The sequence below is a fragment of the Triturus cristatus genome, chromosome 1_1, assembly GCF_964204655.1.
Source record: "Triturus cristatus chromosome 1_1, aTriCri1.1, whole genome shotgun sequence".
Classification (NCBI taxonomy): Eukaryota; Metazoa; Chordata; class Amphibia; order Caudata; family Salamandridae; genus Triturus; species Triturus cristatus.
In genome coordinates, this window is record NC_140579.1 from 279808824 (window position 1) to 279953002 (window position 144179).

Here is a 144179-nt window from a genome sequence, read left to right on the forward strand (position 1 = left end):
CTGTACCACCGGATCTGTCGGCATCTCCTCAAGTACTGATTCCGCCACAGCAATCACGATGCGTCTTCCACTGGTTTCAGGCTTTAAGCTTCCCGTTTACCTGTTTCTTGGCCGTGATTGGTGTAAACATCGGAATGGCGTAACCTCTAAGAGCCGGAGGTAAGTCCAGGAGGTTGTCTTGGTTAAAGGGACTGCTATATCCTTTCTCTTGGACAGTAGAAGGTGTAAAGGGACGAGGCGGCTGCAAGAGAAGAGAAGTCACGGCATGAGTGGGGAACGGGGAACGGGTCTTACTTCACATCCTTGGGGTTGTTGTCCTTGGAGAGGTGAGAGACATCGTAACAAGTCCCCTCAGATTTGTACGAGAAAATATTGATTTAAGGACCCCACTGCTTACAAATGTATTCAAAGCAGTGATTATGGGTCCTTTACCCTGCACTTGGGAAGAAGCCATTACAGTGCCAATATACAAAAAGGGAGATATGAATAACCCGACCTGGTAGCACCCAATAGCTCTATTAGATTCCACAGTAAATATTTTGGGCGGCGTCCCCTTGATGAGACTGGAGGACTGAGCCAATTCCAAGAACATCCTCTCTGAGGTGCAATATGGTTTCAGATTAGGATCTGGTATGGTTGGACAAAGTCTGAACCTTTCCGTAATAATTGGCAAGTACACCAGGACCATGAAAGATTCTCTACATTTAGCATTTATGGACTTGTCATCTGCATTCAACACAGTAAACCGCTCCAAACTATGGGCCATTCTTCAAAACCTCAGGGTAAAAGAACCCTCTCATCACATTCCTACACCATCTTCATTGGAACACCTCAGCTAAGATCTGCTTTGGCACTAGTAGGGAATGCACACTATCTATCCACTTTAGTCAAGAAGTTCGTCAGGGCAGTATTCTTGCTCCATTTTAATATTTCCCATTCATATTAATGGCCTCAAAGATCATTTGTTACAAGAGAAATTATATTTTCTGAGGGTGAGTATTTGATTTATCCCGACCCTCCTATATGCTGACAATACTGTCCTTATAATTAGGACTGCAAATAGTTTGTGGAGAGCGTTGGACACCTTCATCGAATTTCTGACTTCTTTAGAATTGAAGATCAATTAGTTATAGTTCTATATCATGGTCTGAGGGCCAAAGGTAACTAAAACCAAGATCCACTTGGGCCAAAAGAAACTAAAACTAAGTCTCACTTCATAGAGGGTGCCTCTGCTTCAAAAGTAGAGAGTTTTACATTGTTAGGATTGCCTTTTGACTCACAATTAAATTGAGAATCACTGCTAATGTTGAGGGTACAGCAATTGACCAGATCAGGAGAAGTTATCTTTCGCTTTGCATCCAAATTAGGCCAGAGGCCAATGAGGGAGATGATAATCCGGTATAAAGCTAAATGCTGCTCAATTGCTACCTACGGAGCGAGAGTGTGGGGGTATCATTACTGTACCAGACTTCAAAAAGTGAAAATGGATTTCTGAGCAGATTACTTATGGTACCACTGGGTTTGCCCACCTATTTCTGTCACTTGGAAGTAGGCTTCAATTACCTGGAAGATGCTCAGGGGCATTTTCCGCTTTCATTATAACTGAAAACTTGGCAATCATTTGAGCTAAGTCTCTCCAAATGTACTCTTTTGGATTGTCTAGCTTGGGACATAACAGACAACATTCCTTGGCTAGTTTATATAAAGAGTGTTTTCGATAGACTTAAAGCCTCAGAGCTGTTTTTTACTTTAGATAACTTTATTTCGGTCAAGGACCATAAAAGTGCAGGTAAAATAGATGCATACATAGCACATCCAATAAGAAAATAAAAATATAACATTTCGTTAAAAGTGAGATTAAACAGGTGAGTTATCAAAGACGGTTACAGTAATTTAAAATGATTTAAAACTAGACCTACAACGCCACATGCCATAAAGAAATCGGGAGACAGCAAATACAATATGCGGAGATGTATCATACTTAAGGACTCTGCATGCCTGCACACAGTATCGAAAGCCCAAGTTTTTACATAGTGGGATAAGCCAAGCTTTGCTGTTTTTTAATAACCCCAGTTCAATTCCCCATTCGGCCAGAGCACTGATAACATCTCTTTTTAATGATCAGGCACATCTCGCTTGTACCCACAAGGCACTTCAATTGTCTTCTTTGGACAATTACCATTTTTTATCACCTTGTCATGATCTGAAATTTTTTCTATTTTATTGCAGAAAATGCCCACTCAAGATTTTATCTGACTATGCAGTAAATGGGGTCCTTGCATTTTGATTAACCTTTACGTAGTAAGGTGTATTATTTGAAAACCTAATGACCTGCCCTTATGGCAACCATTCACTGAAAAGCACATTGCACTTTATACTTTTTTGCACGCTCTATAAATCTGTGAAATCTTAATTTTTAATCCCTATTCTGCATCACCTACATTTCAATTCATATAAGAATGGCTCTATACATTTATCACAATTAGACTCACCAGGGGTTTATCACCAGTGATTAGTTGTATCAGAGGGTCTTTAACTATTAGAAAGAGGTATTCTTTTTTTTCTTTAAACATTTTATTTTGATTTTAAATCTATTGGTACTGATTAAGTAGCATCTGAAGGTATAATTATCCACATCATGAACAGCCTTGCCAACATGGCAATAATTTTGTCATGAATCTTCATTGCTCACATCTTGCACACGCCCCCCTTTATACATACAACACATACAGTTATTGTGTAGGTTACATTGACTGTAGTTATGACCATCAGTCACTCAGGTCCGGGTCTGATTCTTCGAGCGGCGAGATACAGATATTTCCTCTGAAGGCATTCCACCTCCCCCATACCCGTGTCCATTTCCTATGGCACCGTCTAAGAATAAAAACCGCCTTTTATGCCACCATTCCTCTATCCATGTCCCCACACCACTGTCCAAGAGTCGGGATTGCCTGCGCTCCCCAGTGCTGAGCTTTATTGCGCTTAGCCATCATCATACCCAAGGTCCCCCAGTCCTGGGTCATGTGATTGAGATCCATCGGCTGCCAGATATTGAGAATACATCTCTTGGGTTCTGGGGGGACCGTAGGCCGACAAACCTGCATGATAGTGTCCATGAAAGCCTCCCATTATTGCACAATTTTGGGAAAGTCCCACAAGGTATGGTACAAAGTACCCAGTGACCCGCAACCTCTCAGACATATCGGGCTTTCAACTCTTCCCATTCTGTATAATGTGTGTCTTGTGTAGTATGTGCGGTGCAATATTTTAAGCTGTACGAGTCGGAGTTTGGAGGGTTTGGCTACTTCATGTGGAGACGCAAGGGCCTCCTGCCAATCCATTTCGTCCAAGTCACCAAGTTCGTCCTGCCATTTGTCCCAGAGGGCTATCGTTGGATCCTGCCAGTTATTTATATTTTTACGATAGGTCAAGGAGATGGCCTTCTTAGTCAGGCAGTCTGTCAGTAATCTATCCTATAGCGGTGAGGACTCAGGGAGATCGGTGCCTGTTGGAATGGCTTTTGTGAGTGCGTGCCTGATCTGCATGTAACGGCAGTGTTCTGTCGGAGCCATCTCGTAGGTTTCTTGAAGCCGGGAGAATGAAAGTATCTTGCCTTTCTCCCACAGGTCCCCAACCCTCGAAATACGTATAAGGTCCCACCGGTCAAAGCCCTTGCTGTTGCGGAGTTTACCTAAATGTCGGGTATCCCACAGTGATGTTTGTTGTGTTAAGACCCCCCTCCAAGCCAAGCGCACGGAGCGCCGTGAACCAAATATGTACTGTGTGCAGTGGGTCCCAATAGTGTAGGCTTGCAGGATTTATCGTATAATGCACCCAGAACACCCTCCGTTCCAAGAGTGTGCCTGTCCATGCGAAACGCCAGTGCCAGTGCTTGACGTCCCAGCGGAGTCTTTTCAAGGGCTCCATGAGGTTGTGCTCGATGAAATGTATGGGTTGAGGAGTGATATATATGCCAAGGTATTTAAAACCCCTGTCTGCGACTTGTATCGTGCAGTCTGGCAGGAGCTGTGGAGACGAGCCGCTAAGCACATAGAGAACAGATTTAACCCAGTTAATAGTGTAGCCGGACACCCTCCCATATGATGCACAGATGTCCAATAACACAATAATCAATCATCGGGGGGATGCCATATATAGTAAGATGTCATCGGCATATAGGGAGATGCGATCTTCCCATCCCTCCGTCCATTTAAGTCCTTGTATCATTGGGTCCCCCCTTATCCAGGGCGCTAAAGGTTCCAATACTAAAGCAAACAGAAGGGGAGACAGCGGACAGCTTTGTCGCGTGCCGCGACCGAGGGGGAAGTCCCACCACATGTGCCAGAGGTTGCGTGTTGGATCCAAGCATAAAATTTGGGTCCAAAGCCGAGGTCCTGTAGTACCGCTAAAAGAAAGGGCAATTCAACTAGATCGACTGCCATTCAACTAGATCGAAGGCCATACGTGCGTCCAAGGAGAGTATAAGCGCCTCTTCTTGGATAGTGGGCATGCACGCCATTACAACATGCAGTCGTCTCAGATTGAGTGCTGTATTGCAGCCCAGCATAAAACCTGATTGGTCCGGGTGCACTAGGGTTGTGAGATATGGTTGGAGCCGAGTAGCCAGCGCCTTTGCCAATATTTTGGCCTCTGCATTAAGCAGCAAAATTGGTCTGTAGAAGGAGCAGCTCTGAGGGGGCTTACCGGGTTTCGGAATCACTACTATTGTCGCTGTGCGCTGATCTTTGGGGAGTGTACCCGTCTCTAGGCTAGCCTCATACATTTTTAGTAGATGTGGCGCGAGTTTACATGTGGCATTTTTATAGAGTTCGATAGGGATGCCATTGAGGCCCAGAGCTTTCACTGATTGGAGTCCAACTATGGCTGGCTCGGGTTAGTTTGTCAGGAGTCAGGTCCTCATATAAGGCCTGAGCTTCGTGAGGTGCAAGTTTGGGCATCTGTATGTCATTAAGAAATGTGAGGTTCTCTGTCAGTGTGGCCGTAGCTTTTGGAGTGTATATTGTTTCATACTACTTTGCAAACGCATTTACTATGTCCTGCGGATCCGTCAGTATGGCCCCATTGTCTAAGCTGAGTTGTGCCACCCAGCGGTCTGCGCCCTCCCTCCTGTCCAGCCAAGCTAGAAGCTTGCCAGCTTTGTCGCCAACTTCATAGTGTATTGTGTTTTAGTAACCTTGGCCCTAGCTTCCTCCCACATGTAGTCCCTGTACTCTTGTTTTGCAAGGCCAAGCTTATGCGCTGTAGTTTCATTGGGATCAGGAGAGTGTGACTTTGCCGTGGCTCACTGCCTGTTCAAGAGTCTGCACTTGATGCAGTGTGTCGCGTTTAAGTGAGGTAATTGAGGATATTGTCTGGCCGCGCAGGACTGCCTGATAGGCTTCCCACAGTATTATCGGGGAAGCTACTGATTGTTCATTTTCTGTAAAGTAATGCTTTGTAGTATTGTGTAGGCCTTTCCAAATACTGGGGTCATTTAAAAAACCAGGATATATGGGATATATGCGTCGCCTCCCCACGAGGTGAGATGTATATTGTATCTTAACCGAAAAATGATCAGAGATACCTCTAGGGAGGTGAAGCACCTCCGAGATTCTCTCCAAACTAGACGAGGGCGTAAGGACATAGTCTATCCTGGAGAGGCTGTTGTGTGTGCCCGAGTGGAAGGTGTATTGTCGTTCAGGAAGGCGAGATTATGTAGAGCAGGCGGGATGTATACAGAGACTAGATTGTATACCCGCTCCTCCCATTGACATGAGATTGCTATGAACCGTCCCTAATCGTCCGTCCAGGATCCATTTATAATCAGTGGAAAATTTTTGCAAACTAGAATCCCCATTCCCCTCGAGCCCAACGTGAACTCAGAGTGCGCCGCCATTTTTAAATCTCCACCTGTGCAAGGCCTTACAAACCGAGCCTACTAAGGGCGACTCCTGGATCAGGGCTACTGCTGGGGCTTGTCGCTTAAGATATTGCAGTACCAGCCCCCTCTTTATCTTGTCACTGAGGCCGTTTACATTCCATGATATAATTGTCAAAGGGGGACCTAATCTATGAGGGTTCTCGGGTTGTGTTTGCATAAAGTTGGTCAGAGTGTTCCTTCCTGTCATTGAGCACCCTCTTGACGTCAGAGCGCAAAGAGCAATGCAACATGGTGAACAAGCACAGATTATATGTGGACTGAATCAGCAGTTGTTGTACCTGTGTGAATAAAATGAACATAAACTGTAACTGTTACCCTCCCCCCACCCCCCGCCCTGCCTCCCTGCAAGACGGACACAAAATTACCCTCCACCCCAACTTCGCAGAGTGTTTAAGTCCCATTAACTTGTACTTGCGTGAAGAGGGAGAGTAGTCCAACGATCATCCCTAACCATCTCCCCTTCCATAACCGTATCTGAGCGTTCAATGCTGTCTATTTCGGAAGAGAGATGCAATAATACCAGGACGCCCATCGGGGCTGCAATCAGGAGCGCACCAAGTCAGGGCAGCAGCGCCAGACATATGTCACTGCAATGCTGAGTCTGCATATGCTCCTCTTAGTGGCCCCCTCCGGCAGACGCTGCTGTTGAGTCTTGCCTGCTCGTTGAGGCCCCGAGGCCTGTCGCCATCCCTTAAGCCAGTCGTGGGCCTCCTCAGGTGTCTCGAACAACCAGGTTTAACATCCGCCACCACCCGCAGCTTTGCTGGGAAAAGCATTGCGTAGCTGAGTTCTCTGCACCGGAGTTCCTTCTTCACCTCCAGAAAACTCCGCCATTGTTTGGTGATAGCTGTTGTAAAGTCCGGGAAGAATGAAATGACTGAGTTTCCAAGGCGTAACGGGGGAGCCACCCTCGCCGTTTGCAGTATTGCGTCGCGTTCACGAAAGTTGAAGATGCGGGCCAAGATGGGTCGAGGGGGGCCCCCACCTTAGGTCTACCTCCTGGCACTCGGTGGGCACATTCCACTGAGAAGAAGCTGGAGAGTCCTCGCGGCTGGAGTTGGGTTTTGATAAGATCTTCAACAAATAAATCCAGTGCAGGGCCCCCTTTACCTTCCGGCACGCCTATAATGCGGACATTATTGCATCGGGAGCGGCCTTCCTGGTCATCAAGTGTAGCCGCCATTATCTTGTTGTCTGTTTCAAGTTGGCGCACTTGCCGCTGCAGGACAGCAGCGTCAGCGGAGAGAGTTGTAATGGTTTCAACTTCTGTCACTCTCGCGGCCATTTTCTGGAAATCAGCCCTCAAAAATGAGACGTCTGTAGATATCGACCCCACAGTAGCTTGTACCTTATCAAGGGCGGACATTATGTCTCGTAGTGTGACCTCTGTCTGGACCTCGGGTGCTGGATTCTTCTCTTGCACGGTGTTCCTTTCTGTCAGTTCTGGCGCACCTTTAGCGTAGGCATATTTGTCCAGCTTCAATTGATGTGATGTGCGCTGGCCCCAGCCCCCCATTGCGGTCAGTCCGCAGGGGCGTCCCAGAGGGTGAGGGAGGTATAGGGAAGTAGTCGCCACTGCCTGCCTTGTAACTGTTCGCCACGCACGGCCTTTCGGGCTTCCTACCGCTGATCCCAGCTGTGTTAAAGGCGATGCCCCCGCGAAGACTGGGCCCAAGTGGGGCGCAGATGTAATGGGTCATTTGGCAACGTTCAGGTGGGGGCACTATGCAGCAGGGATTGCAAGGAGTATCGCAGTCCAGCTATTTTGTGCACCAGCCGTGTGTGTCAACTGTCCGCTTAGTGCACTCTCGTACACCTCTTTAGTCTCTGGCCCTTTGAAGTGCAAGTGTTGTGTTGATGTATGCGAGGCTGCGTCGCACCAATGTTTTTGGATATCTCTGGGGCTGGAGGCGCTTTTCAGTCGTGGTGGGCCAAGCGCGGCCGCACCCTTTCTGCTGATACGTAGCTAGGCACACTCCCAGCATGTTTCTGCAAAAATATGTCTGTGTCTGTGCGCAGTAGTGGCCAGGAAGGCGCCTCACCTCACTTTTCACAGAGAGAGCACACGTCCCCCGCAGCCACCTCAGAGCAGGAGCCCCGCAGCGCCGATGTTGCTCGAAGTGCCTGGACGGGATCGGGCACAACGCAAGCCCAGCACCACTGCCCTCTGCCAGTCTCCTTCTGTCCCCACCGATCCTGTGGGCTGTAGTTACTTAATGCCACTCCATGGAGCGCTGAGCTCATCAGCCCAGTCCGTTCTGCAAGCTCATTCAGCACATGGGCGCCCCACCGCTGCTTCGTTGGCGCCGATACCCTACGCCCTCCAGCGCCGGCTCGCAAAATCACTCGAGGTGCCGGGCCGACACGCTGATCCAGGCCGCGTCTCCCAAACACGATGCAGGGTCTTTGCAGTGCGCCTCCCAGACCTCAGCAAGGGCTCTAAGGTGCCCTAGGGCGTCTGACGTTGAAATCCAGGCCACTCGTCACGGTTGCTGGAACGGATTATTGCTCGGATCGTTGGGGATGCCACAGTGATCTCGGAGCCTCTCTAGGCAGCGGCCATCACACTTGGCTGCTAGCCACGCCCCCAGAAAGAGGTATTCTTAATCAGTTTTTGTCGAGTACTTTTACAATTTGTTTTTGATTTTATGGGAAATTTATTGTATATTTAGTTACAAGAAAGTTTTATATTCATACAGTGGATAATATCTGTTATGTAAATGTTTCCACTATATAAAATAGATTGTAAAGATTGTGTGGAATTGTATTTATATGCTGATCTTTTATGGCTGAATTGCTGAATAAAGTTTATGGCTCAGACTGCACCAGTCTAGCCTGTACCTCTGACCTCAGGCAAAAGGACCGCCTGAGACTGCCCTGCACCCAACCCCCACAGCATATGGCCAATTTCACTGCATGCATCAAAGCTCCTCTGTTTGATTGACAACACAGGTAAAAACCATGTCCACTCCTTTGGGAACCACAACTCAAACCAGCAGTCTGAATTTTCACCCTTGAAAGGCTCGCTCAGAATCTTTAAATTTGACATTAGCCAAGACCTTTAAATATATATACTTATAAAGGCTTTCAGCCAGCCCTTTTTTATCCATTTGTCTTTTAATGTCTCATTCACATTTTTCCTACTCATTTTATCACACAGCATGGGGCAATAGTCACTCTCTCCAGCCAATGATGACTTTCACTGCTCTTTGCTAAGGAGCACATCCACAAAATTCCAGGCACAAATTAGTTCCCTTAAGTGCCATGGACTACTACTGCAATTGGTGTTTATTGAGATCCCAAAATATTTTTGCATCAAGCCAGTTTTTTTTTTTTCATATTAGTGAGGGTCCAGCATTACCCCCAACAGTAAAGTTCTAAAAGGAAACATGACAGACCAAAACAGGCACTGGCAAAGCCAAAAAGCTGGCAGCCAATTCCAGATCTACTGGCTTTCCAGTGCTTGTTAAATATAAGAATTTCTAGGGCTGATTTAAAGTTTGGAGAACAGAGTACAGTTCATCAGGGTGGTGTTGCAGGGATTCTGCCCAGAAACAGAACTATGCTTGGGACGATAGACAATCAGTAGATAGGGATTGAGTCATCATATTACCTCAGTGCCTTGAGCCCCAGTACGACTAGCTATAGTTCTTCACTTACCCTCCTACTCATATCCGGAAAGAAAAATGAATTGACACCCAAGAACACAACACTCCCGAAACTCTCAGAGATTGTGGTAGCAGAATACACCTTTTCGCTAATACTCTCGTACTCTTCCACAATAAGATATGTCAGAGACACAAAGGAAGTTTGAAATATTTATTTAAACTATTGTGTTCTAGAATACAGTATACATGCCACAATCAGAAAACAACTGCCTGTCAAAAATACAATCAGCATAGTCAGTAAATCACATATTATAAAAAGCCCTGTCATATAATTAGACAGATTAGCCTAGCCCCCTCCCCTTCTACAGATGAAAACTGATTATACAGCAAAGTTCTCTGAGATTATTGGCGGATCCCCAACCTTAGCATACACAGATCAAAGTTCTACATCACAGACAAAGCCGTGGACTTCTCTCTGAAAATATTTCTCTCTCTCTCTCTCTGTTACATTGCTGTTCGTACCCATATAAGAAGGCTTACATGTTCATAAACAGTAGCTGCATTTCTGTGTTGTGTCTAGGTGAGTGTGCTTGACCAGAACAAAAAAACAAGCATTTGCAAATCAATAGGTCTCACATTCACGCACGTTTGAGCTATTGGCATTGTAAATGACAATGCCTTTTACTTATGTTTTGGGTTTTGAAACATAAATAAAAGGCATTGTCATTTACAATACTAATAGCTGAAACTCTCACAAATGTGAGACTATTGCATTGCAATAATGGCCCTTCTAGACCGCTTGTTAGATTGTAAATATCAGAGGAAGGGACCGGCCTGCGACATCTTCAAAGTAGTGATAAATAGTGCAGTGTTGTGAATTTCACAGACACAAAGTGTGAAGTGAGAGTTACATATGATCAGAGCTATAAATACTAACAAAGCACTCCAACACCTTACGCTCTGTGATTACGCTATCGCGGCTCAGGGGGCTATTTCCTGCCCTCTCCGTGATTTTAGTGTGCAGTGTGGCATTGCGTAATGTCATTGCTGATTTTGGCCTAATAAAAAAACACTCCAGCTGTAGTAGGGCTTTGGATTTTCCTCCTGGTTCAGGGCAGGCTGTGCTTTATGGCAGGCATGGAGGGAGGGAGAGATGGTCTCGGTAGCAGCTCTGACCTCATACAGTGCCCCTGCTATTACTAGTGAGTGAGAGGCACTGAGGTGGTGGTATTGGCATAGGTGGTATTGGTGGTGCTGGGATTGGTGGTGGTGGTATTGGTATTGGTGGTGGTGGTATTGGTGATGGTATTGGTGGTGGTGGTACTGGTATTGGTGGTGGTACTGGTAATTGTGGTGGAGGTATTGGTGGTGGTATTGGTGGTGGTATTAGTATTGGTGGTGGAATTGCTATTGGTGGTGGTATTAGTATTGGTGGTGGTATTGGTGAGGTATTGATGGTGCTGGTGGTATTAGTGGTGGTGGTATTGGTGGTGGTGGTATTGCTGGTGGTATTGGTGGTGGTGGGGGTATTATTGGTGGTGGTAGTGGTGGTGGTGGTGGTATTGGTGGTAGTGATATTGGCAATATTGATGGGGTGGCAGTATGGGTGGTGGTGGTGGTATTGGTGGTTGTATTGGTGCTGGGGTGATATTGGTGGCATTGGCGGTTGTGGGCGTATTGGTGGTATTGGTGGTGGTGATGGTATTTGTGGTGGTGGTGGTATTGGTGATGGCGGTATTAGTGGTGGTATTGGTGGTGGTATTGGTATTGTTGGTGGTAGTATTGGTGGTGGTGGTATTGGTGGTGGTGGTAATAGTGGTGGTGGTGGTATTGGTGGTCTTGGTGGTGGTGGCATTGGTGGTGGTGGCATTCGTGGTATTGGTCGTGGTTGTATTGGTGTTGGTACTGGTATTGGTGGTGGTGGTGGTGTAATTGGTGGTGATGGTATTGGTAGTGGTGGTGGTATTGGTGGTGATATTGGTGGTGGTGGTAGTGATGGAGCAGGTAAAACAAAATGTTATATACCTCCTCTAATTTGCATGAAATTAATTTACTTAACATTTTTGAAGAGGAAGTGGTACTGATCAACATTTACACCTTGATAAACATAAATACACGTGGGACTAAATTGCAAATTGCATAGCAAATTTAAATAATTAACAAAGGTGCGCAAACTAACCTTAGATTGTGTTAAAATAGTGAAATTGCATGGTTTATATTGCTTTGTGATTGTATTGTGGCTTAAAGTTATCGTATGGTAAGTATTATCGCTTTAAATGTTGCTGCAGCTAGGAAAATACTAATATGAAGTGGAATTAGTGTGGGTTTAAACATTAGAACCTTCATTTCCAAATTTTAATTGCTGTTATGTCAATTTTCACTTAGTTAACATCCGGGCCTGCTAGGCCGCAGTACTCAAGATGGCGTTCCCTGAAGCAGATTACACCATGTGCGCGCAATGATTTCTGCGCACGTCCAGATAGCTCTGGAGATCACAAGGTGAAATGAACTCCTGATATCGTGTTCCTTGCCAAGGTCGATGTGTTGGGGACTTGACCGCAAGCCAGAGGATGAGCGGATGGGAACCAAGGAAGTGATAAAAAGAATGAACCTGTCAATAGGACCCTTTTGCTTTAAAAAGATACATTTGCGAGTCCCCGCATGGGAATCAGAGGACACTATGCAGAACCAGTTTGCACTGGGAAGAGTGCAATGAACTATTGATAACCCCGAACTGTCCAATCAGAACATTTGGTCTGCCCCTAAAGTTGCCATATTTTCTATGAAGTAATACACAAAAAGGGTATAATAACCCTCATCTGTCATTACGGGTGCTGATTTGAGGGTTGGTTCAGGAGGAGTTCGAGAGTTGCGTTTGGAGTTGCGGTCATGATAGTCTTTGGGTTATTTCTTAAAAAGGAGTCTTGTTGGGTGATTGTTCTTTTTAAATTTCCGACTTTCTAAAATTTCTTTAATTTCTATGCGGCCAGTCTGGGTGTGGAGTTAATCCATACTGCGGATTGATATATGGACTTTGCAAAGCTGTGGTATTGTATCCTGTATTTTTGCCTGACGGTTTGATCCCTTGGTATGGGTCAGACAGCCTGTCTAGGGGAGTTTTACCTGAGAATGCAAATAACTCCCTGTTTGATCTGAAGCTATCGTTACCTGTTCCTTGGTAAATGATTTAATACATTTTTCCTAAAATGTATGTTTATATGAAATCTCTAAATGTTTGATACTCATTAATAAATCTGAATTTCAAATTATGAACTTTAGTAAATAAATGCATGTTTAAAGGGAATGTTTAATAACTTAGATAAACAACATTGAAATAATGAGAAACATGTTTGTGGTTCTTAAAATTAGAGAGATTAATGTGTCCTCGCTTTTATTGTGTTTTAGCTGGTTCTAATTCACCATCAACCAGTCCAACTAGTTGGTCCATCGACCAAACAGTGGAGTGCCTTGATGATTAAAGTCAGGATTCTGAAAAGTGTATATAGAATGTATATATAAAGTAGTAAGAAAATGTATCCTGATAGATAATAAGGTACCCACATGTTCAGCAGCCTTTCTCCTGTGTACAGATTCGGGTGATTTTGTGTGAATATGAAGTGTGTTGGTGTTATGGGCCCCACCAATGAATGTATGAATAAACCTTTGTGAATAAGAATCTGTGACGTAAGGAGAATATGTAAATTTCTTCCCATGCGCTGGATCAGTAGTATTGGTAGTGGTGGGGGTATTAGCGGTGGTATTGGTGGTGGTGGTTGTATTGTTGGGGGTGGTATTGGCGGTGGTGGTACTAGTGGTAGGGGTGCTATTCGTGGAATTGGTGAGGGTGTCAGTGGTCTTTGTGGTGGTTGTATTGGTGGTGGAGGTATTAGTGGTGGTGGAATTGGTGGTATTGGATTGGTGGTGACGGTATTGGTGGTGGTGGTATTGTTGGTCATGGTATTAGTGATGGTATTGGTGGTGGTAGTGGTGGTATTGATATCGGTGGTGGCATTGGTGGTGGTTGTATTGGTGGTGGTCGTGGTATTGGTGGTGGTGGTATTGGTGGTGGAGGTGGTGGTATTGATAGTATTGGTGGTGTGGTGGTGGTATTGGTGATGGTAGTATTGGTGATGGTGGTATTGGTGATGGTGGTATTGGTGGTGGTATTGGTTCTAGTGGTAGTATTGGTGGTGGTCGTTGTTACAGGTGCATTGTCCCATGCACATCTTCTTCCCTGTCCACCTTGATTTGAACACATATCAGCAGAAACAGAGTAAATGGTAATATAACACTGGTATCTTGTAGAAGGCATCCTGTTAATGTATGGATTTCTTCCATTTCAAATCATGGAATACCATCCTGTTCATATATGTGTTTACTGTAAATTATGTTCATGTATTATGTCATGTTGCTAAAATGTGGCTCTATCATGCCATAAGTAATAGAATAATGTGTAGTTATTCTGTGCAAACCCTGGGCATGAAAGACAGTTGGGCCACACCCAGGACCACACCCAGTAATCCCTGGGCCTGAAAGACAGTTGGAAGCCACACCCAGTTTGCCACAAACCCTGGGCCTGAAAGACAGTTGGGCCACACCCAGGACCACACACAGCACCTGCTTAGGAGCCTATTTAAACCATACCTCTTCACTATTCAGTGCTTGGCCTCGTTGCTTCAACACACTTACCTGACTCCAGCTTTTCCGATCGGCATCTCCTGCTTGACAGCCTTGCATCAGCAATTTCCTAGCTTCCTGGTTCCGGGCTGAGTCTCCGGTCAGACGTCTTCTTCCGTGTCATGTTCCCTGAAAAGAAGCGCACAGAGAAAACGTGCTTTAAGGTATTTTTTGGAAGACAACTATCCCACGGTGAGTCTGCTTACATTAGAACTTGGAACATTGTTTTTAGAACTTGGAACATTGCTCTTTGAACTGCGCAAATTATCAGAACTATATTTCTTGGACAGAAGGAAAACACTTCATCTCGAGTGTTACGGCGAGTTTTCCCGTAGTACCCAAAAACTATTGACATTTATAAAACAAAGAAGATTGTGCCTTTTTAAAAGTGTGAAAATAGTTATCGCAAGCAAAGTTAGCCTTAAGAATCACAACAGCACAGATGTGGTTTTGACTACTATTATTTTGTATGCAGTATTTTGTTCCTTTATGGCAGAAGGTTGTTTTGGCAGCATTTGAACTTCTGTGCACTCAAGGCATCTGATCCTAAGCTGGGCATATAAGGATTCAGGTACCTATGCTGATGAACATAACTAAATGCTATCATGATTGGTAAACTTATTTGAGAGTATGTTAATGATTGTATTGTTTATTGCAGATTGCATAAATCGAAAAGTAGATTGTTAGATCAACCCAAAATTCTGTTGAAACCTACGTATTCTGTAGGTAAGAATTATTGGAGACTTTTGGTTACAAGTTTATGATAACTGTAAGAAGATACTGCCTCACAGATATACACATTGTTTATCTTCTGTGTTTTGTACTTAGGAGTCTAGTAGAAAACTCAAGCCACTATCCTGTTTATTGTATCCTGTGAATACTCAAGCCCCCTGAAGCCCTGGTCCCCCTAAAAGAAGACTGCTGGAATCTTCTTGTTTCTCTACTCTTGTCACACCAACCCCTTTTCTCCCCTGAGACTACCGGACTGATCCTAAGTTATATCTTGGTATCACGCTGCTAGTTTCTAGAGGGATTAGGGACCTGTCCTCACATCGTCATCAAGGTGAAACAATCTGGAGCACAGGTGAGTGCCTCGTAACAGAAGGCCAAGCCCACCAATTGTTTCATCTTGATAACGATTCAGTATGGAAGTCCCAGATCAAACAGCACAGTTAGCAGACATCATTAGAAAATTACAAGAAGAAATGCAGCAAATAAAACAGGAAAATCATACACTGAGAGAAGAATTAATAAAGAGTAGAGCAAGCTTCACACAATGGAGAGAACCCAAAGAGACCGACCCTCGCCCATTCATAGCGCCAACTAGATTTGGTCAAAGTCCTGTAGCAGCAACAGGTTTTAGTCCTCAATTTCCTGATCAAAATATCCAGGTAACAGTGGTTACACCAAGTCCAGTTCCCCTGGCTAACCCTGAGCGTTTTTTAGGTGATACTTCCCAGTTTGCTTCATTCATGAGTCAGTGTTAGTTGCATTTCTTATGTACGCCTCAGGTTTTCCCGTCTGATACTGAGAAAATAGCATACATTATTTCTTACCTAGGTGGTGTAGCCGCAAATTGGACAATACCCTTAATAGAAAATGATGATCCCTTTTACACAACTGCACTCGGTTTAAAGATGCCATGTCCCGCCTCTTTGCACGTCATACATTCATTCAAGCTAGTGACAGCGAACTTTTAAATCTGAGACAAGCTTCTAACGACCTCATTACTTTCATGACCACCTTTAATCGCCTCTTATCTGAAACTCATTGGCCTGAAGAGAAACGTATTTCTCTTTTTTATAGAGGTTTAAGAGACGATCTAAAAGACTCTTTAGCCCATATTGTAAACTTACCTAATGATTACTCTGAATTCTTGGATTTGGTGGTAAAGCTAGATCACAGACTTGGAGAAAGAAAACACGACAAACCCCGATTTGACTCAAGACTCATTTCAATCAAGCCTGAGAAAAAAGATGCTGACGACAAATCAGAACCCATGCAAATAGAAGGTCTTAAAGACCCATTGACTGCAGAAGAGAAAGATAGACGAAGAAAAGGAAATCTTTGTCTTTATTGTGGCAAAGCAGGGCACTTTGCTCGAGAGTGCCCAATAAAACCCCAAAAGAAAAAAGCGATAGCTAGTTCACTTCCAAATTCCATTGAGTCGGAAAACTAAATGTCTCAAAGGATGTAGAGATCGCTCCTTTGGGAAGTGATGACATCAAGATCTCTCAATATGCTACAAACACCATTAATCGTGTCCCTCGCCATATGACTATACGACTTACTGTTATTATTTCTGACCCACAAAGGTATAGTTTGTCTGTTTTAATTGATTCTGGTGCTACAGGGAACTTTTTTGTCATAGCCCTGGCCAAAAACTTTGGCATCCAATCCATTCCAAAAGCAGAACCAGAGCCTGTAAGGGCAGTTGATGGCTCTGCCTTGTCCTCTGGTTTGATTCGTTTCTATACCCTGCCTTTGATAATTGTTCGAGAAAATGGTCATACTGAGCAAACCACGTTTGACCTTATTGACACCCCTACATTTGGAGTCATTCTAGGAATTCCTTGGTTAGAATTGCACAATCCAAAGATTGATTGGGTCCAAAGGACTGTAACTTTGGATTCTGTTTTCTGTAGAACACATTGTTATAAAGAGACACAAGACCCCATCCATCCATTATATTGTGCTTCCACGCAGGAACAAATTACTACTCTACCAGAACAGTATAGAGACTTCTCTGCAGTATTCGACCCAGTTCAGGCCACGCAATTGCCACCCCACAGGGTGTATGATTGCAGAATAGATCTAGTGCCAGGGGCAGTTTTGTCTTGTAGTCGGATATACGCCCTAACTGACCCTGAGACGCAATATCTTAAAAAATATTTAGACGAATTGTTGCAACTAGGTTTTATTAGACACTCAACATCACCTGTCTCATCACCACTCTTTTTCGGGCCCAAAAAATCTGGAGATCTCCGCGCATGTATTGATTACCGTGCAGTAAATAAGGCTACTATAAAAAATCGCTATCCTTTGCCCCTGATCCCTGTATTGTTAAACCAAGTCAAGGGGTCCACCATTTATACTAAATTGGACTTGCGGGGGGCCTATCACCTCATCCGCGTCAAACAAGGCAACGAGTGTAAAACCGCCTTCCGCACAAAATTTGGACTTTTCGAGTACACTGTAATGCCGTTCGGATTGTGTAATGCTCCGGCGGCATTCCAATATTTTATTTACGAAGTGCTACATGATTTTCTGGATGTCTGCGCCATCGTTTATATAGATGATATTTTAATTTACTCTAAGAATGAAGAAGAACACATCCAACATGTGCACGCCATCCTACAAAGACTGCATGGACATTCTCTATAGCCTAAATTAGAAAAATTCATATTTCACACCAACACAGTAGAATTTTTGGGTTATTTCTTGTCCCCTGAAGGGATCACTATGGATCCAAAAAAGGTAGACGCAATTCTTAATTGGCCATCCCCTAAATCAATAAAAGATATTCAATGAGTGTTGTGTTTCGCAAACTTTTACAGACGGTTTATTGCCCAATTTTTTGAAATTGTCTCACCTATAACCCAGTTATTGAAAAAAGGAAAAACGTTTTGCTGGACTGACAATGCTGAAGCTGCTTTCAAAAAATTAAAACAAGCATTCACCTCAGCCCCTATTCTGTGTCATCCAGATCCTGATCATCCATTCTTTGTGGAAGCGGATGCTTCCCAGACTGCTTTGGGAGGAGTTCTGTTACAAAAGAATCCTAACACAGGACACCTACATCCAATAGCATACTACTCCAGAAAATTATTACAGGCAGAACAAAACTATACAATAGCAGAGCGTGAACTGTTAGCTATTAAGGCTGTTTTCACTGAATGGAGACATCATCTTCTAGGGGCCAAACATACAATAACCATCTTCACAGATCATAAGAATCTCTAATTTTTTACGTCTGTTAAGGCCCTAACTCCCAGACAGATGCGATGGTTACTATTCTTTAGTGAGTTTGATTTTATTATGACCTATCGTCCTGGTAAACAACAATTGCTATCTGACACGCTGTCCAGAATTAGTGAAAAAGAAAATAAAGGAAATTCCACCACGGCACCTAGCATCTTACCCAAAAACAAGATAGTTGCCCTGACTTAGGTTGATTCGTTCTTTCAAGACATTAGGACAGCATCTCAAACAATTGATACACAAAAATGGTTACAAAACACCAGGAATTCCAAAACAAATGGCTATCTATTTCATAATAATAAGTTGTTTATTCCATTAAAAGAATCGAGACAACAAATCATTGCCTGGCACCATGATTCAGGTTTAGCAGGACATCCAGGTTCACACAAGACGTTGGAGTTATGCACAAGAAACTTTTGGTGGGAAAACATTCAAGATGATGTCCGCGAAATTGTCAAATCATGTCCAACCTGTGCACGAAATAAAACCCAACATATGGCACCTGCGGGTTTGCTACATCCCTTACCCATTCCACCGGTACCCTGGCACACTATTAGCGTGGATTTTGTCACTGACCTACCCAAAGTAAATAAATGTACAACCATCCTGGTAATTGTAGACTTACTATCCAAAATGAGTCATTTTGTTCCACTCGCTAAATTACCCACAGCCGTGGAATTTAGTACTATTTTCCTTAATCACGTGGTAATGTTGCATGGTCTGCCCAGTAAAATTATATCCGATCGAGTCCCCCTAGTTTAACTCCAAATTCTGGAAAACCCTGTGTACTCAATTAGGAATTGATGTGGCATTAAGTTCCGCTTTCCATCCACAAACTGATGGACAGACTGAAAAAGTTAATCAGTACTTGGAGCAAAGTTTACGTTGTTTAACATCTACTCTGACGTCAAGTTGGGAAGAAGCCCTCCCGTTAGCAGAGTTTGCATACAATAATAGTATTCATTCTGCACTAGGGTGTTCATCATTTTATTTTTTAACTGGTCAGCATCCACGGTCCCTTCCTACCTTATCTTTGCCATCCGCGATAACTCTACCATCAGTCTCAGAGCGTCTCGCTCAACTACATACCATGCAGGAGAAAGCTAAATTATGCCTTGCTAAGCATAAAATACAGTCCAAAGTCCAAGCAGATAAACATAGGTCACCCGAGCCTGTGTACAAAGTAGGAGACCTAGTCTGGTTGTCCACGCGAAATATACAGTTAGAAGGTCCTAGAAAATTACAGCCCAGATTTATTGGACCATTCCCAGTGAAGCAGGTTATAAACCCGGTCACCATACAATTACAGTTACCAGATGATCTCACAATTCATCCCACTTTTCATGTGTCCCTAGTGAAACAACACCATCCCTTAACAAGGAAAGATACCCCTCCACCTCCAATTATCATAAATAATCATCCAGAATTTGAGATTCGGTGTATCCTTGATTCAAAAAGAAGACAGGGAAAGTTACATTATCTTATTGATTGGAAGGGTTATGATGCATCTGAACGATCATGGGAACCCGCTTCTCATGTACATGCTGAGAGATTAATCAGAAGGTTTCATGCCCTCCATCCTGATAAACCACGTCCAGTTAGGCGGCCTTTGCGGGGGGCGAACTGTTACAGGTGCATTGTCCCATGCACGTCTCCTTCCCTGTCCACCTTGATTTGAACACATATCAGCAGAAAGAGAGTAAATGGTAATATAACACTGGTATCTTGTAGAAGGCATCCTGTAAATGCATGGATTTCTTCCATTTCAAATCATGGAATACCATCCTGTTCATATATGTGTTTACTGTAAATTATGTTCATGTATTATGTCATGTTCTTAAACTGTGGCTCTATCATGCCATAAGTAGTAGAATAATGTGTCGTTATTCTGTGCAAACCCTGGGCATGAAAGACAGTTGGGCCACACCCAGGACCACACCCAGTAATCCCTGGGCCTGAAAGACAGTTGGAAGCCACACCAAGTTTGCCACAAACCCTGGGCCTGAAAGACAGTTGGGCCACACCCAGGACCACACCCAGCACCTGCTTAGGAGCCTATTTAAACCACTCCTCTTCACTATTCAGTGTTTGGCCTCGTTGCTTCAACACACTTACCTGGCTCCAGCTTTTCCGATTGGCATCTCCTGCTTGACAGCCTTGCATCAGCAATTTCCTAGCATCCTGGTTCCGGGCTGAGTCTCCGGTCCGACGTCTTCTTCCGTGTCGTGTTCCCTGAAAAGAAGCGCACAGAGAAATATGCTTTAAGGTATTTTTTGGAAGACAACTATCCCACTGTGAGTCTGCTTACATTAGAACTTGGAACATTGTTTTTAGAACTTGGAACATTGCTCTTTGAACTGCGCAAATTATCAGAACTATATTTCTTGGACAGAAGAAAACACTTCATCTCAAGTGTTACGGCGAGTTTTCCCGTAGTACCCAGAAACTATTGACATTTATAAAACAAAGAAGATTGTGCCTTTTTAAAAGTGTGAAAATAGTTATCGCAAGCAAAGTTAGCCTTAAGAATCACAACATCACAGATGTGGTTTTGTCTACTATTATTTTGTATGCAGTATTTTGTTCCTTTATGGCAGAAGGTTGTTTTGGCAGCATTTGAACTTCTGTGCACTCAAGGCATCTGATCCTAAGCTGGGCATATAAGGATTCAGGTACCTATGCTGATGAACATAACTAAATGCAATCATGATTGTTAAACTTATTTGACAGTATGTTAATGATTGTATTGTTTATTGCAGATTGCATAAATCGACAAGTAGATTGTTTAATCAACCCAAAATTCTGTTGAAACCTATGTAGTCTGTAGGTAAGAATTATTGGAGACTTTTGGTTACAAGTTTATGATAACTGTGAGAAGATACTGCCTCACAGATATACACATTGTTTATCTTCTGTGTTTTGTACTTAGGAGTCTAGTAGAAAACTCAAGCCACTATCCAGTTACATTCCTGTTTATTGTATCCTGTGAATACTCAAGACCCCTGAAGCCCTGGTCCCCCTAAAAGAAGACTGCTGGAATCTTCTTGTTTCTCTTCTCTTGTCATCCCAACCCCTTTTCCCCCCTGAGACTACCGGACTGATCCTAAGTTATATCTTGGTATCACGCTGATAGTTTCTAGAGGGATTGGGGACCTGTCCTCACATCGTCATCAAGGTGAAGCAATCTGGAACACAGGTGAGTGCCTCGTAACAGAAGGCCAAGCCCACCAATTGATTCATCTTGATAACGATTCAGTATGGAAGTCCCAGATCAAACAGCACAGTTAGCAGACATCATTAGAAAATTACAAGAAGAAATGCAGCAAATAAAACAGGAAAATAGTACACTGAGAGAAGAATTATTAAAGAGTAGAGCAAGCTTCACACAATGGAGAGAACCCGAAGAGACCGACCCTCGCCCATTCATAGCGCCAACTAGATTTGGTCAAAGTCATGTAGCAGCAACAGGTTTTAGTCCTAAACGTCCTGATCAAAATATCCAGGCAACAGTGGTTATACCAAGTCCAGTTCCCCTGGCTAACCCTGAGCGTTTTTTAGGTGATACTTCCCAGTTTGCTTCATTCATGAGTCAGTGTCAGTGGCATTTCTTATGTAAGCCACAGGTTTTCCCGTCTGATACTGAGAAAATAGCATTCATTATTTCTTACCTAGGTGGTGTAGCCGCAAATTGGACAATACCCTTAATAGAAAATGATGATCCTCTTTTACACAACTACACTCGGTCTAAAGATGCCATGTCCCGCCTCTTTGCACGTCATTCGTTCATTCAAGCTAGTGACAAAAAACTTTTAAATCCCTGACAGGGTTCTAAGGACCTCATTACTTTCATGACCACCTTTAATCGCCTCTTATCTGAAACTCATTGGCCTGAAGAGAAACGTATTTCTCTTTTTTATAGAGGTTTAAGAGACGATCTAAAAGACTCTTTAGCCCATATTGTAAACTTACCTGATGATTACTCTGAATTCTTGGATTTGGTGGTAAAGCTAGATCACAGACTTGGAGAAAGAAAACACGACAAACCCCGATTTGACTCAAGACTCATTTCAATCAAGCCTGAGAAAAAAGATGTTGACGACAAATCAGAACCCATGCAAATAAGAGGTCTTAAAGACCCATTGACTGCAGAAGAGAAAGATAGACGAAGAAAAGGAAATCTTTGTCTTTATTGTGGCAAAGCAGGGCACTTTGCTCGAGAGTGCCCAATAAAACCCCAAAAGAAAAAAGCAATAGCTAGTTCACTTCCAAATTCCATTGAGTCGGAAAACTAAATATCTCAAAGGATGTAGAGATCGCTCCTTTGGGAAGTGATGGCATCAAGATCTCTCAATATGCTACAAACACCATTAATCGTGTCCCTCGCCATATGACTATACGACTTACTGTTATTATTTCTGACCCACAAAGGTATAGTTTGTCTGTTTTAATTGATTCTGGTGCTACAGGGAACTTTTTTGTCATAGCCCTGGCCAAAAACTTTGGCATCCAATCCATTCCAAAAGCAGAACCAGAGCCTGTAAGGGCAGTTGATGGCTCTGCCTTGTCCTCTGGTTTGATTTGTTTCCATACCCCGCCTTTGATACTTTTTGGAGACAATGGTCATACTGAGCAAATCACGTATGACCTTATTGCCACCCCTACATTTGGAGTCATTCTAGGAATTCCTTGGTTAGAATTGCACAATCCAAAGATTGATTGGGTCCAAAGGACTGTAACTTTAGATTCTGCTTTCTGTAGAACACATTGTTATAAAGAAACACAAGACCCCATCCATCCATTATATTGTGCTTCCACGCAGGAACAAATTACTACTCTACCAGAATAGTATAGAGACTTCTCTGCAGTATTCGACCCAGTTCAGGCCACGCAATTGCCACCCCACAGGGTGTATGATTGCAGAATAGATCTAGTGCCAGGGGCAGTTTTGCCTTGTAGGCGGATATACGCCCTAACTGACCCTGAGACGCAATATCTTAAAAAATATTTAGACGAATTGTTGCAACTAGGTTTTATTAGACACTCCACATCACCTGTCTCATCACCACTCTTTTTCGGGCCAAAAAAATCTGGAGATCTCCCCGCATGTATTGATTACCGCGCAGTAAATAAGGCTACGATAAAAAATCGCTATCCTTTGCCCCTGATCCCTGTATTGTTAAACCAAGTCAAGGGGTCCACCATTTATACTAAATTGGACTTGCAGGGGGCCTATCACCTCATCCGCGTGAAACAAGGCGACGAGTGGAAAACCGCCTTCCGCACAAAATTTGGACTTTTCGAGTACACTGTAATGCCGTTCGGATTGTGTAATGCTCCGGCGGCATTCCAATATTTTATTTACGAAGTGCTACATGATTTTCTGGATGTCTGCGCCATCGTTTATATAGATGATATTTTAATTTACTCTAAGAATGAAGAAGAACACATCCAACATGTGCACGCCATCCTACAAAGACTGCATGAACATTCTCTATATGCTAAATTAGAAAAATGCATATTTCAGACCAACACAGTAGAATTTTTGGGTTATTTCTTGTCCCCTGAAGGGATCAATATGGATCCAAAAAAGGTAGACGCAATTCTTAATTGGCCATCCCCTAAATCAATAAAAGATATTCAACGAGTGTTGGGTTTCGAAAACTTTTACAGACGGTTTATTGCCCAATTTTCTGAAATTGTCTCACCTATAACCCAGTTATTGAAAAAAAGGAAAAACGTTTTGCTGGACTGACAATGCTGAAACTGCTTTCAAAAAATTAAAACAAGCATTCACCTCAGCCCCTATTCTGTGTCATCCAGATCCTGATCATCCATTTTTTGTGGAAGCGGATGCTTCCCAGACTGCTTTGGGAGGAGTTCTGTTACAAAAGAATCCTAACACAGGACACCTACATCCAATAGCATACTACTCCAGAAAATTATTACAGGCAGAACAAAACTATACAATAGCAGAGCGCGAACTGTTAGCTATTAAGGCTGTTTTCACTGAATGGAGACATCATCTTCTAGGGGCCAAACATACAATAACCATCTTCACAGATCATAAGAATCTCCAATTTTTTACGTCTGTTAGGGCCCTAACTCCCAGACAGATGCGATGGTTACTATTCTTTAGTGAGTTTGATTTTACTATGACCTATCGTCCTGGTAAGCAACAATTGCTATCTGACACGCTGTCCAGAATTAGTGAAAAAGAAAATAAAGGAAATTCCACCACGGCACCTAGCATCTTACCCAAAAACAAGATAGTTGCCCTGACTCAGGTTGATTCGTTCTTTCAAGACATTAGGACAGCATCTCAAACAATTGATGCACAAAAATGGTTACAAAACACCAGGAATTCCAAAACAAATGGCTATCTATTTCATAATAATAAGTTGTTTATTCCATTAAAAGAATTGAGACAACAAATCATTGCCTGGCACCATGATTCAGGTCTAGCAGGACATCCAGGTTCACACAAGACGTTGGAGTTATGCACAGGAAACTTTTGGTGGGAAAACATTCAAGATGATGTCCGCGAATTTGTCAAATCATGTCCAACCTGTGCACGAAAAAAAACCCAACATATTGCACCTGCGGGTTTGCTACATCCCTTACCCATTCCACCGGTACACTGGCACACTATTAGCGTGGATTTTGTCACTGACCTACCCAAAGTAAATAAATGCACAACCATCCTGGTAATTGTAGACTTACTATCCAAAATGAGTCATTTTGTTCCACTCGCTAAATTACCCACAGCCGTGGAATTTAGTACTATTTTCCTAAATCACGTGGTAAGGTTGCATGGTCTGCCTAGTAAAATTATATCCGATCGAGGCCCCCAGTTTAACTCTAAATTGTGGAAAACCCTGTGTACTCAATTAGGAATTGATGTGGCATTAAGTTCCGCTTTCCATCCACAAACCGATGGACAGACTGAAAAAGTTAATCAGTACTTGGAGCAAAGTTTACGTTGTTTAACATCTACTCTTATGTCAAGTTGGGAAGAAGCCCTCCCGTTAGCAGAGTTGGCATACAATAATAGTATTCATTCTGCACTAGGGTGTTCACCATTTTATTTTTTAACTGGTCAGCATCCACGGTCCCTTCCTACCTTATCTTTGCCATCCGCGATAACTCTACCATCAGTCTCAGAGCGTCTCGCTCAACTACATACCATGCAGGAGAAAGCTATATTATGTCGTGCTAAGCATAAAATACAGTCCAAAGTCCAAGCAGATAAACATAGGTCACCCGAGCCTGTGTACAAAGTAGGAGACCTAGTCTGGTTGTCGACGCGAAATATACAGTTAGAAGGTCCTAGAAAATTACAGCCCAGATTTATTGGACCATTCCCAGTGAAGCAGGTTATAAACCCAGTCACCATACAATTACAGTTACCAGATGATCTCACAATTCATCCCATTTTTCATGTGTCCCTAGTGAAACAACACCATCCCTTAACAAGGAAAGATACCCCTCCACCTCCAATTATCATAAATAATCATCCAGAATTTGAGATTCGGTGTATCCTTGATTCAAAAAGAATACATGGAAAGTTACATTATCTTTTTGATTGGAAGGGTTATGATGTCTCTGAACGATCATGGGAACCCGCTTCTCATGTACATGCTGAGAGATTAATCAGACAGTTTCATGCCCTCCATCCTGATAAACCACGACCAGTTAGGCGGCCTTTGCGGGGGGGAACTGTTACAGGTGCATTGTCCCATGCACGTCTCCTTCCCTGTCCACCTTGATTTGAACACATATCAGCAGAAACAGAGTAAATGGTAATATAACACTGGTATCTTGTAGAAGGCATCCTGTTAATGCATGGATTTCTTCCATTTCAAATCATGGAATACCATCCTGTTCATATATGTGTTTACTGTAAATTGTGTTCATGTATTATGTCATGTTCTTAAACTGTGGCTCTATCATGCCATAAGTAATAGAATAATGTGTAGTTATTCTGTGCAAACCCTGGGCATGAAAGACAGTTGGGCCACACCCAGGACCACACCCAGTAATCCCTGGGCCTGAAAGACAGTTGGAAGCCACACCAAGTTTGCCACAAACCCTGGGCCTGAAAGACAGTTGGGCCACACCCAGGACCTGCTTAGGAGACTATTTAAACCACTTTTCTTCACTATTCAGTGTTTGGCCTCGTTGCTTCAACACACTTACCTGGCTCCAGCTTTTCCGATCGGCATCTCCTGCTTGACAGCCTTGCATCAGCAATTTCCTGGCTTCCTGGCTCCGGGCTGAGTCTCCGGTCCGACGTCTTCTTCCGTCTCGTGTTCCCTGAAAAGAAGCGCACAGAGAAAACATGCTTTAAGGTATTTTTTGGAAGACAACCATCTCACTGTGAGTCTGCTTACATTAGAACTTGGAACATTGTTTTTAGAACTTGGAACATTGCTCTTTGAACTGCGCAAATTATCAGAACTATATTTCTTGGACAGAAGGAAAACACTTCATCTCGAGTGTTACGGCGAGTTTTCCCGTAGTACCCAGAAACTATTGACATTTATAAAACAAGGAAGATTGTGCCTTTTTAAAAGTGTGAAAATAGTTATCGCAAGCAAAGTTAGCCTTAAGAATCACAACAGCACAGATGTGGTTTTGTCTACTATTATTTTGTATGCAGTATTTTGTTCCTTTATGGCAGAAGGTTGTTTTGGCAGCATTTGAACTTCTGTGCACTCAAGGCATCTGATCCTAAGCTGGGCATATAAGGATTCAGGTACCTATGCTGATGAACATAACTAAATGCTATCATGATTGTTAAACTTATTTGACAGTATGTTAATGATTGTATTGTTTATTGCAGATTGCATAAATCGACAAGTAGATTGTAAGATCAACCCAAAATTCTGTTGAAACCTACGTAGTCTGTAGGTAAGAATTATTGGAGACTTTTGGTTACAAGTTTATGATAACTGTAAGAAGATACTGCCTCACAGATATACACATTGTTTATCTTCTGTGTTTTGTACTTAGGAGTCTATTAGAAAACTCAAGCCACTATCCAGTTACGTTCCTGTTTATTGTATCCCGTGAATACTCAAGCCCCCTGAAGCCCTGTCCCCCTAAAAGAAGACCACTGAAATCTTCTTGTTTCTCTTCTCTTGTCATCCCAACCCCTTTTCCCCCCTGAGACTACCGGACTGATCCTAAGTTATATCTCGGTATCACGCTGCTAGTTTCTAGAGGGATTGGGGACCTGTCCTCACATCGTCATCAAGGTGAAACAATCTGGAGCACAGGTGAGTGCCTCATAACAGATGTTATTGGTGGTGGTGGTGGTATTGGTGGTGGTGGTATTAGTGGTGGTGGTATTTCATGGTGGTGGTGGTATTGGTGGTGGTATTGGTGGTGGTGCTGGTATTGGTGGTGGTATTGGTGGTGGTATTGGTGGTGGCGGTATTAGTGGTAGTGGTAGTATTAGTGGTGGTATTGGTGGTAATGGTGGTGGTGGTATTGGTATTGGTGGTGTTGGGGGTATTGCTGGTGGTAATGGCATTTGCGGTGGAATTGGTATTTTTGGTGATATTGTTGGTGGTGGTATTGGTGGTATTGGTGGTGGTGGTATTGGTGGTGGTATTGGTGGTGGCGGTATTGGTGGTGATGGTGTTGTTGTCAATGAAACAGGCTTTTGAAAACGACCTGTCAGGTGGCTTTAGTAGAGATGACATTATTGATCACCTTTTTTATTCTCGATATTCTCCACGCCCTACAGTCATTGTTTATGTTTTAATTATGTTCATCTTTATACATTTGGGCAGCTTGCAGTACCCCTTCATACAGCTCACATATATTGTCGCGTATTAACACACCGAATATCATTTATCATTATCAGAACCTGCTAAATCTCCTGAGGCGGAAGCCGGGAGACGACCGAACTTTTTAAAAATTGTAACTTTCTGTGTCACTCACCAAATAACCTGTATTTTAACAGCGCACTCACCCGGCTGGCACCTCTGCAGCGGGCTTGAGACAGTCCCTAGTATGGGACATTATCACTGTGCTCCCTCCACCCCCAAAAATCAGAACGTATTCCAGACGATGGCAGAAATTGGAACCAGACGTCTGGGCAGCCAAACTCCGAGAAAACGTTCCCCATCCCCCCAATAACACCTTAGTAGGGGACAAAAAATTCAGTACCTGGATTACCCAATCGCTTGACGCCATCCTGCCTAAAACCCACTCTTTCAGACACATCAAGAGAGTTAATCCTTCGCCCTGGTATACCCCGGAACTCAATCTGCTACGTAAGGCTTGCAAAAGAAATGAACGTTTCTGGAGGAAGGAAAAAACCGAGGAACGGAAAGAAGCATTCCGCACCGCGGTAAAATCCTACAAAAAAGAGCTCCGTAGCATCAAAACTAGTTTCTACGAGGACAGAATTAAAAACGCTGCCTGCTCGGCCCATGAAACCTACTCAGTTCTAAAAGAACTACTCCACGCCCCTGACCCCCCACTCAAACTCCTCGATCCCAAAGCAGCTGAAACTAAATGTAAAAAATTAGCCACCTTCTTCGACGAGAAGATTCAAAACATTCTTCTAACCATACCCCCTCCCGAACAGGACCCCATACAGCCGGATCCTACCAGCACCACCACCAATCCTCCTTTGCCGCCAGCCCCCCAACCCTCCCTGGACACTTTTGGTCCCGTAACAACGGAAGAAGTAGGAGCTACGCTGGCCGCAATCAAAAGTGGCTCCCCCCTTGATCCTGCCCCCCTCCGTTTCCTAAAAAAAGTGTCAAGTACCATCATTCCCCCCCTCACGGCCCTGATCAATTCCTCTCTCTCAGAGGGTATTGTCCCCCCCAGCTGGAAAGCGGCAGCAGTCAAAGGTCTACTGAAAAAACCCTCTTTAGACCCGCAGGATTTCGCCAACTACAGGCCCATATCCCTTCTCCCTGGAAACAGCAAGATCGCAGAGAAGCTGGTAAATAAGCAACTATCGCTTTACCTAGAAAGCAACAACCTCTTAGCGGCCTCCCAGACAGGATTTCGTCCAGGTCAGGGCACGGACATCGCCCTCCTGACAGCAGTGGAGAAGACCAGAAGCATTCTGGACATGGGAGGATCAGTGGCAGTGATCATCCTAGATCTCAGTGCGGCCTTCGCTACTGTAGACCATGCCACCCTAATCCACCGACTGGGAGAGATCGGATTAAAGGGTATGGCCTTGAAATGGCTAGAATCCTTTTTGACTGGACGCTCCTTCCAGGTGCGGGAAAACGACAGCTGCTCATCCACCATCCCCCTCCGGTGTGGAGTGCCACAGGGCTCTTCTCTGAGCCCTACACTTTTCAACGTGTACATGGCCCCACTGGAGAAGAGGGTCAGCTCGTACGGCGTGTCAGTTATCAACTACGCCGACGACACTCAGCTGGTCGTTACCCTTTCTCACCCTCACCACGCCCCATCCGACCTCCACAGCTGCCTTTCCGAAGTCCACCGATGGATGAATCTCTCCTCATTAAAATTGAACGGGTCCAAGACTGAGATTCTCCTGATGGGCCACAATGGGCCTTCTCTACCATCTCACCTTTGGCCTAAGTGCCTAGGGGACCCTCCCGCACCCAAGGAAGAGGTCAAGAGCCTTGGTGTGTGGATTGAGAAGGACATGAGTTTTAAAACCCAGGCAAAAAGAACCGCAGGGACATGCTTTGGGCTACTTAGAGCCTGCAGGAAGATCTTTCCCCTGCTCCCAGATACCGCAAGGAGGCTCCTCATTCAGGGTCTAATCCTGGCAAGATTAGACTACTGTAACGCTATATACTTGGGAGCCCCTGAAGCCACCCTGAACTCATTGCAAAAAGTCCAAAACGCCGCAGCCCGCCTACTTACGGGCACACCTGGAAGATCCTCCGCCAGGCCGGCCCTCAACTCTCTCCACTGGCTCCCAGTCAGAGAAAGGGTCGTTTTCAAAGCCCTCTGTCTGGCCCATAAAACCCTCAACAACAACGGTCCCCCACTTCTGAAAGAACTCCTAATCCCATACAAAGCAGAGAGAAATCTCCGGTCCAATACAGAAAACCTCATTGCAGTCCCTAGAGTGAGAAAAGCCAAGACCGGTGGCCGTCGCTTTTCGGTTCACACGGCCAAACGATGGAACCATTTACCCCGAAAACTCAGGACAGAGCCGAACTATCTCCAGTTCAGAAAAACCTTAAAGACCCTCCTTTTCCCGCAAATATAATTTTCACTAGTTGGCTAAAACCCCTGGAGAAGCAGATCAGCGCTGGGATGCTCTTCGGAGTTACTACGCGCTTTACAAAAACCATTAAATAAATAAATAAATAAATAAAATAATCATGTATTTGCACTTTGTTAAGGTGTTCATCCACCATTGCTTTGCCAAAATGGCCGGCTGTTTCACTCGATTCCTTTTTTATTTTTATCACTTGTCCGTAGTCACTGTTGATCACCTACGCGCTAACCATAGTCCTATTTCCATACCCAGTAAATCGCCACACTGTCATTTATACCGGAACACAAAGCACTTTCGGTTCACCGACCGGGACGCGCTGTTTGGAACACACGCATTCAACTTTATGAATAAGCGCTTGTCGGTTCATTTTATTTGTAAGAGCATGATGTGTTTAGAATGGCTTTTGTCAACTGGTTCACTAACTCGGGTGCATTCACTCTTAATGTTAACACGGCATATTTGATATTTTAATTTATTTTACCATAGCTTCTTATGCCCCTTTGAATCCTGTGCACACTTACTTTTGAATAACGCACGACGGCGGGTTTTCTCAGTCGTTGACAGCATGATATATAGTTTCATTTCAGCCAAACCTCACGAAGTAAACACATTCTCTTTTATACACATAGAACAATAAAGTTTCATTATTCACGGTTATTCGTGTATATTACCACCATTACTCTGCGATCCTTGTATAATTAATGACACACGCCCATTTACCTTCACAGATTATCCCCAGACGAAGGTCTAAACTGGCCGAAATGTATTGGGATGTGTAAAGTTTGTGATTAATGACTCGGCATTGATGCATCTTGGGAAATGAAGTTTACTCTCCCTAATGAAATTACAGTGTTGTGAATAAAACAATACATTCTGAAACTTGAATTGGAACGAGTTTTGGATTACTGACTTTATTGAACTTTGGAGCCTCATTCAGAGGACCGCTGATCAGTACCCTGGGGACATTCCCCTCGTTTTTAGGGGTGCAATTAAGGTCATTTACAGTTACACTCTTGTTCAGAGAGTGAGACCCAGGCACCACGATATACTTAACAACATTTCAGAGAAAACCAGCTGTGCACGTACGACATTTATTTTATGTAACGCAGATGTGCAGTTATCAGCTTCAGCCCTTTGGCACAGGATTATGTGCTACCTGGAATTCACATTGCTTAATTTGCTAATTGTTAGATCTGGGGGTCTCTAGTTGGCAGGGTAGGTACCACTGTCCAAGTAGGGACCCTTGCTTCTAGTCAGGGAAAGGGGGATACACTGTTAAGATAACCCCTGCTCACCCTCTAGGTAGCTTGGCCTGAGCAGTCTAGGCTATCAAAGGCAATGTGTAAAGTATTTGTACCAACACTCACAGTAACACAGTGAAAACACCACAGATTTACTCCACACCAGTTTTAGAAAAATAATGTATCTTTACTAAAAACTTCACAAGACCAAATATTACAGACAAACCAACATATAATTCAAAAAGGTTACTTTAAGGATAGTTCAAGAGTTTGCAGAAAAGTACTCCAGGATGTCAAAATCAGTGTCCTGCACAGTGCGACTCTCAATGCACAAAATGCGACACTTTCGTGCCCAACAGTACCTGTAGTTGCGATAAGGTTCCCAAAAGCTATAACAAGGAAGATGGCAAAGGCGATGCGATGCTCCTGAGATCCTGGGGAGGCTTTGCAGCAGCCCTGCTTCACGCAGCAGAGGTGGATGCGCCGGCTCCTATCTGTAGGGGGAGGATGCGATACCTTTGGCTTTCGTTGCGTAGGTTTCTTAGGGGGAAGCTTCACGCATAGGTTCGATGCGACACTCTTCGATGTGGTGCGATGCGTGGCGCAGCGTTGCCTTCCGGCGCCGCAACTCTCGATGCGCCACGGAACGGGACTCTGCGTCGACGCACGCAGCGATTGGAGACTTTTCACGCACCGGCAGTGGTGCGGCCCGCAAACTGGTTCTGCGACAACCCTCGCAATGGCAGGAAGCTTCACGCTTCGGGACGATGCTCGACGCACTCGGCGATGCGGAGACCCTGCGTGTTGCGATGGTGCCGCGATGAAATTTTCCACGCACTCTCGTCTTGCGACACGCAATCGGATGATGCGTTGGGTACCAGTCACTCTTGTTCACGCTTCTGCTTCCCAGCTCCCTCAACACAGCAAAACGACCTCCTGAAGCCCCAAGACTGGGCAAGCACTCCAAGGCAGGTCAGAACTCTCTCAGCAGAGTTCCAGGGGAGCTGGTGGTGAAGTCCTTTTGTTCCTGTCACTTCTTAACAGGGAGCCAGCTCTTCTCAGGCCCTTGGAGATCAGAATCAAAAGAAGGGGACACAGCAAAGTCCTTCCCCTCTCCTTGGCAGCAAAGCAAAACAGCAAGCAGGCAGTCTTCTCCTCTTCAGTTTCTTCCAGCTTTCTCCTTGGCAGAGGTTTCTTCTTAGTTCCAAAGTGATCTAAAGTTTAGGTGTCTGGGGTCCTCTTCTTATACCCCTCCAAGTCTTTGTCTCTTGTGTTTCAGTGGGGGGATTCCCCTGCTCAAACCGGTTCCTGGGTGTGCTCTGCTGTGGAGCACCTGGTTCCTTTCAGAGTGAGGGGCAGGGTCGTTAGACGCTCAGCAGGAGGTGGAGCCTTCTTTGTGCCAGCAGAGGCAGAGTCCTCAGCCTGGCCAGCAGGGGGTGGAGCCAGCTTTGTGTTTGGCAGGGACAGCCCTATTCAAACCCAGGGACTACTCCTCCCACCCATCTAAAGCAGATCTCCCTATTCACCCTGCTGCTGACTCATCCAGGCTCCTGGAGCCACCTAGCACATCACCTGACACCAGTCAGCCAACCAGCACACAGGCACACAGGAAGGTTAAACAGGAGAATAGCTACTTTCTAAAAAGTGCTATTCCCACACAGTGAATTTAAAAACCATCTTGCTAAAAAGATGTATAATTAAATTCTGAACACAGAGATACCAAACTTGGATTTTCTATCTTGCCCCTATGGGAAGATAGGCATGTAAACAGCCTTCCCCATTCTATCCTATGGGCAAGATAGCCTCTCAGCAGTGAAAAACGAAAATGGCTGTAATTCACTACCAGGGCATGTTACACACCTCAGTACATGCCCTACCTTTCAGATACACTGCACCCAGCCCAGGGGGTTACCTAGGGCCACCATAGGGATGCCTGACATGTACAGAAAGGGAAGGATAAGGCCTGGTCAGTGGGTGCACTGGCCAGGTCGACATGGCAGTCCTGGACTGCACATAGGCACTGCAAGCAGGCCTAAGACATCATTTTAGCGCTACTCCTGTGGGTGGCACAATCAGTGCTGCAGCCCACTAGTAGCATTTGAATCACCAGCCCTGGCACACTCAGTGCACTTTACTAGGGGCTAACAGGTGAAACAAATATATCAATCATGGATAACCAATCAATATAACAATTTATACAGAGAGCATATGCACTTTAGCACTGATCAGCAGTGGTAAAGTGCCCAGAGTCCTATTGCCAACAACCACGGGTCAGAAAAAATAAAGGAGGAAGAAGCAAAAAGTTTGGGGATAACCCTGCAAAAAGGGCCGTTTCCAACACAACCCCCTTCCAGCCTAAAGCCAGGGTAGACCAAACGATACCTCGATGGGATTCCCTGCTTAGGGCGATAGAACACGGAAACTGGCCCAAACAGCAGGGCACTATTCCTGTTCTATGCCTTCCTGAACCCGGTTGGATCTCTCCACCCATACTCTCAGGGTCCACCAAGCCAACCCATGTGGAACCCTTCTCTTCACCTGTGGACACCACCTGTGCAGCACCTAGCCTTAACTTGCACACAGATGTGTCCCAACAGACAGACAGCAAGCAGCAGTGACCAGAGATAGTGGTCAGGGATGAGACCCAGGCCTTATGCCTCTCAGGGCCCTCAAACCCCTGTGGCGTCAGAAGGTGGGGGGCAGTAGCCCCAGGTGCTTGGCACCCTTTGTCCACTTCTTTTCCTGTCAGGTCGGGTCTGACAACCTGGCACTGACCCACCAGCCCCGGGCCTGTATCCGGTGGCTGGACAGGAGGCTGGGGTAGGCTTTTCCATACCCAGTCCTCCCCTTCCTTGGGGCTCTGTACCCTCCCACCTGGAGCGGTACCCCCTTCTAGAATAGTCAGGGCACCTGTGGCAGGTGTCCTGCACCATTCGCCCACCAGTTCTGGGGTTCTATCCTGCAACTGGGATCCCAGGTCAGGGGGGACACCCCGGACCTGGCCCTCCAACCTAGGGTCTACACCCTCCAGGTGAACCGGGGTCAGAGGCGAGGACTCCCTCCCTCTGCACCCCCTTCCAGAATTCTGCACCCTCCTACTTGGAGCGGTACACCTCAAAGACAACTTGGTAGAGACACTGCTTACAGATGTCCCTCCCTCCAGTTCCGGACCTCTCTCCAGCAACTGGTCTCCCAACCTAGGGTCTAAACCCTCAGGTTGCACCGGGGTCAGAGGCGAGGACTCTCTCCCTCTGCACCCCCTTCCAGAGAGCTGCACCCTCCCCACTGGAGGGGTACCCCTGGAAGCCAAACCGGTCAGGACACAGCTTACAGATGTCCTTCCCCCCAGGTCAGGCAAATCCTGAACCTGGCCTCCCAACCCAGGGACTAAACCCTGCGGTTGCACACCTGCCTGGCATGCCAGGACTTCTGGGGACTCACACAGTATCTCCCCGAGGGTGACACATGACTCGTGTGTCTCGTGACAGTCTGCCTGGTGCAGATCTCCCGGCACCTGTCCACCTGACAGTGCGCGAAGATCCCCCAGGACAGAAGTGGTGTCACCATGGTCACTCCTAGGGGACTCAGCCCTTCTGGCTGGTCCCTGACCCACTGGTTCTCCCACTGGGGAACACATCCCCCTCTCACCCCTCAGTCTGGACTTCTGCACCCTCCCAACTGGAGCGATACCGCCAGACACCAGAACCACTGGAGCTCTGTTTACAGAGGCTCCAGGTTCTCCTGACACTAGGAGATCCTCCTTAAATGGCCTACTAGCACCGTCTAGGCCCCCAACCTGGTTTTCCCTTAAGGAACCCTCCAGGCCCTGAGACTGGGTTTCGGGCACCTTGGGACCCACAGCCCCACACTCACCCCTTCTCCACTGAGACAGGACGTGAGCCCCTACACCCCTCCCACTACACTGGGACCTAACCGGGCTACACTGAACCTCTTCCACCTCACAGGTCTGGAAGATATCTGGGCCACTCCTTTTGGGATCACTCCCCAATGCCTCTCCAGACCTTTTGGCATCCAACCAAAGGTCTGCCTCCAACGCAAGCTCTCTGGAACCAGAGAACTCACACTCCACCGGGTGTTGGCATAGCTCTGGAAAACAGGGACTTAAAATATGCTCTCCAACAAATGAATCACACAGCCCCCCACAGTTGTTAACCAAGCTACTGTTTGCCTCACCCTGCAGTGCCTCACACAAGTACCTCACACCACTCTCCTGAGATTGGCAAGACAGTACCTGACTGTCTCTGTCACACAACTCACACTCTTCTGGGTGGTCTTCACACTCACACACCAAGGTTTCTACCATGGGGGAACCCCTCTCCCTGTACCTCTCATCTAGGGTCAGTAGAGTGTCCCTCCCACCACTAGGAATATGGTCCCCTGTGCCAGTTCCCCAATCTACTTCAGGGACACTGCACCCCACGGGAACTACATCATAAAACTGAACCCCCTGGTGTATGTCGACCCCCTCCCTCAAGTTAGGTGCCACATCTCTTGGTGTTTGTACCTTTCTCTCAGCACTAGAAACTACAATCTTGCTGCCACCATCTGAGCTGGACTCCACCTCCAACTCAGCAAAGCTCACTTCCTGAGCTAACCTTTCTTCTTCAGCTGAGACACTCATGGCCTCAAGCCTCTCAAGCTCCATATCAAGCTCCCTCATTCTTAATTCATGTGCCAAGGTCAATTTCAATTCTTCCAAGGCATACATCTTCTTGCTCTCCTCTATTTTGTTTTGGGTTTCCATTTCCATCAGCTTCAACTCAAGCCTCATGACTTCTAACTCATGATCTCTAGCCCTTTGATTCTCCTCCAACTCCTCTGGAGTGAGACTCCTACTGGAATGGGAGCTGCCAGCCCTTGAGACTGGTCCGACCACGGGCAGAGCTTGGGAAACAAAACCATCCTCTTCATCTGCATCATCCTCTTCTTGGGCCTCCCACCAGGCCTTCAAGACTCTTTGTAGCACATCCCTTCTAGATCCGCTTTTCACAGGGCAACCAAGGTCTTTGCAGAATTGCTTGAGCTCCTCAACCTTGTACGAATACAGATCCTCCATGGAAAACCCCAATTCTGCCCTCTCACTTGTTGCCACCTGAGACATGATGCTCTTGAAGAGTTACTCCAAAATAGAATCAAACATACAGCATGTGATTGTCTATTGGTCTGCACTCCTAGTGATGTACACCAATTACTGTGGGTCAAGTACAAATACAAGTTCAATCCTCACCGCTGACCACCAATGTTAGATCTGGGGGTCTCTAGTTGGCAGGGTAGGTACCACTGTCCAAGTAGGGACCCTTGCTTCTAGTCAGGGAAAGGGGGATACACTGTTAAGATAACCCCTGCTCACCCTCTAGGTAGCTTGGCCTGAGCAGTCTAGGCTATCAAAGGCAATGTGTAAAGTATTTGTACCAACACTCACAGTAACACAGTGAAAACACCACAGATTTACTCCACACCAGTTTTAGAAAAATAATGTATCTTTACTAAAAACTTAACAAGACCAAATATTACAGACAAACCAACATATAATTCAAAAAGGTTACTTTAAGGATAGTTCAAGAGTTTGCAGAAAAGTACTCCAGGATGTCAAAATCAGTGTCCTGCACAGTGCGACTCTCAATGCACAAAATGCGACACTTTCGTGCCCAACAGTACCTGTAGTTGCGATAAGGTTCCCAAAAGCTATAACAAGGAAGATGGCAAAGGCGATGCGATGCTCCTGAGATCCTGGGGAGGCTTTGCAGCAGCCCTGCTTCACGCAGCAGAGGTGGATGCGCCGGCTCCGATCTGTAGGGGGAGGATGCGATACCTTTGGCTTTCGTTGCGTAGGTTTCTTAGGGGGAAGCTTCACGCATAGGTTCGATGCGACACTCTTCGATGTGGTGCGATGCGTGGCGCAGCGTTGCCTTCCGGCGCCGCAACTCTCGATGCGCCACGGAACGGGACTCTGCGTCGACGCACGCAGCGATTGGAGACTTTTCACGCACCGGCAGTGGTGCGGCCCGCAAACTGGTTCTGCGACAACCCTCGCAATGGCAGGAAGCTTCACGCTTCGGGACGATGCTCGACGCACTCGGCGATGCGGAGACCCTGCGTGTTGCGATGGTGCCGCGATGAAATTTTCCACGCACTCTCGTCTTGCGACACGCAATCGGATGATGCGTTGGGTACCAGTCACTCTTGTTCACGCTTCTGCTTCCCAGCTCCCTCAACACAGCAAAACGACCTCCTGAAGCCCCAAGACTGGGCAAGCACTCCAAGGCAGGTCAGAACTCTCTCAGCAGAGTTCCAGGGGAGCTGGTGGTGAAGTCCTTTTGTTCCTGTCACTTCTTAACAGGGAGCCAGCTCTTCTCAGGCCCTTGGAGATCAGAATCAAAAGAAGGGGACACAGCAAAGTCCTTCCCCTCTCCTTGGCAGCAAAGCAAAACAGCAAGCAGGCAGTCTTCTCCTCTTCAGTTTCTTCCAGCTTTCTCCTTGGCAGAGGTTTCTTCTTAGTTCCAAAGTGATCTAAAGTTTAGGTGTCTGGGGTCCTCTTCTTATACCCCTCCAAGTCTTTGTCTCTTGTGTTTCAGTGGGGGGATTCCCCTGCTCAAACCGGTTCCTGGGTGTGCTCTGCTGTGGAGCACCTGGTTCCTTTCAGAGTGAGGGGCAGGGTCGTTAGACGCTCAGCAGGAGGTGGAGCCTTCTTTGTGCCAGCAGAGGCAGAGTCCTCAGCCTGGCCAGCAGGGGGTGGAGCCAGCTTTGTGTTTGGCAGGGACAGCCCTATTCAAACCCAGGGACTACTCCTCCCACCCATCTAAAGCAGATCTCCCTATTCACCCTGCTGCTGACTCATCCAGGCTCCTGGAGCCACCTAGCACATCACCTGACACCAGTCAGCCAACCAGCACACAGGCACACAGGAAGGTTAAACAGGAGAATAGCTACTTTCTAAAAAGTGCTATTCCCACACAGTGAATTTAAAAACCATCTTGCTAAAAAGATGTATAATTAAATTCTGAACACAGAGATACCAAACTTGGATTTTCTATCTTGCCCCTATGGGAAGATAGGCATGTAAACAGCCTTCCCCATTCTATCCTATGGGCAAGATAGCCTCTCAGCAGTGAAAAACGAAAATGGCTGTAATTCACTACCAGGGCATGTTACACACCTCAGTACATGCCCTACCTTTCAGATACACTGCACCCAGCCCAGGGGGTTACCTAGGGCCACCATAGGGATGCCTGACATGTACAGAAAGGGAAGGATAAGGCCTGGTCAGTGGGTGCACTGGCCAGGTCGACATGGCAGTCCTGGACTGCACATAGGCACTGCAAGCAGGCCTAAGACATCATTTTAGCGCTACTCCTGTGGGTGGCACAATCAGTGCTGCAGCCCACTAGTAGCATTTGAATCACCAGCCCTGGCACACTCAGTGCACTTTACTAGGGGCTAACAGGTGAAACAAATATATCAATCATGGATAACCAATCAATATAACAATTTATACAGAGAGCATATGCACTTTAGCACTGATCAGCAGTGGTAAAGTGCCCAGAGTCCTATTGCCAACAACCACGGGTCAGAAAAAATAAAGGAGGAAGAAGCAAAAAGTTTGGGGATAACCCTGCAAAAAGGGCCGTTTCCAACACTAATCATTTCTAAATCCATTTTACTTGTGGGTAGAGGGGGTAGAAACAGACATGAGATAATGCCGGGTTAAAGTGATTGAAAGCAGGTACCCGTTTTATGGGGGTGGCAATGCTTCTTAAAAAAACACAAGCAGTTTCAACTGAAGCAGTGCATGTCTGGCCTGCAGTAAGAGCAACTCAATAAAGTAAATAGTGCTTACAGACTAAATATTAGGTCCTGTGAAACAACCGAAGTAAAGGGGCCTGTAACCATGGGAGGTTACAAATGGAACAAGGCTGTACTAAGGAGGGACTAACAAGCCTATTAACAAATCCAAAGGCAGCATTTACAAAAGACAATGACACAAGCCAATGAAACATATGGGAGGAGAGTTGGTGTGGCTTCACTCCCATACTCTACTACAGCAGTCTCGCAGAGCAAGGAGCACATGTGCGCTGCCGGTAGGCTTGACCTAACAAGAGACATTGTTATTTGGCCTTTTCTGCTGGTCAGACTAAATCCCAGGAAAGAACAGAACGAGAACACAACTGCAGGTTCTGGGTGCAATATAATGTGGCACAAAAGCAAATGTGTTTGTATAGTAACGTGTACGTGTACACAGCTAATGTGGCCTGAGTCGTGAACGGTTAGGCTAACATAGGGAAAACTACAATGGGGCAGATACAGAACACATGACAGTGGCAGAGAACATTACCTCCACCATCTTGATGGAATATTGTCTGGCGAATGCAGAGATGGCTGCTGGTTTAGCAGCCATCTGTGTACATTGAAAGGAACTGCCCCCACAGCACCTACCATGACCCCCAACTCTAAATCAGGCCCTCTGTATTTTGTTACTCTACTCGCTTACAAGTTTGGTGTCTCAGCAGCAGCTCAGATGTGAACACATAATCATTTAGGATGTTCATCCATTTACAGTTAGCTGGTTTACGCAACATTTCCCTCTGGTGTAATTTGCTGATTGCATTAATTTGAGTCTGAATATGCCGCAGGCGAAAAAAGATAAGCATAAAAAATGGATGGACTTTGCCTGGTGTTGTGATTTATACATGCGACCGGATCAGTTCTTGAAATTATTTGCTCAAAAACACATTTGCTTCGCTCTGCTTACATCCACGGTCTGCACCGCGCGACGCATGCTGGCGGTAGAGCGGTTTTTTTCAACTGAAGTTCATTTGTAAATTATTAACCTTCCCTGATCCAATATTTGATCTGTGACTTCCTCTCGATCAGAAAACATGCATAAATGCATAACCATTGGTGTGTGCATGACTGATCAGTGTGTGTTCACTACTGCCTTGGGAACCCTTTGCCTGAGTTCACCGTGAAACCTGTATCAGTGCTCAGCGAAGCGACTTTAGATGGAGGGAGATGATCAGTGTGTAGGGTGGAGGCAGCCCATTGTCACTCAGTGGAAAGGGAAACCGGGCCTCTCTCATTATGCTTCTGTAAGTATGTTAATGTTGTTTTCAATTGCATTTTCGGAATTCGGGTGAGAACCGTATAAGCCTGATAAACAGAACGTTTTTCCAAAACAAATCATAAAACAATGTGCAATCTTTCAAAGGAAGATACTTTTTTGTGCCAGAAGAGGTGAATGGATGCAAGGAAAGAGTACAGCAAATATCGAATTGGCTATGATGTGAACCAGAATAGCGAGGTGAAAGCATCTCATTATTGACAAATGCTGATCTATAATGTAATGTTATTTGGAGACCCATTGCATGATTATTATCAAGAATAAACGAGGATGGTGACTATATTATCATAGAAGTAGAAATGTGTTTTTTTAAACTGAAGCTGTTCAGTTGCTAAATTTTCAATATATTGTGATGAAATTTCGATATGTCTTGAATTGAAAATTCCTTTTTGCTTTTTGCTGAAGGGACTGTGTACTTTCTTTCTTTGTAGCCGCAGTAAGCTCTCTTTTCTTTTTAAGAAGCAGACGCTGGTAGCAGAGCTTTTCTTTTCGACTACTACAACAGCACTAATTTTATTTTGAGAAGTAGGTTCTTAATAATGAATGTGAATGAGACTCATTCATGAGTGGGAAGTTATTCAAATTATAAAATACTGTCTTTTAATTTACATTAATGTTAATGAAATATTTAATTGGTAGTTATGCAACTTATTTAATTGATTCAGTGTTATTTTAAAGAATTAAGTGTATTTTTTTTTTATTGTGTCATTTTAATTGTATGCAGTTTAATTATAATTTAGTAGCAGCTTTGTTGGCTTTCTAGCAGAAAATGGCAGGAGGCTATTTATATTATACATTGTTGGGGTAAATTTTCAAATGTTTTTAATGGGCTTGCCTTTGGCACACCAACACTCTTGTGACCTTAGATGGTACTTTTGACTAATTGCACTCATTCTGTGACGTCAGATTGTCAACAGAGAAGGGTGTATCGTGGTAGAACGCATTCCCCCACCTACGGTCTTGCTGCACCGATTTAGGTTAGTGGTTTTCCTGCACATTTGGCGATGCAAGTGTTTTTAATGGGACCCACTTCATAATGATTAGTGGGTTTTTTTAGGTTGCCCCATTAAACCACCCTCTTTTCACTGTCCTGATTAAGACCTGTGTGTACGGGCTAAATCAACCTCATGCAGCAGTCAGGTGGAAACGTCGACAACAGTAATCCCCTAAACTTGGATTGAGTATATGTATGCCTATGAGTGGCATGTTTGGATTTAGTCACCACCCTTTCAAATAAGGATCAACGATATTGAATAAACCTCTAAGACAGGCTTTTAACTTTGGCTAATTCGATTTTCTCATAGCCATTGATGTTAATCAGTGAATGCTGTTAAACCTACTATTATTTCTCTTCTCTTTCTGATCAGTACGCACATGAGCACCTCTACAAACACTTTTCTTTGCACTCTTTTTTGGGAAACCATGATGAAAGAAACTCCATAAATAATGTATATGATATATATTATTTTGAAAGATAATATTTGTTTTACTATTTGAAATAGTGTAAAGTGTGATCTATTCAAATTGCTTTCTCACTTGCCTACATTGCAAATTAAATAATACAATTCTCTTGGCGTAATTGCCCATAGGACCATATTATTATATGTACTATTTGGCACACCAGCGGCACATCTGCGCAGGCATTAGCCTAATACAGGCGTTGCAAAGACCTCGGCCAGCCCACCAACAACCTGAAATGGCAGTGCGGCGCAAAAGTCAACCAGCAAATGGAGCAGCACAGTCAGCAGATTAGCAAAAGTAAAAGCCCTCTCCACACAAACAGCACATACTGTGGGGGACCAACGATAGATAAAATAGTAATATAAAAAACCGAGGTTTAAAATTCCAGGAGGCGGCAAGCCAGGGTTAGACACCTCAACAGGTTACATGGAACACCTCACGTTTCAAGATATGCATGACAGCCAACTTGTCCCTGGGTGGAACCCTGGTATACAGAGCACCAAAACCCTGCACCAACTTCATCAGCGACTTCACAGACTTCATCACTCCCCTCATCATCAACAACACCTTCATCCCATTCGGAGACTTTAACTTTCACCTAGAAGACTGCATCATCCCGCATTCTATGGCTTTTATAGAATATCTCAAAAACATTGTCCTTACCCAGCGCCTTACCACACTTCTGGACACCTATTGTACCCAACTTTCTCCTAATTCAGCAAAATCACAGTCAACATGCCAACAGCTATGGCCTGGACAGACCATGCCCTCATCAGTTACAGCATAACCATCCCACATCATCATATACCTACCACCACTGGAACCAACAGCCACAGCTGGAAAAGCATCTTAGAAGAGGAGTGGGCTTCCACCCTCTCTGAATACCAGCTCGAACACACCAGCAACTTGCTGAAAGCCATCAGAAACCTCAAAAGCTGCATCACTGGATGTGCCGACACCATGGCTCCCCTCAAGTGCAACCCAACAGCAAGAGCCTGATCACAGACCAGCTGTTTTTTCGCAAAGCTAGAAGATTAGAAGAAGTAATGCCCTGTTGTAACCTTCTGCTATACAGCAAGGTGTCCCTCTATGATAAATTTTAACTACCACAATATTAAGACCTCTACACTTATACCTTTAGGGCCATATTTGTGGCAAAGTCACGTAGTGCAGCGTAGAGCAGCAACTCACCTTGTTGCGTGGCACTGTGTGACAGGGAAAGGGCAGGAATGCACTGTATTTCAGCCAATACGGTGCAGTCTTACCTTTTCTTTTGCACTAGAGTCCATTTGGCTGCCAAGTGCCAACTCAGGCACCCTTGCCTGTGTTGTAAAGACGATTGTTCTTGGGGAGGAAGGGGCACCTTCCTGCACAAAAACAATCCCCTGAGGCTTTTTCCTCCTTCTATGTGTGCTGCAGAACACATAGAAGGAGGAAAAAACAAGGGAAAAACATATTTATCCTTGTCGCGCCTCACCTATAGAGACGTAGGTTTTAGGTGCTTTCCCAAGTCTACTGCTTCTGGTAAATCTGGGAATGCATCAAATACATGGATGTTGCATGGAAACACCCACAGAACCCCTATGGAAACATTTGCCCTGGCGCAGTGTAATGCAACGCATGGATTTGTATTGCTTTACTCGAGATTCATGAAACCACTCGGGCCACGCAAGGTGGCCTTGCATCACTTCGCAATCTCAATTTTAGTTTGTGTCACTCTTGCAGCATGTTGCATGGTGCAAAAGTGATGAAAAGGGGTTTGTAAATATGCCCCATAATTCTCTTAGGTATCACTTTATTGAGAATGAGTAAGGGTAAAGCTACTATCCAGATTTGAAAGATACAGCTTGCACTGCTAAAAGTGGCTCGGAATGTTGCAACTAGGCTAATAACATGAACCAAAATATCACACCTGTATTCATCTCCTTGCATTGGCTGCCCTTTGAAGCAAGGAGTATCTTCAAGTTAAGAGGTTTTGTATGCAAGACTCTTGTTCTCCTTAAAACCTGGCAACTCAACTATCCCTTCAAGGAATTTGATTTCACTTCTGAGTGCGGATTTCCTACTTCTGGAAGTACCACTATTCGGGAAAGAGAAAATACGGTGCCAATCTTTCACTAGTGGCGCTGCAAAATCTGGAACTCTGTTTGATCGAACTCAGCTCTATTTCTAGCTGTACAGCCAAACTAATTCACTGAACCTTAATTCACGAAGCTTCATTTTTTATCCTCCTTACCTGGATTTGAATACATCACCCATATGATGTTCCCTTTATGTAAATGTCTTTAAAAGTTGTTCTCGACCATCTGGTCTACTTATGTTGAAACTTATGCCATGTAAACATGGCTACAACACTCAGGTGCCGATCACGATCCGGTAAAAAAATTGCCCGTCCGACTCGTATCCGGTCTTTTTACCGTACGAATCGTACAAGTGCCGTACAAACTGCCAATTACGATTCGCATGGCAAAAAGTCCATACGAATCGCATTGGGAAGTATTCCCCACACGTCCTCGGGTCGGAAAAAGTGTCCGACACGTCCACGGACGATTCACCGTACAAATGTGAAAAGTGAAGTCCGACCGGGGAATCACGATCCATCCCGTGTGTCCGATGTTACAACCGCATGGAAAAAACACCGTCCGCACCGAACTCCCATAGCAACCATGGAGACATGTGCCCGCATACGCGCCCAGCAATCCCCCCAGCCCCCGTACGTTCGAGTCGTACCCCTCGTGTATGTACACCCCTGTACGTGTCGTACCCCCCGTGTATGTACACCCGTGTACGTGTGGTACCCCCGTGTATCTACACCTGTGTACGTGTCATACCCCCGGTGTACGTACACCCGTGTACGTGTCGTACCCCCCGTGTATGTACACCCCTGTACGTGTCGAACCCCCGTGTATGTACACCCCTGTACGTGTCGTACCCCCCGTGTATGTACACCCGTGTACGTGTCGTACCCCCCATGTGTGTACACCCCTGTACGTGTCATACCCCCGTGTATGTACACCCGTGTACGTGTCGTACCCCCCGTGTATGTACACCCGTGTACGTGCCGTACCCCCCGTGTATGTACACCCCTGTACGTGTCGAACCCCCCGTGTATGTACACCCCTGTGCGTGTCGTACCCCCGTGTATGTACACCCGTGTACGTGTCATACCCCCGTGTATGTACACCCCTGTACGTGTCGTACCCCCCGTGTATGTACACCCATGTACGTGTCATACCCCCCCTGTATGTACACCCCTGTACGTGTCGTACCCCCGTGTATGTACACCCCTGTACGTGTCGTACCCCCGTGTATGTACACCCATGTACGTGTCATACCCCCCCTGTATGTACACCCCTGTACGTGTCGTACCCCCGTGTATGTACACCCGTGTACATGTCGTACCCCCCATGTATGTACACCCATGTACGTGTCGAACCCCCCTGTGTATGTACACCCCTGTACGTGTCATACCCCCTGTGTATGTACACCCGTGTACGTGTCGTACCCCCTGTATGTACACCCCTGTACGTGTCGTACCCCCGTGTATGTACACCCGTGTACGTGTCATACCCCCGTGTATGTACACCCCTGTACGTGTCGTACCCCCGTGTATGTACACCCGTGTACGTGTCGTACCCCCCGTGTATGTACACCCCTGTACGTGTCGTACCCCCGTGTATGTACACCCGTGTACGTGTCGTACCCCCCCTGTATGTACACCCCTGTACATGTCGTACCCCCGTGTATGTACACCCATGTACGTGTCATACCCCCGTGTATGCACACCCCTGTACGTGTCGTACCCCCCGTTTATGTACACCCGTGTACGTGTCGTATCCCCGTGTATGTACACCCCTGTACGTGTCGTACCCCCCCGTGTATGTACACCCGTGTACGTGTCGTACCCCCCCTGTATGTACACCCCTGTACGTGTCGTATCCCCCGTGTATGTACACCCGTGTATGTGTCGTACCCCCGTGTATGTACACCCATGTACATGTCGTACCCCCCGTGTATGTACACCCCTGTACGTGTCGTACCCCCCGTGTATGTACACCCCTGTACGTGTCGTACCCCCCCATGTATCTACACCCGTGTACGTGTCGTACCCCCCGTGTATCTACACCCGTGTACGTTAGAGTCGCACCCCCACCCGCGTATGCATGGAGCGTACCCCCACCACAACATTCTAAGTACGGAGCGCACCCCAGGCCCCAACATCACAACCGCATGTACGAGTCGTACCAAGCCACACACAAGGACAGCACTGTACAATAAAATGGCCCATGTACACACCGTACACACGCTAAAAACGCACGTACACAACCAGGACAAACCAAAACGACACAAGAATACACCATTCGAATGGCACAAAGCCACTAAACATGTCCAACAACCACTAAAACAACACATTCACTGACCTGCAACTGCCAAAAACAAACAGAGGCCCAAAACACCACCACTCCTTATAACACACCCACCCAAAGTTCAAATACAGCCACACCCACCAATGGACCAATAAAAAGGGCCAACACACACAAACCATGAGCCTTTGCAACAGACTCACTGCTGCTAGACCCCACAGACAACCTACAGCACCATACTAGAAGCTATACCACACCTTACACTTGCACACCTTCACACACACACCTTCACAAACACCCCCTCATCACATTCACACACACACCTGCACAACCACACCCACACACCCACAACCATCCACACCCCCCCACCATCCACACCCACACCCCTCACCATGCCCACTAACAAGAATCCAAAGTTCACTAACCAAGAGTTGGAGGTCCTTGTCGATGAAATCCTCAGAGTCGAGTCACAGCTCTTTGGAACATTGGTCAGACAGACCAGCATATCAGCAAAAACAGCCATGTGGCAGACCATCGTCGATGCTGTGAATGCTGTTGCGGACACCAGAAGGAACAAGCAGGAATGCCAAGCCAGGTGGTACGATCTGCGGAGGAGGGTCCGAGCCAAGATGACGGATGAACACAACCAGGCCACGTCACTGGAGGAGGGCCGTCCCGCAGACCCATACACTACCATCCCTGGGAGGAGAGGGTGATGGCCATACTGCCGGTGGAGGCAGTCGAAGGATTAGGAGGACTCCGAGACCCGGGTGAGTACACAAACAACGCACTTCACATGGGGGGAACGTCATCCACAACCAAACTCACAAACAGGCACGCAACCACCCCAAGCTATCGCATGACTCAACCACACTCGATGAACACGCACATGCCACTGGCGCCACCATGCCCCATGCACCCAGCTGGACAATGTCAAGTCACAGGCCACAGAAGACACCAACACATGACACGGTAACCCGGATGGCGGGAGGGTGGGCCCCAAAAATCACATAGTGCAACTCAGAAGCAGACAACAATGCCCTCTGCTCATATGGCCTAGGTCACAGCCAGACAAACTGTGTGTCCCCACACAGGAAAGACTTTCCAGCAAATGGCGGACGCCTTGCATTAACACATGGGGGTGAAGGCACGTTTTTGCACATGACAGCAGCTAATGAACAGCCAACACTGTGAAAGAGTGGCAGCACACACCACCACAGCAGCAGCGCAGACACAGACACTACACCCAATGGGTGCCTGGAGATCAGAAACAAACTCACAGCAACAATCCAAGGGCCATTCAAAGAACTGCTAACAGTGTGTGCCCAGGAAGCTGGGCTGAGGTGACAGAGGGTGACACACAGAGGGAGGGAGAGGGGGACAGAGAGGGAGGGAGACACAGGGAGACGGACAGAGGGAGGAGGCCGACACACAGAGGGAGGGAGAGGGGGACAGAGAGGGAGGGAGACACAGGGAGACGGACAGAGGGAGGAGGCCGACACACAGAGGGAGGGAGAGGGGGACAGAGAGGGAGGGAGACACAGGGAGACGGACAGAGGGAGGAGGCCGACACACAGAGGGAGGGAGAGGGGGACAGAGAGGGAGGGAGACACAGGGAGATGGACAGAGGGAGGAGGCCGACACACAGAGGGAGGGAGAGGGGGACAGAGAGGGAGGGAGACACAGGGAGAGCAAATCAGCCTTGTGGTGTGTGGGAATGTCTGTTCATCAGCAGGTGGACTGCGTGCATATAGACAAGGGTGGCCAGTGCCAGCATCCCCCCTCTCCTCCATGGCAAAACACAGGGCCATGTCACAACCTGTGCACGAGCACAACGACAGCTACCTGCATCATTGAAGTGTGTGGAACAACTTCATGTGCCCACGTACAGTGCAACACGGAAAGCGCCAATGCACGGCTCGCCACACCTGCCCACTCCACTGCTGACTGCAGTCACACTTGACGCAGCAACTAAGACTGTGCCACACATAGTTAAAGTCGCCAAAGCTGTGCCCAAGGGACATACCCCTGCACAAGTGCACTGTGAGTGGAATGCTAGACAGATCCAAATTCCCAGAGGAAATGTTCCAACTTTGAAACTAATGAAACATGGATGTTGCATGGAACAAAATTAACATTGTCTCTCTCACACACAGGTCAACGTCGTGGTTCACCCCCCAACACTGGGGGGGAAGACTCACAGGACCCGGCTCTGCGGGAGGCCGATCCCACCGGCAGCAACGACTCTCACCACTCTGTGGACGCCCCCGACCAACCTGGCCCCTCTGGTGTCCAACGACCTGCAGCACCTGCGTCAGGTACAACGGGGCCAACCACCACCCCACTCCTGCCACATCCCAGGAGACACCCAGGATCCCTGCCCCACCACCACAAAGCAGCCAGTCTGTCCAGGAGGGACAAGGTTCTCCGGGCACCCAGGAGGAGGCAGGCAACACCGCAAATGCCATCCCTCAGGGGTCCCGGAGACCCGATGTGCCCACAATGGCAGGCCAGGCGCAAGTGGGCAGGGGTGGTGGGAGTGGAGGACGGCGGAGGCGCCAGCCTGACCAGTTGGCTGGGGAACCGGTATATGCCCATGTCCGAAACATCCTGGACACATACCGGCAGGACACCACGGGCATGGCCCAGGTTGTGTCCGTCCTCGAGGGGATCAAGACCCAGCAGGCCCAGCAACATGCGGAGCTACATGCCTGTCTACTGCAACACCAACGGAGGATGGAGGACAGACAGGCTGAGCTCGTGACGGCGTTCACAGGAATTCACACTACACTCCGTCGGATGGCCGACAACATGGGCAACCCTCCCTGTGCCAGAAGGCGTAGAACATCACCACCCACAGGGAGGGATCAGGAGGAGGAGGAGGAAACATCCGATGGAGCATCCCAAACATCGTCACGGCCTGCTTCTGAGGGTCCCCGCAGAAGGGCGGGTCTTCCACGGAAAAGACCGTGAGGGTCGGCGCTACAGCACCATCTCCCAGGACACCTGGCCTGGCACCTGGCCCACTGGAGCAACAGCATCACAGCATCAAAAGACATTCTCTGCCACATGGCCTTGCTGGTCACTGTCTGACCAATGTTGACAAAGACTGTGGCATGGACTCTGCGGATTTCAAATGGCAAGGACACCAACTCCCCTAGTGAACTTTGGATTCCACACACCCGGAAAGCCCCTCATGTCAAACCCCCCCCCCCACTAAAATAAAAAGTCACACCATGAAGAGAAGATGCCTTCTGGTTGCATTATTACCTTACATGTGTCTTGTAAAGTCTAACCATGCCTGAGTTCTCTTTTGACTTCAACCATCCACACCCTGGGGCATGAGTCTGGCACAGGACACACATGGGTCACAGTGTATTAGGCAAGACAGACATGGAGCACCATACACACCCGTGATGGGCCCAACCAGCTGAGGGGGTGGCCGCACAACCGTGCCGACAGACATATTGAGTACAGCAACAGTCATGCGCAGAGGTCAGGGATCATGTCGAGTGTCCTGGGGGGCACCCAGGTATGTGTAGACAGGTGGCAGAACCATGTCCTGCAAGCTTGAGTCCGGTGGATGCAGAGAATGGTGGCCTGGCCAACGTTGGATGCATGGGGATGGCACATGTCACAATACCCGCACAGTCATGGACATCATGCACAATACACAGTCTAATCCCACACAAACAGCTTGCATCTTGCTACTCGACACATAGACACATAGCCACTATCACGGAAAACCATGCCAGACATGCCGGATGCACCGTGGCAACACACCAGCATTGACTGAGAAGAGGCACCTTGGAGGCATAGGGACACCTTTATTAGTCATGTATTCGGGATTGCAGAGGCAACTCGAAGTACACATGAACAGTTCATGTGGAGTAACATGTGGGTCCAACACTGGCACCCCCCTTCTGCAGCACAAATGCGTGATAGCCATGGAACTGGCACACAAGTGTCGGCTAACAGCTAAACACCCCCAGCTGCTCACGGAGAGCCTGCCATACACCATTGATCCGCTGATGTGGAAGTCCCACAGCATGTCAAGCCAATGCAAACCGTATGTGTCCGAGGGCAGTGTTACACACATTGATGCCATCATCACATTCCACAATCCCATCACTGATGACTGTCAACAAGTCTGACCATCTATTCAGGTGTACCCAGCTGCATGTAATGTGTACCATGGTGATGCTACATGTCTGCAGAGGAACCAAACATCGACAGGGGCAGTGTGCATACATCGTGAACAACTGCCACACCCAATACACTCCTGATGCATCCCTTACCCTAAGGTGACTTCCAAACGTGTCCGTGCCTGTAACGCTGAGTCAGCACACGATGACGTGTCCATGAGGAATAGCAGTGCCACAACAATGCAACCAGCAGACGGCATGCGCAAGTACCTGGGGAAGAGAGACACACAAGAAGTCAGCCACAAAAAGCACAGCCACTTGCATGTGCATGTACTCGACACATGTATGGATGACAACATGCTAGGTCACAATTATGACTGGGGAAATACAACCATCACTGGCACCATCACTCCAGTGACACACCCACACACACCTCTGACTCACGTGCCATACATGCCGGTGGAGACATACATCGCAACATATGCCACACGGGGACCAATGCGTGCACACTCAAAGTGCACATTCCTGCAGCCTCGGTGCAGGTCTGCAGTCTTTCACATAGTTTCACAGCTCAGCGAAGCGCCGCCCACGCCCCGCCCCCAAATACTGTAGGATTTTGAAAACTTCGACGGAGAGCAGGGGGAGAAGGTGGCTGTGCAGTTGGGATCTTGTAAGGAGTTATTGCCGCCTTGTTCCTCAATTTGCTGCCCGTATGACCCCCAGACTTTCTGGCGTCAGGAACTATCTTGTGACCAAGGTAAATGGGGGGTGGCGGAAATTAATTGCACTTTTCAGGCTGCGGTTTCAATGGACACAAGCATTTGCAATGCAATAGGTCTCGCATTTATACGAGTTTTAGCTACTGGCATTGTAAATGACAATGCTTTTTATTTAAGTTTGGTTTTTTTAAAACTTAAATAAAAGGCACTGTCATTTACAATGCTAATAGCTCAAACTCGTATAAATGCGAGACCTATTGCATTGCAAATGCTTGTTTTGTACATTCAGCCATGCTGCTATCTGACATGGCTAAAAATACTGACAAAACTAATAGCTCTCTCATAGGTGAGATCGACTTGCATTACCCATGCTTGTTTTAGTCTTTCTTCAAGTTAGGGAAAATCATTCTTTTAAAAGTGTCCCCCTGGGGTCTGCGTTTTTACTGTAATGGCGGAAGTGCAGGATGTGATACAGCTGAAGAGGCTTGACCAGAGAGGACTACTACCTCCTATCAAAAGGTGTTTGACCCGGTGGCCAATGCTCGCATATTGCCTTTTCTGTTAGTTGCCCCATGGCGGTGCAGGGGATGCGCGCTAAAAGCCGTTTCATATAATATGCCTTTACATCAGAATAATATATGCCACCAGTCATTTAATAGCAGCCAATTTTCCAGCCCTTCAGTAAAACAGCAAAAAATTATCAACTGATTTGACCTTATTGCAAATAATAGACATCTAAAGCCGAGGATCCTGAGCCTCCCTTGAAGCTCAGTTTGAAGAGAAACATTTCCGAGGTGGACGGCAAGGCGAATTATGCTCATCACTGAAGAACTGCATATGACTACAAACATGATTTTTCTGTTGGAAGGACTGACAGCAACAGAGGGTGCAAACAGAGACATGAGGGTGGTGGGAGGGGCAGGCAACACCATATCAGCAATAAATTAAATAATATGAGCTTCTGTAATGTAATCCGGTGCTTATGTAAAGCGCTCCAAAGCCATTGGTCTTATTTTGAACTTTATAAATGCAACATTGAAGAGGTTGGGGTGTAGGGCTGGTGTGGAACACGATGTGGGAGGGGGCAGGTGCACCAGGGCAAAAAGCAACGACGGGGCAATTAAAAGAAAAAAAAAGTCTCTACCAGACCAGCCGGCTACTGGTAGATGCAATGTAGCTGCTGTTGCTGGGTTGACGAGTTTGCAGTGTATGTTATCATGTGTAGCACACACGCTGGTTTGTCATACACATTTTGGTGTTTGAAAAGGATGAGATACAATGGGTTTCTGCATCTGCTGCAGAGATATCTATGTCAACTGCAGGAAATCCCAGCAGGGCCAGCTTGGCATTTCACCCTTTTGATGTCAATGAAATGAGTTGCAGAGAGTTGAGTTATATATTAACACCAGTCACTTAAGATGCCACAAAGATGCCACCAAGGATGTGGCTGCTCTGATATTATACCAGTGCAGAGAAAATTGTCTGATACATTTTAAATAGGATAAGATGTTGTAATATTGCATGCAAGAAAGAGGAGGTGAGGCTTGGAGAATGGGTAGAGAGGGTTTACAGTGGATGTTTAGGATGGAGAACACATTCAGAGGGTGGAAAGAGAGTGACAATGAATGTACAATGGAAAGAATAAATGAAGGGAAAGGAGCCGACATGGTGAGCTGATATACAGAGTGGTAAGAGGGTTTGGAAATTGGTGATGGAACTGAGAGACAAATCCTGGACAGCGGGTGTATTGAGTGGAGCGAGCTGCGGCCTACATTGCATGGCAATATTTATGGAGAAAGCGTGTGGAACAGAGTGAATGTATAAGATGGAAAGTGCATCTTATAAATAAAGAGCATATGGACAGGGTGGAAAAGTCAAGTGCAGTTGTAGAGTGTTTAGAGTGCACATACAGGACAGAGAGAGGATGTACAGGGCAGAGAGCAATAGTTGACGGAGAGCAAATGTGAACTTGAGGAGAGAGGTGAGCGGATACGCAAGTTGGCATGCAGATATCGGAGGGAAGCATACAGAATGTGGAGGGCAGGGAGCATGTACTGGATGAAGAGCACATTTGGAGGGCAAATGCAGAGGGTGGAGAGCAGAAGTGACAGCAAGAAAGTATATATAGACAGGAGAGCCAATGTAAGAAGCAAATGGAGAGGGTGCAGAGGGTGCTCTGGCGCGAAACTGCACAAAGGACATGGGTGTAGCCGCCCCTCTGTCCTGACCCTCCCATAGGTGGGTCCCACACCTTTCTTGGGTATAAGGTAGGAACCCCTGGCTACAGGACTTTAGATATTTACTGGACTAAACTCTGCTACAGAAACCAGCACTTCGACGATCTACACTGCGCTAGATGACTGAAGAATCTCCCTTGGAGTAAAGGAGTTACTCCCCTGCTTGGCAGGCACCAAAGATGCATCTGACCGGTTTACATCTCCGAAGCTCCTGAGGACTCCGAAGAATATTGCAATACAGGTGGTGTGTTCCCGTGGTCTCTGAGGTCGATCTGTGCGCTCAGCAACTCTGAGGCCTGTATCCCTCGTGGGGACCGTGCAACCCGAACCCCTGGATACCGCGACGATTTGCAGAAGCATCAGATTGAGGTGACCTCTGAGGTTGAGCTTTGGGTTACTTGTATCCCTGACCCCGAGCAGCAATTCCACTGAAGATTGCCGGCCTACACTCCACGAGTGTTCCGTGAGCTGGCCCTTTGTCTTTTCTCTCGAGGTCCCTTCGCGATCCCTGGTCTGTTGACCTGTGGGTCCCTAAGACGGCGTCTTTAACTTTCAGTGGGCTTTCTTGCTTGCTCTAGACATGGCCTGACTCTCCATTGCTTAGGGAGTCCCCAGGACCTTGCTGGTCCTCACCGAAGCATCTTTGCTCTGACCCCATGGGTTGCAGGGGCCAAGGCTTGTTGGTGTTCAATCCGGACACTGACCCACCAGCACTCGACATCATTCGTGGGACAGCTCACCACCGGACTGTGGTCATCGTCGACGTCTCCTGGTCCCCGTGGCTGCAGAGTCAAGCTTCACCTCTTCGCACCTGAAGCACCCGACATCGGTGGGCATTCGTCTATCGTGCCCATGGTCACTGGCAAGTGACTCAGACTCTGTCCCCTCTGCTTTCAGGTTCTTCACATCTCTGATCCAGGCTTGCATCGCACCGGACACTTCTCCTCTTCCCGGCAGCAGCACTTCTTTGCAACACGCCATTGAAATCAATGTGCGTTTCCGACACCTCTTGACCCCTATGCACCCGGCTCCTCTGGAATAGGTAACATGGGTGTTTCGGTACTCTCAAGGGTGCTGGCCGTAGAACTGTCTTAGTTCCAAAGGGTTTGCTTAGAGTCCTCTCCTAAGTGTCCTTAATCTTTATATTTCCAACCGCGACTTTCGCATAGGATTGTACGGGGCTCGCATCTGTGTTCACACACTGCACACGTCCCCTGTGGGTCCCCTGTATCACTAACTTGGGTGGTTCCTTGGGGTCCCAGCGATTCTATGTGCTCTAGGCACTGTGTCTAGTTAAGTCGGGGTTGTTATACCACTTTCTATGGTTCGGTCTCCCCCGGAGCCTATCGTGTATTGTGCTATTTACTGTTGATCGATTGATTGTAAATTGTGTGCTTTGTTCTCTAATCTCATAAAGAGATTAGTAGAGAGTGTTTAGTAATAAATACATATATTTTATATATACCTGGTGGGGTTCTCCTTTCAATTGGTCATTCAGGAGGTTATAGACTGGTAAAACAAGCTGCTTTACATTCCTTCAAGACTTAGCCTGAAGGCTGCTCTCCATAGCTACCACTAGGATAGCTTTCAATAAAGGCTGTCTTTAAACCTATCATCAATAAGGGTCGTTTGGACTGGTGCAAGGTGCCCACTTTAATTAGTGGACAGCATATACCAGGCCAACTTCTCACAGTGACTGAGAGGAAGAGAAATGAAAGAAAGTATGAGCTGGATAGAAAAGGGTAGAGTTACAGAGACAGAACAAGTAATTGGCACAAGCAGTGAGGGGCAGAAAGGAAGTCCGTAATGGGCAAGTAACAGCCATAAAAAAATACCGGGTGAAGAGGGCATTATGACAAATGTATGGAGTAAGGGAGCGTAATGGCTAGATAGTTACAGAGAGAATTGGAGACCGAAAGGTAGATAGTGATGGAGAGAATAGAAGAATTCACTAAAAAGTGGCAGAGAGAAGGGGAAAGTAATTGGTAATTGAATTATGGACAGATGAAGCAAATGCCTTCTATTAATATACATTCTTTTATATATTTTCCAGGAAGGAAATTGAAACAATAAACTTGTATTATAAAAAATAAACCCAAGTAAATGTAATCATGTTTTTTTGTGGTTAGGATACAAATGCACTGTTCCTATTCCCAAAACAGCAAAGGTAATTTATGATGTGTAAGTTCTTTTACCCTAGAACTTAATATATACTAAGAGGTACAGAAGGCATTAGAGTTTATGTTAGCGATTTTGTGTCTGGTCCATCTCAGCAACTTTATGAAAAATAACTAGAGGCCTAACTTACATTAGTATTTTACAACTACACCAAATGCCACACTGATTATATCTTCATTTAAAAAGATTTACAATTACAACTGCTTTATTTTGACAAGGTTTCCTATTGTGTTAAATGTTGCTGTAAAATATATAGGAAGCTTTTTTTTAGAATTAGACTGTCCATATTTGCTGTAAGATATGACCTCACCAATGCAAACATAGCAAATCTGGAGCAAACATATTATATGTGTGTGTTTAAGTTAGAGAAAGAAAGAGATAGTGATAAAGAGAGAGTGTGGGGTGTTGTTAGAGGACTGAGTGCGAAGTGCAGCTTGTTTACATCTTTTCATGGATGTATTGATGAATGGAACTAGCATACTAAGAATGGGACAGGGGCTAGAGCTAACACTTAGATTTCTCAAATCAAATCCAATCAGATGTTTGTTAAGCGTGGCTACTCACCCGTCTCAAGGCGCTGGGGGGTTTGGGGTGGGGGTCGCAGGTTCCAGTCCATCAAGGAGGCGGTCTGTCGAAGAGCCAGGTTTTGAGGTTTCTTGAGAAGATGGGGAGCGATGTTATCTGTCTGAGGTGGAGCGGAAGGTTGTTCCAGGCTCTGGCCGTGTGGAAGGAGAAGGAGCGGCCTCCCGATCTGGTCTTTCTGGTGCTTGGGACCACGGCGTAGGAGAGCTAGGCTGATAGTAGGGTCCTTTGCGGTGCGTGGAATTTGAGTCGGCTATTCAGGTATGCTGGTCCGGTGTCATGGAGGGCCTTGTGAGCGTGGGTTAGCATCTTGAAGGTGACTCTAGCTTCGATGGGGAGCCAGTGGAGTGTGCGCAGGTGCTGGGAGATGTGGCAGTGTCTTGGCAGGTTGAGGACCAGTCTTGCGGTGGCGTTTTGGATGTTCTGTAGCTTGCAAGTGAGATTTTCGTTTATTTCGGCATAGAGTGCGTTGCCGTAGTCGAGCCTGCTGGTGACCAGGGCGTGAGTGACGGTCTTTCTGTGTTCGAGGGGGATCCATTTGAAGGTCTTAGGTAGGAGGCGGAGGGTGTGGAAGCAGGAGGACGAGATGGAGTTGATCTGGTGGTCCATTTTGAGCTCTAAGTCCAGGATGATTCCCAGGTTGCGTGCGTGGTCCGTGGGGGTGGGCGGGCTTCCAAGGGCGAGGGGCCACCAGGTGTCGTTCCAGGCATCTGGGTTTGGGCCCATGATGAGTACTTCCGTTTTGTTGGTATTTAGTTGTAGGCAGCTGTTTTTCATCCACTTGGCAACGGCCCCCATGCCTTCTCGAAAGTTGTGTCTGGCGGTGTTTGGTTCATTGGATAGGAAGAGGATGAGTTGGGTGTCATCTGCGTATGACACAATGTTGAGTCCGTAGGTTCTGACGATGGGGGCAAGCGAAGCCATGTAGACGTTGAAGAGCGTAGGGCTGAGGGAGGACCCCTGGGGTACTCCGCAGGTGGTAGGTATAGGGTCCGAGAGGAAAGGGAGGTGTCTGACCCACTTCGTTCTGCCGGAGAGGAAGGAGCAGATCCAGTTGATGGCCTTGTCTTGGATCCCTGCGTCGTGGAGTCTGCCTATTAGGGTGTGGAGAGAGACTGTGTTGAACGCCGCTGAGAGGTCAAGGACGATGAGGGCTGCTGTTTCTCCTTTGTCCAGTAAGGTACGGATGTCGTCTGTTGCGGTGAGGAGGGCGGTTTCCGTACTGTGTTTTTTTCTGAAGCCGGATTGGGAGGAGTCAAGGATGTTGTGCGCTTTGATGAATGTGACGAGTTGGCTGTTGATGGCTTTCTCGATGACTTTCGCTGGGAACGGGAGCAGGGAGATGGGTCTGTAGTTTTTGAGGTCGGTGGGGTCCGCCGAGGGTTTCTTCTGGAGGGGGTTGATCTCAGCGTGTTTCCAGTTGTCAGGGAACGAGGCGGTTGCCAGTTAGCAGTTGATGGTGTGGCAGAGCATGGGTGCGATGGTGTCGGCGGTTCGGTTGAAAATGTGGTGGTGGCAGGGGTACGTGGGGGCCCCGGAGTGGATTGACTTCATCGTCTTCAGTGTGTCTTCGGTGGTGAGGGTTGTCCAGTTGTCGATCGCTGGCTTCAGGGTGTCGGGGGTGGTTGGTGAGGGTTCAGTGTGTTGGTTGTCTTCGTCGAAGTTGTCGTAGATGCTCTTGATTTTGTGGTGGAAAAAGGTGCTAAGTTTGTCGCAGAGGTCTTGTGAGGGAGGGATGTCGGTGGACTCGCTGGTGGGTTGGGCGAACTCCTTGATGATGTTGCAGAGTTCTTTGCTGTTGTGTGCATGAGTGGAGATTCTGTCTTCAATCGCTTTTTTCCTCATTTTTCTGATGAGTTGGTAGTGGGCATTGGTGGCGGCTCTGAAGTTCTTGTGGACTTCTGTGGATTTGGTGTTCTCCAGGCCTTTTCGAGGCAGCGGCAAGTGCGTCTGGACCCTCAAATTTCAGTGGTGAACCATCTAGCTTTCTTGGCGTGGGTGTTGTTGTTTTTCTTGAGGGGGGCTATGGTGTTGGTGCTGTTGGAGATCCATCTGTGCATGGTTCGGGCTGCGGTGTTGGCGTCGTCGTTTTCTGTGATGGTCGGGGTGGAGTTGATGAGTGATGAGGTTAGCTGGTCGTCGGTGATTCTGGTCCAGTTTCTTCGTGGGTGCAGGTGCTGGTGTCTGTGGATGGTGGGTGTTCTGAAGTTGAAGTGAAAGCATCGATGGTCAGTCCATGGGAGTTCGGAGGTGTGGCTGAAGGTGATGTAGTTTCCTGTTGTGAAGAGGGGTCGAGGGTGTGTCCTGCTGAGCGCGTGGGTTCGGTCACGATCTGGCAGAGTCCAATGTTGTGGAGGTTGTCCAGGAGGGATGTTGTGCTGGGGTTCAATTGGTTGTCGAGGTGGAAGTTGAGGTCTCCCAGTAGGGAGTAGTTGGTGGACGCGATGGCATGTGGCAAGATGATGTCCGTGATGGAATTGGCGAAAAGTCCGAGGAGATCAGGGGGTCGGTAGATGAGGGTTCCTCGGTGGGTGGAGGTAGGGCTGGCCAGTATCTTGAAGTGAAGGTGTTCCAACAGGTCTGTGGGCTCATCGGGGAGTGTGCTCAGGCGGAGGGTGGATTTGTGGACGATGGCGATTCCTCCTCCCGGACGGGTGGGGTGGTCCTTCCTGGATATCTTGTATCCTTGGGGAATGGCAATGTCGATGTCCGGTCCCGAGGTGGTGTTGGTCCAGGTTTCGGTAAAGAATGCTACGTCCGGTGTAGTGCTGTAGAGGAGGTCCCAGATTTCAGTGGCGTGTTTGTGGAGGGATCGGACGTCGAGGAGGATGCATTGCAGGGTCTTCGGTTCGGTTGTGTTCTAGCTGGCGGATTGCGCTGGGTCAGTGGTCTTGGCGGTGCTGCAGGTGTGCCGGCAGCGGTGACAGCTGAAGGGTCCTTGGGTGTCGGCTGGTGATGCTAGCTTGCGGTTGTTGTTGCGGTCTGGATTGAGAGCGTGGAGTGCCTCTGGGTCGTAGCGTTGGTGGTGCAGAGATCCAGGGTTCCTGGCGCTGGTTGCAGTTGGGTCGCAGACAGGCGCAGACGAGCTTGCCTTTGGCACCCCAGTGGGACGGCCGCCACTAAGTAGGGGTCGGGGAGGGCTAGACAGCTGGGAGGCGGGGAGGGGAGCTGGATTAGGCCAGTCGCACTGGTCGTGCTGGGGGGAGGGGCCATGGGTGCAGCAGCGGCGGGGGAAAAAGGGCTGAAAAAGGCAAAAGGAAAAAGGCAAAAAGAGAGTGAAGTGCAAATAAGGCAGCAAAAATACAAGAAAGAGTGAAGGAAAGACATAGAGGACATAGGAGAGTGAAAGGGGGAGATTGAGATGAGGGTAAAAAACGAGTGAAAAACGGAGGAGAGACACAGAAGGAGAGTGAAGGGGGAGCTTGAAATGAGGGGGAACCGACAGAAAATGGAGGAAAGACCCAGACGGAGAGTGAAGGGGGGGAGATAGAAGTGAAATGAAAAAACTAGTGAAAAGGAGAGAAAAAGCAGAGCAAGAGAATGGAGACAGAGGTCCACTGGACCACCAGGGATGAGGCGCAGGTGAAACCTGTGGGTAGAGGAGGGCTTCGAACACCAACACTCGAAATTGCAGGGGTTTGGGGGAAGACCTCACTTAATGGTGGAGCTGCGAGGGAGGGAGAGTGATTTCGCTGACAATGAGTCAGTGGTCTGTAGCAGTGGCTGCTTCAACTCACATATCATGTTGGGATGGGAAAGGGACGTGTGCTTTATCTACTGATTCCTACATATGATGCATCAGTTCTACTAGCTATGTTACTCACTGAGGAATATGCGGTCTGCAAGTTACCCAGCGATTTCTGCAGCAGACACGCAGTCCTCAGAGGTATTGTAATGAGGTTATCTGTATCCGTAACATACAAATATATTTCTGGAGTGAGTTAACTGACCCATTGATGGTGATTGGTACTTCATATTTGCAGATAACACAAACATTTCTAAAGCAGCCCCTCACTCTGTTGTTGAGATTGGAGGGCGGCATGCAGGTTAAAAACAGATCTCTATGGCACATTATTTATTATTATTATTTATTGATTATTGAATTAACCTTAGTGCGACTGAAGTATGTGAATGCAGGATATGCACAGATGAATACAGCAGGTCCTCAACACACTGAGCTATCTTATTGAGATTTATTCCCATTGCCCTAAATCACGATTGGAACTTGTAACCTGGGCGATTACACAGATTTCAAAATCACATTTTATCTTGCATAATATCAAAACAGCTTGGATACCATGGCCTAACCAGTATGTCATTGGCTCAGGTGCAGGGGTGGAAATGGATTTTATGAAGTAATCACATGCTCATTCTTAAATCCTCCTGAAGTCATCAGGAATAGTCACAACTTCTGAAGTTATCAGATACTCATTCTTAAATCCTCCTGAAATCATCAGGAATAGTCACACCTTGTGAAGTCATCAGATACTAATTTTCAAGTCATCCCCATATCATCAGCAATGGTCACACCTTGTGAAGTCATCAGGTACTCATTTTAAAGTCATTCTCAAGTCATCAAGCTCAAGTTTCTAAACTCTGCTGGTGGCTTCAAGAGCTCGATGATGTCTGATGATGTGAAAATGACTTCTAGAGTAGTTGAATGATCATCCAATGACTCTGAGATGGCTTCTAAAGTAATTCTGTTTGACCTGGGAGCCCTCTAGCTCCTTCCCTTCTTAGCGCCTTACTGTATGCTTATTGTGTAACCTGTGAGAGTTCTGAGGTGACATCGGACTAATTAAAAGTGGGATAGGGACGTCATAGCCACAGCATGTGTAGAAGGTCAGCGCTAGTCAAATTACATTATCGCTGTATTACATCGCCGTGTTAGCGACGTATTATCAATGTGTAGCTAACAGGCAATGTAATTCCAGCGAATAACAGGAATAGCGCGTGAAATCCAGCGAAGATTTCACAGCGCTAAGGAGAGGCTTGCTGATAGGGGAGTGTGGGCCTAACATGGCAATCCACCTCCCATTATCAGTATGCCTAAGTCATTTTTAAAGCAGGTGTTACATACATGCGATAACCGCGGTTAGTGCGGTTATTTCTATTGTTTCGCGGGTCTGCTGCACGGCTTGCTAATATCGCGAAGCCCTGTTAGCGAGGATTTCAATGTTATTTAGCTATGGAACGCCTACTTGGCATGTCATTAGCGATATTGATCGCAGGCATGCAAAGTAGCAAGGAAACACGCGCTAACGCTTGTTAGCGTGTCCTTGCAAATATGGTGATAAAAAGATTGCCGCTTTTTCGGCGCTATGTGTCGAAAAAGCGGCAATGTTTCCCTTAATAATATGCCCCTTAGTGTTTTATATCCGAAGGCCTCAGTGCATCTTTTCTCCTAGGGAGGCCTGGTAGGGGAATAGCCGGCATGTGGTCTGATCCGCCACTCACAAGCTTCTTTAAAAAAAAAACACTATACTGTAAGCGGCAAGCGGGGGTGAAGTTGGAACATGTGTAAAGTCGGGCAATGAGCTGCAATAGTTCCATCGGGCCTCCATCGTGGCCTGGTCATCAAGTCGACATACAGCCATCCAGGGACACGCTCACTGCAACTACGTGAAAGATAATAGCGTTCACAATAAGGGGCTTCCACATCACCCTTGTCTAGTCGCACTTTACTTTATCTTAACTGAAGCCCTGACTAGACTTTGATGTTTTGAGGGTACATAGCTGTGTCATACTGGTAAGCTTTGACTGCTTACCCTCACTTACCAGAGAGTCAGTTTCTAAAAGGTAACACATTGACTCACTAGTTTGGAGAGTACAGGCATTGTGACGCCAGAGTTAAATGCTGTATCTTCTGGCTGCCGCAATACACACGGAAAATGTAACATAAATAAACATATTTAAAAAAAAAAATACGCAGTATGTCTAGCCAAGAAGACTCTTTTAGGAAGATTCATCCTATATGATAAAAGAATGATAGCAACGCACGTTTATAAGGAACCTTTCAAACAAGGAGCGTCCCCCACTAAATCTTAGCAGTTTCACCACGAACAAAAGCTACACTGGTTTGTGCGTTTATTACATTAGTGTCTATTTTCAATGGCTCTTAAAGGCTTAGTTTGTTGAGCTGTGTCCACAAATGGTTTCAAAACTCCAGGGAGGAAAAGAAAACATAACCGGTCAGTGGTATTACAAACTCGCGCAATCCAGCGCTTCGGTTAGGAACCAAAGGAAAGGCCCAAACCACAAACGCCATTCTATTCAATTTGGAATTAATTGAAATAATTGCTTCGAATTAAAGGGGATAATTAACCGTGTTATTGCCTCACGCGCTGCCTTGGGCCTTAACTCTCTAGATGCCTTTTAGTTTCTAGGTGTAAACCACAGTGTTACTGTGCTTGGAAAACATGCATTTTGAAGGCATCGCTGTCAATTAGCAGCAACACGGAAAAGTTTTGTTCATTAGCTCCCGCAAACAGATTCCTAATGAAGTGGATTGAATTGCATTCTTAACTCCGAGGTAAAATTAAATATTTCCAGAGGGGCCACGGGAGGCACAGATCCCTAGTCCCACACGGCAGGCATTTTGTTTTTTAACCACAAAGTATTTCTCTGAAGACCTCTTTCTCTGCACGTTGGCCAGAGCTCCACTGCACCAGATAATTAAGTCTGTAATGAGAAAGCCATGCCTTTCTTTTGTTTTCTCTGCAGTTGAATTGCTTGTTTTGCAATTCCTGTGCAAATGTCACAGTCAAAGTTTTCTGAAAATGTTCCACACAAGCAGCTGGTTGCAGGTTCTCGCATACCCCACTTTCATTCGGGTTTCAAATTGGGACTAAAGTCTCTCTGTAGTTCTGCAAATGGCATATTGTAGTTTGTGGGAATTTGATTGAGTTTCACTAGGTGGAGTACAAGGTTAACATTGAACCATGTCATTGGTATTGCTTACCATTCTGGGCTGTCTAATAGCACATCCTGCATATCACAATTCACCTAAAAAATCATCATACCACAAACATCTTACCTAACACATCTTACAGGACATGGACACACCCATTTCATACCCCATTACAGCAGATCACACAAAATAATTCTGGACCTTCCCACTTGAATTCAATGAGCTGCACTTTCCACTGTTGCAGACCCTAACACGAGGCACGGCTTCACACCACAGACCACTGCATCATACACCACTCAAAATGCAGCAGCAAACATATAACATCACACTCCTCAAATCACATCATATGCATTCATACCGTACTACATGAGACCACACCGGTATGCACATAACCATTCCTACCCGAGGACACCACAAAACCCACAATTCCATGTCATACAACTCTCATCCGTCCACACTATATTACACCACAACACCACTGCCATACCACAGCATGCAAACCTCACTGCCACTTACATTTCTCTTTCACACTACACAAGCCTTTGATGATTTCACTTCCCTGCACAAAGCGCTTTAGCTGTGTCAAAGAATCAGAATAAGTTCCCTCCAATTTAGCTCACCTCTATATACCATTTCCATTGGGCTCTGAAGATCAGTTGCCTCTATGTCATGTGACTACCCTGATCTTAGCCACCGGCAAAAACCTCCAAAATAGGCTCCCAGACTCGATAACCTTTGGGCACTTACTAGAGTTGATCTTTAAAAACTCTAACCACACAAAACCTTATCCTACTCTCATATTGCACCATCACCTAGTAGTTCATCATTCCTACAAAGTGGGCTAACATTTATAAAAAAGTACACCACCCCTGGACACAAGAGTACAAAGAACACAATTCCACTTCTCAGAAATCACGAAACGAAGCACCTGAACACAATCCAATAGAGACCATACTATAAACCAAAACCACTACATTTCTCCTAGTCAAAACTATAGCACATTCCATCATAACAAATATACACACACATAGAATAACATATATCACACCAGAGCACACTACTAAACTCCTTAACACAACAAAGAAGACCATACCATTTGTCCATACTCATCACAATTATTTTAATACCCTATAATCCATGTACCCCACCCTTTATCTCAGTTCCACACAATCTAACATCACTGCACACAATCTTAAAGAAAGTAAACAGAATCCCACAGAGACCATACTATAAACCAATCCATATCTTCTAGTCCAAACTATAGCACATTCCATCACAACAAACATCCACACACATAGACTAACATATATCACAACGCAGCACACCATTACCCCACACCGCAACAAAGAAGACCATCGCATAAGTCCATATACATCACAATTACCCAAAAATTCTGTAATCCATATCCCACACCCTTTTTCTCAGTTCCACACAATCTACCACCACTGCACACAATTCTAAAGTAACTAAAGTCAATCATATCTTAGTGTATGAAAGTGCTTCTTTTTGCACGGTCAGGCTCACTTTTGTGACTGATGATCTTGGGTTTTGAACTCTGAATACTAAGGCACTACTATCCAGTCTGCAGTAGATGTGCTCTTACCTCTAAAGCACAGTAAAAGTGACTAATCCCAAAATGTTTTTTACATTTGTATTGAATAAGATGTCAAATTTATTTTTTAATGTTCTGATGTTGTTCCTTTTAATGAAATGTGTGCATTGCACAATTTTTTTTAATGTTTTCTATATTTTTAAATACTGTTGTGAAAATGTTTTTACTTGTGATGTTTGTATATTTTAGATCTTGTGGACCTCGATTGAGTTCCAAATCTTGAGATAAAAAGACTTGAACTTGGCCAATACCCAATTGGCATATTTACCTTTCTCATAAGGTCATGATATACAGTGCAGGAAATACATCAATGGCTTAAATGTCACCTATAAACTGCACCACCACTAGGCTGACAGGAAAATAAGGCTTCTTACATGTGTAGCCTGGCTTCTACAGTTTTTTCACTTGCAAGCAGACCTGCGAATGTAACCTTCTAAACAGGAGGGCACCCTAATTTTTTTCAATATCAAATAAGTCACTTAGTGCATACTCGCCCCTTATCTTATACGTCAATAACCTTTGCACCCATTTAGCAGCTAGCACACAGTACATTGCAAAGATAAGTGGCACCCCACTCCCAGCACAGCTGTATGCGGACGACACAGTTCTAATGGCCAGTACACCAAAGGCCCTGTATATGTTAGTTCATACTTCTGTGAATTTCATGGGCAAGCTTGGCTTATCAACTAAAGTTTCAAAAGTCATTTATAATGACTGTGGCCCAAAGAGATCTCAGGTTCCCAAAATTGTAGTTGGCTTAAACATCCTATTAAGTAAAAAACTATTTTTTTAATTTAGGTATCACTTTTAGTGCGACAGGTTCTTGGGTACTGCATATTTTGCAAAGCAGTGCAAAATTTGCTAGGTCAACAGGCTGGCTTCTTGGTCTTCCACGCCCTTTTAGCGGGTTGTTCCTGGCCCCAGTGTTACAAATCCATGCTGCACAATGTGCCCCAGCAGCTTCCTGTGGGGCAGGTGTGTGGGGGAATCGCTGATTGTATGCCCACACAGAGGGAGGAAAATATATTTTGTAGGAGAACTGTTCCTGTCTGTTGGACCCGGCCTCGTAGAATGGCCCTCCGTGCCCCCGCACCCCCGAAACCTGGTGCCTGCAGCCCAAGCACGCGGCCCAGCCGACCTTTCCCACCAGGACACCTGCACCAACCCCGGACATCCCCGTCCATGGCCTCTCTCCTTTCGGCCACCCCGGGCCCGCGTGCCCACTCCCTGCAACAAGATGGCCGCCCGGCCCCAGCGCGACCCGGGCCTCGAGGCGCCACTCCGGCTGGAGGACATCACGCTTCCAGGGGATGAGAGAGGGAGGAGCAGTTTCTATCGCACCTCTGAACTCCCCTGGGACGATGGGTTTCGATCGGCCCTCCGGCCTCCCTGCGGGCTGGCTCCGTGCCTGCTGGGTGTCTGGGACTCCTCCCGACCCGGCCCTGAAAGGATCAAAAAGACAATAGCAGGAAACCCCGACAAGCGGCCCCCAGGGGACAAGACCCCTGCCTGCGCAGACTCCGGACATCAAAGCGGGGTCGACCTATAACAAGGGGTGCTCTGAGACTGTCCGGCAGATTCGACGCTGGAACCACGAGAGCCTGCTGACGTGGTCGCGGCCCCTGGACCTTGAACCCACCTGAGCCCTGCTGAGTGACTCGCGGCTCCCTGAAGATCGTAAGACCTCCGAACTTGTACCTGAGCCCTGCTGAGTGACTCGCGGCTCCCTGAAGATCGTAAGACCTCCGAACTTGTACCTGAGCCCTGCTGAGTGACTCGCGGCTCCCTGAAGATCGTAAGACCTCCGAACTTGTACCTGGGCCCTGCTGAGTGACTCGCGGCTCCCTGAAGATCGTAAGACCTCCGAACTTGTACCTGAGCCCTGCTGAGTGACTCGCGGCTCCCCCAGACTCTCACGGTCCCGCCGGACCCCGACTCCGACCACGTATCCCCCAGCTCGAGGATTGTGAGCTGTGCGCCGGATACGTCCCTGCTTTGAACCGTTACCAGAGACAGTCCCGCTACCCCCTACCTTTCCGAGACTCTTGAGCCCGTGCTCACCTTGTACATATTTGCAGTGATACCTATTTGATAAAACTTGTTTCTGAGAATACCCAGTGTGGTCTCTCTGTGTCGTGGGGTGCCAGAAGTACGATCCTAGTTGCGAGATTCCACCCCCCGGGGGAATCTCTCGCCAGTGCCCGGCTACAATACTACACGGGTGGGACTCAGGGAAGTCAGGACCCCTTTCCGGGCTCCTCTGGGGTCGCCGTCTAACATTGGTGGCAAGCGACGGGATTCGGGCCCATCACCTAGAGATCGTACAGTGAACAACGGACGCACGACCAACAAAGATGGCAGAAGGAAGCGCCATGAGCTCCGCAGAAACCAACGCCAACAGAGTGTTCCAGGTGGAGCACCTGGAAGAATACACACACAAAGAGCTAAAACAATTTTGCAAAGAACTTAAAATCGCTACCACTGGCCTCAACACTAAGGAAGACTTGCAGAAAGCACTGAAAACTTGGGTGGAGACCGGGGCATCCCGCCCGGAAGGCACGGGGGAGCGCCCCGACGAAGCCGAACCCCCTCCAAGTGAAAGCAGCGACAATCAGGTGCGAGGCATTGTACCAGACGGGGGCCTATCCCCGGGAGAACTCGCGGACAGAGAGAGAAGCCGCAGTCATGAACTCGAGTTAGCCAAACTCAAAATCGAGGGCGAATTGAAGTTAGCGGAGAAAAAGCTAGCGGTAGAGCAAATGCGCGTACAAGGCGAACTGGAAGAAAAGAAGCTCCAACGGGAGCACGAAGGAAGAAAGCTCCAACTAGAGCACGAACGCAGCTTAAAAGAACTCGAGCTCAAGGCCCGAAATGAGGACGGGAGGCCCTCGGGGAACCGAGAGACGGCCCCCCCAGCGGAACAAAAGGTCCACATCCCCAAGGATGTGGTCAAAGAATATTATAAAAACGATGACATTCAGCAATGGTTTCGGGCCTACGAGGTCGCCATGACCTCCCATCGGATTCCGCAGAAGGACTGGGGGGCGGGGTTGTGGGGGCGGTTTCTGAGCGAAGGAAGGGACACCCTGCTCGACCTACCCCTCTCCCTGCAGACCTCCTACAGCCACATGAAAGAGGCTCTCCTCACAAGATACGGCCTCACCCCAGAAATGTACCGCCAACGGTTCCGGGACTGCAGGAAGATCCCGGGCACCACCTGGGTGGAGTATGTAAACTTTTTTAGTCGGGCCTTCGATGGGTGGGTCAAGGGCAGCAAGGTCACCACCCTTGCCGAACTCACTGACCTCATGTTATGGGAACATCTGGCTGCGAACTGCTTCGTAGAGCTACGTCAACATCTGCTAGATAGCAAGCTCACAGATCCCCGGAAGCTGGCTGTGGAGGCCGACCGCTGGACCAACACCCGGGTCTCCCGGGGCATGGTAGGAGAGTACCCCCGAACCAGTCAGGGACCACCCCGCCAGAGAGGGGGAGGGAACCAGGGAGGGCCGAGAGAGTCCCAGCCTAGCCCCCCGAAGACACCACCTCCACCTTTTCCGGCGCCCCCCCCACCAGTAACAGGGCCCCCTGGGAGACGAGGACACCGGGTGACGTCACATGTTTTCGTTGCCAGAAACCCGGGCACTACGCCAATGACCCAGAGTGCCCCATGGCCACCCAAGTCACCCCTGCGAGACAGATAGTCAACGTAGCCCTGGGGGAGGAGGTTGAAGAAGCCGCGGAGTGGGAACCCGCCGCTATGGCCCTAGTATCCCTGGGAGATAGGGAAATGATCCCTGGTAGCCTCCTACCGTCCAACACACAGAAATATGGGCAGCTCGTCAAGATCAATGGCCACCAGGTAGAGGCCCTGCGGGACACCGGGGCCAGTATCACCGGTGTCCTCAGGCACCTAGTTCCCGAGGAGCAGATCCTCCCCAATGTCTTTTGCCCCGTAATATCTGCAGACAATAGGGAAAGTATGTGTCAGGTAGCCCTGGTGCCATTTGAGTGGGGAGGGGTGATAGGTAAACTCAAGGTGGCCGTAAGAACCTCCCAGCCGGTCGACTGCCTCTTAGGGAACGACCTGGAGAGTTCTCCCTGGAAGCACGTAGAGCGCAAGGCCCACCTAGGAATGATGGGACTCCCCGAGTGGGTGTGTGCCACCACCCGATCTATGACAGCCCGACTCACTCCCCGGAGAGAAGTCGAGGGCACCCCGGTCGAAGAAGCCCGTACCGTCCCCGCCGAGGGTCCTCCCGTTCCCCCATCGGAAGGGTCCGTCGCCAGCGACGAACCCGCACCATCCGACCCCGCCCCGGTCCCCGAGTTGGGGGATCTACCCGAGTTGGCCCATTGGCGCCACGAGGGCGGGCCCACCCGGGAAGAATTTTGCCGGGAGCAAGCCACCTGTCCTTCCCTGGTCGGGCTGCGGCGCCAGGCCGAGGGCCAAGCCGCAGGTGACCAGACCGGAACGCACCGAATCTATTGGGAGAATAACATCCTGTATAGTGAGCAGAAATCAGTGGAGCTGGGATCCGGACGGGTACTGGTGGTACCCCTCCGCTTCCGGGACTTCCTCCTGGGCTTAGCCCACGATGTCCCCCTCGCCGGTCACCTGGGTCAGGACAAGACCTACAGCTGTCTCGTGACCCATTTTTATTGGCCTAAGATGAAGGCAGCGGTAGAGGCACACTGCAAGTCCTGCCCCACGTGCCAAGCCAGTGGGAAGAGTGGGGGAAAGCGCAAGGCCCCCACCTCCCAAGGTCACCGTTTCATCTTGGTCCTAGTAGACCACGCCACCCGCTATCCAGAGGCTATTCCCCTGCGCACCATTACGGCCCCCGTGGTGGGCCGGGCCCTGATGGGGATCTTTTCCAGGGTGGGTTTCCCCCGCGAGGTCGTGAGCGATCGCGGCACTAATTTTATATCAAGGTATATGACGTCCCTGTGGCAACAATGTGGGGTGTCCTATAAGTTCACCACCCCGTACCATCCCCAAGGGAACGGCCTAGTAGAGAGGTTTAATAGGACTTTGAAAGGGATGATCGCTGGCCTAGAAGAGCCCCTCCGGCGTAAGTGGGACGTCCTGCTCCCCTGCCTCTTGTTCGCTTACCGGGAGGTCCCCCAGAAGTCCTTAGGGTTCAGCCCGTTTGAATTACTCTATGGGCACCCCGTCCGAGGTCCCCTCAGTTTGGTTAAGGAAGGGTGGGAGGCAGCACCCCAGACCACCCCCCGAGATGTGTTCCAATATGTCCTGGCCCTCCGGAACCAGACCAGGAGGTTCCGAGAACTGGCCGAGGCCAACCTGGAGGCGAGTCAAGAAGAAATGAAGCGCTGGTACGACCAGAATGCCACTCTGGTCGAGTTCCAGCCGGGCCAGCAGGTGTGGGTCATGGCCCCCGTGAAGCCTGGCGCTCTCCAGGACCGATGGACTGGGCCCTACAAAGTGGTTGAGAGGAAGAGCCAAGTCACCTACTTGGTGGACGTCCAGTCGCCTCGGGATCCCCTCCGGGTCCTGCACGTGAACCGCCTCAAGCCTCACTTCGTGCGGACAGAACTGAGCCTCCTGCTGGCCACCGATGACGGGGCCGAAGATGAGTCGGACCCCCTCCCGGACCTCCTGTGTGTCAAGGAGCAGGATGGCTCCATGGAGGGAGTGAACCTCTCCCCAGCCCTCACTGCCCAGCAACAAGCGGACTGCCACCAGCTCCTCAGACAATTTTCCGACCTCTTCTCCCTGACCCCCCGGGTCACCAACTGGTGTGTTCACGATGTGGACACCGGGGACAGCCCGCCGGTGAGGCACCGAGCCTACCGGGTTCCTGACCGGGTCCGGTCCTGCATTCAAGCTGAAGTCTCGAAGATGTTGACCCTGGGGGTGATCGAGCCCTCTGACAGTCCCTGGGCCAGCCCCGTGGTCCTGGTTCCGAAGGCAGCAGCTCCCGGTGTCGCCCCCGAGCTCCGGTTCTGCGTGGATTACCGGGGGCTCAATGACGTTACCCGAGCCGATGCCCACCCCATTCCACGAGCCGACGAGCTCATTGACCGACTAGGGGCCGCCCGGTTCCTCAGCACTTTCGACCTCACCTGCGGCTACTGGCAGATTGCGCTCACCGAAGGGGCCAAGGAGAGGTCTGCTTTCTCCACCCCCGATGGGCACTACCGCTTCCGCGTGATGCCCTTCGGGATGAAAAATGCCCCGGCCACTTTCCAGAGACTGGTAAATAGGGTCCTGGCCGGGCTAGAACGGTTCAGCGCGGCCTATCTGGACGACATCGCTGTCTTCAGTTCAGAGTGGAGTGAGCACCTCCAGCACCTCCGGAGAGTGCTAACCGCCCTGCGCCAGGCAGGCCTCACCGTAAAAGCCAGCAAGTGCCAGATCGGGCAAGGATCCGTAGTCTACCTGGGGCACCAAGTCGGGAGTGGCCAGGTCGCTCCTCTACAGCCAAAGATCGACGCCATCCTGGCCTGGGACCCACCCATCACCCAAACGGAAGTCCGAGCCTTTCTGGGACTCACGGGCTACTACCGCCGATTCATTCGGGGGTATGGCAGCCTGGTCGGCCCTCTCACTGAACTCACGTCTAAAAAACAGCCAAAGAAGGTGCAATGGACGGCTGCCTGCCAGGAAGCTTTCGATGCTCTAAAAAAGGCCATGTGCACGGCCCCCGTCCTCCAGGCTCCCGACTACACCAAGGAGTTCATAGTCCAGACCGATGCCTCCGAGCATGGCATTGGGGCCGTCCTGTCCCAAGTGAATGATCAAGGCCGGGACCAGCCCGTCGCCTTCCTCAGTCGGCGGCTGCTACCCCGAGAACAGAAGTGGAGCACCATAGAGCGCAAAGCCTTTGCCGTGGTCTGGGCACTCAAAAAACTACGACCCTACCTGTTCGGCACTCATTTCAGGGTCCAAACTGACCATCGGCCCTTGCGATGGCTCATGCAGATGCGAGGAGAAAACCCCAAGCTACTGCGGTGGTCAATCTCCCTCCAGGGAATGGACTTCACCGTAGAACACCGCCCTGGTACGGACCACGCCAACGCTGACGGCCTCTCCCGGTTCTTCCGCCTCAGCGAAGAGAACCCCCCAAGGTGATGGGCAGTTCTCTCCGGCTTTCAGCTGGGGGACCCCCGAAACCTGGTGCCTGCAGCCCAAGCACGCGGCCCAGCCGACCTTTCCCACCAGGACACCTGCACCAACCCCGGACATCCCCGTCCATGGCCTCTCTCCTTTCGGCCACCCCGGGCCCGCGTGCCCTCTCCCTGCAACAAGATGGCCGCCCGGCCCCAGCACGACCCGGGCCTCGAGGCGCCACTCTGGCTGGAGGACATCACGCTTCCAGGGGATGAGAGAGGGAGGAGCAGTTTCTATCGCACCTCTGAACTCCCCTGGGACGATGGGTTTCGATCGGCCTTCCGGCCTCCCTGCGGGCTGGCTCCGTGCCTGCTGGGTGTCTGGGACTCCTCCCGACCCGGCCCTGAAAGGATCAAAAAGACAATAGCAGGAAACCCCGACAAGCGGCCCCCAGGGGACAAGACCCCTGCCTGCGCAGACTCCGGACATCAAAGCGGGGTCGACCTATAACAAGGGGTGCTCTGAGACTGTCCGGCAGATTCGACGCTGGAACCACGAGAGCCTGCTGACGTGGTCGCGGCCCCTGGACCTTGAACCCACCTGAGCCCTGCTGAGTGACTCGCGGCTCCCTGAAGATCGTAAGACCTCCGAACTTGTACCTGAGCCCTGCTGAGTGACTCGCGGCTCCCTGAAGATCGTAAGACCTCCGAACTTGTACCTGAGCCCTGCTGAGTGACTCGCGGCTCCCTGAAGATCGTAAGACCTCCGAACTTGTACCTGGGCCCTGCTGAGTGACTCGCGGCTCCCTGAAGATCGTAAGACCTCCGAACTTGTACCTGAGCCCTGCTGAGTGACTCGCGGCTCCCCCAGACTCTCACGGTCCCGCCGGACCCCGACTCCGACCACGTATCCCCCAGCTCGAGGATTGTGAGCTGTGCGCCGGATACGTCCCTGCTTTGAACCGTTACCAGAGACAGTCCCGCTACCCCCTACCTTTCCGAGACTCTTGAGCCCGTGCTCACCTTGTACATATTTGCAGTGATACCTATTTGATAAAACTTGTTTCTGAGAATACCCAGTGTGGTCTCTCTGTGTCGTGGGGTGCCAGAAGTACGATCCTAGTTGCGAGATTCCACCCCCCGGGGGAATCTCTCGCCAGTGCCCGGCTACAATACTACACGGGTGGGACTCAGGGAAGTCAGGACCCCTTTCCGGGCTCCTCTGGGGTCGCCGTCTAACACTGTCCCTGTATCCGCCTCACATTTTCTTTGCCAAAGTAATTTACGCCTGCCTTGCTTGAGTGATTTAATTCAGACTAAGAATCCGGTATTGCAGCTCTTTATTTGGCAAAACAAGGAAGCTTCTTTAACGCGGGCTATAATTATGTACTGTTTGGCATGTGATAGGGGCTTTTGTCAATTCCTTGGTTAGCGTATGTGAAAGACTTACTAGAGGGGGTTGGTCTTTCTGGCGCATTTTTTGATACAGCTTCTTGCAGATTTTTTTAAACAGCTTCATGCATTGACATTAATAAAAAGCATGTGTCCGCTTTTTTGTTAGCCCAATTACACAAAGAAAGGGTTGCGGAAGAGTCCCAGTAAACAACAATTGAAAACCATTTGATGATAAACACGGGGTAAACATAGAAAGTTCTGTATGAAAACCAAGAAGGAATTGGGAGCATTCTCTTTAGTTTCAGTTCAGAGCTGACGCGGTAAAGTATCTGCTCTGTTTTCCTATAGAGTGTCAGCTGAATCTAGATATGAGAATCTAACCCAGTAATATTGGTGCTAAGTAATCAATGGTTCATTTTCTGTTATTTTGTACATTTTATGAAATTTAGACTAAAAGCTTTCTGGTCCATCTTGTTTGATGAATGAATGTAAGACATTGTGCACTAGCATACCATTTTTAGGTCGAGGGTGAACCAGCTCGCAAATGGTGCTCTGCAAAGAGCTGTGGTAGTTCAGTACGGAGAGAGTACAGAGAGAAGCCCCGCCCACTCCCCGTCCTTGTTTTTCATTGGCTTGTGTTTTTGTCCTTTGTAAATGCTGCCTTCGGATTAGTTTATAGGCTTGTTAGTCCCTCCTTATTTCGATTATGTCATCATTTGTATCCTCCCATGGCAACTGGCCCCTTTACTTGCTTGTTACCCGATACATGAACTTTTTGTTTATTGAGGCTGGACAATGGCGGCCGCATGTTTTTTAAACACGCCAGGGTTTTGCACACTGCGGGCAAGGTGTGTTGCAGGACAGCCTTGGCTGTGCGCCTTGGGATGGCAGAGGGCACTGGCTCCTGTTCCTGGTTTAGATGGAGGAGGCAGGCAGCAGGCAGCACCAGTGCTTCCCTGCTGCCCGCAGAGGCTGGACAATGGCGGCCGCATGTTTTTTAAACACGCCAGGGTTTTGCACACTGCGGGCAAGGTGTGTTGCAGGACAGCCTTGGCTGTGCGCCCTGGGATGGCAGTGGGGCACTGGCTCCTGTTCCTGCGTTAGATGGAGGAAGCGGGCAGCAGGCAGCACCAGTGCTTCCTCGCCACCCGCAGTGGCATGGAGGAGTGAGCGGGCAGGATTCGGGTGGGTCACTCTGCTGCAGCAGAACCAGGAACACACTAGCATATCCTCAACACACCACACTGAGGAGTGTTGCACAGGGTTTGGGCGTGGCAGTTTCTGGCTGGTGCTTGTTTACAACTAGCAGGATCTGAGCTGAAAATCCAAAGCCAGTTTTATTTCTTCCAAGCACACACTGCTGGTGCACATGTGTAGCTGTAAGACACGCGACAAGAAAGCTGTGCCTCTGAGCTGAAATATAGAGCAATATGTGGACACAGAAAGGAGCAGAGCTGTATGTTTAAGGAACCAGGGGAATGTGTTATGCCAGACAGCAGGACAGAATAAGCACTAGGATTTGAGCGAGATCTGCAGCTAATGCTGCCTAGGTGTTGTAGACGAGAACAATGCTCATTCCCTGATTAAACGCTGACTGCTGCTCTTGTTCATATGTGTTCGCAGTGAGATGTAGGTCTGGGAGACTAGCGTCTCCAATACAGGAAGCGTGGTTACCACATAGATGGTGCAGCAGCGGCATGATAAATGACTGCATGCCCACCTAACCTCACTTGAATCATGCGAGAGGGGGGCTGCTGGAATTCAAATAGACTTTCTGGTTCTCAGCAGTGGGCAATAATAGGATACTCACAGCAAGATGACAGATGCAGGGTAAAGATACTATTTTGCACTATCTTGATTTGCTACAGCAGCCAACTTATTGGCACCATGGAAAGACGAGAACCAGCAGCTGGCATGGAAGGTAGGATTAGCAATAGCCATTGAATCATTTTGATGTAATTATAAGCTGCCCATGACAAAGCATATGTTAGAGTGAGCTCCAGCTGACAGAGGAGGATTTGGAGCCGAGTGCTCCCAACTCCGAAAGCTCCGTGCTGCGCAGCAAATAGCTTTCCAGTCACCCTTCATGATTGCCAAATGGCAGCAACAGAAATACGGAGAAGAAGAAAGTACCACCAAGAACCACACAGAAGGATCAAACTGATCATGGTTAAATAAGATAAGGTGGCCTTCCTTTAAGCCGTTTATGCGGCCACCTATGGATGTCTGATACACAGCAGGAAGGGGTATGCAAATCAGTCCAGCACCAAGTAAAACAGATCCAAGAAGCAATTTGCAACAGAACCATTCTAATAAGGTCCCTCGGTGACATGCAACTATGACGTACCAGCAGCCTAGTCGGGATCCTCAAGATGTCAGGGTGACTCTCAGATAGTGCAGCCCATATATGAGTGGTACGAATTCTTCAGCTGGGAAAAAAGGGATGCAGCAACACCACGGTGGTGACAACAATACCACGAGAATTTATTGATGCAACTCATTTTCTCAGTAACACCCCAACTTGCAGCTTGTTTTGTCCCATAGGCAGACCGCATAGATAAGAAAATGTACTATTTGTGCTAGGTGAAATAACAAATGTCCAGAAGAGACTATCCTAAGTATTTCAAAATAACTAATTGCAGAGAACAGTAAAAGAAAAAACATCGAGACCAACTGAATATTTGAACTTGAGCTGTTAAATAACAAGGAGCCACTGATATCGTTGTCAAAAACACACCCCTGTTTATAAGGATCTATAACCTGCATATGGGCAGGAACTCAAATTTAGCAACAGGCTTGGAACTTCAAATGCCTCAGTGGTCACACCTTGCAGAACCTCCCATGTGCATGTGCTGAAGAAACGATACGCATCTCTACTTCAGTCAAAAACTGATAACAAGTTCATGTTCTGCTTCGAAGCAGCAGTGACAGTAAGGGACTGTTACAGTTATGCCCAGCATATGCACTGCAGATTCCTGTACCAACGCAAAAGTCACAAATGCTGCCACAGCAGAAGGCAAACAGCTCTCACAGGGCTGGACTGGTAATTCCGGGCAACGGACAATCCCCCGGTAGGCTGGATGGGGTGGGGGCCGGCTTTGTGACAGGGAGCCGGTTTTGTTGCTGGGGCCGATTTGGACCCTGAGGCGTGTAGAATGTGAGCGGTATAGTTGTTGAGTGAGTGGAGCCAGGATGGGGAACGGGAAGAGGAGGAGAAACAGCAGGAAACGGCAGTTAGAGTAGGGACAGGGACCGAGTACGAAGCATGTAATAAAGCTCGTTATAAAAGAATATTCAGTGTCTGGTATCCTTGACCTAAGACACTACAACTGGCGACGAGGATGGGATGCTGCAGCCCAGCGTCCCCGAAACAGCAAGAGGAGTGTCCCTGTCCCTCTACGGTGTGAACGAAGTAAGACGTGTTTGAATTGGAGCGCTGCTTTGCGCCGAATCGTGAGTCACCCCTGATGCGTGAGAGCTAACACGCGAGTGACGAGGAGAGATCGGGAGCCCACCCCGACTCTGGTGGCTGCGCTGGGGATCGGGAGTTGTCTGAGGTCGTACTGAAGCCTTGTTGAAGTGATCGGAAGAAAGAGCGCCGTTGTGCGCCTAAAACGAAGAGCTCACCCCCGATGCGTGGGAAACGGCACACACGCGAAGGAGAAATTGGGAGCTCCCTCCGAGCTTGCCTGGCCAGGTGAAATACCCCGAATTGTGCGTGAAGCACTGCTGTTGTGCTGACACCTGTGGAAGTGACTGCGGGAGTGCTGAGTGAAGTGTGGTGAGCCTGATAAGGACTGCAGCAAAGACTTCATGGGAGTGAGAGTTTCTATGTAGCGGCCATCTTAGAGTCAGGCGGTTCCTAGAAGACATCCCTATGAAGTCAATGGGGCGGCCATTTTGAAGTCAGGCGAGGTCCAGCAAACAAGCATTGAAAAAAAAAGAGAAAAGACACGGGTGAAACGTCTTACAAGTAAACAAACACCAGTTCAGGCAAACAAGAAACAAACAAGCACGTGCACAGACAAGAAGGAAACAGGAGTGTGTTGTCAAAATGTCGAACCATAATTCTCCGCAAAGGAATGAAGTTAAACCAATTATGACGGGAGTGTCACATCTGCGCCCACCAGAACCTTTAACGCTGACGGTTGGAGGGAGCATGGGTCCCAGATGGCAGGAATGGCTTGAGGACTTTGAGGATTACATCAAGGGATAAAAAGTGACAGAGGATGAAGACAAAGTGATTGCACTGCGCAACCTGGTGGGTAAAGAAATCAGCAAGCTAATCAAAGAACTGCCAAAGGCAGACACAGGGACATATGATAAAGTGCGAGATGCTCTAAACAAGAAGTTTTTACATAAGAGAAATGTGGATTATGAACGATACGCTTTTCACCAAGCCCGTCAAGGGAAAGAGGAAGTGATGAGCACCTTCATAACGAGACTACTTCGATTGTCCAGGTATTGTGAATTTGATGCGTTCTCCACGGATGATGCCATCAGATCACAAATAATTGATGGCTCTCAGTCCGAGACTCTGAGAAGGAGACTATTAAGGAAGAGTTATAATCTGGAGGAGATTGAGGAAATGACCCGAGTGTATGATTAAGCGGAGGAACAAGCTAAGAGCATGGAGACCGGGCGCCCTGAAAGCGAGAGCAGGTATGCCGAGTGCAAGCCAGTCGCAGTCGCAGGTATTCGAAGGAGCGACAGCACCCATCCCGACAGTCCTATTGCCAGCAATGCACGGAGCGTAGAAGGCATGAGTCAGGCCGAAGTGACAAGAAACCAGACCGTGGACGAAAAGGCTATCGGTGCGGATATGACTTCCCGCACAGAGAGGCCTGTCCAGCCATGGGCCAGCAATGTCGAAAATGTGGACGAACAAATCATTTTGAAGCAATGTGTGGAGAATATCGCAAGGAAGAACAGAATGAAGGGACAAGGCCAACTCGTTCTGACACTAGACGACACCATGTGAAAGCCGTACAAGATCGACCACAGTCGTCTTCTATCTCCTCACATTCTAGCAGAGAATCAAGGAGGTCTCAATGGTTGAGGAGGTCGCCGTCCAGGGACTCTCGGTCAGAGTCATGTGAATCTGAATACACTATTGAATACGCCAGTATGGTCGCAGATCCGGACCAACTCAAAAAGTACCTGAGATTGAACATAAGCGTAGGAAATCACTGTTCTGGACAGTGGAGCATCACTGAATTACATCCCGGTAACGGAATACAAGAAAATGAAGCCACAGCCGCCTTTGTGTCCAGCGTATGTCAGGGTATTTACTTGGATGTCAAAGAAGCCACTTCCCTGTCTAGGAAAATTCTCAAACACCCTCCGGCACCAGAACACGTCTGTGTCAGCATTCATACACGTAATTGATGGCCCGGAAGCTGATTGTCTTCTCAGCTTACCAACGGCGGAGCGCCTTTGTTTGGTTGAGATTCTATACCGGGTTAGTGGTGACCAGGACATTTTACACAAATTCCCCAAGCTGTTCACTGGGCTGGGAAAGATGAACAAATGTCAAGTTCGACTTCACATTAATGACCAGATAAGGCCTGTAGCACAACATCCCAGGCGAGTGCCATTCCACCTTCAGCAAGCGGTGGAGGATGAACTCCAAGAACTATTAGCATCCGACATTATTGAGCGGACCGACGGCCCCACCCCATGGGTGTCGCCGGTAGTCATTGTGCCGAAGAAAGGCACCTCTGGGAAGGTGCGTCTATGTGTTGAAATGCGGCTTCCTAACACTGCGATTGAAAGGGACGTCATCCCGGGCCTCACTTGAGTGATATGATCTCTGCATTAAATGGTGCCAGGGTATTTTCGAAACTTGACCTAAATAAGGGATACCATCAGCTGGAGTTGCATGAAAAATCGAGGTACATAACAACATTCGCAACTCACCTGGGTTTGTTTCAATACAAACGGTTAAGTTTTGGCATTTCCTCGGCTGCGGAGATCTTTCAAGAGGCCATCCGTCAGACCATACAACACATACCCAACACACTGAATTATAGCGATGATATTCTTGTGTATGGGTCAAACGTGCAGGAACACGATAAGGCCCTAGATCTGGTATGTCATGCCCTCCTGGAAGCTAATCTGACCCTAAACAAGGACAAGTGCGAATTCCATCAATCCACTCTCAAATTCTTTGGACATGTGTTCTCTGGAGCGAGAATGAAGCCTGACCCTGAAAAAGTGATGGCCCTAAATGACACCAAGAGTCCCCAGGATGTCAGTGACATTCGATCATTTCTGGGTATGGTCAGTTATTGTGCCAGATACATCAAGGACTATGCCACACTTAGCCATCCCCTCAGAACGCTTACAAAGCAAGGACAGCCTTTTATCTGGACCCCTCAGTGTGAGCGGGCGTTCCAAGACATCAAACGTGCCGTTGAGCCGGCCGATAACTTAGCGTATTTCAACCCCAAAAGGAAGACGGAAATAACTGTAGATGCTAGCCCTGTGGGCCTGGGTGCGATTTTGGCTCAGTACGACAATGAAGGTGATCAGCGCCATATCGTAGCTTATGCGAGTCGCAGCCTGTCAGACACGGAGAAGGCAAATTCTCAACCAGAGAAAGAGAGTCTGGCGGTTGTTTGGGCCTGCGAACATTTCCATGTTTTCATCTATGGCAAACATTTTACAATGGTGACTGATCATCAGGCGCTTGTCACCATCTTCGGAAATCCCAGGTCGAAGATGCCACCTCGGATTGAGCGATGGGGTTTGCGTCTACAGGAATATACATACACGATACTGCACAAGCCGGGAAAATCAGCAAATCCGGCTGATGATATGTCACGACACCCTCAATCATCGATGGCATCACGATCGTCAATAGCTGAGGAATACATCCACTTTGTGGTGGGCCATGCTCAACCACCAGCGGTTCCCCTGGAAGCCATTCAAGAGGCCACTGTGCAGGATGTCGTTCTGCAGAAAGTACTTCGCAGACCAATAGGTGGAGACACGACAGTGAGGAGGAAGGGAAGGATCCCACAGTCAGACAAGAAATGCAAGCCTTCCGTCATGTGAGTGAAGAGCTCTCTGCCACCTCGGAAGGTCTTCCGCTGAGGGACCAAAGGATTGTCATTCCGACGCAATTACGGCAGGGCATCATCAACCTCGCTCATGAAGGTCATCGAGGAGTGGTTGCAACTAAGAGAGCTCTTAGAGAGCGGGTGTGGTTCCCGCTGTTGGATCAGATGGTGGAACTCACCCTCAAAGACTGTCCTCAATGCCAACTCGTTAGTCAAGGAGCTCCCCCAGCTCCTCTGCAAATGACAAAACTGCCCAGTGGCGTGTGGCAAGAACTTGCCATGGACTTTTACGGACCTCTCCAATCAGGAAAGTGTGTCCTGGCAATTATGGATGAATATTCAAGGTTTCCACTAGCCCAATTTGTGTCATCCACCAGCGCCTCAAGCACCATTGCAGTGTTGGATGAAGTGTTTGCGGCGTGGGGTATTCCCAAAGAACTTAAGACGGATAATGGCCCTCCTTTTAATGGACATGAGTTTGGTGAATTTGCGAGGCATCTGAATTTCAAGCATCGTAAAGTCACGCCCTTATGGCTGCAGGCCAATGGGACCATTGAAAGATTCATGGCCACTCTCAAAAAGACGTTTCAACAAGCGACAGTCGAAAAAAGGGATCTTCAAGAGGCTCTCAATGAAGTCCTAAGGGCTTATAGAACAACACTGCATGCCACCACAGGAAAATGCCCCACCACATTAATGCTAGGTCGATCCATCAGAACCCGGATACCTACCTGGGAAGGCGCTCTGAGAGCGGTCTCACCCGCTCGTATTCATCAAGAGGTCATGTCAGCTGACCGCCGTGGAAAAGACAAAATGAAGTCATATGCGGACGCCCGAAGAAGAGCGAGATCACCCTCCATACATGAAGGGGACTGCGTCATAGTCAAACAGGAACAGCAAAGGAAAACGGACTGTAAATTCCGAGCTGAACCTCTGACGATTACTCAAAAAAAGGGTACCATGGTGACCGCGGAGTCCGACAGCCGGAGGGTTACCAGGACCGTGTCGCATTTTCAGAAGTGCACTCCAGTCATGAGAGAGTCGCTCCAGAAGATGTTGGGGCAACCCGGGAGTGAAGGAAGAGAACAACCTGCCGTGGCTGTCGAAGGTCAGCATCCTGATACTCATGGAGAACTTGAGTCTGAAGCAGGGACCATGTCCCTCCGACCTCGACGGGACATCCGCAGACCGAAACAACTAATTGAAGAACTATAAACAAGTCAGTCATTTCATTTTGTTAAAAAAGGGGAAGATGTAGAATGTGAGCGGTATAGTTGTTGAGTGGGCGGAGCCAGGAGGGGGAACGGGAAGAGGAGGAGAAACAGCAGGAAACGGCAGTTAGAGTAGGGACAGGGACCGAGTACGAAGCATGTAATAAAGCTCGTTATAAAAGAATATTCAGTGTCTGGTATCCTTGACCTAAGACACTACAAGGCGTGACCGAGCAAACAACAAGCTCAACTATCTGCATAAAATGCAGCTGCTGCTGGTGCTACACGCACCGTCCATTTCCGTGATGTCACTCGATTTTATTTCATTTAGGCTAGCCTATTTATAAAAAATCCACCTGTGACCTGGGTGGCTGCACCGTGATGCACAGTGCGCAGTGTCGTCTACTCTCAGTCTCCGCCGCCGCCCGCCGCGTCTGCGCGCCGTGGTACAGTCATTCACCTTTAGGGTGGGGTCTGGAGTCAGTGGACCTGGTGATAATGCGCAAGCGCATTGGGGTCGCGCAATAAAAAGTGCACGTGACTGCGAGGCAGAAGAGGCCAGAGACGGCTGAAAGAGATGCTGGAGTGTAGCCTGGAGGCACCTCATTATTTAATTGTTTCTCTAACCTGCCCCCATGTCTGCCGCCCGGCGCCCGCAGGTGAGTCTCCTGAGTAGTCGTTTGCATTGAATTCATGGCCAGGCTCTGTCTGGGGGGCGGGGGCTTCACGACCGGACCAGATTTAAAAGCAAAAGCCTGGTTATTGGTTAAACTTAGGCCCCGGTAAGTTCCGAGGACACGAGCCCTTCGTGTATTTTTTCGCGCCCTAAACCGTTTTAAACAGTACAAATTCAATCGCTAAAATGCTTTCATATCTTCACACCGGTGCCTTCCCCATTAGAAAAACTACCAAAGTTAAATAAAATGATCTGTATTTAAAGTACTAACACCACAGGTGTTATTATTTCCCAGTTGATTTCTACTCATTAAATCATCCTAGGAAGGAGAAATGTCTGAGTCGACCCGAAGGTGTGAAATGCGCGTTGCTCAATGGTCTCTGCAGCATGTGCTCAGTCCACCGAGCTGTCCAGCTGAAATACCTAGAACAAGCTTTGCGGGGTTTCTCGGTTGTATGCAGAGCAGATGGCTGAAAATGAGAGCTGGCTGGCGGGCCCCTTCGGCACCTCTTCTCCAGGGGTACCTTAGCCTGTGTCTCATAAAACCCTGGCCCCTGCCCTCACACTCTTTGCACCCCAGTCTCCCAGGGCCCAGTGCATGTCCTCAACTGGGCCTGAGTTACATCCCAATAAAAGAGAGTCCGGCTGGAAATCAAGGGCTGTGAACGAAATTAGAAAAATATGCGCAACTTCAAAGGAGATCATTCCATGTGGGGGTCTGATTCCCCCTCGACCTCTTCCTCGTCACCTGTCATATTTCTTTTGAGAGATCTTTTATCTCTGACACTGATGGATTGAAGTAAACAAGGACTCGCAAATCCACTGCACTGCGGTCGCGGAACCGGGCTAGCCCGGGCCGGTGCCTAACCAGGCTTAGGGCCGAGCGAGGTGGTGGTGGCTGGCCTGGCTCAGCTCTAGAGGCTATGAGGTCGGAGCGAACGTGTGCGGCACGGCAGATAGTGTACACAACACATCCATCCATGGTAATTGGTAAATCAGTCGTGAAGTCACTTCACAACTGATTTACCAATTACCATGGATCGATGTGTAAAGTCCCATGCAGCCTTGTGTCCGAAATCCTTGCGGACATATCCCCGACCCAGACCATGGGGGTTAAATCATTTGTGACCTGCCGCCTGACGTGACACCTTCCATTTATCTGGGAGCAGCCAGCAGTTAACCAGGACTTTCATTGCTGCCAGGCCTGACTGCTGCTAGTGATGGTGGAGTGCAGTGCAAGGTCACCATTCACACCCTGGCAGGGTGTGAATGACATTGCAGCAGAAGCAGACTGATGTACATGCAGTGTGATGTGTTGAATCTATGAATCACAGATCCAACACATCACACTGCATGTACATCAGACTGCTTCTGTGAACTCTGGTGTTTCCTGGCCCTCGATGCTTTTCCTAGTTTCATTCTGCTTGGCCCTAAACACCAACTCCCGGCCTTCAATCAGCACGGCGAGCCGCGTCACATTCATAGACCACGAGCCGCCCTTCCTCCCCTCCCTCCCTGTGCCATTTGTGTGACCCGACCTGGACCCTTTCACAGTAGGAGCACTGGGCAGACAGCGGCATGAAGCATAGGGATTAGGGAAGACGTTCACATTTCGTTTTATTTTAAATTCATTTCGAAGAACTGCATCAAGTTGACTTAAAGCAGGGACAGGCTGGTTCAAAGCATCTGTTTTTAACAGTGTGCAGAGATAAGGAGGTAGTCATAAATTCACCAATAGAGGTTTGAAAAAAGACTCCCGAAGTTGTGCTGAATTAAGAGATAAGGTGAAGTTTTAGTAGCTTCTATTAAGATGGATGGCACAGGAATTCACCCAGAGAGATCTCACTCTCGTGTTATTTCCAGTTTGTTTTGCTTGCAAATTGCCTCATTCTCTTTGAAGAATTATCTTTGGGAATTTAAATATGTAGCTGAGAGAGAGAGAGAGAGAGAGAGAGAGAGAGAGAGACAACTGCTTGGGAAAGTGCCTTGACCCTTACTGTAACGGCTTTCTGGGCACTTTATTATTGCGTAATTGAAAAGAAAGGATTGCTTTATGTCTGTGATACTTGGCAAATGACCTCTGTTGACACATTTACAGCTTGGTGCATTTAATAAGGCTTGTGTCGTTACAATTGTGTAGATCATTTGTTTCGGTGAAAGGTCATCCAAGGAAGACAGGATTTTGCAAAATGCGGATAATATTTTAATAAGCATAGAAGACCCTGAACGATCTTTGCCCAGATATGTATATACGGGATATATGTGGGGACATGTCTGAATTCTTAGTTTAATGGGTGAAAACGATGTATGTGCTGAAAGCAGGTGACCATATAGACGTAGGGGAAGTGTGTCTACCCTTCTAAAGGCAAATTATCATTTTAAGTACCTTGGCAATGTGAGAATCATCGTAATTAAAAATGTTGATTTGCTGCGCGCAGGCATTGTGTCTGCCCTAACAAGAAGTGGAGATGGCTACTACGCTTTTATTCAGCTTTGTACGGGTTGGAGACGGAACAGATATGCCGGATTGTAAAACCCCCCAAGTAGTGGTTGCTCACTGCGCTTGCTCGCTACACACCATGTGGGGGCTGGTCTCACTTTTACTTTGTTCTCTCTGATTCACTACTTGCGTCTATTTTTGGTGCTCTCTGAAAAATTGTCTATGGGTACATATGACTGGGTGGGTAACCTGGTGTTCTTTAAGGTCATCATCCACTATTTACTGTGCTTTAAAAGTTGATAGAATTGAATATGTAATGAAAAATGTGCTGTAAAATTCACCATTTTGGTCTGTCTTTTTCCAAAATTTTCTTGGGGGGAGAACCCCCCCAACCCTCCCTAGTACCGGTCAGGCTCGCTCGCTGCGCTCACTTGCTACACACCGGACGGGGGCAGGTCTGGCAAAATTTGACAGAACTGCTTTCAGTTCCCAGTCTGGACCTGGCTCTCAATAGGTAGAACACAAGTACGTGAAATATTTCTTGCTTGCACACGCTAAATTGGCCACATTTCGGAATTTACAAGAAAAAATGGACACTAGGTTGCAGTGTGAGAATATTTGACATAAAAAAGCAGGTGCAGTGCATTATTTGCTGAGGGTGCACTGCCTTTTCCCTGCTGTATCACTCAGTCCTATATATGAACTATGTGCTGTCCGGAAGAAATTACACCTTCATTAATTAGGATGTGTGACTTTTGTCTAAATTCTTTGCTCATTATTTTGTTTACCCCGTTTTAGTTTCACCTTAATTGTTCGGTAAAGGCATTTTGAAGCAGTATACCCAGGTCTTTAAGTGGAATAAAAAAACTAGGGGGCTTTCAAAGGGGCGTGGTTTAAAAATATGAAAGCTAAATACCTGTGCTTGGCATAGTGTGCCACCCGACGAGTATTTTACTGCTTTTGTCATCGCATCCAGATATATAATACAACAAGTAACATTACATATATAAGTCAGGGCTATTGGCTTTGCCAATGGATGTTAGTTTTGTAAGATAGATAAACAACAACAATGGCCTCCTTGTACAGAATATTGAAAATGCTTTAGCTCTGAAATGATGAGACTGTGAAAGAACTATATCGACTCTCTTAAAGGTTACCTCAAAGGCAGTGAAGGTGGCAATGCTGCAGAGTTAAGATTTATTTTCCACCCTGAGAGCAAAAATGGAGAGTAGGATGGAGAGCGGTCTCACCACCTGCTTTTTAGAACTGCTGGTGCTGAGCACTGGCAGGACCTAGGCCACTTTAAGCCCTGAGTATACCTTACAAGTAAAGGTCGCCTGCCAATGCATTAATTTATACCCTGCGCAGGGATGTAGAAAAGTAACCGTTTAAATGTTTTTACCCATATGAGTTAGATTTCTACAGTTAGTAAAACAGTGAGAACTTTTTTCAACGCTCAGGCCGGTAAATTAATCTAACGCTCTGGGGAGTTCGGGTAGAAAGGACGTTTACACCAAGCCCATCTCTTCTGTGATCGCTGCCTTTGTGCTGCTTTGAATATAACCACCATTTGTAACTACCTTTCCTCTGTAAAGCACCCTAACGCTCATCAGTCCGGGCACTCTATACAAGTGTTAAAAATAAATAAGTGTTTGCAATGCAATAGGTTCACATTTACGCAAGTTTAAGCTATTGGCATTTTGAAATGACAATGCCTTTTATTTATGTTTTAACTCCTCCGCTGCTAGGCCTTTCCCCCTCCCCCCCACCCACCCTCCCGTGCTAAGCTTTTTTTTGGCTATTTGGGGTAGTTTGTACTTAGGCCGCTGTAACGTTTTGACCACATAAGGTATCCACGCCAAATTTGCGTCCTTTTCTTCCAACATCATGGGGATTCTAAAGGTATCAAGGGTTTGTGGATTCCCCTGGAAGGTACCCAGAAATTAGCCAAAATACAGCTAAATTTAGATTTTTGGGGGGATAAATGGGAAAAAAGGGCTACAGATGAAAGCGGCTGTTTTTTGCCCTGCACATGGTATCAAAAAAGGGGCTGTGGTGCTGAAATCACCATCTTCCCAGCTTTCAGGGCCAAGCAGACTTTTGTCAGAAAATCAAAATGTTTTGCACAGTTTTGGCATTTTTCTGGGACATAGGATATTTTTGCTATTTTGTGTTCTTTCAACCTCCTTTCAGTTAATGGTAGAAATGGGTATGAAAGCAATATTGGATCCTGGAAAGCTATACATTTTAGAAAAGTAGACAAAATTCTGAATTCAGCAAGGGGTCATTTGTGTAGATCCTTTAAGGTTTCTTTATAGAAACTAACCGTTGAATATAGGAAAATTGAAAATTTGTTGAAAGAAACAGCCATTTGTGTCAACATTGTTACCTATAACTTCTTCTAATTATAACAACTGTTTGAAAGCAATATACCGTTACATCCGCTGGACCTTTCTGGTTGTGGGGATATATAGGACTTGTAGGATCATCAAGAACCCGACGAACCCAGAACAAATAACTGAGCAGCGTCTTGCAATGGTTTTTTATTATGTACCGGTTATATACCAATTAATTTGGGAAAATATATGCATGGAAAAATCGGTATAAGAGACACCTATGTATTTCTGAAATTGGGACAAAATATAGAGTTTAGAAACAGTAGATATTTGCACATTTCCGAAATTGTGAGTACCCATACCAGCATGAGAATATTGGGTCATTTTTCAAAATTACTTCTTTTTTACACATTGTCTTTCATTTGAAAGGCATAAATTCATTGAAGGCCAATAGGTAATAACAGTTGTTCTACAATTCTGTGTTACCCTAAGTCTCTCGATAAAAATGGCACCTCACTTGTGTGGGTAGGCCTAGTGCCCAGGACAGGAAGCGGCTCAAAATGCAACATGGATACACTTTATTTTTACAGTAAAAACTGACCCTTTTTTTCAAAGTGCCTAGCTGTAGGTTTTGAACCCTAGCTCTGCCGGCACCTAGGTAAACCTAGCAAACCTATACATTTTTTAAAGATAGACACCCAGGGGAATCCAGGATGGGGTGATATGACTGGCTCTCACCAGGTTCTGTTACCCAAAATCCCTTGCAAACCTAAAGATTTGTAAAATAAACACATTTTCCTCACATTTCTGTGGTGGAAAGTTATGGAATCTGTGTGGATCCACAAAATTCCACACACCCCGCGTTCCCCACAGTCTTCTGAGAAAAATGGTACCTCGCTTGTATGGGTAGGCCTAGTGCCCGCGACAGGAAACGGCACAAAATGCAACGTGAACACACCACATTTTCACAATGAAAACGGACCCTTTTTTGCAAAGTGCCTAGCTGTAGATTTTGAACCCTAACTCTGCCAGCACCTAGGGAAATCTAGCAAACCTATACATTTTTTAACACTAGACATCCAGGGAAATCCAGTATGGGGTGACTTGTCTGGCTCTCACCAGTTTCTGTTACCCAGAATCCCTTGCAAACCTCAAAATTTGAAAAAACAAAACACATTTTCCTCACATTTCTGTGGTGGAAAGTTCTGGAATCTGCGTGGATCCACAAAATTCTTTCCACCCACCCCGCATTTCCCAAAGTCTTCCAAGAAAAATGGTACCTCACTTGTGTGGGTAGGCCAAGTGCCCACGACAGGAAACGGCCCAAAATGCAACATGGACACACCACATTTTCACAGTGAAAACGGACCGTTTTTTTGCAAAGTGCCTAGATGTGGATTTTGAACCCTAGCTCTGCCGGCACCTAGGGAAACCTAGCAAACCTATACATTTTTGAAAACTAGACACCCAGAGGAATGCAGGATGGGGTGACTTGTCTGGCCCTCACCAGGTTCTGTTACCCAGAATCCCTTACAAACCTCAAGATTTGTAAAAAAAAAAAACACATTTTCCTCACATTTCTGTGGTGGAAAGTTCTGGAATGTGTGTTGATCCACAAAATTCAACCCACCCCGCATTCCCCAAAGTCTTCTTAGAAAAATGATACCTCACTTGTGTGGGTGGGTCAAGTACCCGTGACAGGCAAGGGCCCAAAACGTATTAAGGAGACATCAAAATTACCTATCACAAAACAACCTGGTTTTGCAAGGGGGGGTCACCTGGGTATTTGGCCCCGGGCTTGGGGTCATCTAGGGAAACCTACCAAACCCACATATTTCTGAAAACTAGACACCCGGGGCAGTCCATCAAGGTATGGCTTACGTGGGTCCCCCAACATTTCCCTACCCAAAATCTCCTGCAAACCTCACATTTTCTTGAAAAAATCGACTTTTTCTCAAATTTCTGTGTGGGGAATTTGTAGACACACCGGGCTGACACAAATTTCCTACCACCAAGCATCCCTCCAGGTCTCCAAATAAAAATAGTACCTCACTTGTGTGGGTAGGCATGGTGGCTGCAACAGAAAATGGCCCAAATCGTACTGTGGAGACTTCAAAATTACCTATAACAAAACTAACTGGTTTTGGGGGGGCACTTGGTTTATCTAGGGAAACCCACCAAACCCACACATTTCTGAAATCTGATACCCTGGGGAGTCCAATGAGGTATGGCTTGCGTGGATCTCCCAACGTTTCCCTACCCAGAATCCCCTGCAAACCTCAAAATTAGCTGAAAAAAACACATTTCCCACATATTTTTGTGTGGAATCACCATGCCGGCACAAATGTCCTACCCCACAGCGTTCTCCTTAGTGTCCCATGTAAAATGATACCTAGAATTTCCTAAAAACGTATTTTTAAATAAATGTACCACTTAGAATTCTCGGTTCTACACCCCTATGTTTTGGGCTCTTCCCAGTCACAGGCCCTTGATTTTGAACCCTAGCTCTGCCGGCACCTAGGGAAACCTAGCAAACCTATACATTTTTGAAAACTAGACACCCAGAGGAATGCAGGATGGGGTGACTTGTCTGGCCCTCACCAGGTTCTGTTACCCAGAATCCCTTCCAAACCTCAAGACTTGTAAAACAAAAAACATTTTCCTCACATTTCTGTGGTGGAAAGTTCTGGAATGTGTGTTGATCCACAAAATTCCACCCACCCCGCATTCCCCAAAGTCTTCTGAGAAAAATGATACCTCACTTGTGTGGGTGGGTCAAGTACCCGTGACAGGCAAGGGCCCAAAACGTATTGAGGAGACATCAAAATTACATGATAGCAGGGATTCACACATCCAGGGAGGAAGGTTTGAATACTACAGATAGGGCATTGAATATGACATCTGACCTAGCTATGGATGACATGGAGAACACACATGCCTCCCGGATTTCAATTACACCGCATTTATCTAATTCACCCCCCTCGCCCATGCGTATAAATTCAACTAAAGAGCCTAAAAGGAGAAATATAGGTCAGGAAAAAAGCAGGTTAGCCAAAGAACAGCAAATTGTTACCAGAGGGATTTCGACAAAACAGAAAGCTGCACTGAATAATTGGCAATTTAAGTGCTCCTTCAGCATGGAGGCTCTTATTGAGAAAATAACAGAGTTAATCCGGCCATTACATGAAAAAAATTATAATTTGGCAAGAGAGGTACATAAAATTGATGGACATATGGATACATTTAAATTACAAGACCAAATAGTCAAGTCAAGAGATCAGACTAACGCGAGTATAAACAACGTCCCTACCAACTTGGCAACTAGTAACCCACAAAAACTAGTGTTGGCTGGCCCTAGTATAGGTACAATTGCTGCCAGAAATTTAGATAATAGCAAGAATTTAGAGGTACCAAATAACTTATCACATGAGAAAAGAACTGTGCCATCGATAGGAAAGGAAAATCACAGGAAAGATGATCTGGAACAGGCAAGAGGGTCACGTAATGCAGACAATTCCAAAACTACCGATATACCAGCAGTCATCAATTTACCCCCAGAATGCGGGGCATATGTCACTATCCTTTCTAATGTACCTAAATTACGGGAAGGTCAATTAGAAACCAATGAAACTTTAAAAAATAAAACACTGCATTGGTTATCAAAAAACTGTGGCTTTTCTATAATGGGGGCTGACCAGATAATACTTACTCAAAGAGTTGGATGGATAGGCCCGTTACCAAAACAATTTGATGGAGACTGTATAATAATTAACTATAGGTCACCAGGTTGCGCACATAAATCCCTATTAAACGCACCTCCCCCTTCATGCTGGGATTTTAATACAACATTATTGCCATTGGGTTATTTTTACAAACACTTGTCAATGTAAATGTATGTGTCTTGTAAAGCGCACTGCTGCCCTGAGGTGTCGTGGCGCTGTAGACCGCTGGGGAACCCGTCCTGGCTATCCCTGTGAGATGGTCCCTCCTGGGTATCTCCAAGGTGAAACCAGGCATCCCCGGCGAATGTGGGGGGCCGTTGTGGAGATGAGGCAAGCTAATGCCCAGAGTTGCCGAGTGTGTTCCTGGTTAGAGTAGGTACCGAGGCGAGAATTATCGAGTCCGTTTTTGACCCTGGTCCACGACCCTGCCGCGTCGGGAATTGAACCCTGGTCCCTGGCCGATTCTCTGCTTGCGGATCTGCCGCCTCTAACCAGTGAGCCACACCTCTCCACAACAAGTGATAATATTGCCAATCGAAAGGCATATCATTTTAATATCAACTCATCAGTACCCCAACCCACATGTTTTTCTATCCCGCTGTATAATAGATTCCAGCCCCTGAACTCTATGGAGGATATTGATTGACGTGAGAGATCTGAGGAAGTACTCCCACATGATGAAACAGACAGGAGAGTAGTTTATAGACCAATTGTAAGGGGAAATGAAATTAGTAAAGAACAACTTTTATATACAGACCCCAAGCAGGCGGACACAGGCTGTGATAGTGTTGAGAGTAACGACTACGTTGTCACAAATAAAGTTAATGAGTTAAGAACTGAGTTACAGGATGTAGTGACCCTGGTGAATGTAGTCGTGTCTGCAAACCCTACCACTAGCCAAAGAACGCCAATAGTAATACAAGGGGGTTATACTCTTATATCATGGAATATTGCAGACCTTGGTAAAACATTAGATACCCCTTTTTGGCAGGACTTTATCTCCTGTGGCAATGATTTTATCTGCCTACAGGAAACATGGAGTACAGTCCCAGTTGTAGTCGAAGGATATTCCTCGTATTGCTTGAGTGCGACACCTTCTATAGCAGGAAGAGCCAAGGGAGGACTGCTACTGCTTATATCAACTAAATTACTTGGGTGCAAAACTATAAGCTACTCATCCATTCAAAATCATAGTCAAGTATTGAGACTCAAGTTCCCAAAGGGCAAGGACTTGGTTTTAATTAATTATTATAATTCTATCTTTACCAACGATAGGGGAGAATTATTAGAAGCATTGGAAAAGGAGATAGATAGGGTATTGGTACTCTCTGGTAAACTTGCCATCATTTAATGGGCTGGCGATTTCAACATACGAGCATGCTTTTCAATACAAACTAACTCATGTGGGTTTATGAAAGCCACAAATAATATTAATGGGAATAATGATGATCTATTACACTTCCCTCATTGTAGATATGGAACGATTTTGAGCACGTTAATGGCAAAATTCGAACTCGACTTATTAGATTGTTCAATGAGAAAGGGCCATATTAAATGCCCTACTTTTACTGTGCGGAATGTTTTTAGTAACACGGATCATATTTTAATTTCTAGAAATAGTTTCTTTACTGACCTATGGATATCTGAACAGGTGATGAGTGACCACAATAGTATATCTATAGTACTTTTAGACTGGGGTAATAAACCTACGAACACCGAGGAATGTATCTCGGATATTCTCCCTGGCAGGCCTAATGGCATGAGAATAAAGTGGGTTGGTGTTGATCCTCCCAAAGTTCAAAAGGAAGTGGTTACAAACTGTAGGAAAGAAATTGATTATTGCCTCAGTGAAGATGTCCTCCCCGATATCTTGCTAGATTCAAAATGTATTCTTGCATTACAGAAATTGAAAATGGCGCTGGGGACTAAACCTCGAAATCAATTGCATATACAAGAGTTAAGAGTTGAATATAAGCAAGCCATATTGGCTCCAAAAAAAGAGCTTCAAGCAGATGCTTGGGAAAAATTAAGTTTGGCAGCCAATACAAATAATAGTAAACTTTTTTGGGAGACTGTAAATAGTCCCTTTCTAAAAGATAATTGTACCCCAGAATTAATGTCCTATGTGAATTGCACAGAATGGATCGAACATTATACTAATATTTTTAACCCAGATAGGGTGTTTTCAACTGTACTCTCAAATGACGATTTTACGTGGCCTACATTGCCCATGCTAATTGAGGTGGAAGAAGTACAGGAAGGGCTAGTTAACAGTAAGGGGGAAAAGCACCAGGTCCGGACGGAGTGCCGATTGATTTATACAAGAACGAAATGGATTTATGGGCCCCAATCCTTACGAGGGTTTTTAATATTGCGGCTTTAGGGAATTTCCCAATATCTTGGGGTCAATCATTGATTATCCCACTTTATAAAAAGGGTTCCCGCTCTGAAGCCTGTAATTATCTTCCAATATCTTTATTGGATTCTTCAATAAAGGTTATGAGTAGGGTTCTCTTGAAAAGATTGGAAACATGGGCCTTGGACTATAAGATTTTATCCCCCGTCCAATATGGATTTAGGAAAGGCCTAGGTACCTTAGAGCAATGTGTGACTCTTGATTTGCTAATTAATAAATACACATCAGTGAAAGGGGGTAATTTGTTTTTATGTTTTGCGGATTTAAGCAGCGCTTTTGACTTAGTGGACCATTCCCTTTTGTGGACCGTACTGCTTGAATCCGGAGCCCCGATAGAGATAGTATTCTTTTTGGCACGAGTATATGAGAGACTATCCTGTAGCGTACGATATGGGCCAACTGGCGAACGAACCCCCTTTTTTGAAGTAAGAAGAGGTATCAGGCAGGGGTGTGTATTGGCCCCCCTTTTATTTTCTTTAATTATTCATCAAATAGCCACGGTCTTAAGTCAGATTTCAGTAGACGCACCTATGATAGATAAAAAGGCAGTACCAATATTATTATATGCCGACGATGCCGTTTTAATATCTGGTACCCCGATAGGCCTTCAACGGCTCATCAATAATTTTACAGATTTTATTAACGGCAGGAAACTCCTAATTAACAAATCCAAAACCTTTACATTGACATGTGGCAAGAAGTCGAACTCATCAAGGTCTTTTTATCTAGACGGTTCTAAAACTCATGCAGTTAAATCCTTTTGTTATCTAGGTATTACTTTTACTGGAAACGGTAAATGGACTATTGAACATGAAAACATCAGATATAAAATGACCAGGAATACGAATGGCATATTTAGGTTTGCAGCCAAATTGGGGGATCGGAGGGTAAAGCACATGGTGAATATTTATAACGCAAGATGCATTTCCTCAGCTTTGTATGGGGCGGGAATATGGGGCCACTGTCCCTCTGACCAACTCCAAACAGACGAAAACTGTTTTCTTAAACGGTTGCTGAGTGCACCTGCCTCAGCTTCCACTGAGTTAATTCATCTGGAAACTGGTCTTAATTATATATCTGACTTGGCTGCATTACGCCCTTTACTTTTATGGCGTTCTATCTGGTCTAAGAGTGAAACAGAGTTCACACAGCTTATAATTAAGGTCTGTCTAAAGTTGGACCTTTGTACTCGTATACCGTGGATAAGTTATATCAACCACTGGTATAACCTTTTGTTTGATTTTAATATCCTTGATGAGTCCGAATACCCAATAACATTATCTTAAAAAGAGATAAAAGACTCCTTTTTGTCCTATATGAGGGGGGAACGAGTTAAAAAATTAATTGGGACCCAAAGTACATTTGTGTTTTATAGACAACTTGAACTTAAATGTGGGCTTCAGCCGTACTTGACAGATGTGTCAAGACCTTCGCACAGATTTGTATTAACACGCCTTAGGCTGGGAATTGCTCACCATCTCGTAGCCTTCCCGGTTATGGGTAAGAGCTCCAAAGTAAAGTGCCCATGTGATAATATTTCTAAACAGAGTTGCTGCCATTTTTTACTATTTAGTAAATTTTATGTGTCATTTAGGAAATGTTACTTAAAACCAATTTTTTTTTTAATATAATACCCGACTAACTGTAAATGCTATGAAATTACTCTGTAAATTTGAGAGCCCAGATGTTTGTTTTTATGTAGCTAATTTTATAATAAAATGTAGAGACGCCAGGAAGTCGATAGTACTATGAAATTCTGCTTTAAATTGTAAATTTGCACTTAAGCATTTGTCACTTTATTGCGATTTTGCACAGTCTCATGTACTGCAACAGTTAGTCAAACGGATATTTGCACATCTGGATCCTGGCATTTGACACTTTATTGCACTTTTGCACTTTGAAGTTTTTTTTTCATGAACATGTGTTATAATAATTGCATAGGTCGAGGAATATTGGTAAATTCGTGTTCTTAATAATAATATATGGAAAGGAGTATTGTTTTTAATTTTGAATTTTTTTATATGTGTTGATATAATTGTTTAGCTTATATAGTTGTGTTATGCAAACCGATTAAAAGCTTTTTGAACTGAACTGAACTGAACAACAATGAAAAATAAAAAATAAATAAAGAATATTTTGATGTAGATAATGCCACAACAATAACACAAATCTAACAAACGGAACAGGAGATATTTTTATTTAAAACGTAAAGAATTCATAACATTAAAATGGGCAAAGTGCCAATCACAGGCAACCGATCACGCTAGACAAGGCGACAGATAAGGCATGAAGCTGAACACAATGGAGCACAGGGTGGATATGAGGCCCAGGTAGGCCCTGGTCAAACAGATACTTTTGGACTGAGAAATTTTCTGGTGAAAATGTGGCTGTCGATGAGTCGGCTGCAGGGCGAGTTGCAAGGTGGATCCAAAGCAGGGTTCGATAATGGTGGCTGCTGAAGAGCGGAATACTGGTGCAGTCGTCGACTAAGGTAGGAAAGTTCGGGATGGGTGAAGTTCAGAGTCCTTGCCAGGAAGGCCTCTATGTTGATCATCTTCAGCTCGATGTCGCTCTTGTTAAATACAAACTCCTACTTCAAAGGCAACTGTGTGTCACTGCATAAGCACCCATGTGCCCATTTACCCCCGCCCACCTCTCAGATGTGGAGTGAGAGTTAAAAACAGCAGCATGCTGACGACGGTTCTGCTCGGACATAGAAACTTCTCTGGGTGTCAGATCTCCTTCAGCGTGACAAACCAGTAAGATGAATCCGATTGGCGATTTGATAGCCATAGCTCCTGCTCAGCGGTGGTCCTGATCTCCCAATGGTTCTTCAAAAGAAATGTTCGCAAAAAGTTTCTAGGTGGTCCCAGCTGATATAGTTTAGGCAGGAGCAGTACATTCTAACACCAGCTATGGGTTTACGGCCTCTATAACAGCACTTAAGAGTCACAACTGACTCCAATGGAAGCCCCAAAAGGCTTTAGGGCAGGTCCAGTTAAAAGTGGCCAGGTGGGCCCTTCAGGAAAGTGGGCTTCTTCCAGTGTTTGTGTTCCTGTAGCTGAACAGGAGGTCACCCAACGTGCCCCTGTACTCCACTTCTTTGTCCTGAGAACAAGTGGGAGAACATCCAGCCCTTAGGGCTCTCCTCACACATCACAAAAGCAGGGACAGACCTTCTTCTCTCTTTGTGTTTTGCACAAGCTTGTGGTTGGGATTGACTCCTGGCCCCTCCTTAACCAATAGGGAAAATGTTCCCAGGGGTAATTGTAGGAAACTGGCTCTATATATACTACACAAAAATGAGGAATAGTGTGTATAGAGTCCAGGTGACCTCAAAGGTCGGCAGAGGTTAACGTTAGATAGAACCTTTGTTAGATCAGGGGGTCTCTAGTTGGCAGAGGTAGGTACCTTTGACCAAATAAGGACCCTTGCTTCTAGTCAGGGTAAGGGGGATACACACTTTAGATAACCCCTGCTCACCCCCTTGGTAGCTTGGCACGAGCAGACAGGCTTATCCCAAAGGCAATGTGTAAAGTATTTGTACCAACACTCACAGTAACACAGTGAAAACACCACAAATGGATACCACACCAGTTTAGAAAAATAAAGTATCTTTACTAAACTTGAACAAGACCAAAACAACAAAAATACAAAACTCAGTTGAATGTCTTTAGAGAGATTGTTGCAAAAATAAACTTGTAGGAATCAAATAGCACCAACTGGGGCTATCACCATGTCAGGACAGGGCAAAATCCAAAGTACAGCGCTGTCCGCGAGGATCACGGCGTCGGGCGCGGAGTTACACTGACCTCCGAACAAGAGTACCTTGAAAAATGATGTCGGTGACGATACACTGCGTTGAAGGAGAACGATGTCGTATCTGGTGATGATGCGACATCGGCGGTTCTTGCGAGTCACCCTCGGCGGTTATTGGTGCCGCGATAACAGGAGGCCGGCACTTGGCGAAAAAACAGAGTTGATGCGAGCACTGGCATCGGTCACGGCTGATTGCTGCCGGTGTCCGCGGGTGTCATAGGGTGTCGGAGCAGCTTCACAACGGCGGCATCGACGGCATCGGCAAACAGATTTTCTTCTTTCTCTTACTCTTGGTCAGCTCTGAACAGCTGAAAGGCCTCACACACAGTTCCAGGCCCTCCTGGCAAACCGGAACTCCCAGCAAGGAAGTTCAGGGAGGCTGGAGGTGAAGTCCTTTTGTGCCTGGGGCTTCAGAAACAGGAGGCCAGCTCTACTCCGGCCCTTGGAGACTCTTCAGAGGTACAAAGCACACAGCACAGCTCCTCTTCAAACAGGGGGACACAGCCCACAGCAGAAAGTCCCTTAGTCCTCTTAGTCCGCAGTAGAAACAGCAAACTTCAGATCAGCCCCAGACACACAGCAAGGGCATCGCTCCTCCTCCCTCAGTCTTCTTCAGCTGCTCTCTTTGGCAGGGTTCCCTTCTTGATCACAAAGTTTTCTTGTCTAAAGTTCAGGGGTTGTAGCTCTGATATTTATACCCCAAAAGTCTTTGTTCTTCATATATGAGGGGTCCTGGACCCAGTCCAAACCAGTTCTGGGCGCACTCTGCCAGTGCACATCTTCTTCCTTTGTGAGTGTTGGCCAGGGCCATCAGAAGCACCGCAGAAGGTGGAGCCAGAATTGTGGAAGGCAGGCACACCCTATTCAGACCCAGGTGCTACTCCTCCCACCACTCTACATGCAGATAGGTCTATTCATCCTAGTGCTGACTCACTAAGCCTCCTGGAGCCACACCAGCCCCTGTCACTCACAAAACAGAGTGAGTCGACAAACAGGCAGAGGCACACAGAAAGGTTGAACAACAAAATAGCCACTTTCTAAAAGTGCTATTTCCAAACTTAGAATTTAAAAACTATCTTCACTAGAAGATGTGTTATTAAATTCTGAGTTTAGGGATACCAGATTCCAACTTTCTATCTTGCTGCTATGGGAAGATATGCAAGTAAACATGTTACACAGCATTCCCCATGTTATCCTATGGGCAATATAGCCTTTCAATAGTGAAAAATGAAATTGGCAGTATTTCACTATTAGGCCTTGTTACCCACACTAGTACATGTCCTGCCTTTCACATACACTGCACCCTGCCCAGGGGGGTACCTTGAGCCTACCATAGGGGTGTCCAATGTGTAAGAAAAGGGAAGGTCAGGCCTGGCAAGTGTGTACACTGGCCAGGACAACATGGCAGTTACCAAACTGCGCACAGGCACTGCGGTGGCAGGCCTGAGATACCATTTTAGGGCTACTCATGTGGGTGGCACCACCAGTGCTGCGGGCCCACTAGTAGCATTTGACTCACCAGCCCTGGCACACTCAGTTCACCCTACTAGGGAGCTACTGGTAAAACAAATATACCAATCATGGATAACCAATTACAGTAACAATTTACACAGAGAGCATATGCACTTTAGCACTGATCATCAGTGGTAAAGTGCCCAGAGTCCTATAGCCAACAACCACAGGACAGGAAGAATAAAGGAAGAAGAAGCAAAACGTTTGGGGAAAACCCTGCAAAAAGGGCCATTTCCAACAACCTTGCACTCCATTTGTGCTGGAGTGGTCGAGCAGTAAGGCAGTATCAGAGGACAGTGTTAAGCATTGGATGTACACACTCAGTGAGCAAACAAATTCACACACTCAAGCACTGATCACTAGGCCAATTGTTTTTGTATAAAAAGTATACTGTTGTTTTATTTTCATAACCGAGCAAGCCTGGCACAGGTAAATATGAAATACTTTTCAGTAGTAAGTTGCTGAATGTAGAACAGTTTGAAAATGCAATAGAAATTGTACTTTGTTTGATTTACAGGGGATGCAGTAGGTTGCAACACTTAGCAAATACAGTTCATTGAAGTGAATAGGCTTTTTCAATAATGTACAGGTAAGTTACTTGTTACGTTACTTTTCTAACTCCGTGCTGGATACCTAGATTCACCTCTGGGACATTTCCCGCAAACAGGTAAGCATTAAATATGTTTGAAAATGCAATCGAAATTGTACTTTGTTTGATTTACAGGGGATGCAGTAGGTTGCAACACTTAGCAAATACAGTACATTGAAATGAATAGGCTTTTTCAGTAATTTACAGGTAAGTCACTTTTTATGTTACTTTTCTAACTCAGTGCTGGATACCTAGAATCAGCACTGGGACATTTCCTGCAAACAGGTAAGCAAATACGTTTTGGTTATTTGTGTGATTTTTAAAGAATATTTTTAGATTTCAAAACTCCATACAAAAACCTTTTTGGAAGAAAATTGTCAATGTTATCCTATGGAGGAAAAACAGGTTATCGGTTTGCAGGGAAGTAATCGACTGTGGGAGTTAAGGTCCTGGGGTTAGACTCAGGGGTCCCGCAGGGTCAGTGATGCACCGTCGATTTGGGCACACAAGGCCGTGGGGCGTCAGGGGCAGGGGTGCCTCTTGGGGTTGATCTTCTTACCAGCTCCTGGTCGCGGTTAGGGGGACCTACTGGATTTAGATTGCAAGCATCGGCTGGAGGCTTGAGGCAGGTCAGGGGTCACCGGATCTTGGTTAAGGGACATAATATAAGAGAAGAGGTAAATATCATCAGGACAGATGTCTAAAACACTTTATCATACATAGTGATTGGTTTGAAATCCTAATAGTAATCTTCTCTATATACAAAGGTAGCACAAGCTCCTCGTGTTTATCCCGACGGCTCAGGAACTATTTAGAGACCCATATAGACACCTACATTGATGAAGGTATTTATTGGATTATCTCATATAGGTATAGTGATAACTGCTTGTAGTCTCTCTATATTAAAGACTTAGAACACTATTTAAGATTAATTGAGTGTTCATGTTCATCTTTATCCCTCAATCCAGTGTTATACAGTGTTGTTAATCTTAATTTCCAACTTCAAAAGATGAGGGGTGGTTTCTGATAACACCATCTATGGATTCAACGGAGGTAAAAAACATACGTATCATTACATCTTACAAAATTAGATCTCAACTTGCTTTTTGCATTTCTGAGAGAGCAAGTCTTATTAGGTATGGCTTCCTCTTGTTATTGCTAATAATATAAAGAAGTTTAGTCATTACAATGTAGGATCTGATATCAGGCGCCACTTGCATGACTTATTTATTTTTTAATTTATGTTATTATTCTTTGGATATTTTGTGTATAGTTGCATGAGCAGTATTGTTTCACTTGTGATTTTGAAAGAGATTTTTGTTTCACTGTCATTCACTTACTAATTTATTGTATCTCACAGTAATGTTCAGGTTCAGTCCTCTTAGACCATATATCTAGGGCATCCTATCATGTGTTTTAATGTATGTACATATGGAATATATTGTTGAAAGTGTGTCTAAACTCTAGTTCATAATTATGTTTACATCCCTTATTTTAGTAACCACTGGTATGAAAATCCTTAAGAAGGCTTTGCCGAAACGCGTTGGTATTCAACAAACATTACCAGTGTTCTCAAATACGTCTTGGTATTCAACAAACATTACCAGTGTTCTCAAATACGGCTTTGATCATATGTTAAGTTGTATAATGACAATATAGACTATCATGAAATCAATATACTGTTAGACGAGTAATCATAGATAAATTTGTGTATCTAATTTGTGTTAAAGATATTCTTTTCTCAGGTTGTACCGTAATTCACATCGATAAGTGGTTTTAATCTGTACAAAAACATTTAGAATGTGTATTTATCCATGTAGTGAAGTCAATTATGTATGAATTGTATTTATAAATATATATATTTTTCTATCTTTAAAACAAACAAAAAGAAGACTAATAAAAATAAAATATTTTTCTATGTCGGTTGTTATGATTTGTATTATGTTTTTTGTTTCTAGAGTGTATATACCCTTCTAGAGTACATCAGCACTGTACCCGGTGCCAAGTTTTTCAAAATAGTCACCGGATCTTGGGTCAGGATTGCAGGGGTGACCTCCTCGTGGTGTTTTTCCACTTGAGCTCGGGCTGGGTTCAGCGGGTGCAGAGTGTCCTGGATTTGCGGTCTCTGGCTGATGCCAGAGGTTGCAGTTGAACAAATCCGGTGTTCACAGGAGAAGAAGTCTTTGGAAGTGAAGGCAGGCATGTTCTCCGGGGTTTTTGAGGTTGCTGGCTGCAGGACACACCGGGATTTCGTAGGAGCAGGTTCGAGGGGAGACAGGTCTGTAGGGCTGGGGCCAAGTCACTGGGCGTCTTCCTCTTGTTAGCTGGCTGCACAGCTGTTCGGTCCTTCTTCTTTTCTTCTTGTCGTTGCTGGATATGAGGAAGCAAGGTTCAGGGTGCCCCCTAAATACTAGATTTAGGGGCATTACAGGTCGGTAAAGGGCAGGGACCAATGGATCCCTTCCCTGGGGTGGGTACACCCCCTATTGTTCCACCCTCCAGTGGGAGGAGGCAGGAGCCTGTCCCTGGTTGGTTGGGTCCCCCATCCTCAAGATGGCGGGAACTCAGAGTTGTGCTTCACCTTGCCTCCCCCACCTGAGGGGTGGAGTTGGCAGAGGTGGACACACCTCTTTCCCTCACTTGTTTTTCACGCTGGCTCTCCCGCCCAAAGTGGGGGGTAGAACCAGTAGGGACCAGTTGTTGAAAGCAGCAAATGGTATGGGGAGGCTCACAAAGGTGGCATGCCTTTGAAGCTTCCCCTTCGTGAACCCTGCCTATCCTGGGAAAGGAGGCTTGGCACCTCGTCCCAGGATGTGCATTGTTTCAGCAGGCACTTGACCCAGGGGTCCAGAAACATGTCTGTTGATGGCAGCCTGAGCACCCACTCATTCGGGTCACTAGAAGTTGGTCGAGTTTCAGGGGGCATCTCTAAGATGCCCTCTGATGAGCATTTTACATTAAATCCTACACTGGCAGCAGTGAGGGTTTAATGTGCTGAGAAGTTTGATACCAAACTTCCCAGTTTTCAGTGGTGTTGGGGAGTTCCCAATGACAAACTCCCAGCACCATATACTCTCAATGGCAGCACTGCACTTACAATGCCCAAGAATGGACTTGAGCACTGTAGGGGTATAGGGCTCATTCACCTGTACCCTCACCACTGGCATAGTGCACACTGCTGGAGGGGTGACTGATCTATGCCGGGGCAGTGGTTTTGTGGGAATGCCACGCAGGGATGTGTGCCATGTTGACTCTTCACTTTGTTCTGCACCAAGACACGCAGCCTGCTAAGGCAGTGTGTGTGTGTGTCAGGGTACAGGACCTCTAAGGGTAGCACAATAACTGCTACAGCCCTTAGAGGCCTTCTCTGGTCACAGTGCCCGGGGTACCTGTGGTACCATTTACCAGAGGCTGACATGTGGTCAGAGATGTCAATTGGGTTTAGGCTTCAATGCAATTTTAGGGAAGGAACATAGGCCCTGGGTAACTGATTAGCAGGAGCACAGGCACACTCAGTCAAAGAACATCAGCAATTCAGCAAAAAGTTGGGGCATACCATGCAAGAAAGAGTGCACTTTCTCACAGTAATCCTACCCACTTTTGAAGCAGTTCCTGCAGGCCCTACTGAAAACAATTCCACATTTCCCCTTTCTACTTAAACCCAAGTTGACTCAACTTAGCTTCCCATATGAAGAGGTCCTGTGTCCACCCTCATTGCCTGTGTGGCCAGGGAAATGACCAAACCCTCCCCTGTGGTCACTTCAACCAGGTTCAGGGGCAGCTCCTCTCCCACAGTGATTGATGCCTGGCTTGCTAGCAGGACAATAGAGGGAAAGGCCCAGGTGTGAGCGACATCTGCCTGTGATAGGGCAAACTACTTTTAAGTTCCTCTGTACTGCCCAGATGGTCATATTGTCGGAGTAACAGGACACCACTTCATACACTAGCATTTTGTCACAGCTCTGGGTGCCACATCACACATAATCATGAAACAATTAATCCTGGGTAAGAGTTGGAAGCTCAGTCAAAGGGGCTTCTATGGGTTTTTTGGGCCGGCTAAAGGTAATTTTGTTTGTACCTGTTGTAACATATGTGTTACAATCCAGAAGTAAGTTGTTTACCTGGTTCTTAGGTGGAGATAGCACTGTTCAATTTTCACATTAACTTCTAGTGCTTTCCCATGGAACAACTACCCTGCTACAGTGAAATAGCTTTTTAAGCCTTTTTACTATAAACACATATTTTACTTCAAGTTTTACAAGCTCTACTCTTAAATACCATGCACCATGCCTTATGGGTGACTTATTCATATTTAAAAGGAGGGTTTTGATGTGGCAAAGGGGGTTCTTTTGGGAGGTTCTATTTGTAGTTTTACCCTGCATAGCCAGTCTGCTGCTGGCAGACCTACAGTCAGGTTTTTCATTGCTACTTTAGTGGTGGCACACAATGTGTTGAAGTCCATTAGTGACATTTAACTTAATAGTCCTGGGTACACTTGGTACCATATAATAGAGACTAATAGGTAGTTACATAGGCTAACTAGGAGTGAGCCCAGTTCTACAGGTTCTGGGGGTCCGAGTAAATGCACTAGGGACTGGTTAGCAGAGTCCCAGTACTCTGAGTCAAAATTCCAGCAGAATCAGTCCAAACAAACAAAATTGATTTTGCTGAAAAAATCATTTTTCTATATACAGCCTTTGGCAGTGGTTCCAGAGCTCCTTATTCCACAACAAAACATTACTGGAGCCAATATTGGCTCTCTGGGATAAAATGTTTTGAAGCCTGGTAATTTTAAGACTGATCGTAAGGCTCCATAGGCCAATGCTAACTGACCTTACATTCCTCTCAATCTCTGTAGGAAGGTGGTATTATGTATTGATGTTGGTTAGGCTTCACCATGCGATACTCTCACAATACCTCAAAGATGGTCCTTGGATTCACAATAATAAATCATTAGCTCAGTCATTTTAGAGTGGGTAAGAGCAGTCAAGCTTTACTAGAGGAGCATGAGTTAAGCATTTCTGAGTACCTACATAAATGATATGTAATTGGCACAACTCCAAAGAAATCAGGCACCAATTTATAAAATTAAAGCTGATTTTTATCTTATTTTAGACACCAAAATGAACAAAACAAGATCAGATTTATAGAAAAGGAATTATGGATTTGAGAAGAAAACATAAAGTACAGCAATTCACTACTGCATAACTTTTGCATTGCAGTCAATGGGAAAAAGTGGTATTGACAATCGGGCACTTGCAGATCGATTTGCATGGAACTGAAGGAGGGTAAAGGTGATGCGAGTCCCAGGACCACATCACAACAATTAGTTAAATTTTACTTGGCTCGAGAAGCCGGGTGCAGAGTTGTCATGGCTGTTCTTGGTGCTGAAGCAGGAGATGTGGGTGTGCTGATTTTACGGCTTAAACAGTGCTAGTGGGAAACAGGGTGCAAAAAGTCAACAACGAGCCACTGTTGATGTCAGATGAAGGTTTTGCGGAGTTCTCTCGGAATGCAGTGTCGAGTAAAGGGGGTGGTTGCCGGACTGGCGACCAACAAGCCTTTTCAGCAGTAAGCAGAGCAGAAAGTTACTTCACTGTCCGGAGGTCCTGGGGAACATGGTAGATGCCTGAAACTGTGTGGAGGTCAGAACTACATTTCCCACAATGCACTGGACCATCTACTACTGGGCGATCCCTTGGAGGGCCGGATGGCCAGTGATTCTTCAGCTCTGGTACGTTGTTTTTACCTGCGGCTGCAGGGGACTAGTGCCTATAGTCCAGGGGACTCTGGTGATGTCTTTAGCTATCAAATGGATCCCTCTGACTGGGGGAACTGAGCTTGGGTCTAGAACAAGCCACATTCATGTAGTTCCAGGAAGGTTACCACAGGTGCAGAGTATCATTACTTTGGTTTGTGCATCTCCTGTTGTTGCAGACAAGGGTCTCTTCTTTTGTCCTTGTTGCAAGTGAGGAAGTGGATCTTTTCCTACCTCACCCAGGTACGCTTACAACAAGGAAGACCAGCAGTCGGAGGTAACTGAAATATAAAAAGATGTACTGCGCTCAAGCGGGTACACCACCTCACAGCTCCATGTGGCTATGAGAGAAGTGAACAACTTACACAGTCACAGGAGGCCTTATATATGGTTGTGCTGGAACAAGAGTAGGTGGGAGTAGGTAGGAAAGATTAGCAACTGCCAAAGATGATTAATGATCTCCAGACAATATCATGAACTGGTCAGGACCAGTTCCTCTGCAGATGTGTATACGTGGCATACAGAACACAAATATAAGATTACTCACTAAAGTCCATCAATCATCAGTAATTCCGTGGTCAACAGAAATAAAGCAGAACTGTGTATAACTTGTACCAGAAATATAAACATAGACACGCCTGTGGTTACAGAGTCAGGCGCTCACTTCATTAATCATCTGGATATGAACAAAAGGTCGCATTTCTTGTGTCAACAATAATTTGTTACCATCAGCAGTCTTTTGTTAGCTATAATACATGTGATCTCAATCATTAGGAAAGTTAAACAAATGAGTCATTGACCTTATGTCAATGCCCTGCTCTACTTGCACGCTATCATACAAAAGAACAAACATATGCTCTGAGGTCATTTCATTTCTTTGTGCAGATGGAGCAGATTTATGTGTGCTGAGGTGGTAAAGCTAGAAAAAGGCTAACACAAAATGGTGACTGGGAAACACAAAATGGAGGAGCTTTCGTCCATTAATAAACTGTATTTCCCTGCAGTCTCCTCTATTGTGGCTTCCAAGAAACGGGATAATCTGCGAATATTCCTGGAATTTATGGCAGGGCCATACCATGGAACAAACGCCGTTAGCACATCACCAGCTATCTCAGACACCGTATCTCCTTGATCAACACTCCGCCTACCTCTTATAGTTTTAGAGGTTCTCTTCACTTCCTGTGTACTTTTGACAGACATAGCTGGTGTTACAAGTCCTAGATGACAGCCGCCACCCAAATTCACTGGTAGCCAAGTATAGGCCCTGGAACCACAAATGAAATAAACTGAGTCACCGACATAAAGTGGAACAGATATTTCCTGATTAGTCACCTCAAAAGTCATATTGCAATTTGTATTTATTCCCCATATTGGCAGTACCGTTACTTCTAATGCATATACTCCCAAGCACACCACGCTGTCTAATTTTCAAAAAGGGTATTCTCATGGTGTCTCTATCAAGTGGAGGTATACTAGCATTGTTTGCAAAAAACAATGGGGTAAATATATTAGAGAAGGGGAACGTTGCATTTTCCAAGATAACTTCAGTGCAATTCCCTGGCTGGAGGATGTGTTTTTCATAACGGTTGTACAGGGAGACCGTTGATGTTCTAGTTGTAGAACGGGATGTGACCAGTTTGCTGTGGACCCCTATTGGCTCTATTTTCAGCACCATAATTTGTAATGCATAGCAGGATGCTTCAAATGGCAGGGGTACTTGGAGAAGGGGTATTCCTTCATCTACATAGGCGGGAAATTGCATGCATATCCAGCAATTATTTTTATCTATTACTTTATGGGTCTGATGAAGTAGGGTAAGAAAGGAGTTATGACGCATTTCCTCCCTGTGATCCATATCCTCAGGTGCTACTGTAACTGAGGGGACAATGTCAGAGGGAAGCTCAGTGGGAAGCGGGGCTGTTTTTGCTATAGGATGGTACAGCTCTAGAAGATAAACAAGCCGATGACCAAAGACATTACACAGAATAGCAGACATAATATTCCTAATTTGGAGTACCAATGCCCTTTCTTGTTCAATTTAAGGGTGGAATATGTATCCTCCATGTCAAGGAATGTGTCTAGTTGTTCTTCAAAATAGCAATACCATTCGTAATATACAATCTCACATGTGCGGCAGTTCAACAGTGTTCGTTATAGGCCTCACTGTTACAGGCTCTACAGGTGGTATCAGTTTTGACAAAATTCAACCTCGCGCCCTCTCCTCCTATGGGTCTTTGGGCTTGAGAGGTATTCCTTTCTTCTCCTGTCAAATCCTTATCAGCAGTGTCCTTATTTTACTAACCTCACTGCTCAAGTTAGTCCTTTAAAGATGGCACTGTTCAGTGCGCGGCAGTTGGTGCTTGCTCCGTCCTAAGCACTCTTCAATTTCCTTGGGCGTAGATTGTATCCTGATACAGTTCCTTTATTGTCAATCCTTGCAGGAGGGCAATCACCAGTCCTTCGGTCAGAATGTTCCTCTTCCGGGGGCAATTGTGGCCAGAACGGTGGTGCTCTCTTTACGTTTGACAAATGGATCCAATTTTTGTGTCCATCACATCGAACTGCAGTTTGTGTGACTAACAAAACTTGGGAGGGCTCCTTCCATCTGGACTGTAGGCTGTTCTTCCTCACAAAGTTTTTGGTCAGGACCCAGTCCCCCGGCTTGATGTCATGTACTTCTCCTTCCAGAGGCGGGGACCAAGTGTCTCTGACCTGTTGGCGAATGGTAGACAGGGCAGAAGTTAGTTCTTTACAATAATCCAATAAAGCAGAATGCGTCAATTCCTGCAACTTTGGTGGAGAGGCAAACCCATATACATTTGCTGGTTTCCCCATAACAAGCTCGTATGGAGAGAGCCTATTTTTGGACGTAACAGTTGTTCTCATGGAGAACAAGGCTAAGGGTAAAGCATCTACCCAACTGAGAGTGCTTGATGCACATATTTTTTGCAGTTTATTTTTTAATGTAGCGTTGCAGCGCTCTACAAGCCCTGCCGCTTTTGGATGATAAACTGAATGAAATGTTTGTTTGAGACCCAGTCCTTGGCAGACCAGGTCCATTATTTTATTGGAAAAATGTACCCCTTTATCACTCCACAGGCTTCTGGGCAAACCATAGCGGGGGAAATACTCTTTTAACAACATCTTGGCTGTGCTTAATGCAGTGTTATCTTTCAAAGGCAATTCCTCCACCCAATTACTAAAACTACATATAATAACCAAAACATATCTTTTGCCATTGGAAGGGGGCATTTCTATGTAATCCATCTGAAGGCATTCAAAGGGGTATTCTGGCAATCTGAAATGATCAGGTGGTACTTGTATCCCTTTCCCCACATTATGAAGAGCACAGGTCATACAATTCTTAGAAAGTTTTACAGCTGTCTTTCTTATATTTTTATTTTCCCATATCTTTTCAATTGTATTTGTCATTCCATCAGCCCCCAGGTGTGCCGGACCATGAACCATCTGAAGCATTGGTAGGAGGAGACTATCGGGCAAGATCCATTTTGTTCCAAGTGTATTCATCCAACCACCAAGGTGTGTGTTAAAGTAATATCCTTCCTTTACCCATTGCTTTCTTTCATCTTCACTTGCCAACCCCTGAATCTCCTTTATCTCTTTGTAAGGATCAATTTCATTTTTCTCCTCATCTGCACTTGACACTACATAGGTTAAGGTGTACTCATTTAACGCAGTATGTCTGGCTGTTTCGTCGGCAAAGGCATTTCCCTGACCTACATGGTCTGTGATTTTCTTGTGTGCACTACACTTCATAATAGCTAACTTTGTTGGTAATGCAAGAGAATTTAATGGTCAAGGTGCCATGCTGTATTTTGGCACCGCCAGATGTAATGAACCCTCTCTCGGCCCATAGTCTTCCGAAGTTGTGAGCCACCCCCCAGGCATACTGGCTGTCGGTGTAGATGTTTACTACTAAATTCTCTGAAAGCTCACATGCTCTAGTTTGAGCAATTAGCTCGGCTGCCTGAGCAGACATCTGTTGTATTTTACATGTCTCAACCACTGTTTTATTGGTTGTGATTGCATAGGCTGCGGAGGTGGTTCGATCTGGTCTCTTTAGACAAGAGCCATCCACAAATAGTGTACCATCAACTGTAGACATAGGTACATCTACCAAATCTACTCGACCTTTCGTTTCAGTTTCAGTAACAATCACGCAATCATGTTGCACTTTATCCTGCTCCGAAGGGAGAGGCATCAGAGTAGCTGGATTTATTGTGTTACATCGTTGTAAGGTCACGTTGGTGGCCATTAGTATCAGCTCATAATGAGTCAACCTAGCATTAGTTAAATGCTGAGTTTTGGTTTTGTTTAATAGTATGTCCACTGAATGAGGTACGTAAACCATAACTGGATGTCCAAGGACAATAGAATCTGCCTGTTTTACTGCAGCAGCCGCAGCAGCAATATTTTTGAGGCAGTTTGGTAGGCCTCTGGCTACCGGATCCAATGTTGAGGAAAAATAGGCACATGGTCTATTTTTCTCTCCATTTTTCTGAGTTAGTACAGCCATTGCGCACCCTTCTCTTTCATATACGAACAATGCAAAGTCTTTAGTGTAGTCTGGTGTGCCCAAAGCAGATGCTTTGCATAAAGCCGTTTTTAAAGCCATAAAGCTATCGTGATGCTCTTTCTCCCAAGGGACGGGATCTTTCACATCTTTGTGAGTTAAGGACAGTAATGGTTTGGCCAGGTAAGAGAAATTTGGTACCCATTGCCTACAAAAGGAGACCATTGCCAGAAATGCACGCACATCTCTTTGAGTTCGAGGTCTGGGAATGTTCTGCACTGTTTGTATTCTGTCAGATGATAATCTTCTCCCTCCTTTCGACAGGAGATGACCTAAATACGTCACTTCCTGTCGACAATACTGTAGTTCAGCTGGCGAAACCTTATGATGTCCATGCAAAGCGAGAAATGTTAAAACAGCATGCGTAGCCTGCTTACAGATGTCCTCCGTTTCAGCTGTTATTAGCAAGTCGTCTAATACTGTACCAGGTGGCATAACACAATTATCTAGTTGTCTTTTTAATGCTTGGCTATAGATGCTAGGACTTTCCGTATAGCCCTGAGGAGCTCTACAAAATCGGTACGATCTTCCTTGGAAACTGAAACTGAACAAATATTGGCTATCTGGGTGTATTGGAATACTGAAGAAGGCGTTTTTGAGATCGATTACCGTGAACCATTGGGCTGAAGGTGGTACAGATGAAAACATTGCAATAATGTCGGGTACAACAGGATATTGGGGTTCCACTATTTTAATAATGGCTCGTAAATCAACCACCATCCTATATTTGACCCGTCCTGTTCCATCATCACGTTTAATCACAGGTAGAATGGGGCTATTACATAGGCTACTTGTAACTTCTTTTATTATCTGTCATTGTAGCAAGTCTGATATGACAATTTTCAGTCCCTCCTCACCTTCTTTTGATGTCTTATATTGGGGAATACGAGGCAATCTAACATTTTGTTTCACTTTAATATGTACTGGGTCAATATCCATTTTCCCTACATCATTTGGTCCATGTGCCCATAATTTTGAATCTATATCATGAAGTTCAGGTGGAATGGTCTTTTTGTCTGAAACCATGTATTGTTTAGATAGGCATTGTTGCTTAGGAAGTGCTGTTTTCTTGCAAGTCAGGTAGACACCATCCGGTGTACAGTATATAGTGGCATGCATCATTTTCAAAGCCTTCAGACCTAGTAAATTAAGTGAACATTTTTCTGTTAATACAAATGGCATACTCCCTGTTATGGGACCAATTGTGAAGTCCAATGGTCGTGAAATGGGGCTTGTGACAACGGCATTAGAAAATCCCACCGACTTATCTAAATTTCCCGAGAGAGGAGCATGGGGGAGCAGGCGGTGGGAAATGGATGTATTAGTGGCACCAGTATCTAGAAGAAATACCCTCTCTTCACCTTCAACTACCATTTTTACATATGGCCCTGAAGGATCCACTGGTATCTGCACTCGCTCCCTGTCCTCTCCTGGGCATCCCTATTGTGTCCAATCTTGAAGGTCATCATCCTGTGTAAAATACGCATTATTTCTTTGATCAAAATAATTTGTGTGTTCGGCATTGGTATAATTTCTCTGTTGTCCCCCACCTCTCCCTCTGTCTGCATGAGGGGTTGTATTCCCTCTGTAAGTATTTGCATTATTTCTCATATTCTGACCCGGGCCCTGTAACAAAGTGCACTCGTTCTTCCAATGACCCTCCTGATAGCAATTGGCACATGTATTGTACCCTAACCCTGCTCTCTGCTGCGTCGGAGCTGAAGCAGCTCGACCAGCCCCTCTACTACGTCCTCCTCCCCTCTGAAAATGTGTACATCCTCTTGACCTTCCTCTGTCAGGAAAAGCTTGCTGCATTAATGCCTTTGTTTTTAACTCCTTCATTTGCTTATCCTTTTTCCCTTTCTCTGCATTTCTCTTATTCTCATAATAGCAGGCCATTGTTAATAATTCAGCTGGATCCTTAGCAGTCCAGGTACTTTCGTAAGTCTTTATACTGTCTGACAAGTCAGATAAGAGATTATGTACGAACTGATTAGCAAAAATGCGCTTTCCTTGTACAGTCTGTATATCTTGTCCACTATATCCTTTAAAAACCTCTTCTATTCTGCTGAAAAAAATCAGTCACTTCCTCGCCCTCCTTCTGTCGGCATGCAGTGAATTTATCCCAATCCACCTTTTCCCTGGGCAATATTTCCTGCATTCGTGTTATAATATGCCCTGGTAGATCCTTTAATGTTTGCGGCACAGCCCCTCCCGCTTGTCTACCAGTATCATCACGTATTATGTTTTGCCAGTTAATGGTCACGCAATTGTTGTCCCTGACTTGACGCCATATGTCTTGAGGTACCAAAAAATCAAACAAAAAATCAATGTCCTTTAGTATCATAGGCGTTAAATTAATAGCGGATTCAAGTTGCTCGTAAAAGACCTTCGGATTTTTTCTAGTATCAGGCAACTCCTTTTTCATGGCCAACAAATCAGCTCTAGTCCAAGGAGTATGAACATATTGGGGAATAGCTGGGAGGTTCGCACCTCCAGGATTTGGAATGGGATGCACTTCTCTCATGGGGAAGGCTGAGGTATCCTAATTAACTTCTGGGCCATAATGTTGGTGGAGGTTTTTTCCGGTGGCATCACATGCAAGAGCATCTAACTCCCTTTGATAATGGTAACAGTTATCAAACGCTGCTTCACATTGTGCGAGCGTTAATGTGGAATTGTTGCTGTCCCTCCATAATTTATTCAGCCCGTCTGTCATGTTGAAACGAATGTCACAGTTCTCTAATAAGAGTTGACAGTGATCAAACAGTCGGTCCACCATAGCATTAATGACGAAATTTTTAACTCTTAATTCTTGCATTCCTTCAAATGTCTCCCAGGCTTCTCTTTTAGTTATGTCTCCTAGGTCCATCCATTTTCTTGTCATTTGTTTTATATATTTTCCCGGGGGAGCCTAGTCGGGATTGTCTGACGTACGTATTTGGTGGCAAACTATTCCCAGTCGGCGACCAAGAGTAAGAGGAATTCATCCAGTTGTGTGTTCTTCGGGTATTTATTGCGGGGGAATAACTTTGCGTGGTACATGGTGTCATTGTGCTTAAAGATACTGGTGCTGGAGCGGAAGGCGTTGTCATGATATAACCTACCAATCCAGAGGCACCCTGTCTATTAGTGACAGGAGTGGTTATCTGTTGAGCTTGTGTGACAGGAGTGGCTACTTGTGGAGCCTGCAAAACAGGGGGGATCACCTGTTGCGCTTGCTGAGCAACAATATTAGCTTGTTGACCCGCAGGCCCTGGACCTGGGGGTGCAGGTATTTGCACGATATTATATGGAGGTGGTTTGTCTAACAAATCCTCCAATACTTCATCGACTGGGGAACACTTTCTTTTCTCTACTACAACAAAACATTTTTCTGTTTTCATCCTAAATTCTCTGTCATGCTGTTCGATATTTTCGTTTATCTTCATATTATTATATTCTGCTACCTTGGCCATAGGTGTTTTATTCTGTTCTCTTTCCCTATCTTTTTTCTGTTTCATATTCCGTGTTCTAGCAGATTTTTCCCATGTTTGAAATACCTCAAACATAGCAGGTCGAACCTTTCGTTCCATCATACATTGTTGTAAATACTGTAATTTAGCTAAATCAAAGGTACCATCAATAGGAAACTGTAATTCCTTATCCTTTTTTGTGTACTCATGCCATATTTTGTTGTATAAGTTCACATTCACTCCTTTCTTTATCATTAATATCCAACCAGGACTATCTTCAACAGGAGTGGGGACACTTTCGTCCAACCGATAACCTGAACGTATACAACAGAATGTTTTAGAAATGCATTTCTTCATTGTTCCTATTATTTTAGTTATAACTATTCCTTTACCACAGTCCTCAACGGACTTAATTGACCCAAAACTTTTAACAAAAACATGCAACAGAACAATCTCACCAATCTGTGGTGTTCCTTGCGGTCCTTGGATCGTCCGACTGTTGGTCTTCGGACAACACGTCTGTTTCAGAAGGGATCAGCTCGTGGACCTCTGCCGGGGAATCCTGTGTCGAGAGGCCTGTCGGGACTTCAGATGGCAGCTGCTGCCGAGAAACGCTGTCTCCTTCGTGCAGGGGCCCCCACGATCATTCGGTCCTTGGTCGCACCTTCCAACCACGGACTCAACTAGCCGTTGGATGTCCCACGGAGAGGTCCCGGTGGAGTCGCCAATTTGAGGAAGTGGATCTTTTCCTACCTCACCCAGGTACGCTTACAACAAGGAAGACCAGCAGTCGGAGGTAACTGAAATATAAAAAGATTTATTGCGCTCAAGCGGGTACACCACCTCACAGCTCCATGTGGCTATGAGAGAAGTGGACAACTTACACAGTCACAGGAGGCCTTATATATGGTTGTGCTGGAACAAGAGTAGGTGGGAGTAGGTAGGAAAGATTAGCAACTGCCAAAGATGATTAATGATCTCCAGACAATATCATGAACTGGTCAGGACCAGTTCCTCTGCAGATGTGTATACGTGGCATACAGAACACAAATATAAGATTACTCACTAAAGTCCATCAATCATCAGTAATTCCGTGGTCAACAGAAATAAAGCAGAACTGTGTATAACTTGTGCCAGAAATATAAACATAGACATGCCTGTGGTTACAGAGTCAGGGGCTCACTTCATTATTCATCTGGATATGAACAAAAGGTCGCATTTCTTGTGTCAACAATAATTTGTTACCATCAGCAGTCTTTTGTTAGCTATAATACATGTGATCTCAATCATTAGGAAAGTTAAACAAATGAGTCATTGACCTTATGTCAATGCCCTGCTCTACTTGCACGCTATCATACAAAAGAACAAACATATGCTCTGGGGTCATTTCATTTCTTTGTGCAGATGGAGCAGATTTATATGTGCTGAGGTGGTAAAGCTAGAAAAAGGCTAAATCAAAATGGTGACTGGGAAACACAAAATGGAGGAGCTTTCGTCCATTAATAAACTGTATTTCCACACAAGTCCGATCAGAATTGAGGTTCTGGCATCAGGTGTAACCCTTCAATTCTAGATTTAAGGATGTTAGGGGTGCGGATGCCAGTGGCCAATGGACTACTAAACCCAGTGGCTAATCCGCCCTTGAGGTGACCACACTCAGGTGCGTAGGTCAACTTTTCTACCTAGAATCACCTATTTTACCACTTTTAAAAATCCTTAGCTGTACAGGCCAGGTATCCCACACTAGAGGTGTGGCTATCCTTCTGGGGGTGTACACCTTCTGAATACCTAATTTTTCAACAGGCAAGTCTGCCTGGGGTAGGGTTGTTTCCTCCTTTGCAAGGCAGCCTGGCTGCATATTACAGGAGGTGCAGCCTTGGAAGCCTACTACCTTCATGTGTCACTTCACTAGCCAACCTGTCAGGGAGGAAGGTGTGACCTCCTTCCTCTCCAGACCATTGTTTCTGACTCCTGGGAAAATTCACACCTTCTGTCAGGGGGGTCACATTCCTCTCTTGGCAGCAGCAAATGGGGACTGGCAGCCAGAGCACAGGAAAGGCTAGAGCAACCAGATGGGCAACCTCTAAGGTAGCTACCTGGGTGCATGCCACATTGTCCTTGACACGAGATTCATGTCAGGGGTGAAGAGGCACTTTGCTTGATACCAAGCATGTCATATTCAGGCAGTGTCATAATGGAGCTGCCAACTTCAGGTTTGCCCAGTTGCCAGCCCATGTTATCCTATGAACTGTCTATCACTTATAATGTTCTTTATTGGTAAAGCAAACACAAGGAGATGATGGACGGAGCGCTGAAACTTTTCAGACACTCACCCCCAGTCACAGCTCTGGGTTGAATCCATCATCCTTCTTCAGCTCACATCGCCACCTCAGTTCGGACCCAGCTATATGCAAATCAGTCTTGACCCTGTGCCTCATGGGAACAGTCCAGCCTGAACTGCCAAGCCAGGTCTTCCCTGAACTGGAAACAAGCATCATGGGTCCGATTTCTGGGTAACACCCTTCATCAGCCAGGCTAGCTTGAATCCAGTGGCAAAGTGAGCAAGGGACCCACTCCTGGGCACACCCTGTCAAACTAAGGCGAACAAAGCAAACACAAGGAGATGATGGACAGATTGGTAAAGGCCATAATAGGGACATCTAAGCTTGCACTTACATGCCCACAACTTATATATATTGCAAACTGCCTCCTGGGTTAAGGAGGCCTGTTAGACCTGGCACCATTGGCGTGGGTTTCCCTTCCATTTTTCGCTGTTGTCTCCTCTGTTTTTGCTGGTGTTAGATGCTCTGGCGCTGTGCCACTGCCATTCAGTGCCACAGCGCTAATGCTCCCTGTGTAAATATGACATGTGAATTGGTATATCCATGATTGGCTTACTTGGTTTACCTGTTAGTCCCTAGTAGCATGGCCTGTGTGTGCCCAGGGCTGGTAAACCAAATGCTGCTGGTGGGTCTGCAGCGGTGGTTTGCGTCACCCACAGAAGCAGCTTGTAAAGTGTGTCTCAGACCTGCCACTGCAGAGTCTGTGTGCAGTCCAGAACTGCCATCTTGGCTGTAAAGTGCACCCACTTCCCAGCCCCTGAACCTTCCCTTGGCATCATGTAAGCCACCCCTATGGTAGGGTGCATTGTATGTGTAAGGTAGGACATGCCTTGGTGTGTGTAGCATGTCCTGGTAGTGAATTACACCCAATTTCGTTTTTCAGTACTGTAAGGCTACCTGTTATCCATTGGCCAGAATGGGCAGTTTGACTATTACATTCTATAGTCCTAACTGACCCAAAGAACATGGTAGAAAAGCGAATTTAGTATGCCTGAGCTCAGAATATTATAATCCATCTTTTAGTGAAGTTTATTTTTATATTCTGTGTTTGTAAATACCACTTTTAGAAAGTAGGTATTTTCTTGCCTAAGCCTTCCAGTGTGCTCTGCTGTTATGTGTATTGGCTGTCTGGTTTTGGTGGGACAGGGCTGGCTGAGTCAGACCTGGGTTGATTAGAGAGATCTGCATTGGAGTATGGGGAGGGGTAGCTCCTTGACCTGAATAGGGCTGTGCCTGGCAAGGTGAATGCTGGCTCCACCTCCTACTGTGCGTCTGATGGCAGACACCCTCTTTCTGAAAGGAAGGATGCAGCCTGGTAAACAAAGTGCTCCAGGACTGGGCAGGACTGGTTCTGGCTGGGTTCAGTGATTTGTGTAACTTTTGAGAACAAAGACTTTTGGGGTATAAATATCTGTGCTGAAACCCCTACAATTTGTATTGCTCCTGGACAAGAGGAACCTCTGTCCGTGTAACTGAAGGAATCTGAAGGAGGTGACTGTCTTTGTGCTTGTGTGCTGTTTCTTGGATTGGCCCACAGTATTTACCATTGGACTTGGAAGAAGAGGGAAAAGGAATTTGAAGGAACTTGTATTGCATCTTGCTAAAGCAATCACCCAAGGGCTAGAAGAGAGCTAGCCTCCTGTTGAAGTCTCAGGCACATCAGACTTCACCACCAGCCTCCTGTTTCCTCCCAGCGTGGATTTCTATCTGCAGGTGAGGCTCCTGTGAGTTCCAGGGCCTCTAGTTCTACTACAGAGAAGAGAGTGCTGAAATCATTGCTAACGCCCGTTTGCGAGCCGCCGCAGCTGAAAGCGCACGGAAAATCATCTCGCTGCTGTCGCTGAGTGCTCACTACCAACGTTCATCGCATCGCACGTTTGCGGGCTGCCAAGTGCTCGCTAAACCCAAAGTTCATCGCATCGCACGTTTGCGGGCTGCCAAGTGCTCACTAAACCCAAAGATTATCGCATCGCACATTTGCGGGCCTCCAAGCGCTTGCTAACCAGGGATCATCGCATTGAGATCATTGCTTCACGACATCACAGCGTGGACGCCGGGCGTCCGCCATTTTCATTGCATTGCATCAGGATCGTCGCTCCCTCGTGGAGCGCCATTTCTTCGCATCGCAACTTGATCACACATGCAACAGGATCGTCGCATCGTCTCCTCCCTCGCGGCAAGGAGTCATCGCATCAACGGCCTAGCGTGCAGAAGTTTGTCGCATCGTCTCCACACACCTCAGCAAATCGGTGCATCATCCTCCCTCGCGGCAAGGATTCAACGCATCGCCAGCCTGGCGTGCAGAAAATCATCGCTACAGCTTCTTTGCGACATTTTATTGGCTTTGCTACAGAATTCAGGTACTTTGTAAGTAATAGGGTCGCAGAGACCACTGCTCTGAACTGAACTCCTCTTTGCACACTTTGAACTATTTTTGCAGCATTTCAAGAGTAATCATATTTTATAGTATTGTGGCTTTTTACCGTTATTGGTCTTGTGTTAAGTCTATATATAAAGATACTTCTTTTTTATAACTACTTGTGTGGTGTCCCTTTGTAGTGTTCTTCACTGTGTTACTGTGTATGGTCATAAATGCTTCACACACTGCCTCTGAGATAAGCCTAGCTGCTCGTGCTAAGTTACCACAGGGTTGAGCAGGGGTTATCAAAGGGTGTAGCCCTCTTACTCTGACTTAGGAAGAAGGGTCCCTACTTGGACAGTGGCCAGCCATTGCCAACTAGATATCCCCATATCTAACAATGGTGGTCAGCGGAGAGCATCTGGACTTGCATTTGTGATCGCATTCAGTAATTATAGTGTACACTACTAGTGAGTGCAGACCATAACGCAACCACATACGTTTTTGAGGTTTTTGATTCTATTTTTGATTAATATTGCCAGTTATTGCTACAATGGGCAAGCCCAGATCCAATGCCTCTTAGGATCTCTCCTGGGAAGAAGAGAAATTAGACACCTACACTTCCAAGCAGCTCAAATTCTTTTGCAAACAATTCACAGTCCCTATCACAGGTCTCACTAGAAGGGAGGAGTTTTACAAGGCGCTGAAGGCCTGGCTAGAAGCCAGGGTTGCCCCAAGGAATGTGGGAGAACCCGTGGAGGGGAAAGAGCATACAGGAGAGCAGCAGAATGAAGTAGTAGATTTGGTGGGAGATAAAGCAGTTTCCAGCCTGGGAACTAGTGTGTCCTCAAGGGGTCTGTCTCCAGAAGAGCTGGAGGGCAGGGAGAGAGATAGGCGGCATAATATGGAGATGACTAAGCTTAAAATGGATGGTCAGAGGGACCTAGAGAACAAGAAGTTAGAATTTGAGATTATGAAAGTGAAACTAGAGCATGAGAGAATATTGAGGGAGTTGGAGATTAAAGCAAAGAGTGTAGAGATCTCCCCCTCTGGTGGCAGCATACTTGTAGTGCATACTGAGAGTAGAGTGTATATACCCAAGGAGGTTATTAAGGATTTCCATAAAAGTGAAGATATTGGGTAATGGTTTGCAGCCTATGAATTAGCCATGGTGTCCCACCGGGTCCCTGAGAAGGATTGGGGAGCGGGGTTGTGGGGATGCTTTGTGAGTGAGGGGAGGGATACCTTGTTGGACCTGCCCCCAGAAAGTAGGATGGTCTATGCTCACATGAAAGAAGCTTTGATTACCCGCTATTGTTTGACCCCTGAGATTTATAGGCAGAGGTTTAGGACCAGCAAGAAGTTAGAGGGTACCACTTGGGTTGAATATGTGTCTTTTTTTTGCAGAGCAATGGAACGCTGGGTAAAAGGTAGCAAAGTAGAAACTTTTGAGCAACTTTATGATTTGATTGCATGGGAGCATTTATCTAGTAACTGTTTTCCTGAGCTACGCCAGCACCTGATTGATTGCAAGCTGACTAACCCTAGGAAGCTTGCTGAGGAGGCGGACCGCTGGTTGAGCACCCGGGTTCGCAAGGGTCCAGTGGGGCACTTCGCCAAAGGCGGGCAGGGTCCCCAGCAGAGAAGTGGGGGGACAGGGGTAAACCAAGGGAGTTCCATAGAGGGCCCCAAAGTAATTCCCAAGGGAACCAAGCAGTGGTGTCCTAGCCTCCCCAAGAGAAGAAGCCAGTGCCCCCGACAAGTAGGCCTGTTCAGAGGGGGCCCCTTACTTGCTATAAGTGTGGTCAAGTGGGTCGCAGATACTTTGATCCCCAGTGTCCTCAAAGGGATGCTCCTGCACCACCCCGTGCAACACCCCACCAGCTTGCTAGTGTAGCCCTGGGAGGGGAGGAGATGGGTGCCCAAGGTGGGTGGGATCCCGCAGAGTTGGCTCTTGTCTCATTAGGAGACTTTGAGGTGGTCCCTAAGCCCACACTGCCTGATAACACTAAAAAGTACAGGCAGTGGGTGACCATCAATGGCCATAGAGTGGAGGCTCTAAGGGACACAGGAGCCAGTGTAACTGCTGTCAGCTCCTGGTTGGTGTCCCAGGAGCAGGTTGTCCCCCATGCATTCTACCCAGTAGTGTCCGCAGACAACTCAGAGAGCCAATGTGAGGTGGCTCAGGTTCCCTTTGAGTGGGGGGGGTCTCAGGAACTCTTCAGGTGGCTGTGAGGCCCGCCATGCCTGTAGACTGTCTGTTGGGCAATGATTTAGAGAACTCCCCGTGGGCTACGGTGGAGAGGAGATCTTACTTGGAGATGTTGGGCCTGCCTGAGTGGGCATGTGCTACCACTCGGTCCATGGCAGCCAAGGAGGGTGTTGAGAAAGACTTGGAGCCTAAGAGTATGGCCCAGGTCCCTGCCTTAGAGAGAAGGGGCGGGGCGTGGGAAGCCGGCCCCCTTGGTTCCCACGGCCCAGGAGGGGGCAGACCCTGAGGGGGATGCCCTAGAGCCTACCGGGGAGCAGATCGCCGAACTGGGGGACCTGCCTGAGCTGACTCATTGGCAGCAGGAAGGAGGACCCACCAGGGAGGAATTTTGTGAGCAGCAGAGTTTGCCCCTCTCTTGAGGGTATGCGGTGACAGGCTGCAGCCCAGGCAGCAGGTGACATGTCTGGTTCACATCTAATTGATTGAGAGAACAGTCTCCTGTATAGCGAGCCTAAGGCTGCTGAGCCGGGGTCAGCCCGTGTGCTGGTGGTACCCGAGTACTTCAGAGCCTTCCTACTGCGGTTGGGCTGGAGGATTTCAGTGCCGCCTACATGGATGACATTGCAGTGTTTAGTTCCTCCTGGGAGGACCACTTGCGCCACCTCTGGGAAGTGTTGATGGTGCTGTGCAGAGCAGGCCTCACAATTAAGGCCAGTAAGTGCCAGATTGGGCAGGGTTCTGTGGTGTACTTGGGACACCAGGTTGGGCGTGGCCAGATGGCGCCCCTACAGCCCAAGATTCAAACCATCCTGGCTTGGGAGCCCCCAAGGACCCAGACCCAGGTGAGGGCCTTCTTAGGACTCACGGGTTACTACAGGAGGTTTGTCAAGGGGTGTGGCAACATTGTTTCACCCTTGACTGAGCTGACTTCCAAGAAGCAGCCAAAGATTGTGAACTGGACTGACACCTGTCAGAAAGCTTTTGATGCCCTCAAGACTGCCATGTGTACAGCACCTGTACTCCAGGCGCCCAATTTTGCTAAAGAATTTATTGTCCAGACAGATGCTTCTGAGCATGGGGTGGGGGCGGTTCTGTCACAGATAAATGAGGAGGGACTAGACCAACCTGTAGCCTTCATCAGTAGAAGGTTATTTCCACGGGAACAGAGGTGGAGTGCAATTGAGCGTGAGGCATTTGCTGTGGTCTGGACACTGAAGAAGCTGAGACCATACATGTTTGGGACTCACTTCCGGGTTCAGACAGATCACAGGCTCCTCAGATGGCTGATGTAGATGAGGGGTGAGAATCCCAAGTTGATGAGGTGGTCAATTTCCCTACAGGGTATGGACTTCACAGTGGAACACCGCCCTGGTACAGAACACGCCAATGCTGATGGTCTGTCCATCTTTTCCACCTTAGTGATGAGAACTCCCAAGGGGGTGGGTAGTTCTCCCCACATTTCATCTGGAGGGGACACGTGTTAGACCTGACACCATTGGTGTGGGTCTCCCTTCCATTTTTCGCTGTTCTCTCCTCTGTTTTTGCTGGTGTAAGATGCTCTGGGCGCTGTGCCACTGCCATTCAGTGCCACAGCACGAATGCTCCCTGTGTAAATATGACATGTAAATTGGTATATCCATGATTGGCTTATTTGGTTTACCTGTTAGTCCCTAGTAGCGTGGCCTGTGTGTGCCCAGGGCTGGTAAACCAAATGCTGCTGGTGGGCCTGCAGCGCTGGTTTGCGCCACCCACAGAAGCAGCTTGTAAAGTGTGTCTCAGACCTGCCACTGCTGAGTCTGTGTGCAGTCCAGAACTGCCATCTTGGCTGTGAAGTGCACCCACTTCCCAGCCCCTGAACCTTCCCTTGGCATCATGTAAGCCACCCCTATGGTAGCGTGCATTTTATGTGTAAGGTAGGACATGCCTTGGTGTGTGTAGCATGTTCTGGTAGTGAATTACACCCAATTTCATTTTTCACTACTCTAAGTCTACCTGTTCTCCATAGGCCAGAATGGGCAGTTTGACTATTACATTCTATAGTCCTAACTGACCCAAGGAACATGGTAGAAAACAAATTTAGTATGCCTGAGCTCAGAATATTAAAATACATCTTTTAGTGAAGTTTATTTTTATATTCTGTGTTTGAAAATACCACTTTTAGAAAGTAGGTATTTTCTTGCCTAAGCCTTCCAGTGTGCTCTGCTGTTATGTGTATTGGCTGTCTGGTTTTGGAGGGACAGGGCAGGCTGAGTCAGACCTTGGTTGAATAGAGAGATCTGCATTGGAGTATGGGGAGGGGTAGCTCCTTGACCTGAACAGGGCTGTGCCAGGCAAGGTGAATGCTGGCTCCACCTCCTACTGTGCGTCTGATGGCAGACCCCCTCTTTCTGAAAGGAAGGATACAGCCTGGTAAACAAAGTGCTCCAGGACTGGGCAGCACTGGTTCTGGCTGGGTTCAGTGACTTGTAGCTTTTGAGAACAAAGACTTTTGGGGTATACATATTTGTGCTGAAACCCCTACAATTTGTATTGCTCCTGGACAAGAGGAACCTCTGTCCTTGTAACTGAAGGAGTCTGCAGGAGGTGGCTGTCCTTGTGCTTGTGTGCTGTTTCTTGGATTGGCCTGCAGTATTTACCATTGGACTTGGAAGAAGAGGGAAAAGGACTTTGAAGGAACTTTTATTGAATCTTCCTAAAGCAATCACCCAAGGGCCAGAAGAGAGCTAGCCTCCTGTTGAAGTCTCAGGCACATCAGACTTCACCACCAGCCTCCTGTTTCCTCCCAGCGAGGATTTCTATCTGCAGGTGAGGCTCCTGTGAGTACCAGGGCTTCTAGTTCTACTACAGAGAAGAGAGTGCTGAAATCATCGCTGACGCCCGTTTGCGAGCTGCCGCAGCTGAAAACATGCAGAAAATCATCGCGCTGCTGCCGCTGAGTGCTTGCTACCAAAGTTCATCACATCGCACGTTTGCGGGCTGCCAAGTGCTCGCTAAACCCAAAGTTCATCGCATCGCATGTTTGCAGGCTGCTAAGTGCTCGCTAAACCAAAAGATTATTGCATTGCACGTTTGCGGGCCTCCAAGCGCTCGCTAACCAGGCATCATCGCATCGAGATCATTGCTTCGCGCTTCACGCCGGGCGTCCGCCATTTTCATCGCATCGCATCGTGATCGCCGCTCCCTAGCGGAGCACCATTTCTTTGCATCGCAACCTGATCGCACATGCAACATGATCATCACATTGCCTTCTCCCTCGCGGCAAGGAGTCATTGTATCAACGGCCTAGCGTGCAGAAGTTTGTCGCATCGTCTCCGCACGCCTCAGCAGATCGGCGCATCATCCTCCCTCGCGGCAAGGATTCAACGCATCGCCGGCCTCACGTGCAGAAAATCATGGCTACAGCTTCTTTGCGAAATTTTGTTGGTTTTGCTACAGAATTCATGTACTTTGTAAGTAAAAGGGTCGCAGAGAACACTGCTTTGAACTGAACTCCTCTTTGCACACTTTGAACTATTTTTGCAGCATTTCAAGAGTAATCCTATTTTATAGTATTGTGGCTTTTTACCGTTATTGGTCTTGTGTTAAGTCTATATATAAAGATACTTATTTTTTATAACTACTTGTGTGGTGTCCCTTTGTAGTGTTCTTCACTGTGTTACTGTGTATGGTCATAAATGCTTCACACACTGCCTCTGAGATAAGCCTAGCTGCTCGTGCTAAGTTACCACAGGGTTGAGCAGGGGTTATCAAAGGGTGTAGCCCTCTTACTCTGACTTAGGAAGAAGGGTCCCTACTTGGACAGTGGCCAGCCATTGCCAACTAGATATCCCCATATCTAACAAGGCCTTTCATAGGGGTGACTGGAATATATTTTAAATAGTGGATTGACTTTGCCACACATGAGTTGAGTTTGATCAGTTTGCACTGCTCCTGCTGCCTGCAAACGCAGGCCAGCTGTCAGTAGTTTACTTGAGTCGCTCAGGGTGGCACAAACAGTGCTTTAGGCCCTGCTTACCCCTTCCCTTTAACACCCGTGCCCTGGCTACCATTGGTACCATATACTAGGGACTTATAAGGTGGTACCGTTCTTTGCCTATTGTGGTTAATATTTCACACATATCAATTTTAGGTAGAGTGCTGGCACTGGGGCAGGAAGGCAGGCTCCAGTACATTTTCAGAGCCACAATCATCAGCATTAGAGGAAAAAGTGTGTGGGGGTGACCATACAAAAAAGGCACTTTCCTACAATATGTAGAATTTGGTGATTCAAGAGTCTTCTGCTAGAATAAATGCCAATTATTTCATGACTGTACCACCAGACTCTGAGTTCAAAGTGATTGACTCTATAGAATGCAAGGTCTTTGCCACAATCAGATTGGTTCAATACTCTTCTAATCCACCCGAAACCATCACCCTACTTCCTCATCAGAAACTCCATCACAGAGCTCTACACCCTCCACCCCGGGCACCGCAACAAACAATGCCACAGCACTGACACACTCTACGGTAGGACCTTTCACCTACACACACTGTCACTTCACCTAGCACGTCAAATGTCATGGGGAGTAATCCTGTTAAGGAAGTAGGGTGCAGGATCTGTGAACAGTGAATACACAAAGAGGGATCCGCTATTCCATGAAGTCTCCTATTATGTAGAAACGTATTATATAGCCTCACATATCTGTGCCGGCATTAGAATGTATACTGAATACATTTAAGTAAAAAAATAACAAATTAGACACAAGCAAAACACAAACATTGTAGACAAGAGGTGTCCTTTCTTGTGAACATATAGTCTGTCTACAAAGTGCTTGTTTAATTACATAGTAGTTTTGGTATATTCACATTAACATACAACATAAAGGGACAAGTGACTCCATGATCAAACCAATGACACAACGATCAAACATATACATTACAGATTCACATGGTTCCCTAAATCCATATCAACAAAAATAAGTGTCCAACGTACATTTTATCAGCAGAGGGGATACATCAGTTTCCTCCTTACGTGTTGTCTCAAGTACAACAACGGGCCCTATGTGGTTGGGGTACAATGTTCCACACTTAGTTGGTTGTATGAGAGGATTCAATCCTCTTGGTTACTGTCCTCTAGTTTCTATTAGGCTTTCTGGACGTGTGCTCTCAGAACCCACTTTGTTACGCCAATGCATTTTGACCCGCCTCTGTCGGCCTGACAGTTAGCGAAGGTCTTCCTCATGACACTATACATAAGACAAGAACTGTATGTCACATCTTAGATGTAAAACTGTTTTGTCATCTGCACCTTTGTAATCAGTCAAGTAGCCCTAAAGTTTTACATACCTTATGATTGAACCCTTTCAGTTCTCATGACGGAATCCCCAAAACGCAACGTGGACACACCACATTTTTACAGTGAAAACTGACACTTTTTTTGCAAAGAGCCTAGCTGTAGATTTTGAACCCTAGCTCAACTGGTTCCTAGGGAAACATATCAAACCTATACATTTCTGAAAACTGGACATCCAGGGTAATCCAGGATGGGGTGACTTCCAGGAGTGGGTGGAATTTGCATAGTCGCGCTACGCAAAGCTCCGCGAAACGGTAAAAAAAAAGCTCCGCAAGCATGCAGAGTTCCGCGAACACATGGAATTGCTTTTTCTGCCTGTTCGCGATCCTTTTTTCCCCGTTCGCAAATGCTGTTTGCGTTCTCGGGGGGAAATATCTTGCGAACACGCATTTTGAAAACGCGAATAAGGAACAAATTCCGCTAAGCCGTGGATCGCGGAATTTTTGGCAATTCCACGTTCTCCGAGGAACGCAAAATTACCCAAATTCTGTGAGCGGAAAGGAATTTACCACCCAGGCCTTGTGTGGCTCTCACCAGGTTCTGTTACCTAGAATCCCATGCAAATTTCAAACTTTGTAAAAAAATAATACATTTTCCCCCCATTTAGTTCTGGAATCTGTGTGGGTCCACAAACTTCCACCCACTCCACATTCTCCAAAGTCTCACTATAAAAATAGTACCTCACTCGTGTGGGTGGACCAAGTGCCCGCGACAGGCAAGGGCCCAAAACATATTGTGGAGACATCAAAATTACCTATCACAGAATGTTTCCTGTTGTGAACACTAGGCCTACCCACACAACTGAGGTACCATTTGTATCAGAAGACTTTGGGGAATATGGGGTAGGTGGAATTTTGTGGAACCACACAGATTCCGGAACTTTCCATCACAGAAATGTGAGGAACATTTGGTTTTTTTGACAAAGTTTGAGGTTTGCAAGGGATTCTGGGTAATAGAACCTGGTGAGAGCCACACAGGTCACACCATCCTGGATTCCCTTGGGTGTCTAGTTTTAAAAAATGGATAGGTTTGCTAGGTTTTCCTAGGTGCTGGCAGAGTTAGCGTTCAAATATACAGCTAGGCACTTTGCAAAAAAAAGAGTCAGTTTTCACTGTAAAAATGTGGTGTGTCCACTTTGCGTTTTGGGCCGTTTCCTGTTGCTGACACTAGGCCTAACCACACAAGTGAGATACCATTTTTATTGTAAGACTTTGGGGAAAATGGGGTGGGTGGAATTTTGTGGATCCACGCAGATCCCAAAACTTTCCATCACGGAAATGTGTGGAAAATGTCTTTTTTTGACAAAGTTTGAGGTTTGCAAGGGATTCTGGCTAACAGAACCTGGTGAGAGCCACACAAGTCACCCCATCCTGGAATCCCCTGGGGATCTAGTTTTAAAAAATGTATAGCTTTGCTAGGTTTCCCTAGGTGCCGGCAGAGCTAGAGTTCAGCTAAGCACTTTGAAAAAAGGGTCAGTTTTCACTGTAAAAATGTGGTGTGTCCATGTTGCGTTTTGGGACGTTTCTTGTCGCGGGCACTAGGCCTACCCACACAAGTGACATACCATTTTTCTAAGAACACTCTGGGAAATGTAGGATGGGCAGAATTTTGTGGATCCGCGCAGGTTCTAGAACTTTCCATCACAGAAATGTGCAGAAAATGTGTTTTTTTCAAAGTGTGAGGTTTGCAAGTGATTCTGGGTAACAGAACCTGGTGAGAGCCACTCAAGTCAGCCCATTCTAGATTCCTCTGCGTGTCTAGTTTAAAAAATGTATAGGTTTGCTAGGTTTCCCCAGGTGCCGGCTGAGCCTGGGTTAAAAATCCACAGATAGGCACTTTGCAAAAAAAAAGGTCTATGTTCACTGTAAAAATGTGGAGTGTCCACATTACGTTTTGGACCATTTCCTGCTGTGGGCACTAGGCCTACCCCCACAAGTGAGGTACCATTTTTATAGGGAGACTTAGGGGAACCCAGAATTGTAGAGCAACTGTTATTACCTATTGACTTTTGATGCATTTCTGCCTTCTAAATGTAAGACAATGTGTGAAAAAGAAGTCACTTTGAAAAATGTCCTATAATTCACATGCTAGTATGTGTACCCACAATTTCAGAGATGTGCAATTAGCTACTGTTTCTAAACTCTATATGTTGTTCCAATTTCTGAAATACTTAGGTAGGTGTCTTTCATACCAATTTTTCACTGATTTTATTTTCCCAAATGAATTGCAATATTCCCGTTACACAATAAAAAAACATTGCAAGACGCTGCTCAGTTATTGGCTCTGGGTTCCTCGGGTTGTTGGTGAACCTACAAGTCCTATATATCCTCACAACCAGTAGGTTGCAGCGGATTAAACGGTATAATGCTTTCAAAAATGTGTCATACTTAGAAGAAGTTACAGGTGAAAACGTTGGCACAAATGGCTGTTTTTTTTCAACTCATTTTCAATTTTTCCTATTTTCAGCTGCTAGTTTCTATAGAAAAACCTTGAAGGATCTACAAAAACGACCCCTTGCTGAATTTAGAGGTTTGTCTACTTTTCTGAAATGTATAGCTTTCCAGGAGCCATTATTGCGTTCATACCCATTTCTACCATTAACTGGAAGGAGGGTGAAAGCACAGAAAATAGCAAAAATAGGCTAGGTCCCAGTAAAATGCCAAAACACTGCATGAAAAATGTTGGTTTTCTGGCAAAAGTCTATCAGTCCATGAAAGCTGGGAAGATGGTGATTTCAGCACCACAAACCATTTGTTGATACCATTTGCAGGGAAAAAAACAGATGCTTTCTTCTTCAGCACTTTTTTGCTATTTTAAAATATTAATAATTAACTGTATTTTGGCTAATTTCTAGGTCCCCTCAAGGGGAATCAACAAACCCTGGTTTCCCTTTAAAATCCCCATGATGTTCGAAGAAAAGGACGCAAATTTGGTGTGGATACCTTACGTGGTCAAAAATTTACAGGGGCCTAAGCCCAAACTAAGCCAAATAGCAAAGAAAAGGCTTAGGGGGGGGTGGGGCCTGGTAGCGAAGGGGTTAATGTGATTAAGGCCAAGGCACAAGCGAGTAAAATGATAGCATCTCCCTAGCACAGAGTATTTCAATCTGTAGTCTGTATCAGCTGGGTGGTGAACTCCACCGCTTGTGAGTGGCTTGTTGACAAGAGGCAAAGGAGGGAACATGAAGGGGCATGATTAGTTCACAAGCCTCTACTTATAATGTGAGGCGAGTGATGTTTCGGAGGAGCAGAGTGGCTTTACTTTGAAAAGCAGTTCACTCACTCCTATAGTGTAGATGAATGAAGGGTCCTGCCGTAGAGACAGATACAGAGTACCTGTGCGGGTTCGCACTGTGCAATGCATTCTCTACAAAAATATATGGCATTTTATATTGTCAGGATTACTGCCAATTAGGGCAAAGGAACACATTGCACAGCCTGAAAGTACTTTGCTTGGTGTCCTACCTTATACACAAATCGCGGTGTGTACTGATGGACTTGCAGGCTGATGGTGCTCAACGCGGGTCTTGGATTCGGACTCTGCACATGAGGGAATAAAAGGAAATTAAGAAATTGAGATATCAAATGAAGCTGTCCCTCTCTAGGACGGGTGTGCGCTACCGTGCGGAATGCTTGGCTGAATGCCTTAAATGCGTCTGCCTCCTTCGTACCACTTGCAAGCTGGGTGTCTCGGCCCTCGTGTATTTTCCTACTAGGGGACAGACGTGATGATGTGGTTGTGCGTGTTCACAGGAAATGTAGTTTTCCATTTCTCTTGTTCTGTCTGGAGCTGCCCCTGAGGTCGTGCCTCATTTTCGGGGGTGGTTTGTGTTGGGGGCTTAAAGAATAACCTCACCATTGTATGCCTAGTTTGGATGGCGGCTCAAAAGTGTTGCTTTACAGCAACTGATTAGCTCACATGTATGAATGGTGATTAATTCCTTAGGTACAAGGGACACAGTAGCAGATTTATCGGGATTACTCAGCGTGCATATGAGTTGGATAAAAACGCAATAATACAAGGCTACAGAGTTACACATCAGCCACGCCAACGAAGAAATCACACAATAAAAGGTGCTTGGTACAACATATTACACTTTCCTCATCAATTTTGTCCGTATTTTTGGACAAATCGGGTTTATTGTCTTTGGCACTGTTAGACCTGGCATCTTTGGCGTGGTTACCCCTGACTTTTTGTCTCTACCTCCTGTGTTTTTGATGCTGTGCTGGATTTCGTTTTTGCTGGTTTAGATGCTTTGGGCACTTTGCCACTGCTGATCATGTGTCAAAGTGCAAGTGCTCCCTTGGTAAATTGTTATATTGATTGGTTATCCATGATTGGTATATTTGTTTCACCTGTTAGCCCCTAGTAAAGTGCACTGCGTGTGCCAGGGCTGGTGGTTCAAATGCTACTAGTGGGCTGCAGCACTGATTGTGCCACCCACAGGAGTAGCGCTAAAATGATGTCTTAGGCCTGCTTGCAGTGCCTATGTGCAGTCCAGGACTGCCATGTCGACCTGGCCAGTGTACCCACTGACCAGGCCTTATCCTTCCCTTTCTGTACATGTCAGGCATCCCTATGGTGGCCCTAGGTACCCCCCTGGGCTGGGTGCAGTGTATCAGAAAGGTAGGGCATGTACTGAGGTGTGTAACATGCCCTGGTAGTGAATTACAGCCATTTTCGTTTTTCACTGCTGAGAGGCTAACTTGCCCATAGGATAGAATGGGGAAGGCTGTTTACATGGCTATCTTCCCATAAGGGCAAGATAGAAAATCCAAGTTTGGTATCTCTGTGTTCAGAATTTAATTATACATCTTTTTAGCAAGATGGTTTTTAAATTCACTGTGTGAGAATAGCACTTTTTAGAAAAGTAGCTATTCTGTTTAACCTTCCTGTGTGCCTGTGTGCTGGTTGGCTGACTGGTGTCATGTGATGGGCTAGGTGGCTCCAGGAGCCTGGATGAGTCAGCAGCAGGGTGAATAGGGAGATCTGCTTTAGATGGGTGGAAGGAGTAGTCCCTGGGTTTGAATAGGGCTGCCCCTGCCAGCACAAAGCTGGCTCCACCCCCTGCTGGCCAGGCTGAGGACTCTGCCTCTGCTGGCACAAAGAAGGCTCCACCTCCTGCTGAGCGTCTAACGACCCTGCCCCTCACTCTGAAAGGAACCAGGTGCTCCAGAGCAGAGCACACCCAGGAACCGGTTTGAGCAGGGGAATCCCCCCACTAGAACAAAGAGAGACAAAGACTTGGAGGGGTATAAGAAGAGGACCCCAGACACCTAAACTTTAGATCACTTTGGAACTAAGAAGAAACCTCTGCCAAGGAGAAAGCTGAAAAGGACTGAAGAGGAGAAGACTGCCTGCTTGCTGTTTTGCTTTGCTGCCAAGGAGAGGGGAAGGACTTTGCTGTGTCCCCTTCTTTTGATTCTGATCTCCAAGGGCCTGAGAAGAGCTGGCTCCCTGTTAAGAAGTCCCAGAAACAAAAGGACTTCACCACCAGCTCCCCTGGAACTCTGCTGAGGGAGTTCTGACCTGCCTTGGAGTGCTTGCCCAGTCTTGGGGCCTCAGGAGGACGTTTTGCTGTGTTTTGGGAGCTGGGAAGCAGAAGCGTGAAAAGAGTAACTGGTACCCAACGCATCATCCGATTGCGTGTCGCAAGAACGAGAGTGCGTGGAAAATTTCATCGTGGCACCATCGCAACATGCAGGGTCCCGGCATCGCCGAGTGCGTCGAGCATCGTCCCGAAGCGTGAAGATTCCTGACATTGCGAGGGTCGTCGCAGAACCAGTTTGCGAGCCGCACCACTGCCGGTGCGTGAAAGTCTCCAGTCATCGTGTGCGTTGACGCAGAGTCCCGTTCCGTGGCGCATCGAGAGTTGCGGCGCCGGAAGTCAACGCTGCGCCGCGCATCGTGCCACATCGAAGCATGTCGCATCGAACCTGTGCGTGAAGCTTCCCCCTAAGAAACCTACGCAACGAAAGCCAAAGTCATCGCATCCTCCCCCTACAGATCGGAGCCGGCGCATCCACCTCTGCTGCGTGAAGCAGGGCTGCTGCAAAGCCTCCCCAGGATCTCAGGAGTATCGCATCGCCTTTGCCATCTTCCTTGTTATAGCTTTTGGGAACCTTATCGCAACTACAGGTACTGTTGGGCACGAAAGTGTCGCATTTTGTGCATTGAGAGTCGCATTGTGCAGGACACTGACTTTTACATCCTGGAGTACTTTCTGCAAACTCTTGAACTATCTTTAAAGTAACCTTTTTGAATTATATGTTGGTTTGTCTGTAGTATTTGGTCTTGTGAAGTTTTTAGTAAAGATACATTATTTTTCTAAAACTGGTGTGGAGGAAATCTGTGGTGTTTTCACTGTGTTACTGTGAGTGTTGGTACAAATACTTTACACATTGCCTTTGATAGCCTAGACTGCTCAGGCCAAGCTACCTAGAGGGTGAGCAGGGGTTATCTTAACAGTGTATCCCCCTTTCCCTGACTAGAAGCAAGGGTCCCTACTTGGACAGTGGTACCTACCCTGCCAACTAGAGACCCCCAGATCTAACATTGGTGGCAGCGGTGGGATTGAACTTGTATTTGTACTTGACCCACAGTAATTGGTGTACATCACTTGGTGTGCAGACCAATAGACAACCACATACTGTATTTTTCTATTTTTGAGTAACTCTTCAAGAGCATCATGTCTCAAGTGGCAACAAGTGAGAAGGCAGAATTGGAGTTTTCCATTGAGGATCTGTATTCATACGGAGTTGTAGATCTCAAGCGATTCTGTAAAGACCTTGGTTGCCCTGTGAAAAGCGGAGCTAGGAAGGAGGAGCTACAAATAATCTTGAAGGCCTGGTGGGAGGCCCAAGAGAAAGATGATGCAAATGAGGAGGATGGTTTTGTTCCCCAAGATCTGCCAGTGGGCAGAACAGTCTCAAGGGCTGGCAGCTCCCATTCCAGTTGGGGGCTCACTCCAGAGGAGTTGGAGGAAAATCAAAGGGTGAGAGACCATGAATTGGAAATAATGAAAATGAAAATGAAGCAATCAGACAAGGCGGCGGAGGAGAGCAAGAATGCCCGTGCCTTGGAGGAGAAGAAATTGCTTCTGGCTCATGAAGTGAGCATGAGAGAACTGGACATCAAGGCCAAGCAGGTGGAGTCCGGTTCAAATGGTGGCAGCGCACAGCCAGTGCAGGGGGGTAAAGTATATATCCCCAAGGATTTAGTACAGAATTACAATAGGAGTGAAGATATCTATGCCTGGTTTACCTCGTATGAAATAGCATTGAGAATGAATGGTGTGCCTGAACAGCATTGGGGGACGGGCCTGTGGAAACATTTTGAGGCTTCTGGGAGGAGTGCTCTAGAGCCCTTAGAATTAGCAGGTGCCATGACCTATCCCAATATGAAGGAGGCCCTATGTCTCAGGTATGGACTTACTCCAGAGCAGTATAGACTGCAGTTTAGGAACTCCAAGAAGAAAGAGTCTGAGACTTGGATGGAGTGTGTGAATCTGTACTCGCGGGCACTGGAAGGTTGGATGAAGGGCAGCAAGGTAACTGATTATAAGGGGTTGTTGCATTTAATTAGTTGGGAGCACTTGAGTAGTCTATGTGTTCCAGAGCTGCGCCAGCATCTTTTAGACAGCAAGCTGACGGACCCCATTGAGCTTGCTAAGGAGGCGGACCGCTGGACCAGTACCAGGGTCCACAGAGGAATTATGGGTACCATTGCCAAAGGTGGGCAGGGTCCCCAGCAGAAGAGTGGGGGGGACAAGGGTAACCAAAAGGAGTTCTCACAAGGGCCCCAAAACAGTTCCCAGGGTAACCAGTCCCAGCCCCCCAAGTCAAAACCCAAACCAACCTGGCCCCCTAAGGGCAGGTCGGATAACAAGGGTCCCATTAGGTGTTATCACTGTCAGGAATTGGGTCACAAATCTCCTGTGTGTCCCAAGAAATCCCAGGCACCCTCTGGTGCTCCAACACCGGGTATAGCTAGTGTAGCTTTTGGTGGGGGTTTAATTTCTAGCGATTTGGAGGGATTAGCAGTTATGTCCCTTGTCTCTTTAGGAGACACAGAGATGGTCCAGGAAACCCCTGTCCCTGATAACACTAAGAAGGCAGTGGGTGACCATCAATGGGAAGAGGGTGGAGGCTCTCAGGGACACTGGAGCCAGTGTGACCACGGTCAGGTGTCAGTGGGTCCCTGAGGAGCTGATCATTCCCGATGTACTTCACCCTGTAGTGTCAGCTGACAACTCTGTGCGCCTTTGCAAGGTAGCACATGTTCCCTTTGAGTGGGGGGGGGGGGTCTCAGGTCCTCTCAGAGTTGTTGTGAGTCCATCCATGCCAGTAGACTGTCTGCTAGGTAATGACCTGGAGAGTTCCCCATGGAAGGAGGTGGAACGCCAGGCTCATTTGGAGATGTTGGGTTTGCCTGAGTGGGTCTGTGTGACCACCCGGTCCATGGCAGCCAGACAGGGTTGTGAAGCAGACCTGGAGCCTGATACAGTGGCCCAGGTCCCTGCCAGAAAGAGGAAGGGCAAGGGGTGTGGTGCGTCCACCCCCGCTGTTCCCACGGTCCAGGAAGGAGCAGAACCTGCGGGGGATGCCCTGGAGCCTACAGGGGAACAGGTAGCTGATCTGGGAGACATACCTGAGCTGACCCCTTGGCCGCAAGAGGGTGGTCCCTCCAGAGAGGAGTTCTGCCGAGCGCAGAAGGCATGCCCTACTCTTGAAGGTCTGCGGCACCAGGCTGCAGACCAGGCAGCTGGTGCTGATCCGAAGAACTTCTTTCTCTACTGGGAGTATGACTTGTTGTACAGTGAGCCTAGGTTGAGCCCAGTGGATCACGTACCCTGGTGGTACCCGCAGGGTTCAGAGACTTTCTACTGGGTCTGGCTCACGACGTGCCGCTTGCAGGACATCTCGGACAGGACAAGACCCGACAAAGGCTTGCCACCCACTTTTACTGGCCCGGGATGAAGACGGACGTCGCTTCCTTTTGTAAATCATGCCAGACTTGCCAGGCAAGTGGCAAGGCTGGAGGAAAATGCAAAGGCCCTCTCCAGCCTTTTCCTGTAGTGAGCACCCCTTTTCGAGCGGGTGGGAATAGATATTGTGGGGCCACTGGACCCCAGGACCGCCTTAGGCAACAGGTTCATCCTGGTCCTGGTGGATCATGCCACCCGGTACCCGGAGGCTATCCCTCTCAGGACAACCACAGCCCCGGTGGTGGGCCGTGCGTTGATGGGGATCTTTTCCCGTGTGGGTTTCCCCAAAGAGGTGGTATCTGACCGGGGTACCAACTTCATCTCTAGGTATAAAGTCTCTGTGGGAGGAGTGTGGGGTAACTTATAAGTTCACCACTCCTTACCACCCTCAAGGAAATGGGTTGGTTGAAAGGTTCAACCGGACCCTGAAAGGCATGATCATGGGGCTGACAGAGCCCATGAGACAGAAGTGGGACGTCTTTTTGCCATGCCTAATATTTGCCTACAGGGAGGTACCACAAAAGTCTCTAGGGTTCAGTCCCTTTGAGGTTTTGTACGGGCACCCTGTTAGAGGACCTCTCAGTCTGGTGAAGGAGGGTTGGGAGAAATCCCCTGGGAAAACCCCCCAGGATGTGTTCAGCTATGTGCTGGCCATCCGCAACCAGACACAGCGCTTCCGGGCCCTCGCTCAGGCGAACCTGGAAGCCAGCCAGGATGAGATGAAGAGGTGGTATGACCAGCATACCACTCTGGTGGAATTTCAACCTGGGCAGATGGTGTGGATGATGGCGCCAGTGGAGCCTTGCGCACTCCAAGACAAGTGGACTGGGCCATATGAGGTGGTGGAGCGCAAGAGTGAAGTGACCTACCTGGTCAACTTGCGGTCTCCCAGGAACCCCATGAGGGTCCTACACGTGAACCGCCTCAAACCCCATTTTGAGAGGTCTGAAATCACAATGCTACTTGCTACAGATGCCGGGATGGAGGAGGATAGCGATCCTCTTCCTGACCTCCTGGAAGCTAAGGAGCAAGATGGGTCAGTGGATGGAGTGGTCCTCTCGCCCACACTGACCCCAGAACAGCAGAGGGACTGTCGCCATGTGTTGGGTCAGTTTGCATCTCTGTTCTCCCTGACCCCCGGTATCACCAACTGGTGTGTCCATGATGTGGACACGGGAGATAGCATGCCTGTGAAACAGAAGTTTTACCGGGTGGCTGACAAGGTCAGGGCCAGCATCAAGAAGGAGGTTTCTAAGATGTTGGAGCTAGGGGTTATTGAGCCCTCCAGCAGCCCCTGGGCTAGCCCAGTGGTACTTGTACCGAAAGCTGCTGCGCCAGGTGCCACTCCAGAACTTAGGTTTTGTGTGGACTACCGTGGGCTCAATGCGGTCACGAAGACTGACGCGCACCCCATCCCCAGAGCTGATGAGCTTGTGGATCGGTTGGGAGCTGCCAACTACCTCAGTACGTTTGATTTAACTTCTGGGTACTGGCAGATTGCCTTAACTGATGGGGCCAAGGAGAGGTCTGCGTTTTCAACGCCAGAGGGGCACTTCCAGTTCCGTGTCATGCCGTTTGGGTTGAAGAACGCCCCTGCCACATTCCAGAGACTGGTCAACCAGGTATTGTCCGGGCTGGAGCAATTCAGCGCCGCATATCTGGACGACATTGCTGTGTTCAGCTCCACTTGGGAAGAACACTTGCAACACCTCTGCGCAGTGTTGAAGGCTCTGCACAGTGCAGGCCTCACTATCAAGGCCAGTAAGTGCCAGATAGGGCAGGGTTCGGTGGTGTATTTGGGACACCAAGTAGGAAGTGGCCAGGTGGCGCCCCTACAAGCCAAGATAGATACCATCCGGGCCTGGGAACCCCCCAAGACCCAGACAGCGGTGAGAGCCTTCTTAGGACTCACCGGGTACTATCGCCGTTTTGTCAAGGGGTATGGCACCATTGTTGCTCCCTTGACAGAACTAACTTCCAAGAAGTTACCGAAGAAAGTGATTTGGACCAGTGCCTGCCAAGAAGCTTTTGATGCCCTGAAGGAGGCCATGTGTACAGCACCTGTACTCAAGGCGCCTGACTTCTCCAAGGAATTCATAGTGCAGACAGACGCTTCTGAGCATGGGGTGGGAGCGGTGCTCTCACAACTAAATGATGAGGACTTGGACCAACCTGTAGCTTTCATTAGTAGGAGGCTACTTCCCAGGGAACAGAGGTGGAGTGCGATTGAAAGGGAAGCATTTGCTGTGGTCTGGGCGCTGAAGAAGCTGAGACCCTACTTGTTTGGGACTCACTTCCGGGTTCAGACGGACCACAGGCCCCTCAGATGGTTGATGCAGATGAGGGGTGAGAATCCTAAGCTGTTGAGGTGGTCCATTTCCCTACAGGGGATGGACTTTACGGTGGAACATTGCCCCGGTACAGAACACGCCAACGCTGATGGTCTGTCCAGGTTTTTCCGCCTTAGCGATGAGAACTCCCAAGAGGGTGGGTAGTTCTCCCCACTTTCAGCTGGAGGGGACACGTGTTAGACCTGGCATCTTTGGCGTGGTTACCCCTGACTTTTTGTCTCTACCTCCTGTGTTTTTGATGCTGTGCTGGATTTCGTTTTTGCTGGTTTAGATGCTTTGGGCACTTTGCCACTGCTGATCAGTGTAAAAGTGCAAGTGCTCCCTTGGTAAATTGTTATATTGATTGGTTATCCATGATTGGTATATTTGTTTCACCTGTTAGCCCCTAGTAAAGTGCACTGCGTGTGCCAGGGCTGGTGGTTCAAATGCTACTAGTGGGCTGCAGCACTGATTGTGCCACCCACAGGAGTAGCGCTAAAATGATGTCTTAGGCCTGCTTGCAGTGCCTATGTGCATTCCAGGACTGCCATGTCGACCTGGCCAGTGTACCCACTGACCAGGCCTTATCCTTCCCTTTCTGTACATGTCAGGCATCCCTATGGTGGCCCTAGGTACCCCCCTGGGCTGGGTGCAGTGTATCTGAAAGGTAGGGCATGTACTGAGGTGTGTAACATGCCCTGGTAGTGAATTACAGCCATTTTCGTTTTTCACTGCTGAGAGGCTATCTTGCCCAGAGGATAGAATGGGGAAGGCTGTTTACATGCCTATCTTCCCATAAGGGCAAGATAGAAAATCCAAGTTTTGTATCTTTGTGTTCAGAATTTAATTATACATCTTTTTAGCAAGATGGTTTTTAAATTCACTGTGTGAGAATAGCACTTTTTAGAAAGTAGCTATTCTCCTGTTTAACCTTCCTGTGTGCCTGTGTGCTGGTTGGCTGACTGGTGTCATGTGATGGGCTAGGTGGCTCCAGGAGCCTGGATGAGTCAGCAGCAGGGTGAATAGGGAGATCTGCTTTAGATGGGTGGGAGGAGTAGTCCCTGGGTTTGAATAGGGCTGCCCCTGCCAGCACAAAGCTGGCTCCACCCCCTGCTGGCCAGGCTGAGGACTCTGCCTCTGCTGGCACAAAGAAGGCTCCACCTCCTGCTGAGCGTCTAACGACCCTGCCCCTAACTCTGAAAGGAACCAGGTGCTCCAGAGCAGAGCACACCCAGGAACCGGTTTGAGCAGGGGAATCCCCCCACTGGAACAAAGAGAGACAAAGTCTTGGAGGGGTATAAGAAGAGGACCCCAGACACCTAAACTTTAGATCACTTTGGAACTAAGAAGAAACCTCTGCCAAGGAGAAAGCTGAAAAGGACTGAAGAGGAGAAGACTGCCTGCTTGCTGTTTTGCTTTGCTGCCAAGGAGAGGGGAAGGACTTTGCTGTGTCCCCTTCTTTTGATTCTGATCTCCAAGGGCCTGAGAAGAGCTGGCTCCCTGTTAAGAAGTCCCAGGAACAAAAGGACTTCACCACCAGCTCCCCTGGATCTCTGCTGAGGGAGTTCTGACCTGCCTTGGAGTGCTTGCCCAGTCTTGGGGCCTCAGGAGGTCGTTTTGCTGTGTTTTGGGAGCTGGGAAGCAGAAGCGTGAAAAGAGTAACTGGTACCCAACGCATCATCCGATTGCGTGTCGCAAGAACGAGAGTGCGTGGAAAATTTCATCGCGGCACCATCGCAACACGCAGGGTCCCCGCATTGCCGAGTGCGTCGAGCATCGTCCCGAAGCGTGAAGATTCCTGACATTGCGTGGGTCGTCGCAGAACCAGTTTGCGAGCCGCACCACTGCCGGTGCGTGAAAGTCTCCAGTCATCGTGTGCGTCGACGCAGAGTCCCGTTCCGTGGCGCATCGAGAGTTGCGGCACCGGAAGTCAACGCTGCGCCGTGCATCGTTCCACATCGAAGCATGTCGCATCGAACCTGTGCGTGAAGCTTCCCCCTAAGAAACCTACGCAACGAAAGCCAAAGCCATCGCATCCTCCCCCTACAGATCGGAGCCGACGCATCCACCTCTGCTGCGTGAAGCAGGGCTGCTGCAAAGCCTCCCCAGGATCTCAGGAGTATTGCATCGCCTTTGCCATCTTCCTTGTTATAGCTTTTGGGAACCTTATCGCAACTACAGGTACTGTTGGGCACGAAAGTGTCGCATTTTGTGCATTGAGAGTCGCATTGTGCAGGACACTGACTTTTACATCCTGGAGTACTTTCTGCAAACTCTTGAACTATCTTTAAAGTAACCTTTTTGAATTATATGTTGGTTTGTCTGTAGTATTTGGTCTTGTGAAGTTTTTAGTAAAGATACATTATTTTTCTAAAACTGGTGTGGAGTAAATCTGTGGTGTTTTCACTGTGTTACTGTGAGTGTTGGTACAAATAATTTACACATTGCCTTTGATAGCCTAGACTGCTCAGGCCAAGCTACCTAGAGGGTGAGCAGGGGTTATCTTAACAGTGTATCCCCCTTTCCCTGACTAGAAGCAAGGGTCCCTACTTGGGCAGTGGTACCTACCCTGCCAACTAGAGACCCCCAGATCTAACAGGCACCCTAAGAGTCTGAATGCTTATATTGTCATGTATATTTACTTCACTCACATTTATTTGTGGTGTGTGATCCCTAGGGAGTGGGAGAGCATTTACTAGTGACCTTAGGCAGTAAAAAGGTCTCCTTGTGCTTGTTTGATTACTCATGGAGCACCTGATTTGCAGAGGTAGGTTTCTTCTATCGGGATGAGTGCACCTGGAAGGGTTAATGTAAGTTTACCACCTGAAATGGTTACTTTAAGTTTACAGACTGTAACTTAAAGGGCAAAGACGTTACTGATCTTAGATAGTTTGTTTAGGCCATTTTCAGTCATGCACATGCGTAATATCATTTGTGCCTCTAGGCGTAGTAATGCAGGTTCTGCATTTCTGGTCTTTAGTGTCTCAGCACTGTCAATCTGAGATCTGTCAATGCATGTTTCATCTCCACGTAGTGATGGACTATGGTGCATGCATTGTTTTGCATTGAATGTGCGATTTATATTGGCCAGTGCTCTTCCTTACCTCTAGGCTAGTTTTCCCTATGTAGGCTTTCTCAGACGGACATACCACACAATACACAACATTCTTTGAATTATAGTTTGTAAATTCTGTATGTTTGATCTTGGTGTCACTGTAGGTGAATTCATCACCTTTTATGATGCTGTCACATGTAGAACAGTTACCACATGTATGGTGCCCTCTCACCGGGATCAAGTTAAGAAAATTACCTCGGATAGGGGTCTGTGTTCTCAGTTTAGTACTGGACCTAACAGGACTATCTCAAATATGTATTTTGTGTTTCAATGCAAAAATTGATAATTCCTTGAATTGTTGCAGACCTGTGACAATTTTCCAAATATTTCAAATTGAACTCACTGAGTTAGTTACTCCAGAAAAAGTTGTTACACATACCATTGGATGTTTGGCTGTTTGTTACCTGGCTGCAGCAAATTTTGTCTTGGAGTGTGCCATTGTTCACCTGAGTAGTTTCCTTGGGTAGTCTCGTTGTTGTAATTTGGAGAGTAGGTTTCTGAATTGATGAAGAAATCCTCATTCATTGTTTAGATTTTCTTATCCGATGGAACTGGCTGTGGGAAAATTGTCCCTCAGGTTTCTCTGGTGGAAGCCAGAGTAATGTAAAGATGTATTCTGGTCCTTTTCATTTGTGTTTATTGAGGTGTAAGCGCTATTGTTTTCGTGATGCAGTGTGATATGGAAAAAATTGATCTCCTTATGTGTGGTCATGGAGAATTCTATGTCTGGGCATCTTGATTTTAGCCAGTTGACAAAGTCTCTGATCTTCTCCTTGGACCCATATCATCAGCACATCATTGATGTATGATTTCAATATTATGTGCTCTCCAAAAGGGTTATTGTTCAGGACCCATTTATCTTCGTAGAGGGCCATAAACTTAATTGCCATTTCCAGCATGAAGGGAGAGCCCATTGTGGTTCCTTTTATTTGTAGGTATAACGGTTATTGTACTGGAAAAGTTTTTATTTAAGGCAAATTTGAGCAAATTCCAGAATGTATTCGACAAGGAACTCATATAATCACTACCTTTGATTGAGGAAATGTGTTGTCACCTCACCTGGTATGTATTCGAGTTAGGCCTATGTAGTGAGCTGCTCATTTCTTACATTACCCTCTTTTTTCACAAATAACATGTCTGCTGTGACCCTTTGCACATATTCACATGTGTGAAAATGTTGGATTGGTTTCTCTGAAATTACTTCTGTTTACACATCTGGTTTCACATAACATTATCAAAATGCCTCGAACACTAAGTACAAGGCCTCTACACACGAATTTGCAAATGTCATTCCATCTTCATCCAGGGGGCGACAAGGCTAGCAACACATCCATAACATTGCTATCTATTTGTACATCGCAAGGATGCTTTTTATTGAAAAATAATCAGCATCTTATAGAATTAACAGAGGATGCACTTCAGCTGACTCTGAGGGTGCCTTCATGCTGAGACTTCACCACACAGCAGTCTGACATCTCCGTGAGGGGTGTACAGTTTGTTACGAAGAAAGGGCCCTACATTCTCTAACGCCAGGTGATGGGGTTGGATCGTCCCTTGGTGGGGGGTTCTTGGCTTCACACCTATGTGCACACTCTAAGCACACACAGAGTCAGGTTCACATAGTAAGAGTACGGCTGATTATTACCTTGTTTTATATGCCTGCATATATAAACTGTCTCAGCACCATGGTAGAACTGTATCTACTATTTGCTCTTTTGATGCTTGTAATCACTTTCATCTGCTTCTGTCTACTGATTATCACAGCACATGTATTTTATACTAGTATAACGTTGGCTCAATAAATATATTGAAAACGTCCCACTGTGTATTCTCTGTATATTTCTATGAGAGCAAGGAGCACGTGTGACTGGGCGAAAAGATCTGATTTGTGACCACGATCCCTGAGGTGTTAGCGTTGTCCTGTTCAGTGGCTGCCAGAAACCATTCTCTCCCTGGTAGGGTTAGGGGGGCTTATGGTGGCACTGTGAGCTAGCTGGTCTCTAGGACAGCATTTCCTGCGGGGTGCCTGGAATCTGTCTAGGCACCTCATCAACAGTTTATGTTGTCCAACAAACGCTCAGATCCTACAGATTAGGGGAACTACACAACATGGTACCAGCAACCTTGGTTGGGTTCTTATTCAACAATCTACCTGAGTAGTTCAGTTGTGCTTTCTCAGAGACCCCTACTAAACTCCAAACTGGAGACGTCCGGGGTGGTAGGGAAATCAGCCTCAGCTAAGTAGGTATATCCCATTTATTGGCTGTAGGTTATTCAAGCTTGCAGGATAAAAACTTCTCACATTGTGCATACCTTGTGTCCTTCAATGCATTTACTAAATTCATTCTCCTTTAAGAATTTAAGAACAATGTCCGTAAACAGAGATAAAGGAGAAAACAATGTAGAAGAAATAGAAGTTCAAAACATTACAGAAAATTGAGTACTGCAGTTAGTATAAAATTATTACAATATGGTCTCCTGGCAATGGGTGGAGATGTTACCTTTCTGGTTGAGGCACACAAAGCATTCAGAACAGAGGTATTCTATTCCTGGGTTAATTGCCCGGCTGCAAATGCCAATAAACAATTGTTTCACACGTACATTGTGGATGAAACACCAGAGGAATACATTCCATATTTGGACATAGAAATTCCGTTATCCTACCAAGAACAGATACATTGGTTTAAAGGCGCCCTACCCCACACTACAGAAAATGTGGGACTCGGTCCGCTCAGTAGAGACGGAGTGACTGTTTTAGATACATATACACTGCATCCTAACATTGCTAACTTAACTGCAGTGGAATTGCATAAACTATATAGAGATACAAAAATCTTACACCGTTCATGATGTGAACACACACAGTTAACCCTGCATGGACTGCTCAGGCTGCACAACCACAATTAGCTACCATGGGTATCAGCCCACAAATGCTGAATGCCTTCAGGGGAAAGATTCCCACTAGTCGGGAGCAAGTTCCATTCTGGATAGCACGAACAACAAACAAGCTTGAAGCAGATTTTCTCAATATTGGCCCGCAGGAAAAACACCGAATATTAACAATTTTCTTCCCAATGGGGACGTCTCCTCCGGTAGAAGAATGCACAACTTGGGGTATAGTCTTTGCTGCTGTTTATACCAGAACACATGGTACCCCTTCACTCACCGTCTTGCCTGAGGTACAGGTATAGAATGAGTACGGGACAGCACCTGCCCTAGTCTTGAGAATGAAACTGATGGGCAATTTTTCTGCAGTATCATCTATTATTTTCAGTATGCAGCAGCATTAGCTATACACCAATGCCTAAAGGAATTAACCCCTGCACAGCAGGAGCGAGAATTGCCTAAAATAATCAAAGATACTTATGCTACGCTAGGTAAAGATCATTTTGGAGCCAGACCTGGGAAACCACAACTTAAGAGTTATTCTGAAAAGGATAACTCTAAGCAATCACCTGATTCTTCCAAATAGAAATGGAACAATAAACAAAAAAATAAACAATCATGGGCTGGGTCTCCTCAACAGGAAACAACTGAAAAGAAATAAAGTTTTAGGATCCGGGATAAAATTATAAAGCCTAAAAGATATCCGGATGCTGATACACGTTCCTCTCGTTCCTTTCAGGAGTCATCCGACACACGTTCGTAGAGAGGTGGGCGGTAAGACCACGAGTCAGAAGAGCAAGTGAAATTGAAGGAATCATAGTGCTAATCTGACTGCATCATTAAAAAAGAAGAAAAACAAATGACACTAAACCTCAATTAAAAAAATTAACAAGGTAGCAGGGATTAAAATAAGAAATTCCCAGGCTACTGAGAACTCTGCTTCGGAATGGGCTGTGACGATGCTGGCCAGCGTGGCAGAAGTCACAATAGTTCGCCGGAACCTGATGGATTATCTGGTGGCAGTAGCGCTGAGTGAACATATCATGGTGGAAACACCTGACACTACAGTAAGTGTTCCCCATTGATTCTGCAAAGTTAAACTCCAATTGGAGGGGGACATACCCAGAGACATCAAGGCTCTCTTTTGGGAGAACCTGACATTTGGTTACAACATTCTTTTGGCTAAAAAGAACTGGCCAGCTGAGTTCATAAGGGAATGCCTAAAGGGGGAAATGGTAATGTTATCTGCTTTCTCTGACCTCGTTATGGAATCAATCAAACATTCTTACACCAAGGAGTGGATGTTAGCGTTAGTTCCTGCATTATACCGCAATCATGTTGGGCAGGATGATGAGTCACCTCATCATGAAATCCAATTAAACACAACTCCACAACCCCAGAGACAGTACCCAATAAAAAATGAAGCTAAAAAACAAGTTAGGGACATCCTAGAATAGCTCAAATACCAAGATGTAATAGAAATTGCACCTCCTCTATGAATAATCCCTTGGTTCTAGTAG